Genomic DNA, 130,767 nt, shown 5'->3' with positions numbered 1-130,767 from the left:
TAAGGAGATACGTTCCTTGTGGATTCATGGGATTGCATGGATCCACCAGCACATGCAGGAAATCTTGTTTTTGTTTTCCACAGTGCTGCTTTGCACTCCTTATGGCTGTCAGTTATTTACTGAGATCAGCACACAGCTTTTAGATACAGTGAATGCAAATGAAGAGCAGAGCAGAGCAGTGACTTCGCACTCCACTCAGCTGGAAGAAAAGATGTGCATCTTTCAGTGGAGCTGGAATAAAAAAAACAGCTTGATCCTATGAATGAAAGTGGTTCACTCAACACACACGGTGCCATCAAGGCTGCCAGGCAGACCAGCCCTTACCTGACTCAGGAACTGTGTCTATAGGTCACATTCCTGCCCAAGAAAGCACTGATTTTAATTAAAATGCACTCTAAGCTTCATCATTGACCTTGGTTACAATGTAAGATATAGCCAATAGTGTGTATTCTATTATCACCTTCACAAGCTGTTAACTGGGTGGGGCAGTTTTTGGTTTTTCCTACCATGACTCATCCCAGATAATGCCCTCGGGGCTTTGTTTCTGTTAATGGCCCATCAAGGACACACCCCCTGACTCATACAATTACAACATCCCATTGTGAGATGCTCCACCCAGGGGGAGGAGCTAATCATTCCCACCTGGATGCAAGCTGGGGTTTGGAACAGCACAAGCAGTTCTACCTACTGGGTTCCTAGAGGACAAGAGCTACTACTACTGGACCTTCAGGTGAAAAACAGACTTTTTTCTACAGGATCACTGCCTCAACAGGACCACTTCATCTGGACTGCTACCACCCCCCTGACTAACAGGGTGTCAGGTTGTATCCTGATCCTGTCAGTGTTCTTGTGCTATCGAATTTATTTTAGTTTTCCTGTTAAATTATAATTCGGACTTGCAATCTCCCACTGGTTGGTTTTCAAACTAGTACACCCACCCATCACCCTTCCCTAACAAACCCTACGGATGAACCTCATGGAGGTGTGGATGAACAGCAATGTGAGCATGGCACTCACAGTTTTCCATGATTCCCGTGAGAAACCTGAGGCAGCTGAGATCAGCAGCAGTGAAGGACAGCTCCCTTCCCTCTGGAGGAGGTGGCAGAAGAGAAGCAGAGAGCAGCAGGCACCTTCTGGTAGGTGATGGAGTGGGGGCATCAGTGTCCCTAAGGCAGCACCAGACCAGCCAAATTGTCCCTCTCTGCTGTGTCCTGGCACAGTCCAGGCTCTGCTGGCAACTTGGGGAGGAGCTTTAATGAAAACAAATGTTTGGCTGGTGCTACTGTAGTGCCACAGACTTGAAGGAGCAAACAGAGAGAGCCCAGCCCCTCTTTGATTAGTGAGTGCAATCTGCTGCCACAGCTGATGCTGGGGGAGAAGATAAGAGAGAGAAAATGAGAACAGCTCTGGAGTGAAGATGAAAACACTGGGCAGAAGATCTGTGCGTGGATGAAAGGGAGCCATTTATTTGCAAATAAGTTGCTAGATCAGGCTTCATGTGCATCTGGGCAGCTTCTAGTACTATGGGCTTATTCAGAGCTGAGAGTTTTGACTGGAGTCAGAGACTCTTGAGACATAAACCCACATGTCTACGCAGTGGCTGGTCCAAGTCTGTCTTGTGCTAATCTAAGGAAAGTTTAAGGGTCTTCTTCACTTTTTACCATTGATTGTGTGTCTCTGTAGGAAGGCAGTATGGCTGCTCCATGATTCATTCCCACGAGGAAGCATGATTTCAGGTCCCCAGATGGTTGCAGAGGCAGAAGAGGAGGCAGATAGATATTTTTACAGCCAGGAGAATGCAGCTTCAGTGTACAAGTTTGGCCTGGCTTAGAAGATCTGGGGAATATACAGAATGATTATTATATTTTTTTTTTCATGATTGTCTTCCTCTTGGCTCCTGATTAGGCTTTAGGAACACTGAGGAAGGAGAAGGCTGCTGCCTGACCAATCCATCCCAGGATTTAAATTCAGCCTGGTATCTGGTCTCTGTGTTCCCTGGGATTCAGCAGAGTCCATTTATTGAGTCCAGCAGAAATAGCTTTTCGCTTCCTGGTTTCAGAGGAGGTGTTAAGTAGGACACAGATAAATTTGGGGATATTAGTAAGGGAAGAAGGGCAGCTATCTCTTTTGAAATAGATCTTTGATAATAGAACTTTGGGCAGAGAACTGTGAAGAGCTGCCTTTTGTAGAGCTAGAGGATGAGATGTTTGCAGATAGGAAACTTTTTCTGATTCCAATAAATTATTGGGCAGAAATGGATGTTTGGGAGCATTTCAAGTTTCTGTATATGCAGCTCTGTCTGGCACTGTGTCCTGCAGCATTTCAGCTCAGGGAGTGTCTTGCTGATGTCAACAGTTCAGGGCTGGGTTGTGTCCTGCATTGGCATCTCAGCCTACAGGAATTTGGGGACTGCTGTGTGATAGTGCAGATGGAGAGGTTCTTGGTGGTGGCACCTCAGTTTTAAGATTTGTCAGAGTTTTCCCTGAGATGCAGAGACATCAAGTTTCACATGGTCAGTAATCTGAAGCAGGCTCTCCCCTTCGAAGGAGGGAGGTCTGTGACTGAGAGGCAAAGCCCTGCAACACGCTGTCTGCGTAACTAAAACACTCCGGTGAGATGAAATATGAGATGGAGGGCAGAGATAGTTGGAGGCACTGAGAAACAGAAGCATTTTCAAGTATTTTGCTGCAGAGGTGACTGGAGAATTTGCCTGATTTTTTTCCCTGTGCTGTCCTTCAGCAGGTGACTCGTGCCAGACAGCCAGGTGGACACATCACTGACCCAGAAACCTTCGGATAACAGGACAGGTGTGGACGCTGAACTGAGCTCAGGCACAAGGCAGAGGAGAACCACAGGGCTGCAGAGCCTTGAATCAGAGCTCATCTCTGTGTCTCGCTGGGCTGACGCATGGCTGTGATTTTTGGCTCAGGAATTGACCACAGCCCAGTTTGCTCTGGGCTGGGTGAGGATCTGCTTGAGCCTGGTGACGCTACAAAGGCGGCTAAAGGCCAAGTGCTGTCACTGGAAACCAACTGTGAATTAATACACGGGGTGTGATTAATGTGCTTTTTAAATGCATTCATGTCCTGTCGCACTGGCTGCGGCTCTGGTGTCACATTTGGTGTTCTCAGAACATTTATTAGCCTTACAGATCCCTTGATTATTGCTTTCTCTTTTATAATTAAGCCATGAAACTCAGCATGGTGCAGCTTATGCAGTATTAATTCATGGCTGGTGTATTCTGCCTGTGCCCTGGGATAAGGCTAAATGCTGGCAGCTGGATTGCTCTCTGCACAGTTGCTATTCTGAAATTTTTTAATATGATTATAAAAATCACATTCTGCTTGCATATGGGCAACTTGGGGCTCTGTACTGCCACAAGCAGTGCTGAGGTGAGGTCTGACTTCCTCAAGAGCAGAATCTGTGCTCCTGGCAGTGCTGAGAGAAGAGGCTTCCTCTTGCCCCAGGTGCTGGCTGATGCTCTCCAGGTGGATACTATTAGCTCTGCTCCAGTGCTAACACAGCCCCACGCGCTCTCCACTCCCTGCCCACCCTTCCTAGGACATGCCTGTAAAAACGTGAGTCTTGCAAATGAGTTCTGTTTCACTCCTTTTTGTCCTCCTTTTCTTCATGTGAGAGTTAAGTAGAATTCAGGATTTCCTGCGAGGCTGCAGCTCCACGGCCCCTTTCTGTCAGCAGCAGCTGCCGTGGATGTCTGAATAGTTTTCCTCCTGGCTGGTTGCTCCTGCCCCCAGAACAACAGTTTAACAGTTTGTGTGGCCATGTGGTGAGCTGAAAAGGGAACAAAAATAGCACTTAACATGTCTGTTTTATTTAGGTTTTTTTTTTTCCCTCTCCTGGGAACTAGTTGGAGTGACTGCACTGAAGGAATTAGAGCTTGGTGCTACTGGGAGGGAAATCATTGGAATGACACAGACCCAGTGCCCCAGACACTGCTGGCCCAGAGGCAGCAGTTTGAATGCAGAATTCATGAGCTCTTTGCCGGGTTGGGTGTTGGGCCGCTAGCTGTTTCCTTTGGGTAAATCCAAGCAGCTTTGCATCTCTCCTCTGAGGCATGAGATGCAGCACAGGGTGGGCAGTGGTGGGCTCCAGCAGCTCTGCCCACATGGCTCTGGTCTCCTGGAAGTGCTACCAAATTTCAGATGTGGGTACAAAATGCCAGCTGCTGAAGAGCAGTCATATCAGCGTCCCTCAGGTGCTCTTCATGGGCCACAGATTCCACAGTGGAAAGGCAGTTCCTCTCAGCAGTGTTTGTGTCAGTGACGCACATGCCCACACTGCTCAGGTTATTGATTATTGCTCATCAAACCATTTCTGGAGAAGCCCGACTGCTGATCATCTCAAAGCTTCTGTTTCAAACAAATGGTGCCAAACCCTACGTGCAGGATGCAAAGCTGTAGTGCAGAAACTCTTTGAGCTCAGACGTTACCATGGAGATGAATCTTTGATCTCGCTGAAGTAAATAAAGGGGGCGGAGAAGATGCTCCCAAACTAGGGAGGAAGGCAAGGCTGATTCCTACGGGGCAGAAGTTCTCAACAGGAATTAGGGTGATGGAAGGCTTCTCTTTTTATCCCCTCCCTGATGCCATGTCTGTGGTAGCAGGGAGGTTGAGCTGTGTGCCCGCCAGCGCACATGGAAAACGTGCCTTTCATGCAGCCAGACAGACGGCATGCTGCACCTTGGAGCTGCCTGATTTAATGCTGCTGGAGACTCACCCTGTGCTGCAGAATTTGCAGAACAGAGACACAGGGCTTTAATACCACTGCGAGGCATGCTCGTTTTCCTGACTGTGGTGAAGCAATCTGAGGAATGAGAGTGGCCAGGAAAAGTGCTGTGTTTATGGATAAAATACAGAGGGGGGGGGAAAAAAATCACATTTTACTCTGGTGTAATGTGCAAAATAGAAGTGTTTGCTATGTTGATACGGGGATAGTGACCAAAGGCAACACTCAAGTTGGCTTTATCCACACGGGTGAGCCTTGACCACGCCAGTGACTTGTGCGTTCTTAGAGCTGTCGGCAGGATCTGTTACTGCTGGCACTGGAAATTGAGGCTTCCATGGATGGAGCAGAAGAGAATTCATTAGGGAAGGGTATAATTAGCAGCAGTAGTCTCTGGGAGCTGCTGCTCGGGGCAGCACTCCGGCAGGACGTTCCGGGGCGCGGTGCACGGCGCTGGCAGCGGGAGATGATGCCGGTGCTGGAGATGATGCCGGTGCTGGAGATGATGCCGGTGCTGGAGCTGCCGCTCGGCTCTGCCGGGAGCGCTCCGTGCCGGGCTGGGCACGCCTGTTGGTGCATTTCTCGCTCCGCTGGGCACCCGGCTGGTGGCTTTCCCTGGTCACTTCGGATCTGCTCACAGGACAGTGACGGATCCGTCCCTTTGTCTCTGTTGCCAGCACGGCCCCAAACAGGTTTTACTGCGGCGTGTGCGGGGTGAGCGAACTGCTGTGTGTAGCTGGTGCAACACTGGTTTTCATCTTTTTTTTTTTTTCTAAATAATCTTCCTCAGATGCATTGAGCTGCCAGTTGTGCTAATTAGTGTCTCTCTACTCTAGGGATTTTCACCCAGGCTAAATGGTGCTTAAATACCTTGGTCCCACCACTGCTTTCCCTGAGCAAGTGACCCCTTTGTGCCTTGCTGAATCTCAACCATCATCTAATGTAATTTGAAATTTACAGTTTAAATACTTTATTTATGAGGATAAATGTTGTTTACAGATCTGAAATCTTATCGTCTTTTCCAAATATTGCAGAAAGCTTCGGTGCTGAACACAGCCCACAGCTTCCCTTTAGAAGCTGACAGGTGGGATTTTTTGTTGATTTTGTTGTTCTTTCACATGACCCTCTCTGAAAATACTGTCACTGCTCCCTGTTGTCTTATACACTACTTCACTGGGAAGAAAATATGTTGAAAGAACATGCAATGTTCAAGGTATTTTGAATCAAACTCACTTCAACTGGTTTCAGTGGAGGCTTTAGCCTTGTTTTCACAGGGCTCTTTGTCAGAACCTAAAGCTCAAAATACTCTGTTGGGTCAAAGTTAGGGTTACTAGACAGCATTAATGAATACAGCATTTTTGTCCTCAGTTACATGGACAAGACAGGATTGCTGTGCAGCCACAGCTGTTTGTCTCAGGGCTGTGACAAGCCTGTACGGATGTTGTCACTTAGCAACCGCTGCCATTTGTGTTTTAACTGCAGCTTTTTTGTTGTTGGCACGTAATGAGAATTGTAATCACGAGATCAGTCCCATTAAGGGTGTTTGTTATCGAGAGTGATGGGTTTTAGGACTCACCTGTGCCCCAGACTATAAGGGCTAAATCAGAAGATTTCATGTGTGATGAAGCTTAGTAAGGGTTTGCTTAGGAGCTGGCTTGGCTGGGCCAAGTCATGTTTCAAGATGTACAGCCTGCCTTCACCATCTGCCAGACCTGGCTCTGCAGCTCCTCCGTGCTGGTCACAGCCCAGCCCAGAAGCTGCTTTGAGGCCAAAGCTCTGAGTGCAGAAATGAGGGACCAGCCTGGGCAAGCCTGGATGTGCCTGAGCACAGCAGCACCAGATCCCTGCTCCCTTCTTCTGGCCCAGGCAATATGGGGTCAAGGGAGACTGGAAATGTGAGGAGTGAAAGACAATGAGATGACACAACTGAAGATTGAAGGTATCTCTATCTCTTGAGGGTAATTCCCACCTGTATTTTGCATTGACAATGAGTGAAAAGGGTCAGACCTACAACAGTTCAAGCTCTAACACTCTACAGGAACTGTTGAAGGTCATGGTTTAACACCTGATCTGATCTAACCAAGAAATGTCTCTCAAAGAGGTGGGTGCACCCTCTGTCCCAGACACTAGGTTCCTGCCCTGCCACGGAGGTTAATAACCAGGCAAGTGGGAAGCAACTTGGTCTGGATGGGTTTGGTTTGGAGGCAAAAGTGTGAAAGGCATCTTTGCAGCCCTGTTATATGTTTATTATTATGTAAATAAACCCTTTCAGCTGCTGCACTCTGAGCAGAGGCTGGGTATTGATACCACAGATAGAAACACTGTTTTCTTTAATTTCGTTTTGCTTTATTGAAGTTGTTGTGTAATTGTACCTGTAGCTCTGCAGGGACCCTTGGTGAGGTCTGCTCATCCCCCTTCCATCGGGGGTGGGATTTAGGAGAGCACCCAGGATGTGTTTCCTCACAGCTGCACATCCCCATCTCTGCTCTGCCTTGTCCAGATGAACACACTGCTCCTTTGAATCCCATTTCTGTGTGTGCTGGCTCCACAGTTAAAGGCAGGACCTGTCCTGCCTCTGGAGCAGCACAGCTGACGCAGGCTGAGGTCTGGCTCTGTTGAAGTGGTGCTTTATTTTTCTGCAGAGGACAAAACCCACTGCTCTGAGGGGAAATGAGACAGACCACAGAGCTGCTGCTACTGGTATATTTTTCCTTTGTAAATTGCTGAGATCTTCTGCAGTGAAGCTGGTTGATGAGTTTCCTCTCTAATGCACACTGGTTTTTAGAAGCTTTGATGAATATGTATTGAAAGGTAGAGCAAATTTTATCAGAGGAAGACAGAAGGAATTGCAAAGATGTGCACAAATTGATTTGTAATCACAGATCATGTATATCTAAGCTGAAGCAACAGCCCTAGACATTTATGGGCCATTTTTGACTAAGTTGTGCAATTAGTATAATTAGGGAAAGAATATTCTTTGTATTGTAAATGTCTAGTGTATTAAACCAGAAAATTAACAGCCATTTCTTTGGCAGCTTTCATAAAGCCATTGCTAGTGCAAGGCTGAGCCAAAGATTCTTATTCTCTCTAGTGTCCAAGTCTGAGCAGTTAAAGGATAAATCCTTTCTTCAGAGCTTTGTTGAAATGTGTTGAAAGCAACTCTAGGAATTTCCTACCTGTGTACAGATCAGACAACACAACATTGCCCCAGTGCAGATAAGGAGCTGAAATGAGCTTTAAAATTCTCTTCTTTCACAGCACCAGCCAGGAGAGATACAATTTTTTTTTTAAGCTGTGATGGTTTGTGTCAATACCACCTGTATTGCTCCTTCCTGCTATTCACAGCCCACTTAGAAGCTAAGGACAGTCCCGAGCCTCGTTGCCTCTTGCATTGAAGCCCATGTGTGGCTACAGCCTCTGCCAGAATCAGCTCTGTGCGTGGGTGGGTGTTGGAAAAACTCTCAGTGGTGCCTGCCTCCTGCAGGAACTGAGCACAGCTACAGCTCTGATGGGGTGAATGCTGGAGTTTCCAGAGAAATCCATCCCAAAATGTCCGTAAGAGCAGGTCAGGTAGCCCCCTCCTTCTCTGTGCTGTGTGACAGGAGCGAACTGGTGGTGGTTTCTGGAGGGACAACTGTTGTTGTGAAGTGGTTAAGTAACAATGGCACTTGCTGAGGTGAATGCTCAGGATGCACCTGGGGGCAGCCAGAGCTGCTCAGAGTTGGCTCCTTGGGAGCCAAGCTTTCCCCGAGGTGCAGCATGACCACAGCTCCGTGGGAACAGTTACCACAGTGTAATTCTTAACCCAGCAGGAAGCTGTGTGGCTGGGATAAGGATCTTGTGGAGGTGCAAAAAAAAAGTCTGGGTAGGTAAGAAGTGTGTTTAAAGTAAGTTGTGAGTGTAAGCAAGTGGGGTAGGGCTTGTATGAGTCCTCAAGTGTGTGAAGATGGGCATCCTACAGAGGGCATCCCAGCATGAGGGATGATCCACATCAGTAGCTGTTGGTGTGTGTTCATAAACTTGGTAGCTACATTTCCAGCTCAAAAATCCCACCCCATTGTTTTCTGTAGAAAGAATTGTGGAGTTTTTAGTTTGTTTTCATCTCTCTGAACCTCTCCCTTAATCTTAGTCCCAGGCATTTGTTCTGCACACTGCCCAGATGCCCATGCCCCTTCCTGTTTCTCCCAGTTATCAGGTGTGGGATGGCAGTGCCAGCACCTCGGTGTTAGTGGGACTCCACTGTCACTGGAGCAGCAGAGAAAACAAAAGGCCAAGCAGGGAGCTCAGACAGGACAGAAATACAGAATCAGTGTCACAGAGCTGCTGGAGGTGGAGGCCTGTTTTTAATGAAAGAGGAAACAAGTCCTTAAAACCCCTTCTAAAGATAAGGAGCTCCCCCCAGTTTGTTGTACATTTGATTTTTACTGTACAAACGTAAAAACATGACTTTGGACTGCAATTAGGCAGATGCTACAAACATTATGTCACCCTCACCCCAGCTGATTAAAAAGAAAAAAGAGTTCCATGAAAAATTAATAGGTCTGGGAGTTGAGAGGCCTTGGTAATAAGCAGCGAGTTCTCCTTCTGTAACAGCTCACTTTTTCAATTTGCTGATATCTGAATAATTCCTTGGAGTCTCCTAAACTGCGCAGCTCTGAAATGACACGAATTCCAGCACTGAACGGGAGGGAGGCATTCACCCAGCAACCTGCTGTCTCCTCTCCTGGAGCACAGCTGACCTACTGTCAACACAGAATGCTGCTTTTGGAACTGTGGTGCCTTCACTAGACAGGACTGCTGGAACTCCACAAACACTCCACGCTTCTTTAAAAGCGCATCCCTGCTCTCTCACTAACCCTTTCCACTTCTGAGATGAATGCAGTGGCAGGAAAAGGCCTGAATTTTAATATGTTCTGTCTTTTGCCAGATGTAGACCCTGCTCAGGTAGAATTGAGAGTCAGCAGCAGAGCTATTCTCTCTAAAAACAGCTGCTGGTACAACACCCAAGGGCTCTGCCACACATAAAGCTGTGCATACAGCCATAGGCAAGTGTGCTGCTTTCCTCAAAAGGCAGAGAGAAACCTTCAGCTTCAGCAGCAAGAGATCCAAACTACATCTCACCCCACTGTACAGCTGCAGGAGGAGGTTGTACAAGTCCTTTCACTGCTTTAGATGCTACAGCCTCCACTGCCCTAAAATCAGTGTCATGTTCCTGCCTCTCCTCAGGCTGCAGGAGGAAAAAGGATGCTCAGGAACACCTCAGTGCTGGAAAAGAACACACCATGGTTTGATCTACTGCTAAAGGTACTGTTTGGTTTGGGTTTTTTTCCAGGTTGCAGAAAGCTTCTTAGTACATGGCACAATACTGGAGTAGATTGCAAACTGCAGTCTTCCCCAAGTTTTTAAAACACTGGTATTTTTTTCTCAGCAAATCATGTTGCCATTCACACTATGGCTGCAGTTTTCGTATTGTTACCAAAACTAATCATAGATCAAATTCATCTTGAAAAAGCTGTAGGTGTCAGTTTCTCTCAAAAGTTAGAAACTATCTGAGTACTTCAGGAATGGAAAACAGGAGCACTTGGAAAAAAAAATCAGCAAAATGGACTTGCTTCTGGCTTCAATTAAAACCAAAGTCAGCATGTTGGTGTCACTGCTGAGATCAAACAAGTCTGTGATCTATAGGAGAAAATTTGTAATGCTAAGGATGATCAGCTTTTGACTCCTTAAATGGCACATTCTGCTCTAGACCTCAAAATGCACAAGGGAAGCTGAGAGCTCTGTTTTTAGAATAAAATACAGAAAGGTCAAAACAAGTGTCCCTTAAAACCAATCTCCATCAGTTTTAGCTACTCTGGCTCTAAAAGGAGCCAGCAACAGCTTGTTTTCAGTCTCTTTTGTTTTTTTAAAATGCTTCCTTACATAGGCATGGTCTGGTGTTTTCTTAAAAGACAACAACTTTAAAAAAAGAACAAATGCCATACTTAATGTTTTTACTTTGAAAAAGAAGTAACAGTTTATTGGAAATGACACATTAATGAAAAAAATTCATCAGTATTAAAGCAAAGCTTTTCTAACCCATTTAACAGCTAACAAAACCATCCTTCTCCTCCAGAAGAAAACTGCTCCCTCAGAGCAAAAGATGAGTTCAGTAACAGTCAACTTCATTATCCTCTATGGTCCCCACAGTAGCAAGGATGTCCTGTAAGAGAGACTGAGGGCTTTCTTCCACATGGTCACTACTTTTATTTAGCTCATCATGTAGCTCCAGTAAGTCTATTGCACCCAAAGCTAACATCATGCTCCCTGGATCTTGGAAATCCACCCCATCACCACCATCCGTGGGGAAGTTCTGGGCCAGAGAACCCTGTCTTAGTGTCCTCTGTAACCAGGCAATGCCACGTCCTGCAGGTGAATCTTCAATCTCTTGTGGATTCTCCAAAGTACTCGTGGAGTAGAAATGACCTCTTAAGCCAATCAGCACATCACAGGCTCTCTGCCCCACGGGTTTGTCACAGTCACACAAAGATCGAAACAAAAACCCAAACAGCTTTGCTCGACAAAACACCTGCAGCAGCTCATTCTGAGGGGTGGAACTTGTGACTGCAGAGGAGACAGGAGCATAGGGACATTGGGAAAGCTGGCAAATGGTCTGACTACAGAAAACTTCAACCAGTTCCAAACCACCAAGTCTGACTTCCCAGTCTAAGTCATGCTCCACGGTCTGGATGACTCTAGAGACAAACTGCTCTGTATCCTCAGGCTGACCCGTGCAGCCTTCTCTCAGCCACGTGGTGAAGATGCTGATCACAGCCCTCCTAGGAAAGCCCTCTGAGTCTGTTGACAAGATTTCCTGAAGCTTTGCTACAGTGTTCTAGATGCAAAAAGACAAAAGAGAAAGCACAGTGAGGAGAGGAACATGCAAAGAAACAAGAACAGCAAAGGTAAAAAATCTTGTCATTACTGGTTGTACAATCTGCCTTCATGAGCAGGTAACTTGTGAAGAAAGTTATAAGCAGTACAGCAGGAAACTGATGGGTAGTTGTGCTCATGCAGAAGAAGTTATCCTACCTCTTTGTTATACAGATTGCCTGTGGCAGGTGACTCTGGAGCAAAGCAAGTGATGAAGGCCAGGTGTCCCACCGCAGTCACAGCACTCGCTCGCACGTAGCTCTCTGGATCCACCAGCAGGTTTTCTGTGAGCCTCAGCACCTCTGGGGACAGGAGACACTGCCTGAACTCCTTCTGGTCTGTAAACAAGATAGCAATCCAGAGAAGTGGGACTTTATTTCCTCAGGGCATGAAGCTGTTTCTAATGCAAACTGTTCTTTGCCTCATACAAGGATGGACACTGCCTGCAGGGACCACGCAGCTGCTCACCAGAGCACAGATGCTCTGTGTCAGGCTCCTCCTCTCCCAGCAGCTTTTAGTCAAGCCCTGACAGACACTGGAACTTAGAAAATTGCATTTACAGTTGTTTTAGCAGCAAGAAAAAACTTTCTGCAGGCAAGTGGGGACATGGTTTCAGCCTCATCAAATTTATGCCTTTGCTTCAAGGAGAAAAAACGGTCTTCCTTTCCAGTTGTCAGGCACATGGCAGAGAAAACAAAAGTGGCTGGAGGGTAAAGTGCTAATGCAGCTGAGTGTGCTGGATACTTCCTTTGTGACCTGGGGACAACAGCAGTCGGCAACATCCCCCCTCCTCCAACATTGCAGAGCTATGGTAGGAAAATTAGCATTGCCTCAGTGCTACCTGCTGCAAAGCCTGAGCCACCAGGAAAGTGGAAAATCAGTAATTAATCCCAAGCATGCAAAGCAGGTCTAGGCTTTTAGCCTCCTAAAGCCCAGCCCCCAGCCTGCTGAAAGAAACCAGACTGCTGCAGAGCAAACTGAAAAACAGAAAGTGTTATCTGCCATTAAGCACTGTCACCTGCCTTGACAGACATGTCTCAACACCCCTCAGTTTAACTCACCAAAACTGCCATTAAGGCAGGTACAACAATCTGAGTTCAACAGAAAAAGCAGGGTAAGTTTATTAATATTTTTGTCAGATTTTGATCATGTTCTAAGAGTAAAAATCTTGACACTTCTTTCTTTTCTCAGCCCTCCAGTTACAGGTCAGAAGATGCTTCACCAGCCCAACTGACTTTCACAGCTTTAAAAGAAATACTGCTCCAGTCTGAACTGTCAAATCTTTGCACCTACCTCTCAAGCATTTAACCATGGCAGTGAGGAATTCCAGGGAAGAATCTCTTACTTCCCAGCAAGGACTGCACAAATGCTTCTGCAGCACCAGAAACACATCTGTAAAAGGCAAGTGACAAACCTGAACAGACATGAAAGGCAACAAGCCTTACTGAAGCACTCACTGTACAAACCCTGCATCATTTCATCTGATACAATCCCTTTTGCTGCTGCTGTGTGCTTCTCCCAGAGTTCTGCAAAGCACTATTTGGGCAGCTAAACGTAAATTCAACATAACTGTGAACAAGTGAATCCAGTGCTTTGAGCAGGAAAGGTAGGCAGGGGCAGATTTCATATGTGCCACTGGCTGCTGTTTGTCCCAGCTGGAACAGCTTCGTTACCTTCCAAAATCTTCTCAGTTTGTTGCCACTGACTGTTGGAGCAGGACAGTTCCTGCAAGTGCACCAACCACTTGGATGTAGCTTGAAAGGTTTTCTTTAGAACCTGAAGCAATGTAAAGCAGATTTACTTTACTACAGGAGGAGGCAGTGTTGCCTTTATGCCTTTAAAGGTAAAATTCATTTTAGCCTAAAACTTACAGAGAAATTCTCAGAGTAAATAAGTGCATATGCTTCCTTACTAAGAAGCCAGCCACAAATAAATGGTGCTTAAAAATAATTTCTAACAAACATCTAGAAAATCCCTGTGTTCAGCTAAGTATTACGAAATTCTATTACCTCCAGCTTTGGATTTGCAGTTGCCACCAGAGTCACTCAAACAAAACAAAGCAAAAAACCAAACCCCCTTAATAAAAAGAATTCAATACTTCATGGCCGTGTCAAGTTGGGAGTGTCAGTGCTACTCTGAGACATGATGGCTCCTGTCTTCTCAAGAACTCTCAGTGTATTGGTCAGTTACTTGCTCATTAGAATTTTAGCTATTTTCTGTAAGCCACACAGGACAAGAGAAGTCTCCTACCTATTCTAGTACAAAGTGAGCTAAGAAACAACTGTGGTCAGATCATTTCTCAGAATTACACCCCCCTGGGGCAAGCTAATAGACTTGGATCTCTCCCTAGTTCTATACTCACAGTAGGGCTGGTGTTTGGACTGTGCAGATATGCCAGAAGAACATCAAATAGACTTCCTATGAGGGTGTCACAGTCTGAAACAGAGAAAATAAACCCAAAGGACCAATAGTGAGAGATGGAGCAGCAAAATCCCTGCTGAAATACAGAAAGACACAGGATTGTAAAACTGCTTTGGATAAGAAAGCAAAGATTAACTCACCTTTCTTCTCTGAGAGTACCGCAAGGGCATCAAGAGCTGACTTTTGCACTCTGAAGCAATTGATCAAATTCTGGCTTATTGTTCTTCCCAGAGGAGAAGCTGGGCTCAAGAAGCCATTGCAGAACTGTAAAATTGTCATGAGAGAGCGCAGCAAGGACGCACAGGGTAAATCCACTCTTAAATGTTTCTAATGAGTGAGAAAGAAAAAAAGAGAAAAGAGTTTCCTGCAACTGTCTCAAGTACAGAGCAATTTTTGGTCAGAAGGCAGCAAAAATTGCAATTTCTAGTGAGTTCTTAAGGTACCACTATGTCAATAACTAAAAATAAATTAATTTCCTCTCTTCCAAGAACTATTGCAGAGATGGAAGGAGATTCTTCTCACTGCTTGGGAAAGCAGTTCAATTTGTGTTTCTTCTCAGGATCAATAATTGCAATACAAGTAAGGTATGGTAGCAAAGCTCATCAAGACATTTAAAACTTAAGTGCAGTCCCTCTTCATGAGCCTCAGTAGTCCTCTGTTTTCATATTTAGAGTCTACTGTGCTTAATTTCCTTAAACTACGGAAACCCTCACTGCCAACTCCCCTCCATGTTCTGTTGTGCTCTACTGTGAAAGTTTGCAACCACTCTTAACACTGTCTTTAAAGGACCAGTTTGATTCCCAGGTTTATTTCCCTCTCTGAACATTACCAGAGACAGCAGCTTCTCCAGGTGAGCAAGGGTCTGACACAGGAGACCAGCACAAGATGTCTTGGAGGACAGAAGACTTTCAACAGTGACAGGATCACTAACAGACTCATCCAGCAAACCTAGAGGCCCAAAGAAGGGGAGAGCTCAGGTTGTCAGTGAATAGAAAAGACTGTGATTTGTAAAGTTAACCAAGATATTCAGCTGATGTGTGAATATCCCTTCAAATGCAACTGGCAGTAGGATTTACCACAAACACTGCTACCCTCCTTGACTTCTCCTACTCTTTTTCCTCCAGTTTTGTCTGCACCAGACACTTGAAACACTGGCAAGCAGGCCTCTAACTTTTCTGTCACAACTGTACCTGCATATTCCAGAGGCTGGGAGGCTGCTCTCAAAATACAGTCCATTGGCTGAAGCAGAACAGTCAGTGCCTGAATCCTGACATCTTGTGGGCTTCAAGGAGGAAACAGCAGTTACCAAAACAAGAACACTTCACTTCCTTCCCAAATACCTGCCCCCAAATGCTGAGCAGGGTAATGATTTTCATGCAGGCTTTTAAGCAAGCCAGCAATGACAGAGCAACAAAAGCAGTATCACAATCTGAGCCTTCTTCCAAGCTTCTCTTGCTAACTGAAAGCAAAGGACAAATGGCACCGGAATTTAGAAGTAGCTTTACCAAGCCATGCAAACAGAGAATGGGATCCTGTGTAAGGAGGCTGAGAGAAAGGCATATCTTGTCAACAAAAGAGTGTCCTTCTATCTTAAAACAAGCATGTTACTTAGCCTGTAAATCAGTATCTGTATGTGCCATATTCATCTGGTGATTTCCTGGTGCTTTCTCACTACTTAAAGTGGAATTACGGAGCAGAAACACCTGCATAGGGCAGAAATTTCATTGCATTAAGTCCTACCATTTGCAGAGCTTCAGAAGTCCCACTGCCAGAGGACCTGCTTGTACTGGGGTTAAGTGTTCCAGAGCAGAAGTTATTAATGCCCAAAAGCTGCCTTCAGAGCCACAAAACACAGGTGACCTGAGAAGAAAGAAGTGTAAGTGTAACCTATCACATGGTGGCAAACAGATCTATGTCAGCACGGGCTCCAAGGTGCCAGAAGATCTTTACCGTGCCACGTTAAGCAAAAGATTGGCCAGCACGGGCTGTGCTTGAACAGTCTCCTCCAGCAGAAAGGATTCGATTTGCTTTGCTACGTCTAACCAAAGGACTTCAGTCCATGCAGCATAACAACTGCCAAAATAGCTGCTGAACAAACTGTTCAACAGCTTCAGTGACTGCTCGATGTGAGAGGCAGAGCTGGACTGAAGTGACTCTTCTATGTGCTTTACAATCATCTGGGCACATACTGGCCAGTCACAGTCCTTTGCACTGAGAGCTTTCAATGTTTCAGACTCTAGGGAGGAGGTGAGTATGTGCACCAGGAGCTGGCTGGCAGCTGAAGCCACAAACAGGCTGGGATCCCCTTGCAGAGCGAAGATCACATCCATGCCTCCTGTGGGAAAACAAAACAAGTCACTGGAGGAAAAAACAACCATTTATGACTCTAATTCAGGTACCACACAGCTTTAAATGGCGGTGGTGAGGTTTTCTTATATTTTATTTTGTAGTCTCTACGCAAAGTCAGCCAGTCCTTAAGAACAAGCAAACAGAAGAAGAAAATAAAATTGTTTTCAGATCCTCAGGGGTTTAATAACTCAGGATCAGACTTCAATATAACATCAGTAACATCAGGAGAGTTGACAGCACACTGAGTGTGTATTTATGGAAAGAGCCTGTACCATCTCTGGACATAACCAGTAGGAAAAACATGAGCAGCAGTATCAGTACCACTTTTCCATCACATGGACAGCAGCACGTGCTGTACTTTAATACCAATCCAGCCTTTTAGGCCCCTCTGTACATGGGATCTAAAGCTGGTGTTAACAGCAGAATTTACATACCTGCATAATAACACCAGGATAGCAAATGTGTGCAAGGACTAAGAGATAAATGAGCCTCTGCTTAGTTTTTCTGCACTAAAATCATGCTGAAATGTACCCTTTAGTAGGAGTTACAAATAAGAATACAGATAGCTCTTGATTTTGTAAGGGCAATTTTATAAGATTCTTTCTCCTCTATAACGAGCACCATCTTCAGTGTTTGGAGAAAAAACCCAAATGTATAACTGACTTAACAGAAGTTAATGCTTAGCTAACTTAACCAACATCTTTCAATGAGTCCAGTGTTTTTGACCAATGGCTTATTTTAATCTTAAATAAACAAAGACTCCCATCTTGCTCATTTGACATCTGAGCAACAGACTGGAATGGCAGGGACACAGGAGATCTGGGGAGCCCCCAGCCCCAGCAGTACTCACCCGTGGAGCAGAGGAAGTGCAGGGCAGGCTGGTGGTGCACCATGCTGTGCACACCCTTCACCCAGCCGCTGCGCACCGACGCGTCCTCCCACGCCGCACCGCCCCGCGGCCCCTCCTGGCCAAAGAGCCTCCCCAGCAGCTTCTCCTGCCGAGGCCAGAGCAGAACACAGAGTAAACAGTGAGCAAAAGGGGCTGCTCTGTCCGAGTCAAGAGTATCAGTACTGTAGTGAAACCTCCTGTTGCTAGAAGTATCGCTAAAATGGGCAATTTTCAGAATCTCATGCTTAAACGTAATGGACAAACTAGAGTGTTCAAAACCAAAACTGCTTTGTTTCCAGGTGCTAAGGGACAACTTATATATATCAGTTCCATTAGACTACTTTATACACCTGTACACATCTCTTCCCTGAATGAAGCCTTTTGAGTTTTACACTGTAAATGTATCCTATTGTAGAAAGCAGGGCTTTAAAAAGCTCCTGTGTTTTTGCAGGGAATCAGAAACTTCCTGTCAACCTACTATGGAGGGAAAATGACATCTGTTAGTGCAGTTTAAATCTACAGGATCTGTCCTGGGATACAGTACTGTGCAGTGACTGCTGTGAAGTAGCGTTATCCCATACACTCCTGAACTAAAAATGGGAAGCACTACACATCAGCATTCACAGTCCTGCTGGGGTGAGACAGAAGAGAGAAGCAACTTTACATGAGAAGTGAACAGGAATGGTGATTGTAGGTCTTCGTTATCATATCACTTTTGCTGAGCTGTTCAATGTAAGCCATATATTTACAATATGCACATTTTCAGGGGTCATCCATACAGAAGGAGGAGACAGACACACAGCAGCAGGTACCTGGGTGGCCGACTCACCTGCAGGTGCTGGAAACGGCTTTCAGAAGAGGCAAGGATCCCAGCTAACTGCAGGGTAAAGGACAGGATGCTGGGGCTGGGATCCGGCAGGGCCAGCACGGAGGTGATGAGCTCTGTCAGACACGGGTTGTCCTGCAGCAGCTCCACAGTCGGATCTGCCCACGAGAGGTCAGAAAACAGCAGGTCACTGCCAGGACTGTCCTCTCTCACTAAGGCGGTTCCCTGAGCTGAGGTAGCCCCTGCCATCTGTTAGAACTGATGAATTCGGGTTTACCCGCAGCATTTTCAGGTGTCACAGCACCTCAGATAGTTGTGGAGACATCCAAATCCCACCTGGACACCTGTTCCTGGGTCATCTGCTCTAGCTGACCCTGCCTTGGCAGGGGGTTGGACTGGATCATCTCCAGAGGTCCCTTCCAACCCAAACTATTCTGCGATTCCGTCCCGCCGGACCAGCCCCTGCTAGCCCCCGCCACTCACCGAACCACGTCAGGCTGCGGAACCAGTCCAGCAGTTTCTCCAGGCAGGTGTCGTCGAGGCCGGGCTGCCGCGGGTCGGCCAGGGCAGCGCAGACGCCGGGCAGCAACACGGCGCACTCGCGGGTCATGGCGAAGCGGCGGCGAGCCCGGGCCACGAACCGGGACTGGGGGTCGGACATGGCCGGGGGCACCGGGACCGGGACCGGGACCGGGACCGGGACCGGGACCGGGACCGGCACAGGGACCGGCACCGCACCGGGGGCGGCCCGGCCGCAGCGCGAGTGTCGCAAAGGGGGAGCGGCCAGCGGCAGCGGGGGGCGTGGTCAGCGGCCGGGCAGAGGGCGTGACCCGGGCGCGCTCCGGGGGTAGGCGGTGGGTACGGGACGGTGCTCGCGGTTGGCAGGATGGCGTTGCGACTTGCCTAGGTTGTCCCGGAGCTCTTGGGCGGAAGCTCCCGGCCCAGAGGCGGAGCGGAGCCCTCGCAGGGGCCGCTCGGCCGCCCGCCGGGATTCGCCGCCCTGCGGGGCCGCTTGGTGTCACCCGCGCTCCGCGGCCAGGCCCTGCCCGCAGGTGCGCCGCGGCTCTGCGCATGCGCCACCCCCCCGGGCCGCTGGGGGGCGCCGGCCCTGCGCGGTGGTTGCCACGGTTACCGCGACCCGGAAGTGCCGCCGGGGGGCCATGGCCGCCCCCAGCCCCGAGCCGGCAGCCGCGGCCCGAGGGGGCCCCCGCGGCCCTGCCGCCCCGTGAGGCCTTCCCACCGCTCTCCCGCTATGGCCCGGGGGGCCGGCGAGGCGGCCGCGGAGGGGGAGCTGGTAAGGAGTGAGCGGCGGGGAGGAGGAGAGGGCCCCGGGTCTAGGCCTGCTTCGGCCCCGGGCTCGGCTCACGAAACTTTCCCGCGAGGTCGGGGCAAAGCCTTGGAGCACCCCCGGGCTTGCCAGGCCGGCGAGACGGTGGCTCGGAGAGGGAGTGGGATGGCTTCTGCCGTCTCCAGCCTGCGGGACTCTGGGCTCTGCCTGTGTTTTCCTGAGTGACCCGTAGCACGGCACAGAGGTGACAGACTTCCAAGCTGCGCTAAGGAAGGTTTAGGTTGGACATTAGGAAGAATTTCTCCACAGAAAGGGTGATTAGACGTTGGAATGGGCTGCCCAGGGAAGCGGTGGATTTGCCGTCCCTGGAGGTGTTTAAGGGAAGACTGGACGTGGCACTCAGTGCCATGGTCTGGTTGGCAAGGTGGAGATCAGTCATAGGTTGGACTCAAGGATCTTGGAGGGCTTTTGCAACCTAAGTAATTCTGTGACTCTGTGATTCTGTATTGGCGTTTGATTCCCACCCCCTCAGCAGCCAGATGGAGGTTTTGAGCCCCTTTGGGAGCCCCCACATTCTTTTGTTGTCTGCTGTAGGTGGCTCTGGTTTGGGCAGTTTTGCAGGAGCAAAGGGGCTGTGAAGGTTACCAAGGACAGTGGTGGGGCTGTTATTGCATGTTTGTGTGCTGGCGAATGTTTTGTTGTTACCATTTATCAAGGCTGAGCATCCCCCATGTTCTCTGATTCCAAACATGATAGCTGCAGTTATGGAGAGAGATATTTTAGAATGAGAGGCCTTAAAATAACAAAATTAATCAGTGTGCTGCAAGGAGCATTGCCTCAGGAAATGAAAAACTGTATGGCCTGGTGTGTGAGGACACATCCCTGCTTGCTCTCAGCCAGCATGACAGGCTGTTTAACCTTCCTCCTGTTCTGCCAGCCAGGGTTTCCAAAAATACTTCATCCGCTCCCCTGCCTCTTACAGGCACAGATCAGCATCTGTCTAAAGATTTGTGCTGAGTGCCACGGGCTCAGCAGCAAGTGGAAAAGGTCTTTCTGTGATGGCAGCATCCAGATAATTTGAAAGCTAAGTGGAAATTATCCTTCAGCTGTGGATATGTTTGCATTTGAGAAGTAGGGAAACTTGTCATCTTCCTTGGGTTTGAGGTTTTTTCTGTCAGCCTAATCACTTCTCCATTTCAGTGTAGGAACTGAACAATTCCATAGCACAGCAAGGGTAGGGTAAGCAAGTGAGGAAGGGAACAGCTGAGTGAGTTGCAGCTTAAATGGTGGAGAAATTAATGCAGAACCAGCTGAAGGTTCAGCTGGTGTAATGCTGTGCACTGCAGTGCCAAGTCTCTGTGACTCAAGTGCAAAGTGTCCCTGCTCATGGCACAGGGGTTGAAACTGGATGATCTTTAAGGTCCCTTCCAACCCAAACCATTCTGTGGTGGTTTGTTTCTGAAGTGACTTTCACAATATCCCCAAACCATTTGTGTTAGAGCAAATGATGCTGGCTTTTGCAGCAAGAACCTCACCATCTTTCAGTGGCTTCAGTGTTTTTGAAAAATGGCTTATTTTTATCTTAAGTAATTGAAAATGCTTGTTTCACTCCTTTGACATTTGAGCAATGCAATGGTTCTTACTATTTGAATTTATTGCACTCCAGCTTTGCTGAATTGTAAAAGTTTTCTGGATGTGTGTTATTACCAGATGTTCAGTAGCAAATGTCCTGTCTCTGTTTCCCAGGGAGATGACAGCCTATCTGTGATAGCCTGCGAGTCAGATACAGAAATGGTGAGTTTTGATTAATGCCCCAAATTCCTGCTGCATCTGTGTGGTGCCTCCTGCTCACCAAGGACCCTTCAGAGAGTAGAGTGAACAGTGGCACTGAATGGGGCTTGATTCACAAACCTCCTCTAATTCCAGATGTAATTCTGGCTTCTCAATTCTCAGCACTGGGGCTGCAAATGATGTTTGGCTTTATTTTGCTGTTCTATCAAGTTATGAACTTAAGTAATCCTTTTGGAGAGTTTTAATGGAATTAAATAACTCCTTCCTTTAGCTAAAAGGTTCTACAGATCAGCCTCTACTCTGGGATCATCTTGAATTTGCTGCTACTCATATTTAATATTGATGGGAAAGGTTGTAGTGTTCTGAGCAAGAATTGACAATTTATCTGTATAATCAGACTTAAGTTGGCACCGCCTTAATTCTGGTGACCATTGCTGTGCCCAAATCTGCGTATGCTTAATGCTACTATTTTTCTTTTCTATAGAAAAGGTTTTTTCTTGTTAGAACAAAAGATTTTCGTGGAAAATGGAGATTTGAGCCAATTTTGAGATTACATACTGAAACCTTAAGAGTTGAATATTTTCAATAGATAAAAGAACCTGTTTCTCTTTCAGAAATTAAGGAAGAAGATTTTTCACAAGCCTCCAAAGTCACCAAGTAAGTGTTCCAAAATTTTTTATTCTGCAATTGGAAAACCAGATACATTTGTGGGACACAGGAACTGGAAGATTTACTTGAGACAACATCTTGTTGTTCTCTTCAGAATTACTCACTGCTGTGTGCAGAGCACACCTATTTGAGATCTGTTCAGTGACCTGTGAAGTCCAGCTTGTATAGGCTAAAATATTGAAGTTTATGGGTTGGTTGTAACTCCTGATTCTCCAGCATAAACTACTTTTTCCTCATGTTATGCCTTCTGATGGCAACCACTCTGAATTTCTTTTTCTCCTTGTCTTTTTGGAGAAATGCTGATACTTGTTGTGTAGAGGGACTCTGGAATTACTGGAGCTCTCTCCCATCGAGTCATAGATCTCTGTGTGTACATTTAGCAGTTCTCTGTTTCATTTGTTGGGTTGGGTTTTTTTCACAGTACAATGTCGTTATTATTATTAGATCTGCAGTTTTAATATTGGTTTTGCCCTTTTTTTCTGGGGTTTATGTATTTTTGATATATATTTCCATTTACCTTCCTTTTTAGGCTTCCAGTGAATGTTTCAGAGAAGACTTTACCTTAAAGTGTCATTAATAACAATATTTAGATGTGCGGGTATCTTAATGATGCCTATCCAAACTGTACATGTAAATATTCCCACATGTGTTGAGTCATGCGACTGTCACTATGCATTTTTCTAAGCCTCTTCATTTTTTGGAATTGTATTTTTCTTTATAGTGAGTTTTTTGGGTTTTTTTAATGCGACTGCTCCATTGCTCCATATAAGCCAGTATGGAATATGCTGTTAAATTCTATTTTTGTAAGTAATAGGATTGAGTCTGAGAACTTTGGAGAACAAGACAACAAGAATTTTTGTGACCTTGAGCTTTTGAAGGCAACACTGAGATATTTTCTTTTGCTGTAGAGTCTCCCTACAGCTCGAGCACACAACTGTATCCTAAAAAAGCTGCAGCTTGGCGATCTCTGCAGGGAACGGGCCATGCTTCTTTTGAGAATGCAGCTGTTAAAAACCCAAGGCAGATGTGGCTGGCATCTCTGAAACAAGGTATTAGTATAGAAATGTTGTTTGCATTGATGGATAAAATTCATTGTTGTGGACAGCTTAACATATAAACTATTAAAAATAGATTTGTATTTGGTTAAAGGCTACATAGGAATTAATTGCACTGTTATTTATTTGGGTGGTTGGAATTATCTGATCTTGAGCATTGGAATTTATAGAGGGAATAATTGACAGCATCTGGAGCTTTCCATGTTGCATTTGCTCAGAATAACTCCACAAATTTAATTCACAATTATCCCTGATTTTCACATTTTTGTTCCATTTCTGTTGGCAGGAATGAGCCATGCTCTGAAATCAGATGCTGACACGGGGCATATGCGAGCTAACATTTCCAGTAGCACTCCAGAATATTTGAAGGAAGCTCTAGGAATGAAAAAGCCGAAACATTCTCGTTCTTCCAGTAATGGTAAACTCTATACTGGTGTGGTAGATAAAAGTGAATGATCTTTTTTCTCCTCTAAAAACACATATTGCTTAAGATCTTAGCTCCAGTAAAGCAAGAGCTGTTTTAGTTTACTAAAATGTATGTGTCAAAATATGATCCATGAGATGCTTCTTTGAGATTCCTAAATTGGTTAAGGCAGGGATTTCCAATTTTTTTTTTGAGCAATGAATCACTATTAGCTTTCAGAACTTTTGCAAATTGCCATGCATTTGCAGCTGAAAAGGTTGCAAATATAATATGGTTCAATGGGACAGCTGTAGACAATTTCTTGTGACTTCAAAACATAGTTTAGGAACCATTGATAGAAACCATCTGCTTGCCTGAAATTCTGTGTAATTGACTCATTTTACTTCTTGTCTAGAAAGTGTTTTATCATGTGGTTGTGACATTAAAATCAAATGACTTTTATGAGAAGAGCAAACTTTAAAAGTTTTATTCTGCATTCCTTAAAGGAGAACTGTAAACTTTAAAATTCCACTTCCATTTAAAATGACACCTATACTTTTACTGGTAATACACAGTTTCTGGCAACTTTACAAGATGATGCATTTGTACATGGTAAGCATAAATAGAAAACTGTATTCTTAGAAAGCTTTTGTAAATAATGGATTTATTGGGATGAGAAGACTGCAGTCTTCTGTAAAGTTTGTGTCTTTCTTGAGATGGGTGTTTTAATATAGCACCAGAGAAGAGAAGTAATTAGGAAAAAAATTGGCTACAAAATCTGGCAGAAGTTTCATACAGTAACACTTCCATTTCACCTCCATTTCCAGAATTAATTTCCTTGCTGATTTTTCTTCTTCAAGGAAAGAAAAAAGGCCTAGTTTCCACTCTGGTGCTGTTCTAGATATTTCTCTTTAACTGTATAGTTTCTGGTTGGTTAAAAATGCCTCTTTTGGATCTACTTATTTTACATACCCCTTTCTGTAGGCTACATTCCTGGAACTCCTGACTACAAAGAGAAAGAAGATATGTATGATGAAATTATAGAACTGAAAAAGGTACAGTTTTTCTGATACTTACATAAAATAGTCATGGCATTGCTCCATCCACCTGTACATGTCGTGGCCTTAACGATCCAGAATACTTTAGTTTCTACAACTTGGGACATCCACCACATTTTTTGCATTTGTAATGTAAGGCTAAACTAAAGCTTGTGTCTGTCTAAGACAATTTCACTGTTCTCACGGTGTGATATGGTCAGAGTAGGCTTTCTGTTGAGGTTAGTGCAGTGTATGAAAGGTGAGGACTGGGCTTGCTGAACACTGGGGTTACCTATAGACAAATACCTTGGCTCTGGTTGATCATTTCTGTTAGATCTTTCTGTTAGATCTTTTCCATTTATCTTTCTTCTGTCTCCCTCCCTAAGCTGTCCTGTCCTGGTGACTGTTCTGGTCTACTGTGATGATTTTGTGGTTTGGCATTTTCTTCCTCTTTTTTCATATCATCTTTGCCATCATAATTGGATTGCTTTTGACATCAAAATGTATTTTCATGTGAGAACTCTGTGTCTTCCTAATTCTGAAATGTGCTTAAGATTTTCCTCCCCTCTTTTAGACAATACAGGCTCAGAAGAATGAGGGAGATCGAATGAAAACGAAGCTCCGTCGACTGGAAGAGGAGAACAATAGAAAGGATAAACAGATTGAACAGCTGCTGGATCCTTCCAGGGTGGATATTCCTTGTGGGGATAAAAGTGAGGCAAAAGAGTAGGAGTTTGTAGTGTGGTGACTCCTAGGAGTGGTGAGCTGGAATATGAGAGGTGGTGTGATGGGATTTCTGGTCTGTGTATCTCAGACCAGCAGTGCAGCTCAGTTCAAAGGAAGATGGTGCCATGCAGTACAGATAAGTTCATTTAGCACAGATAACTTTAATTCCTGAAGGTAAAATGAAAATGCGGTCTCATTAGGGGGCCACTTTCTGAATATTTTGCCTGGGAGTAGAAGGGAGTTAACCTCTTGCAGGGTGATGGGTTCAGGCAGTCCTGAGACCTGGCCAGGAGGCAGAAGAGCAGCCTTGTCAGGCCCTGACAAGAAGCGTTTGTGGTTATAGTCAGACTTGAATCTTACTGAATTTCCTGTGGCTATCACTTGCTATGTGCTGACCTACATCTTGGGAGAAATGTGCTAGTAGAAAGCTGTGAGCATAGGGAGTTCAGAATTTCAGCTGTTGGAATGTGAAGTGACTGTGGAGTTGAGTAGGTTGGAAAATTCTGTGGAAAGAGCCAGCAGTAGAATAAAGTAGCAGAGTTGGTCACTTGCTTTCTCTGTGTTATGTTGCAGGGCTCTGAGCTGGCACGAGCTTTGTCAGAGAAGAAGACTGATAATGGATGGGTGAGAGTGTCTTCATTACTTTCTGCTTTCATTTGTCCTTTTTCCTCTTGCTAAGGTGAAACACTGCTAAAGAAATAAAATGAGGCCAGAAAGAATAATCAGTTAGGGAATCATGTAACCTTTATCTCTGTAATCAGGTAAGGAGTCAGTAACAAAGATGTAGAATGAACATTATTTTGGGGTGCTTTCTTTGTCATTGTCTTGAGTCTGTTTAGGAAGTATTCTCCCTGTTGTTTGCTGCCTTGAAATTGGCATGGTAATGGGTAATGTTTTTATTTTATGGTTGTGTATACATATTCTTAAGCTGGTTATGTAATCAGGCATCTGATTTCATCAGTGTTCTCTTTTCCACAGCATAGCAGATGTGTATGATTTACTAGGTACTGAAATATGTAGAAATAAGTGTACCTGATTAGGTACAATTTATATAGACAGGGCAGACTGGAATAGACCTTCTGTGAAGAAACAGATTATTCAAGGACTCATGAGCTCTTTGTTCTTTCTGTAGGTGGTTACTGGATTAAAGCAGAAGATTGTCAAGCTCGAAGAGCAGTGCAAGGAGAAAGACAACACTATTAAGTATGACTTTGAGGGGGCAGGGGGATAGAGGCTTGTATTGGATGAGCTAATAAAGAGAATTGGAAATCCATGTTATTTTTCATTTGTGTTCTATTCCTTAAGACATTTTAATAAGCTCCTGAGAACGTATTGGCAATTATAAACCCAGAAATTGTGAGCCACCAGGTCTTGCAGTGTCTTTGCTGATCTGACTGGATTATTTTTTGTATTATTCTATTTTCAGTGAATTCCAGGCAGACATGAAGACCAGTAATTTGGAAGAAGTGAGGTTAGCCATGGAAACCTACTATGAAGAGGTATGTCTGACAGCTCCTTCAGTGTGCATGCAGGACAGGTTTCTTACACCTTAGCAGCACCTGTCATTGGTGGGTTTTCATAGATATTTTCATAACTCCAGCTGTATGTACTAAAAAATGTTTTTCTTCAGGAAGTTGAGTGTGTCAGTGAAGAAGGGCAAATAAAGAACCTTACTGTACATCCACAAGTGTAGTGTTGAGATGGAAGCAAATACAACAGTAGCCTGATTTTCGGTGGTGGCATCATTAGCTCTGCTACTACCCAAAGAGTCTTGTTCTGATTTTCACCTAATGAGCAAATGTGTTGCTGTAGAAGCTGACCTTGCTAATGCTCCTTAATGGAATCTGTATTTCACAGGTTCATCGCCTCCAAGTCCTGCTGGCCAAGTCTGAGACTATGAGGAAAAAGTATGTTTAATTCTTCTGAGGCAAATGTTTGCATGCATGTTTGATACACCATTCGTGTCCTACTTTAACTGATGGAAAACTACTACATGGGAACAGTTTTTGTCATTTAGATTGCTGGAGTTGCTTTTTGGTACTGCTTTGGTTGGCTTCACAGCCTTGAAATATGTCTTAGTCACATTTTTTTTGCTTGTAGATAGATCATTTTGTGGATGTGGAAAAATACCAGAGCTATTTAAAAAGTACATGATAGCACTGAAAATTTATCTCTGTTACATCTTCCCTCATAATCACACCTATTCTGGCATCTCTGGTAATTGAAACAAACTCTCTGGATGTTTGGCATTTCATACTTGAGTCAGTTCTGCATCTTGCTCTAGAATGTGTGCTGCAAAGAAAATGTTCTTGGAGTAAACATTATTTTCCTTTAGTACAGAGACGCAGACTAGTAAGCTGTTGTCAGAGGAGCTCGTTCTAGTACTTGTCACTGGTGTGCAAATGTGGGCATGGTGGTGAGGGTGAACAGTTTATAGAGGCAGTAAAAGTCAAAGCACAAAGGTAGAAGCAAAGCTCCACTAAGAGCAAATTAAAAGCATCACTGCAAGTGAGTGTTGTTTGAGCTGAGAAGAGGGTAAGAGTGGCTTGTAGGATAGTAAAATTCATTACCACACCACTTCAGAATATACTTGACCTCTTAGTGTTAAGTACAGACAACTGTCTTAACACTGGGTGTAATTATTTAGATTGATAGAAACATGTGAGAACTCTTTAGGGTCATTATTTGTACTGCTCCTGTTCCCTAATTCACTGTCACTCGTGGATTGAAAACCGCAATTTGTTTTGTCACTTTTTTAAAAAAATAAATCCTTTGGCTCAGGCATGCAGTGACCAGCCTCTCAAGGCTCTAAGCCATCACACCTGATTTATTTACAGGTAAAAATAAGTCATCAGGTCTCTTCCTTGTCCTCATTTATTCATAGCTTCAAAAACTGGTGGTCAGGGCAGTCTCTCTCCATTACGTGACTGTCAATCTCTGCTTGAGAGGCTGAGCACTGAAATAATAAATCATGTTGAAGGTCAGGACTCTGGCACATTGAAAGAGTTGTTCGAGAGTATTTCTTTCATGATGCTTGTCTTCATTAGTTCTGGCTGAAGTGAATGGCATTTGGTTCCTCTTTTTCAGTGTTAATGCTGAGGTATGGTTATTTGTATGTGAAGCTTAGTAAACAGTTGTAGCTAGAAACTAACTTTTCAAGCCATCAAAATCAACTGAAATAAAATTTTTTATTTAGGTTTAGATGAGCCTAAAATAATGTCCCTGAGTGGTATGCTTATGATTTCTATCATTTCTGTCACTGTCCTGTTTTGGTGGTTTGTTTTGGTTTTTACTGTTTTTTTTTTTTTTCCCTCCTGCCTGGGACAGCTGTGGAATAGTCATTCGTGACATCTGGACAGCCTTATTTTGTTTGGTTTTTTTCTTCATTTTAATTTCTAAAAAGATCAGCTAAAAATTCAGCTTTTCACTCTGACACTAACTGTAGGCTGTCTCCCCTTTTACTTTGTGATTATTCCACTGGATGGGATGTAAGATTCCTTCACAAACTGTTCTGTGGTTGTCACTGGCGGTGGCATTTGTGCAAAACCTAAGTCCATCAGTTACTTCAGGCCTTTGTTTCCAGTTGTAAGTTTTTAAGAATTTTCTCATAGCAATAAAGGAAAAATATTTCATCTCACTAAAAATCTGTTTTGTGAACAAACTTTACAACTTTGCACATCTAGAAGCTCAGATTTCTTGCCCCTTTTATTAGAAAAAATTTAAAAATCCCTGTAGTATATTTAAAGTCATTTTAACACCTAACAGGCTTTCCCATTTCTGATGCCTTTCATTTCCATATTAGATTTATTCTTCAAACCTGTTTCAAATCTCTCTGGGGTTTATAGACACAAGGATAGTTTCTTCTACAGCAGAGCAGCAGTCTTAGTTATCTGAAAATACTCTTGGCTGTTGGATTTGTTCGAGAGTTATTCCATCTCTGTCTATCCCTCTCTCTCTCCCCCAATCTCAATGTTTGTTAGTGAACAAAAGCAATTCAGAGCCTGCAGGTTGGCTGTCTATGCTGGACAGTTTTTTGGAGGAGTCTCACAGTTGGCTGAAGTGTTTTTTAAATCAGAGGTTCTCAGAGTGCTGGTAAAGCACTGTAAGTTTGGTTAACAAAGCAAACAGAAAATAAGATAGATAACATTCATACAAGTGCCTTTGTTTGTGCAAAGATGGATAGAACAGAGTGGGGGAGGAAGTAAAAGTAGTAAATGAATTTTTGATGTTTGAAAGTATCTTTTTTCTTTGACACAAATTAAAACAATTGTGAAAGTGTTGAGCAAGATGGTCTTTGCATGCTTTTCCAGAAAAGAATAGGTAATTCCCCAAGTAAAAATGTTGAGAAATGTTATTATGGGGGAACTGAGGCTGTCAACTCAGCCAGCTGACTTGAATAGTGAGACTGCTCCACTCTTTTTAATGCTGCTTCTTTGTTTTCTGCTTTTAAGTTAACTTTCTGGTTTTGACCCCTTTTCCAAGTACAGAGGGCAGAGACACCCAAAAACGACTGAAGGCACTGAATGCTGCTGTGCTGAGACTGTCCAGGAACATCAAGGAATTGCAGGCTGAGAATCGGAAGCTGAAGGAAGATCTGGATCATGTGCTGAGCAGTTCCCCTCCTCCCAGTAAAACAAAAATTATGTGCTGGAAAACTGGTGAATATGGGGCAAGGGATTTGGGTACATCTGAAAGGTGTGGGACAGCCTGACCCCACCAAAGTAGATATAAGGGAGTTGTTACAGAGGTGAAGATCCAGGAGCGGCAAAGTTGGAATGAGAACTTTCTCTCAGGACTCTCTCTGATTTCTCCAGTCAGACCTGTGTTTCCTCTGTTGTTGTCCCTGAGAATTCCAAACTGGAATTGGTAGAGGATTTAACATTTCACTCAGAAAACCCAGAAAACTGCTTCTCAGTGGTTGAAAACTGGTGAATGTGAATGACTTATATTGATTTCAGAGCTAATTAGTTTAGAAGTCAGGTATTTTAAGCTCATTCTCATTTTTTCATTGGTAGATATTTGAAGCTAGGATTCAGAGATCTTTAAATGGTCTTTTGATATGGCCAGAAGTTTCAAAAAGCAAGAACAATGTTGCCCCATGGATGTAGTTACATGTTTAAAGCTTTGTTACTGTGTTTAGATTACAGCGAGTGGAGCAGACAGAGGCTGGTGAGGAGGATTTCGGATCTAGAAAAAGTAAGTGCACATAGTTCAGTGGTTTTCTTACCTGTCTGGGAGCAGAAAATGCAGAACCACTGCCTTGTGCTCTTGGCACGTTGTCCTTCAGTGTCTCAGCCTTATGCATTCTGCCTCATACACATAAACTGCTGCCTGTAGCATGAGCCCTCCCTCCCTGTTTTCTTTTATCATACCTCTTAGATATAATGCACATTTTAGAATTCACTTCCATTTGATCTTTTATCATGGCCTAAATAAAGTAATTTTGTACTAAATTTAATTTTTCCTTTTCTTTTGTGTTTTCCATGTAAATTTACCCTGCTTAGAAAGTGTGTGCCATGGAGAGTATCAGGGTGTCATCAGCTGATAGTGAGGCATCACAAGTGCTTGCTGTGTCATCTTCACCTTCTGTAGACCTGGATCATCCAGCATCCCGACATTTAGACCAGGTTGAAGAATGCTGTCGCCTCCAAAGGCTGGTGAAGAAACTGAAGAGTGATAGGAAGGAACTTCAGAATCTTCTACTCAGTAAAGAGTAAGTGAGACTCTTGTCTGGGATGTTCTTCTGTAGGTGTGAATTATTTCGTTTTTTCTGATCCTGTTATGATGTATGATATTATGATGTAATAAGTACTTCACATGTTCAGCTAAAAAATTAATTTTGAGAATCCCTTCAGTTTTTATTTCAAAAGCTTCTTTCTAATCCTACTTGCTTTGTAAAATTACATTGCAGAAAAAAAGCCAGAGGATGGAAAATGAGAATTTCTGCTTGCTTCTAGCACATTTTTCAAGGCTTATTTTTCAGCCAACCATACTGAAAACCCTTTGAAGGGTTATATGTTTATGCAGCACTTCTTGCTCATATTGTGCTGTAAAAATTTGTGTGTGGTTTGGGTTTTTTTTCAACATACTTTGTCCTGATCTCCCACTTTCTCCATTTAAACCTGCCCTCTGCCCAAAGATATGCTGTGGCTTCTGTTCTCCCATAAGTGATTGATTTGCAGTTTGTATTGCCTGGATTGGTTTGGTGTGTCAGGGCCTTGGGGCCGGTTAATCTGAGCACTGTGAGCACGGACATGCACTTTGTTTTGTTTAAAAGGAAAAATTAAACATTTAGTTACTTTACAAATTTGAGAAAACCCAATTTATTTAGAAATTTAAAGAAAAAAGATCTGCTTTGTGGAAGTATGAATGTCTTAAGTCTCACTTAGATTTTTTTTTTTACCTTTGTAGAGTAGATATCAAGCAGTTACTGCAGGCTAAGGCTGAAGTGGAGCTGGAGCTGCAGAAGTGGCAGAATAAGATGGAAGAAAAGAGTACAGAAGAGCAGACTTTAAGGTAAAATATTTTGTATTAATAGATCCTTTCAGAACAAAAAAAATCTCTTAAAGTATAACTCTCTTTTGAAGTGGCTCAGAATCTATAGGAGTTCCTCTGAACTGCAAGAAGCTGGGGATTCTTTTAAGCAGAAGTGTTTTGGAGGGATGGAGTAAGTTACTAGGGGAAGAATTCTATAGACTGCTTTTAGAGGAAGACTAAGTAGTATAGCAAAAATAAGATTTAAATTATAATAAAAATCCATAAGGTAAGTGGAAAAAGCTTTTGTGTTGGGCTCAGACATTTTTTCTCTAGGAAAAAGTTGTACTCTCTTTACCTTAGCCTGTGTTTCTAGACCATTGCCTCTGTGTCATTCCAGTTACTCCCTGTATTCTGTATAACTCTGAGTGACAATCCTGTGCAAGGGAAGCAGAAAAAAAGTGATTTCAATATTGTTTTGTGAGAAAGGACTTCGACTGACAACTATGAAACTGTGGCAGATCAAAATACATTATTAATAGTATCAAGGCTACCACGGTGACCTTGAGACTTCTTAATTTTAACATAAGGCTATCACAGATTGAGAATTGATGTGTCTCTTACTGTGAGAACAGGTATCATCCTGAGCAGTTTCCCTCTTTGCCCTTAAAAAACAAACCCAAAGCAACCAAGTGTTATGAAATAGGTTCAGTATTTTCAAAGCAGGGTCAACAGAAAATTTCTGTAAACTATAAATATATTTGCTTTTCCAACCCTAGTGAGGAAATCCAGAACCTGACACGGAAAGTAGGGAAACTGGAGTTAAAATTGGAGGAAGAGAAAAGAAAAATGGCAGAAGATACAGTGGAAGAGCTTAATAAGGTACAGCCATATTTTTGTTTGTTTTTTTCTTTTCTCTTTTTCCTGAATCTGCCTGATACAGATTTCAAATGGAGCTGGTAGTCTAAAGAGCTGCTTGTTTTTGGAGAGAAACATTAAACCTTGTCATAGAGATAATGATGGTTAACTCCCAATATTTGTTGAAAATAAGTTTTCTCAGTAATAACCACTGCAACTTGGGGAGTTTTTTGAAGCTGTTCTCTCTTAATAATTCTCTGCCTTGCTGTTGCTTTTTTTCTTGTTCAGTGTAATGTTGCAAAGACTTAAACTCTTAAGTGTTTGGGGCTTTTCCCAATACTTAAAAAAAAATTTAAATTTGTGGTTGCTTTTATCTTCTTATAGCATCTGAGGCCAGTGCCTAATTTCAGTCCAATTTTGTAGAGGGAGGGAGGTCTTGTAGGAGTTGATAGTTAGATAAAGGATGGAGATACAGGTAAATGTGCTCACTGGCAGACTGGCAAAAGATAAAAATCCCTTTTCAGTGTTTTTTTCTGCTGGCCAGGTGGTCACTTAGGGCACAAGTGCTGTCCAGTCAGAAAATACTCACTTGCTTTTCTGTTAGCATGGCAGTGAGGTGCTTTTTCATGGGAAGATTTACAGGATGTAGAAGACTAATCATCATGGAAATTGAGGGGGTTTTAATTCTGCTGCTGATGGAACATAATATTTAAATCAGGAATTAAGGAAGATGTCAATACAATGAAATAAGTAAGTGAACTTCACTTTCAAGTGTAGTTTTCCTGGAGTTGAGGTATTCATAACCTCTTCTTTCTGGTTTTTCTGATACCTAATAAATATATTTGTGCATCTGTTAATCCTGGACAGTCTTCAATGTGGCTCTGTAATCTGTTGGGGGTTTTGTGAAATATGTCCAAACCTGATATCTTTGCAATCTTCTGTCCCCCTTCCAAGTGTGGTACTTGGCCAGTAGAGATGGATGGGCACTGACAGAGCTGCTTTCAGAGGCACTCTGGCCATGTTAATCTCATTTCACTAAATACTACTTGGAAATTATTACTGGGGATTTTGATTTGCACTTAAAAATAAATAGACCCTGAAATACACATAGTAAAAAATACTAATAAAAATGTCCAGTGCCTTAAGAGGGTTCTGGTTTCTGATATACTGTGCCATTCTGTAGATTCTTTTCTGTGTGTTACAGGCTCATGGATGCTGGAGGATGTTTTGAATACCAAATAACTGGAGTCTTTAAAAACAGCCAACAAACAGCTCCTTTTTCCCTCTGCAGACTATATATATTCTTGGCCAGTAACCATCCATTTATTGAAATGTTCCCATTATTTGTAATTATCACTAAGTTCCTACCAATTTTTCATTTTAATAGTAGGTTGTCATTTTTAATATGACATGATCCATTTGCTAAACTTAAGCCTGTAGCTCGGTGGTTTTAGGTTATAAATAAATCCTTTTCACAGAATCAGGAGGTTTTTTTCAGAGTCTATAAAATCTCTTGTTCCTCTAGTTAAAATTTTACACCAACAAATTAAATTAGTCTTTTAAACTTGCAGTTAACTTTTGTTTGGCAAGTGGGGTATGACAATTAGAGTGGGATAATTAGGGATCAAAAGGATCAAATGGTGAGAGGTGGAATATGCAACCACACCTCGGGAGAAATTACTGGAACAAAATCTTGTTTTGTTCTTGGTTTCTTTCTTTTTCCTCTAATTAATTTCATTAAGATAGAAGAGTAGATTTATGCCAACTTACACAAGCTTGGTGTCATACAATGGCCAGCTCTCAGTAAGCATAAAGAGATGATTATGGGGCCACAGTTGCCAGGATGAGGCATTAGAGACCTCCCTGGTTAATTGATACTTGTCTTTCCTGGAGAAAAACTGCAAAATGAGGTCACCTGATGTTTGTTCTCAGTCTGTTGGTAACATAAAAATCATTTCTGAGCAACAAAGCAGTGGGTTAGCAGTGCCTTAGCAATGCATAGAAAAATAATAGAGTGTGCAAATGGAAGCTGTTCCATTCTCATGCCCTGCTGAGGGCTGAAAGCAGGGCAGGGATGTGTTTCACTCTAAGAGTCATCTCCATGATGAGTTTGAACACGAGCAGGGTTCAGAACTAAGAGTTTCCTCTTGAACTTCCTTCTGCCCTACAGGCAGGATGAGCTCTGGTGCTGATTTTCCTGAGTCATTGTAATCTGCTCCCTCACAGCTCCGTGTCTTTACTGTACTAACTCAGAGATTCTCCTTTGCAGGCTCCACCAGTCTGCACAGTTCCAGGCAAAGAAAATCACAGGCAAGAACAAGCAGCCAAAATCATCCAGACATGCTGGAAGATGTACAAAAACAAGGTGAGATTCTCCTATCAGGGAACAGCAAGGACATCCCCCTCTGAATCTGACTGTTGTTTTAGCATCTATCCACACATCTTGAAAGATTAAAAGATTTTATTTCCTTGAGTTTGGCAAGGATTGGGACAGATGTTTCTGTGTCTTTTAATTATTGGGAAAATTTGGAAAATCTTTAATAGCTAAAGCTTTTATATATTTGTGGCATTAACATGGGCATTTTTCATTTCAGAAAGAAGAAATTGCTCTGGATGAGGTGAGTGTGTTTATGACACCCAACAAAACAGTACAACAGATTTAATTTGTATCAAAGTGCAAACAAATAACTTCAAAGATGTTTTACCAAGATAATATTTGTTCTTCACACTGGCAGTAATCTTCCTTCTGACATCCTGATTTTGTTTCATATGTTTTGTCAGTGTTTGCCTTTTGGTTTCCAATTTTCCATACTTGGTACCTTCTGCAAGATGAAATCTTCTGAAAATTTTGAACAAAATCTGATACCAACAGACAGGAAGGTTTTTCTGAATGAGATAATTCTAATCATGATTTAATTTTCATTTAGATGAATCTTCAGAAAGACTTGAAGTAGGATTTGAAAACTTTTGCTAGGGAGAAATGTCTGTGAGAATTATGAAGACATTGACAAGTTTGTCACACAAATTCACCTCTTGATAAATCTTTTGCAGAAAGATTTTGATTAAACTGGGTTTTTTTCAAATAGCATGGTGTAGCATCTTACCCTTGTTTCTTCCAGAACATTTAAAATCCCACTTTCAGAAATTAGAACTAAATCTAACCACGTGACACAAACATGCTGTTCTAAATGCTTTTTGTTGATTATAACCCAGTAAAATCTCTGAGGGGAGTGAAAGGCCTTACATTCAGTGTAATCACCACAAGGTCTGCCAGGCTTGGCTTGGTTTCTGATTGTAGCAGAGCATCTCAGAGCCCTCTGGGTAGCCAGAATCTAGTGTGGGAATGGGAGCATGGTGCTGTGTTGGTGCAATACGGACTGGTGTTGGCAGCTAGAACTTCACTGCATTTGATAGGATCAGCCCTGAATGTCTCCCAGATGGAATTTAAACCCCAGAGCTGACCCTGAAGGTGGAATGTCTGTGGGTTACCTTTCAGAGGAGCTAATGGCTACTTCTCTCCATGCCAGGCAGTTGTTCTGCTCCAGGCAGCCTTCAGAGGACATTTAGCTCGACAGAAAGCGCTGCTGGATAACAGCGTGCCTGATGCAGAGTCTCGCACCGAGGTAATTGTGGGGGCAGATGGGTATCCCAGCATCACTCTATGTTCATCTTGCAGTGTAAAGGACTTCACCTGGTGATTGTTTCAATGTGCTGGTTGGCAACACCACTGTAACTCTAGAAAGATACTGAGCTCATTCCCTGGCTTCCCTTCTTACTTTCTTAGAAGCAAAGCTGTGACTTCTCAGCCTTGTAGCCTTGTAGCCTTTTGTTTTTCCCTGGTTCTCCCATCAGATAACACACCCTTTAACTGGTTAATTTGGAGTGCTGTTGAAAACTACCTGCTCTCGAGTGTTCACTACTGCATCACTAGTAATAGATAAACTTTTTTCACTGAACTTCAGAAGTAAGAATCTGGAAAGCATCTTTTATTGGGTTGAAAAGTAAAGGGCTCTTGGTGTGGCATGCTCAGTCCAAGACTTGGCATCCTCTCTCATGTCCAGTTTATTTAGTTCAGAATATGAAAAAATTTCCTTACCAGTAAAACATTCAGTTTCTGTAAATCATTTGCCAGGTATATAAATATCCTTTGGACTTTTAGCAGGCTATAGTTAATTTGTAATTCTCCATCCAGATTGTCCATCTGATTGCACTTTACATGCTCTTTGATTCTGGTAAGCTGGCCCAATGTAGGAGGACTGAATACTTGGCTTGATACAAGCAGAAGATAAATCCATTATGAAGGTTCTCTTACCAACTTAATCTTCAAAAGGTTTCCTTCCTGGAAAATAAATGAACTTTCCTTGCAGGTGTCTGCTGTTTCATTAATTGAATGCTGATGCTTCAAAGCTTATGTGATGATCAGATTTGCATTTCCTGCTGATTTAGTCTTACAGAACCTTAAAAACTGCAGACCAAAAGATGGGGATGTTTGTTCTACTGCCAGTTACATAGTCAAGAGTGAGATTGTGAAAGGTTCTATCAAGCTTCTGTGCAATCTGTAAATGGTCAGTTTTCTTTAATCTGATTGCTTTGCAGAATTCCTGCCTGTCTTCCACATCAGAATCCTTGAGCTTTTCTTCTGATTGCAAGGAGAGAGATGAGATTGTGACGTTCATCCAGTCCACTTTCAGGGCTCACTTAGCACGTACAGGACTGCTTCAGGAGAGGTAAGTGAGGAGTAGATACTTCTGCAACATGCAGTAGCAAAATCATTTTTATTGCAGGAGAGGAGTGTTTTTTTAATAGAATTTTAGTGTGGGTTCCTTGACAGAGAAGGAGAACAAGGCCATTGTTATGAAAAAGACAAGGGAGAGCTTGTTCCTGAGAAGTTTCAAAAGATGTGCAACTAAAAGGAGCTTTGTGGCAGCAGGAGTCTTCCTCTCTCCGGCTGCATGTTCTGTTCCATAGCAGTGAGTGAAAGTAAAGTAAAATAATTACTCTGTGGAACAGAAAGGTTACTGTTGCTATCACACGGATTGCTGATACATTTGCTTAATGTGTGAATCTGGAGCCCTGACATGTGCAGGTGAAGGGTTATGTGGAGGAAGAAGAGGGAAAAGCTACAGTGCCATCAAGTGACTTAGCTCAGGCAGAGTGCAGTGATTTGATTGCTGCTTGGGTTTATGGTGACTCTGTCTTGAAAAATACTTCCTTTCTCTCCAGGGTCTACTGAAAGTTTTTAATGTTGGCTGCCATGGTTACAAGGAGAGTTAGGTGGCTGTCACCTCACTTTAGTGTCTGGGGTCACTTCTGCAGGTGATAAGGCAGCAATGCAAGAAACTCCTCAGCACACTCTGTGAACGCTGTTCTGTGCCTCATGTTATGAATGTGTGTGTCTCTTTGCAGGCCCTCTGTGCCCAGTGCCCCCAGTGGGAAAGCAGATTCTGCAGTTTACGTCACAGAGAAGAAACCAGTCTCAGCAGCACTCCAGAGACCTTCAGTCCTCACTTCTCCTCTTCCTGGTAATGTCCCTCCCCTGTGTTCAAAAGTCTGGGTGTTTTGAGTGGGTGCATGCACAGTTTTGTAAAGAACATCTGCATGTGCACACACATGTGCAAGTGCATCCTTGTTCTCCATGTGTGGCTTTATTTGGTGACATGTTGCTTCTACTGGCACGTGCAGTTCCCTACATAAAAATTAAAAGCTCTGACAGTCTCAGCACCAGCTTCTTCACAGTGCTTTGTCTGTTTGTCCCAGCTGTGGTTTGGAAGGTCTCTCTGGTGTGAGTGGTAATTATTGAGGGAACATGGTGTTCCCCTGTATTGCCTCTCTGCTTCCTTTTCAGCCCTGTAGCTGGAGTAGGGTACTTCCCATCACATTTTGGGCCCTTAGCCATAGACAAGCTGAGAGCATTTCCACAACCCTGACTTAGTTTCTGCAGAAGACAGACAGACATCTGCTAGAAAGAGCCATCCTAGGCAGCCATGTGCATTTAGTCACGTTTTTTTCAGCAGTCTTCAGTTGCTGCAGTAAGGGGAAAAATGAAGTCCTGGATAACCTTGCCAGTAAGTACTACTGTAATACAAACTGAGAAAATCTGTCTCTTTTATGGCTCTTGTGCCATTTGGTTTTCTTCTTGAGTTCTTTATTGCTGTTTGTGAGAAGATGGAGTTAAAGCCAAAGAGGCTTTTAAGGAGGATGTTAGAAGTACTGAGTAAGAAAGGCAAAACAATGCTGCAGATAAGATGGCCTTAGACATGCAGCTTCAAAGGAGTTAAATTGAAAAAGGCTGGTTCTGTCCAGAGTGGGATATTTTAGGCTTTTATGGACCACCTGGGGAAAAAAGGAGCAACTTTGAGTGTGACCTGAGAAACACTGACTTGGTTTTTTTGTCAGTGAAAAGCTGCCAGTCCCTGCAGACTTGCACAGAGACAGAGAATGCTGTAAGCAGTGAGGCTGTTTCTCTAAGATAGGTGGGGAATAAGCCAGATTTGCAGGAGTTGTGAAAACAGAGGTAACACTTCAGTGGAAGAAAATGTGTTTAAGAAACTTCACTGTGTTCCGTATTTCCATGTTCAGAGGCACGTTCTACTTTGTGAAAGGAGTAGGTAGTACTTGCTTCTGAAGATGTTTGAGTTTTGAGTGACTTTAATTATGTTTGGTGATAGTATCCAGAAAAAAAAAGTGCTGCAGCACCCTGTTTTGCCTGAGCTCTACTGGAGTAGTGACTATTGGCATGCTCACTCTAAAGCCAGAGCAAAACAGTTGTGAAATTCTACTCAAAGAGAAAGAATCCCATAAATATGCTTAGTCCTTCTAAGAGCCAAAGAGGAGTGTAAGGTGAAGCTAGGCTGTACTGGACTAGTACAGTCATATGAATACCAGCAGAGCACAGTCACTGTCTAGCTATGAAGTCTCCTAAGCTAAGTTTTATTGCAGATTATGATGACAAGTTGATGAGTGAAGAAGTTCTGGAATAGTTTATACTGGAAGAGAGAGAAAACCATACTTTCAAACTTTCTTCCTTGCAGGCCTTTACTGGTGAATATCAAAAAGGAACGATTGGGAGCAGAGCAGGTTTTGTTTGCCACTGATTTTATGAATGTGGGAGATGTTTTCAAACTCTGGGATGGGGACAGAATGTATCCAGGTGGATTGTGGAGGGGCACACTGGGGATGTGCTTCTGGAACTGCACAGCTGCCCAAGAGACTGTGTGGCACTGAGCTCTCTCAAGTGTTAGGTCCTGGTGCACTGGAGTGTTTAACCAAACTCTCCCAAAAGATGAATTGGGAAAAACCTCCCAGAGGAAGGAGAGCATTCTGGTGTAAATGCAACCCCTCAGTGATCTGTTTGGTTGTTTGCCATGTGGATTTATGTAGCTTAAACTAAAGTTAACTAAAAGTCCACCCCTGGCATTCCAAGCTCATTGACTGATACAGAAATCCGCTGGCAAAATGGGGGTTTGATGGTAAATTGGGATTTCAGTGGTCATCCTGCAGCTTGGAAAGACATGAGACAAGGAGCTTGTTGAGTAGCTGAGTAATTTAAAAGCAATCAAATTCTTCTAGCTTTAAATCATGCAGCTGTTGAACAAGTTCTTTCTTTATTTGTCCCAAGTCCAAACTTGCATTTCATGACCTCTGGGTCTTAAAATGATTTTAAGCTTTCAGTCAATGTCTATATTGCAATAAATCATTTCAATTCACTACCCTTTTGGCATTATTTTAAGAACAATGGGGAAGATGAAAATGTGTTTTAAAATACCTTACACCTCTGCTAGAATAAGTGTATATAATCCTGGTCTGGCATTGCAGACTTGTAATTCACTGTTTGCATCAGGTTAGATGTCTCTGTATTTTCTAGGAAAAGAAAAAAATTAATTAAAAAAAAATAAGTGTATTATTCAGTGCTGCTTTGCTTGCTTTCAGAACCTGAAGATTTTATAAAGCCATTTCTGCTATTTCCCATGAAATGAAACAGATACTAACAATTCAGTCTGTGAAACTTCGTGTTTTGTTCTGTCAGGGGAGTGACAGGAAGGAAGAATATGTTCTGTACATGCACAGCAATCTTGATTAAGGGCAGTGTTTTACTTTGCATATTACTGATCACTCTGGCTGCAACTGTTAACTTCATTTCAGGCTTTTTTGGAATCATAGTGAATTTACATATAACTCTTAACTCTTACCAGGGCTTACCCTTCACAAGCACAAAGATAAAGCTGATACCAAACTGAAAATGAGGACAAGAAAATCTCATATGTCAAGAGCAGGATATAATCAGGAGTCATTTGGATAATACTAAGCTGTTTCATGTATAATACATGTTTATTCTTGGAGTTGCTTCTTCTGGTTATCAAGCCTGGTTTTGGCAGTTCCTTTTGCTCCTCCGTATCACCAGTACTACTGTCTCATAAATCTCCCTGAAAAGCTCTGACATTATGTGTTGACTGGTGCAGAGAAGAATTTCACTTAACTAGAAAATGATGTGTTTCCTTGCTTTTGTAGGCTGAGGCCAATGTAATGGCCTCCCTGCATCCCCCTTGCCATTCACAGGCTCTGTCTCTCACTCTTTTCCTATTCCCAGGCCACTTGTGGTCCCCTTTCTTTATTCCACATTCCAGTTTCTGTGTTATGCCTGCTCTTCCATACCAGGAGATCTTTTTCCTGTGTCAGGAATCTCTTATTTCGCTACAAGACCCATGGCAGGTCTGTTCTCCCTGGGTAATATTCTCTGTGTGCCCCCCAGTTCAGGTCAGAATCTCAGACTATGGCTTCGTGCCTGTTTCTTCATTCTACCACTGATTCTCTTGATTTGTTTTCTTCTCTGGGAGAGTGTTTTCAGAGAATTTCTGTTTGAAAATGAAAAATAAGTGGAGCTAAGGGAGAACATTGTGCTAGAAGGTATTAATAGCTGAGGGGAGGATATTGTGCTAGAAGGTATTAATAGCAGTCATGATTTAGTTCCTACATCTCTTGCACAGGGGTTATAAGCTGCTGGTTTTGCTCTTCATGTGTCAGGGACTTTCTGCATATTCATTTTACCTCTCTGATTGTCCAGTGTTCACTGGAATCATCAGGAATATCTGTTCACACCCTGAACACTTATTCAAACTTTGGAGTAGATGAGATGCCTAGAAACACATCCAGAAAAATGGCGAAGAAGCAAAATTAAAAATAAAGGGAAAGACCCCAATGGTGTGGTCACTATTTTTATTGTCATTACAGTAGAACAGCGTGTGAACAATATTTGGAGTATTTTACATGTATAAGGGTTAAAGACAGTGACTGAGAGCTTCTGTCTTTGTATCTATTTTCCTTTGTTCCATCTATACCTGAGTCAAGTTCTCATTGTGACCTTTCTGCTTAGTTAAAGCTTTGGTCAATTTTTCCTTTTCTGGCCATTCAATAAATATTTGGTTGTGACCTGCCTTGGTTTTGGTATCAAATGGCTTTACTTGGTGTGTGTAACCCCTTGCAAAGATTTAAAGGCAATAAGACAGCTCATGCATGGTCAGTGTGTCAGCTCAACCCTTGCTGTGCACTCTGGTTCATTAAAGAGGAACAGAAATAGCTCCATGCAGAAAAAGATAGATCAGAGTCATCCATAACTGGATAACTCCAGGTAAGCTTGGAAACTTAATGGCTCAGAAAATGCCACACTTGCCACAAGGGCTTGTTTTGGTCAGTGTTGTTTGTTAATGACCTTGTTTGCTGTAATCATTTCAGGCAGGTCCTCCTCTGCTCCCTCCGTGGCCCTGGATGAGGCTCACTCCGATGACTCCGATGACGTTGTCATTGTCCCTCCCTTGCTGCAGGTGAAGAAAAGCTACACCCACTTCTAAGGTTTGGTAACAGGGTCTGGTGGTCTTGAATTATTTGATTCACAAACAAAACTATTTGTACCAAGATCAAGCATATCAAAGATGGAAAAGGGGGGGAATATCAGCCCCTTTTTAATGACAGTTGACGTGATTTCAGCCATAAATGAGTAATTCTTTGGTAGGTTGTCTCTGCAGACTTTATGGCTAAAAGCCACTGGCTGACTGTTAACCTTACCCTCCTGGTACAGAGAGTTTGGATTTAAAAACATAACCAAAACACTTTAATAATGTTTTGTTTCACAATGTGGATTATAAATTCAGTTGTCAAATTCAAATGAAAGCAATAAAGCCTTAAGCTATTTCATGTCAAACAAAGTTTTGTTTCAGGTCAACTAAAATAATTTGTTTAATCAGAAAGTGGCCAATGACATAACTCCAGTTTTTAGCCCGTGTATGCAAAGGGATTCAACTGGTATTTGTTATCTGTGCTTCACAATTTAAAATTTTTACTGTATCATATTTTAATATCTTTTTTGTTTATTTTTATACTGAACATTTACAGTCTGTGCAGACCTTGTAAAGGCTTTTAGAAAGCCATTTCTTTGTCATAGGGCTATTCTAGGCCTACTGTATCAGCTGGGATTTCTTATTTATTGACCTTTTCCACGTGTGTGTATGATGATATGTGTAGTACTGTTTTGTGCTGAAATGTCTGATGACATAATCAGCTTTTTGGATTTGTCAGGGCAGGAGTGTGCTGTGAAGGGATACCCTTGTGAGCGCTTTTTCTGCTTGAAAAATCACCCTGCAAAACACAGTTACATGTGTTTTTCAGGGCCAGCTCTTAATATGTGAAAACACTTGACTTAGAAGATAGAACTATCTGGAACGTTCACCTGACTACATTGCTCATACCTAATCCATGCAGTTTGGTTTGGGAGCAGAAGCGGTAGGTTGGATTATACAGAAATTAGGACTGCATCCAGAAAAAGCACTCACAATATCATTATCCATGGAAAGACCAAAGACCTGATGGGCTGTGGAGGATATAGTCACAGGGGTCTTTCCTGATCTTCTCTGCAGACTGTACTTTTTGACTGGATAGTTCCTACTGTTGTACCAACATCCTTCAAAGACATTGAAATGTGTGGGGTTGTTTAAGGTGAACCAGATAAATCATGATACTTATTGAAAGGGGAATTTAATTTTACAAGCACACAGTGAAGGTTTTCTGGAAACACTAATGGTTTCTTTGTCATCAAAGAGTAATAAAGTCTCCTGTAAACAGAAAGCACACTCTTATATTTAAGATTTTTATCTCCTTTTCTTTTCTAAATTAAAAATCAGTCACCACAGTTTCTCAGAATACCAATAAGTCAGGGCTGTCTCAGTTCTGTGATTTCAATGAAACACTATCTGAGGCTTATCATAGTTTGTGCCAGTACTTGCAGCCAAAGAGGAAACTGGATGGCTGCAGCACAATGCAGCTGATTTCATTTAATCCCATCGGTGGAAACGCTGCCTGTGCTATTTCCAAAGGCAGTTTTGGGAGCTCTCCATACCCAAAGCAGTCTGAAGAATGTCATTTGCACTCCCAATGGGTAAATTTTTCCTGCTGGTGCTTTGGTCACATGACTGTCATCTGCAGGAAGGATAAAAAAATATACATAAAATAAAAGGGCTAGAATCCTTTTGGTAGAAGCTGAGATCTGTTTCCCTCTTTTTCTGGAAGTCATGTTAAGAAGAAAGGTCATTTTGCTAAGTGCAAAAGCAGTGCTGGACTGTGTTGTTGTGTATAATATTTCAGGTCTGTAACTGTGACTCTGTCATGGATCTCTCCAGTGGGTAACCAGAGATGAGGTCTGGCACATTAAGGGGAGAGTGTGTAATGTGTCAGGACCAAGACTGCTACCAAATACTGCCTAGCTGTCATCCTATAGGGAAATACTGGGGCAGCAAATACAATAGAGAAAACATTCTTTTACTTTACTGTGCTGTAATGAGCAATATGACAGTATTAGGAAGCTGATACAGAGCTTGATACAGTGTTTGACCTGAGCATGTGACCAGCAGTAGCACTGTCAGTAGACAAATTCTGGGATGAAGGGGAGATAGTACCTTGGGATGACCCAGACACAGGCAGAAATCAGGGTGGAAAGGAGCAAGTGTTTCCTGGGGTAAATGAAAATGTGTATAAACTTTCTAAATTTGGGGTTGCTATCCTAGCTATCTGATACTAACCTTGAGCTGGGCTTCAAACCCATATCTTTACTTTGGAAGATAATTATGTGCTCACTACACATCAGAAGTTTGGTGTGGTACAGTAGGAAGAGAAACCTCCACAGTGTTAGCCCTACACGTTGTTGTGTTGCACACTGTGATGGAATGTGTTGAAGGGAGTAGTGCTTGATGCTAGGTTTTGTTCTGTGGTTATCTATCTGAATGCCAGCACCCAGAAATCTGGGAAGAAGTGTGGCATAAAGAAGGAAGAAAAAGTTAATTTTTGAATAAATGGCATTTTTCCTCAACAGGGAGCTGAGGACAGTAAAAATCAGCATGGCTCAAACCTGCCAAGATAGGCCCAATACAAACACACTGTTTCTGACAAATGCCTCTGTAGAAAGCCCTGGAAACCTTGTGGGAGTGTCAAGGTCTTGAATTAAAATTAAACTCCCCTGTACCCTATGTAATCTAAAAGCACACTTTCCATTCTGTTGATAAGGAATAATGTTTCTGACTTAAAACCTTCTGCAGTTTACAGCAGTGTTTAGTTAGAAATTGTGTGTGAGTACAGAGATCTGACTTTAATGGGACATTATCTCTCTTGATCTCTTTTTGCCCTTAAGTGCCTTTGCCTGTAAATCTTTACTGAGGCATCAAGACCTGAAAACTGTATTGTTTCCTGCATAGCTATGAAAATAATCCCTGCACAGGCAACTTCTAATGTAGTCAAAATGGAAAAGGATTAATCTTGGCACATGAGAGCACCATTTTTATGATCTTTTTAATATTTAGAATTGTGCAAGTATTTTATGTAATTTATTTTGGGATGTCTGAAAAGCGAAAACAATTGCAATGTATTTTCTTTGAATTGTTGAATTTTGGAATAAAGTTTATAACTGAATGTTGATGTGTTTGTGCTGCTGCTGCTATATTTTCATTGCCTCTCTGGCTTCTGCTGCATGCTCCTGTATTCTCTTTACACCTGGGCTGACCTTTTACCCCTTCCTGCGTGGACAGTAACAAGATAACTCTGAAACATGCGGGGTATGAAATTTCTTCTAGTACAGGTTCAAGGTTGTCGCATCAGGAATGAGCAATGTTCCTGACCAAAGCCTGGTGGAACTGAAAGAGGTGATGGGTTTTTGCTTTAAAAAACTGTCTGGCAGCAGCTGAGGGAGAGCGGGAGACTACAGGGTTCAACTGTCCAGTTTACTGACAGTGTATCCCCCCACCTCGGTTACTGTTGCTGCTTGTGAAGCTCTGGAAGGAACTGGGACATCAGAATTCTTTTCTAGGTCCACTGAAAAAGCCTTTAAGAACTCCCTAAAAAAACCTTATGCTTGTTTATGGAAATAGAAGACCCTGTTAACTGCTGTGAAAACATGGGAATCCTGCAGTCATCCTCCTGTCAAGCAGAGTCCTTTGTGTAGGACTACAACAGCTATGAGAGTACAAGATGAAACAATCTGTGTTTGATGATTATATTAATTAAATTTCATTTTTTTTATTCTTTCCTCTCTGCTCTACTGGCATATTCTCTGGATTTCTTAGGAAAAACTTCAGTTTTAAATCTTAGAGGTAATCCAGGAGGCATGAATGGAAAAATTTGGTATGATTTCTTGGAGCAGACTAGTCTTGAATTCAGTTGAAAGCAATTAAACATTTACACTTAGTTGTATTAAACCATAATTTGTCTTCAGCTGAAGTTGGAATGCCCTTACTCTTGCAAGCTTTGCAGCATCTCTGTGGTAGGTTTGTCAGCTAATGAATTGCTTTCCTCATACGAACTTTTTAAGGGGAGAAAAGAGTTTCATTCAAGGGGCGTCATTAAGATCTGCAAAGAGCAAAATTCCCATGTTAGACTCCAGGTTAGTAGGGGAGGATTTTCAGGCATGGTTGGTGGTCAGGTGCTGCATCAGTTCCTCTGATGTTTCCTTCTAATGTTTGCTGAAGTGGTGCTGTGCTGGTGGAGACAGCGCTGACATCACCTTCCCAATGCCTGCCCTGGTTTTGGTGCGTGTTTTTGGCACATTGGCTCTTGGATACACTTGGCCTTCAGTAACCACTCTTGCTGTGCTCAAGGAATGGCCTTGAACAGTGCATGTTGCTGTGTTCTGAGGAATTACACTCTGGTGTAGTCCACTGATGAAGTTGCACCCTGCTCCCCTTGCCCATCCCATGGCCTGGCTCTCCCAGTTACCCTTTTCAAACCTGAGAGCATTTGTACTCCCCCTGGTCTGCAGGACAGTGTTTGTGTTGTTCCCCTCACCAGAGCTGTGTCTGAACCAACATCCCAGCTCAAGGTGTTGCTCAGACTGTCCCAGCTCCCCGTCTCTTTGGGAGGGTTTTGCATCACAGACACTTTGCACTAGGTGCCACACAAGCCCCTTTAGGGCTTCTACTGTTGATAGTGTGAACAGAGGTGTCATAAAGTCTTGATGCTCAAAATGGTCTGGGGAGAACCAGGAGGGACATCATGGCCATCCTCAAGGGCTGTCTTACCTCCGTCACTATCAACCAGATAATCCCACACTCGGATCTCATTCCTCTCCCCTCCTCAGCCTGTCAGCTCTTCAGAGCTGAGTCTCTGCCTCAGTAATATAACACAGCTTGAAAGTCTTTGCTGTAATATGACTTAAGGGAGGAAATACTGTAAAATCTGTCACTTGGTTACAGTGCTGCTGTAAAAAAAGGCTGTGCTTGAATGGCCTCTAGGTATATGCATGGAAAATTAGAAGAGCTTTTAATAAATGGGATTGACCATGAATGCCTGTAGTACAAGTTACAACGTCCTGCACAAACATTGCTTTGCATTGCCATTATCAAGCAATAATCCTTATTTGGAACTTACAAAAATTGTGGCAGAACCTTCTATTTATCTAACCTGGAAATTTTTCCTGAACAGGCTCTCTGTAGTCTACTCAGAGAATTGGCAGTTTTCTTCCCTCTCTCGGCAGATATTTAATAGCCACGTATTACGTTTCCATGCTAGTAAACCTTCATTATTATACAAAATGTACCAGAATGTTATGAAGAAATACCTTAAATAATTAAATAGAAATGAAGAGTGACAAAACAAACGCACAAAGTGCAATTTGAGCTGTGTTATCCTTTCCTTTTTATGTTCTCTTATTTGCTAATTTGCTGAACTTACTGGACTGCAGTGGGTCTTGCTGTGATTAGAGAGAGTTTGCCAAGTTCCTTTGTAATTGTTTCTTTGCAATTAACTAAATAATGGAATGTTCTCTGTGTGGCTCTCTGGGGAAAAGAGCAGGCAGGTGCTTTTGCAATAGGATTTCCACATCTTCCACCCATTTCCCCAGGACTCACTGAGTTTAAAAAGACCAGTAAAACATGAGAGAGAGAGAATATTGCCTCAGGACTGGAAATGAGAGAATTAACCTTTTTCTTATCATTTCTTTGAGTTGGCTTAAAGCTTTATATGCTGGCCCTGGTAGTGGCTATTCTTTGTGTAAACCTGAAAGTGCCTGGGAGGGTATCAGAAGAAAGCCATGAAAACCCAAATGCGTGTTCCTGCCTGCAGATGCCTCCACTCAGGGGAAATCCTTCAAGCTGAGAGGAGAAGTCAGCTGGGAAGATCCCTGGCAATGTGGCTTTGCTGGGAAGAGCGGAGGTTGGAGACTGAGCTGTCATGGAGGGGGCAGCGATGTCTGGGGGAGGCTGGAGAGCAGCCCTGGCTTTGTTATTTCCTTTGACTTTGAGAAGAAAATTACAGAGGAAGCCCTGGGAGGAGAGGAAGGGTAATTTTAATGGAGGCAGAGTTTAGCTCAGTGGGAAGGAGGCACGGCTGGATGTAAGGGCAGAGTTTATGGAGCGGCAGAGTCAGAGGTGTGGCCCGACAGTGGCAGCTGAGTGCCGAGGCACGGTTGTCTTGCTGACCTCCCCCTGACAGTCCGTAATTTAGTCCCAGTCTCAAGAGGGTAACTCATCCATCTGCTGGCACTTGGAGTGCAAACTTGCCTTTTTTTTTTTTTGTTTTAAAAATCTGTATTGTTGGCTAAAACCTTTTGTAGCACATATTAGGTTTGACAGTAAGGGGAAGACTCCTTGCTCCACAGTATATTAAAAGCTGAATTATTTAATTTCGTAATGAATTAGAAAAGCCAGGGAGATTTGGAGATTGCTGTTTTAAAAGGTGCTCTCATTGCCAGTACCACTTCAGCAGTAGGGATGTCTGGAATCTGAAGCTTGTGAATAGTGAAAAATGCTGCATTTCTCAGAGGGCTTCTGCAGACTGCCTGGTGGTCTCAAGAGGATGGAGGACAGCACTGGCTGCCTTATTTTGGAGATTTAAACCAGTCTTTTTATCTTTGCTGTCTTTAATGTGGAACATTTCTCATTTGCCTATTTTGTCCAGTGATTCTTTAGCAAAGCCACTGTCAGAGCAAGTTAGCAAACACTAATACAGCTCTTTGGGTTACTTTTCAGCAGGATTACCAGTGAACAAGCTGACATTGCAGTTTGCTTTGCTTGACTGTAGAACTGCTTTCCATGCAAGGGTGATTTACTGTTAGATTTTATTCCTGGGATGTCACGACAGTGTCTCATTTGTTCATTTTGCTTTGGCAAAACAGTGTACCTATTTGTGTGGGGAGGGAAAAAAGGCTGCTGTAATCTAAACATGAGAGCCTTGATAGCTGACCTGTTGTCATGTAATCAAGAATTATCTGAATAGGATCAAATGAGAGATTCTAGACGTCCAAGAACTGCAGATACTTCTTTGTGATGTGGTACAACAGGCAGAAGTGCCATGGAAAGTATGGCTAGTGCTGGATCCTGTGGTTTGTCTCTTATTCCTTGTCTGCTGAATCCATTCTGCTCTTCATTTTCCCATATCATTATAAATAATTGTGGGGGAGAAATGAAAACTGTTGATGCCTCTGTTTCTCTGTAATCCCCAATCCTCATTCTGCTCTAATTTAATCCAGTTGTCTCGGCAGCAGGAGGCTGAGGGGAGCATGCACACAGCACTGCTGAGCTGTTCCCTTTCCCACTTACTGCCGGCCCCATACAGTGCCTCAAACACCCACCCCCATGGAACAGCATCCAGCTTCTCCTGTCATTTATTCCAAAACATTTTGTTCAGTTTGATTTACATCAGCCCTGTCAAACAAGATCTCGGTGCAGTGCCCTGGCTGCATCTGCTTCTATCCCCTGTCCATCACTTGCTGACAGAGGTACTTGGACTTGCAGCCTGGTGGGGGTTTTGTGTCCATCCAGAGGCCCGTGGCTGCAGCAACATCTGCAGGACAGATTCCAGCCTTGAGCGTTTTAGTGCCAAATTGCATAAACTCTGTGTCAGAAGTGGCTTATGCAGAGATCTCTTGCTCTCAGCGAGGTCTGTCTGCTCCTTGTCTTTGGGTTGTTAGAACTGGAGGTGAAACATGGGAGACTGTTGGCCCTTAAGATAATTCCTTCTTCATCCTCGCTGGCACTGTGAAAAAAAATGAAAATAATAAGGAAGAAAATCAAATTGGCCAACGTTCAGCTGTCCTCCTGCAGAAAAATAAACCCTTTTCTTGGAGAAAGCTGGAGGGAGTTGAGGTCTTATACCTTGTACCCTTGTATATCTTGTACTTGGGCACAGAGCGTGTGCCTCTGAACCCTCTGACGTGCATCTTAATGCTATTTGTGAGTGATAAGACTTCTATTAAGCTGTGTTGATAATACTCATGAAAATCCCATCCTTGTCAAAAGCTATTAAAGTGGATGTTATATTTCAGAACATTAGCAGAAATATGTTTATTTTCTTCTAAGGGGTTAAACGGCCCATTCTAGCGTTTTTGCTCTCCTTATTTATAAAATGCATCAGTCAGGACAATGTGAAGTACAAAATCCTGGCTGCATTTGGGAAAAGGAATAAAATCATACTTGCAAAAGAGATGTCTCCATAATGTCTACTGATCTGCCACCATTTAGGAGAAAAAAAACAGTTGGTGTTACCCTTTTTATTTCCAGAGGGATACACAGCACTCCAATATTTTTTAAGTTTTCAAGGGCCATCACAGTTTCTAATTCTAAACAGATGAGAGTTCCTCAAGCCTGCGAGACCTGGAAATCATTTGGCTGAAGTCTTTTAGAGGACTGGATGGTCCTTTTTTCCCTTTCCATCCCCAAATTTTGCTGAGTGGTGTTCAAAAGACAATGCTTTGAGCAATCAGCAGTGGGTGAGGTGTGCAGCAGCAGGGCTGGGAGGGGGCCACTGGGAAGGGGAGATTGAAAGTCTGGGAGATGGTCTGAATAGACTGGCTGAGTTTAGGAACTCCTGCATGAAGCCAGCATACTTAGAGCAGGAATTAAATTATTTGTTCTATTCATTTTAAAAGAAAACAGCAAATATTTTTATACATTGCAATTGCAACAGGAGCAGCACAATCTTTGTAATGAAGTGAATGAATTTGGGATTGCTACTGCTTATCGTTCTCTTTTCTATTTTACCTCACTATCCTGGCATTATCGAGAGTATTTCTGTACTTACTTGTTTCTGACATGATCCCCTGAGAAGGTATATTCATCTTTTTTTACCTTTTCCCTAAAAATACTTTCTGTTCTGTTTAGAAAGAAATGAAAAGCCTTTCCCTTTGGGTCAGAGTATAATCCTTGGGAAAATGGTGTGAGTGCCTCTGTGGGAAGCCCACCACATGCACAGCTCCGTGGTGTTAGCAGTTAGATGCTGTCATTGCTGAATTCAGGTGTTTAATTCATGGCTCTGATTTATGATGTCATCAAAATAAGCTGAGAATTGTCGGTCCCTTAGAGCTGATGAAGCAACACACTGGCTTGGGGTCAGGGTTTGGATGAGGCCAAACCTGTGCCTGCAGAGAGAAGGGTGGAAGCTGAACCAGAGCACTGCATCTCTCCATTGAACAGGTGGAGGGCAGACTCGGAAGTCACACGAAGGGCTCGTCCGTATCTTAGACACCTGGGTACCTCTAGCAATTTTCCCCCAGGTTTTGGGCAAACCAAGCCAGGCTGGGGCAGTCAGTGCTAGGGAACAGTGCATCAGCTGCAGTGAAGGCACTGGTGTTGTCAGTGGCACCAGGGGCTGGAACGTGTGTTGGTTGGGTCCCCTTAGGCATTACCTTGGAGGGAGAGGTTTTGGTGTGAAGGGTTGGGTTGTGGTTTGGTGCTGGGTGTGGACACCCACCCTTTGCCACATGTGGCCCTGTGCCCAGACACCATGTCCATAGAGTCACAGTGTCATTAAGGTTGGAAAAGACCTCCAAGATCACCAAGTCCAACCATCAACCCAGCACCACAACCATGCTCACCACTAAACCAGGTCCTCAAATGCCATACCTGCACATTTTTTGAGATATTCTGAGATTCCAAGACTCTGTTCAAATGATTATTTTATAATTTTTCCCCACATGCTGACACACAGTGAGAGGTGAGGACCTGTGCTCCCGTTGCTGCCATTGTCATGTGTGTGCCCAGTCAAGGGGGTGCTGGATAACATTCTGCCTCTATGAATTGTGAATTCAGGAAGCGCAGACTTGCTGCCTCTGTATTTTAGGATGGGCGTTGAGACGGACTCAAGAGGGACTAATAACAAGTGACTTTAGGAATGCCTTTACCACCCGATGTGGCACAAATTGCTTTTACCGCACCGGGTTTTAGGCTAAACCCAAAACGCGCCTTCCGCTGTTAGAACTGCAGGGCCGAGTGAGATTCATGGCAACAGGATATTTGGAAGCACCTGGGATATTTGTCGGAAAACAAACGCAACGTCGCAGGGCGCGTGGCGGGGGCAGCGGGCCCGGGGAGCCGCGGGGGCCGGCCCGGGGCGGGGCGGCGGCGGCGGCGGCGCCAATGGGAGCGGGCGGGCGGCGCCGGGCGCGGGCGGCGGAGCCTCTCGGCGAACAAAGAGGGAGCGGGAGCGGGCGGAGGGACCGGCGGCGGGCAGGGGGGGATACCCGGCCATGCGGGGCCGGCGGCCGCGGCGCGGGTGAGGCGGGCGGCGCTCCATGGCCGGCGGGTCGGGGTGAGGCAGGCGCGGGCATGGCGGGCGTGAGCTACTCGCCGCCCTGGTGGGTGAGCCTGCTGCACCGCCTGCCGCACATCAGCCTGCGCTGGGAGCTCACCGCCGCCGACTTCCGACCGCACGACGCCGAGTACCAGCAGGTGGGTCCGTGCGGGGTCTGTGTGTGCGTGTGCGGGCTGGGCAGCGGGCGCGGGGGGCTCGGGCCGCCCGCGGGAGGAGGAGGAGAAGGGGGCGTGCGGCCCCCGCTGGGGCTCCCCGGGTGGGTTTCCGTGGGTGCTGTGTCCCCCCTGATCCGCGAGGTGCGTGGCCGCCCCACGAGGGGCAGGTTTCCCCTGCAGGGCCGGGGCGGGCTGGGTGCGGGGTCTCGCTCGCTGGGCTGGGGCGGGAGGTCATCGCCCCCGGCTGGGCAGCAACCCCGACTGCCCCCAGCCGGCCGGGAGCCCGAGCTCTTCTTGAGAGAAGGTGAAACTATAAACTCGTAAAATCGTTAAGGTTGGAAAAGACCTCCAAGATCAGTAAGCTCGACCTTCGACCGAATACCGCCGTGCCCGCTGACCCACATCGCGGAGTGACCCCTGGAAGGGGGGCAGGAGCCAGCCCGGGTGGGTGCCCCGGCCGGGTCCCAGCGCTGCCCAGGCGAAGGCACCGTCCCGGCCTGGTGCCCCTGGCCTGCCCCCAGCCCGCCATCGGCTGTGACAGTCCTGTGCAGGCTCCGCTGACCATCCCCATTGATGCCGCCAGCCCCGCAGCGAGGCCAGCAGTGCCTTTCCAAAACCGGCTGCCTGCCTGCTGGAAAACAGATGACTTAATGCACGAGAGCGGCGTTAGCATCAAGTGCACAGGACGATGCTCGCAGAATACTTGTGTGCAGCTTTTTTTTTAATTTTTTTTAATGCTGCTTAGCCTGTATCCTGTGCTTGGTTGGCTAGGCATGTAATTAAAATGATTGTGGAGTGAATCTGTGTCCTCCAACATCTGTGTTCTCTGCTATCATCTTGGAACAGAGCTGCAGTGACTCTGCTGCCTCATTTTGCCACGGTCTCTGGTTTTGAAAACACCATTTTGCTTTTCTGAACATACTTGCAGTGTCCTATATACACAGCCTGCTACCATGCACGCAGGCATGGAGGCTAAGGTATCTAAGCAGTTCTTGTTTATCCTAGAAGTAGAAGGTATTAGGAATACTTTAGGAAGCAGTATGTTTTGGCTTTTTGTTCTAAACAGATGAACAGATCTGAGGACTGAAGCTAGAGCAAAATGTGAGAGATGTGTTTAAAGAGCCATGGATAGATACAAAGAAACATCCTTATACCAGTAAATCCAAGAGAGTTCTGAGCTAACTTTGTATTTTGAGGCTTCAATTTGTTAATTTGTTTTAGTTCCCTTGGCTTAGCAGAGTTCAAGATGGCCACATGCAGATGTAACGCTGCACAGCAGCTGAACTGTATTTCCATGACCTCAGAGGGTAGCTGCCTCTAAAACAAGGGATATGTGATCCTAGCGATCAGAAGTTAGGAGTTCATTGAAAGATCTTCTTGGGAGTGTGTTATCATGAAATAAGCACTCGGTGACCTTTTGAATAGACAGCGGATGTACCAGTTTTCACTTAAATTGCTTAAAAGCATTCCTAGCAACAATCTGGGGTTGTGTTTGTTTGTCAGATAATTTTTCTACAGTAATCATATTCCCATTTAAAGCCTTCTGCTGTTCTCCTCCTGTGTAGCTGTCTCCCCTCCCTTGATGATATTAAGGACTTCTTGCACAGCAGTCGATGGCCTTTTAAGTCTTAACATCAGCTCACAAGAAAACAACTTATCAAATCCAAACTTGAATGTCTGGATTACTGAGGCGTCTGTCGTCAGGAGAATGATTTGAGCAGCAGCAGCAGCAGCTTTGCTGGTTTTGGTGTTGGTGAGGGGTAGCAAGCAGGCTCAGCAATGCAGCCTGTGCTATCAGTGTCGTGGTTATATAACGACGCTGCTGTGGCTCTGCAAGTTGACTCTGGAGTTCGTGGCCACATAGATTAATTCTAATGCAGTGAAACAGGGAAACTTAATCCAGGACTGTGAACTATAATGCTCTTGTGCTTTAAATGCTTCTGAAGGCCTTTTGGTTTGAATTCTAGATTTTTTTAAATGAATTTGCACCTTTTGCTCTGTTTGCAACCTGTGCTGGCTTTGTCTTCCCTTATCTTTACGAACGTTTCATATTTAGCAGAAGAGATCATATACATCCTCAAAATTAAGAAGTCTATTTTTAAATTTTAATATCTGCTTATTTTTCTTTACTTTGTAGGTCTCACTGGCACAAATTGTGTGTATTTTTGTTTTCTATTCCATTAGTGATTGGTACTCTGAGGCTTAAGTATGAGCTGTTAAACTACACGCTGCATTTGGTTTCCCCAGGGGCTGAGGAGTGGTCGGTGGGGGATGGTAGATGATGTTTATGGGGACAGGTAAAGGCAGGGTGTCCCTAGCTGTAGTAAGGAAGGATTACCTTTGCTCAACTCCATGACTTCAGTTCATCAGGTAGCTGGACTGTTGTCATAAATAGGCATACAGCTGGGCTCAGTGTCCAGTCCCATTCTGACATGCTTTGAGGAAGGAAGCAATGTACCCTTTCTGATTCTTCGCTGCTTCTCTAGAAAAGATTTCCCAACCCGTGACCAAGGGAAAGCATCACTTTTCTTATAAAACTCTTTTTTTTAGTAACCTCTTAGTAAATACCCACCTGTTTCTTGTACTCATGTTTTGATGGTGGGCTTTGAAATTGTGCATCAGCTGAACATTCCACTCCAAGCAGAGGTGGAATGCAGTGGCTTGGATTTGGATGTTGTCCTGTCACTTGTTGCAGTGCCACGTGCTGCTGCAGGTGAGGAGGCTGCTGCCTGAAGAGGCTTTGCACCTCTACCTAGGGAGGATTAGTGCAATGCCAAGCTGCTATTCCCCTGAAGCAGCAGCTGAGCCATTGTGCCCTGAAACCTCTCTGAAGGCAGGCAGATAAGCATGCACTGCCAGTCTTTGAAGTCTGGGTCTTTGTTAAGTCGTGTGGGCCCCTGGGTGATGGGGAATGTCTAGCAGGATGTAGATCTCGTGGCTGCTTCTGCTGTTCTGTCCCGTGTAGTCCCTTGGCCAGAGCAGCAGGGACGCCTGCTGTGCACTGGGCTGTCTCAAGGTGGCTGCGGCCATTGTGTACCAACCTACCAGGGCTTCCTCCTTTTGTCTGAGAGCATGAGAAATGCTTATGGCAGTGTTGCTGCCAAGGGCTGAGATCAGTGCAGCTGCAGATTTTGGCTGCATACCTTCTTCACCTGAGTCGGGCTCTAAAACACTCTCTCTTGGTATTACTTTACTCCTTATCTTCTCCCACAGCATATCTTGTTGCATTAGGTTAGAACAGTGTGTGTGAGTGTGGAGGAGCAGAACAGATCCTTCCCCTCTGGACTAGATTGTTTAAAAATGTATGTGTATCCTGATGTCCTTCAGATGCTCTGCTTCTGCCACAACAAGCTGTGGACAGCAGTACAGCCAGTTGTTTTCTTTTTCTGGAGGAATTGAGGTGAACCTCCATTTGAATGAGCTGGGGTTGTGATCCTTCTTCTGCAGGGGTTTGGCATGCTGGTGAGTCCTATCAGAGCTGCCTTAATGTGCTGCTTGCAGGACTTGCTCCATAGTCCTTCCTGCAGAGGATCTTATCACACCGGTTCTTTTCCTAATCCTCCCATGAATCATTGGGGTTGAAAATATCTTGATATGAACAGCTTTGTTCTGGCTGTGTTCTCATCTGAGTCATACTGCAGTGCTCTGCAAAGCCTTTTCATTGTGTAGTGAGTCACAAATTCTGGAGTGAAGGGAATGTAAAAATGGAGCAGAGCTCCTGTTCCTTCTGACAGCATCATGCTAATACCAGTTCTGGTCTCCCTGCCTTTTGCTGCTGAACAAATGATGATGATCTTACCAGTACTGTCCACTTTTCAGTTCAGTTGATTGGCCCAGTGAGATGGTCCTGAGACTGCTGCTGTCACTAGTTTAATTTATTTAGCAATATAAGTACTTCTGCTTGTGACTGACTTAGCTGCATGGCATTGAATTCACTTTCTTTCTCAGGGTAGAGTTGGTTAAGAGCCTTGAGGTAGTGTGGAGGTCACGTGCTCGAAGGAAATAGCAAAGCTGAATAGCTTTGTAATACAGCACAGCAACAGGTAATGAGATATCTGCTCCAGTCAGGGTGTCTGTGTGCTGACAGAAAAGGAGACTACAACACTTTCCAGCTCTGGAGTCTGACTGTGGACTGAGAAGTGCCCTGTGAACAGTGAAGGAGAAAAGAGGCTGTAAAAGCTAAGCCACAGAGCACTTTGACTGGAGTTTCTGCTTTTTCTTTGTTGCTGGAAGCTGGCAGTGTTGACACAAACCTATGTAAACGCGTAGGTTATGTGTGAGTCAGGCTAGAGGAAAGAAAAATTCTCTAGCATCTTTGAAACTCTTCCCTTTCACCACTTCGTGCCTTCTCAGTACGAGTCAGAACTGCAGATGCATGGTTAGTAGGTGTAATGGCAGCTGTTTGTGCTTTGGAAAATGACTGATGATTGATTCACACCAATTAAGATGCAGAATCGTGCTGAAGGAAGCATCGATAAGAGCAGGGACATGCTCTAGTCCTTGGCTTTGAGCTTCTCTCTTCAGTGTTGTCACCCAGGAGTTTCCTATCATACATCTGTCAGTGCTTTCATGTCGTAATGTTCTTTTTCTCCCTCTGTACATGTGCTGAGAAGGGATCCAGCAGGGAAAGGTGCTGTGTAAGCCCAACGATCCTTCCCTTTTTTTGGCTTGCAGACTCTAATCCAAGGCATGTGTGTTTGAACCCATAGCCAAAGGTTCAGCAAGGAATTAATTCTGTCAGGTACTTTCTGGCTCTGTGAGGCTGTTTCCCTACACATAACAGCTAATGTCGTCTTTGGAAGTATTTCTTGACTGGAGAAACATGATGGAGCCCAAACTGCCAAAAAACTTGGATTATAGAGATTGTTTTAGAACTTCCTCTACTGTACTGGCATCTTATTTCAATTTTGAAACCAAGAGTCTTTCTGTAAATTGGAAACATGTGTATTAGTCAAGTTGGATGACGTGTTTTTGTCTAGTTGGCTCAAAGTCAGAGGGTAATGTGCCTTTCTTAAAGGGGTTGGACTGAAGGTTTCTTTCTTTCAAGAGCAGATGGACCTCTTCCAAGGTCTGATCAGCTATCCTGCTGTAGCACTAGTTTGCTTGTATTTCCAGAAAGGTTAAGTGACCCTTCTTAGTAGAATCCAATGATTTTGGATGAAATTGTTTTTATTTTTTTACTAACTGCTGGTAAATTCCTTCTTCCCTTTACTCATCAGTCTCGGCTGCATGAGTAACCATGAAGTAATGCCTCCGATCAGCAAATTGGTGCTATACTCTGACTCTTCTGTTTGATCTGGAAGAGCCTTTACTAAGGAGCTGCATCACAATGAGGAACCAAAAATGTAGAACCAAGACAATTTTTGATGGCTGTTTTTTACCAAAGGTAGATGTTAAACGTTTTCCATTGTCCATATAGCCAGTCATGCAGCAGCATATGGTACACAGAGAGGAAAAAAGTCCACCTTTGCCAGCTTTCTGTCTGCAGCCTTGCTTTGTTTTGCTGACCCATGCTGTGCTGCCACGTTTTCAGATGGTCTCCTGAGAACTGTCAGTTTCTGGAAACACTGGCTGTAGATTACCTTACTCTAGTCAAAAAAACCCCCAACTGTTCTAAATGTGTGGTTTTAGCAGAGTACACAGGGGTAAAAGGTGTCTTGGAGAAATGTGAAACACCTTACGAGGCATGGAGGAAAGGAGATGCAAGTGAGTATGTGAAGATGTAAACCACACTCGCTTCCTGTGGGTAGGATCCTGAAAGTATTAACCCTGCACAGAGAAGATGCTGGTGCCCAGCCTGGTGAGCTTCCCAGTCTTAAGACACTTTTATGCAGCATGTGGTGCTCTGAAGGTACCATGCTGTTCTCAGCTGGAAGAGTAGAGCCAGAGTTTAAAATGCGTGTCTGGTTATGGTGGCCGGCCACTGGCACCCTGGTGCTTCTGCACCTACACAACATTTGTCTTCCTGAGAATCCTCCATTTTTATATACATGAGTGTAACACCATATGACTCCTAGTCTGCAAAACCTGATCTCTAGCAGCCTGGAGAAAGGGGTAAGCAAAATCAGTTCAGTGTTACAGTGTCTTGTCTCTTTTTGTTCTTTCCCCCTTAATTCTTAATGCCCTTTTGGGCAGAGGAACATCTGTGGTCTCCAGGTTAACAAAGCATCTTTGTTTAAGTGCTGATCCAATAAAGCAAGCAGTGCTTAAAGCAGATGTTGGTGTGGATTTTTAGTGCTCTTTATTTTTCGTTATTAGGGAAAGTGAGAAATTCTCACCCAGAAGAACATATCCCATTAGGCATGAATCTGGAGATTAAGGGTAGGAAGTCAGGTGCTTTCTCTGACTTAATTGCAAGGCTCTGAAGGTGGATTAAGGAGCTGTGCCATAAGTCTTCTTGATCTCTTACTTGTACTTTGGTATTATATTTATTTTTGAACCTGTAAACAAAAACCTGTCCATTGAGTACAAGAGAGAGGGAAGTTATGGGCCTGTGTCACATCAGGTTTCTTGCCATGTGTCTTCAGAGGAGACAGCTGGAGGAACAAGCACCCTCCAATCCCTTGGAATATCTGTCTTTTTTTCTGTTCTTTTGGTTTTATTTGGTTTGGGTTTTTTCCTCTCTTTTTTCTTCTAGGACAAGGCTAGTTTTACCCCTCTTGTCCTGCTCCCCTTCCCCCACCAGCACTTACTGATGGAAAGGGTCCAGAGTGGATGATGTTTGCGTTGATAAGACTGTGCTGTGGCAGAGCTTGCCCGGTCACCTTGGTGTGACCCCTTCCAGGGGACACTCCTGTACCTGTAAGGATGGGTGTGCTGAAGGCAAAACTATGATGGGCAAAGCTTCTCCTGAAGTCATTCTTTTACTGTCTTTGATGTCAAGTGAATTTGTTTGGGTGGCTGCAAGCAAGCAGTGAGTAAGGTGGTGCTCACTCTTAATTTTCTTGGGGTGGAGGGCAGTCAACACCTCATTTGGAATAACCTTTCGGTGACTGTCAGTATTCTTCTTGTTCCTGTTTTAACTTTCAGTAGTAACCTTTCCACCAGTTATGGTGAGATTTCCCATTCCCCTTGAGCGAGTAGGAGAACTTGGCTTGTTTTCAACTGAATGTGATTCCCATAGCTGGGGGAAGGGACATGATGCCTGTGAATTTATTTGCTCGAAGATTCAGATGAGACCTGAGTAATTTTGGAATATTATCAGGATTGCCTTCTGTACTGAACCTCAGTTCTCACTTTTAAGACATGAATAAGACTCAGAATACTCAGGGACTTACTGATGCATGCTGAGGAGTTGTTAATAATAATAATAATAATAATATCCAAGCCCAGTAACCTTGCTCCTCTGTTGGCAAGGCTTTCTCTACTTTCTGGATATGTCATCCTACCAGTTCTTTGTTTTAGCTGATGACAATAATTAACAAGACAGATGAACTAAAATCAAGGAGGATCAAGTTCATGCAAGGCTTCTAGTCCTGGGGATGCATTCATATGACAGTCTGAAAATACGAAAAAGTCATCACTGTTAGAAATCCTCTCCTTTCCTCCACTTCAAGGGGTGACTGATGTTGTGTTGCAGTGGTGAAAAACTAGGAATTGGTTACATTTATTCTCAAATCAGAAATTACTTTTGCTGCATGGTGAGAGGGTCTCCAGGTATTTAGTGAATAGTGGCTGTGGGGCAGAGCCATGCTGATACTATTTCTTTTTTTGTTTTCGTGTTAGATAAACTAGAAAAGAGCAAAACACAGAGCACTTTCATGTTGCAAAGGCTTTCATTTCAAACTTTTTTTTTTTTTTTAGATTTCTGTGTAATGAGCCACTTACAGTTTTTGAGTCTGATTTTGTAATTGTGAGCTTTAGGGTTTGGTAAGCTGCAAATGTGCACATTTTTGCAAAGTAGTCATTTGTGTGCTAAGGCTATTCTCTTGCAAGAAAATAGAAAAGTAGGTTAGCGTGCAATCCACGGCCACAGCAGTTGGTGTAACTCGGTCACGATACTTGTGCTGTTCCCTTCTGCAGGCACTGGGAGAGGAGGGTAACATTTGCAATAATGTGTGCTTTCACATGCTTATCAGCTTGCTTGCTTCAGCAGATGTAATGTGTGCCAGCCCTCTTTTAAGTTCTTATTTTAAAAAACGAGCGTTTTTTGGTCAATGCTAAAACCATCCAGGGAAAGAACTGACACTCCCCTTCACCTTCACTTAAACTGGAGCTGCACCCTCGGATTGTGGTTTCCTCAGTCAGTACTAAATGCTTTTTCTGGCTGATATGGCTCAGAATGGTGCCACACGTGCATATGCATGAAAGCCCTTTGTAGTGTGAAATTAGGGATGAAAGATATTGCTAATCAGCCCTAACAATGCGGGACTTATTCCTGGACGAGGGGAAAAGGGAATGTGGGGAATGGATGTTTCACAAATGTATAACACATTCAGACGCGTTGTTATGCCAGTGTTGGTGTCTGTGCACGGACACCCTTTTCAGGCTGTAAAATGCTGCTGTTCATGCAGGGAATTTAAACAAGCCTTCTATTCAACACCGAAATCCAAAATAACGCCAAAATCCAAATGGAGGCACTTCAGTTGCATAATAGTGTCTGTTACAAGGAGGCCTTGGTGCGGTAGATGATGTAATGCTCCTTAAGATAAGGCCCAAGCTGGGGTTGGGGAAAGAGGGAAGATGGTGTCAGTGACAGAGACATTAGAAGTGTTGCTAATGGTATCAAAGCTATCCATAGGGTGTTAATTAGCACGCCTGAATAATTCCAAAGTTGATTGTGTTACAACTGTACATGTGGAAAAACTGCTTGGTGCTACCTGTTTTCTCTGATTATAATCGCTTTTTCCCTGGGGCGAGCTTTCTTGCAGTTCAACAGTGTGCTCAGGTTCCTGTAGCTGATAAACTGGTGATTTTGACACTTGCTGTAGGAGCTAAGAATGCCTCTTTTTGCCGAAGAGATGCTTTCTGTTGCTTGCTGAAATTGTAATGCTTCTCACTGGGGCTGTGCCTGTGGCTGTTACTGTTCCGAGGCCTCCAGCAGGTTGTTACTTTAAACTTGTGGTTAGTGTATACTTACTTTCTTTAGTTTAGGAATAGTCCTTTGTTGCATCCTCACTGCAAGTGCCTCCAGTCTGTTTTTGGACGGAGGGGTGACACAGGCTTGCTGCCTTACCCATCCCCTTTCTCCCTGGTTTTACAGTATTCACTCCAGGAAATGCTGAGAAAGTCGGGAGTAATGGAATTCATGAAATTCAAGCTGTGCTTCAATGAAAACGTGTTTTCAATTTCTGCCTCCTTGGGAGCCTGAGACTGAACTGTAATTGTTGGCGCTGGGTGGGGGCTGGGGCCGGGATGAGTGGAAGTGGCGGAGTCAGCGCTCTGCAGAGCCTCTCGCCGGCATCTCGCCGCTCTCGCCATTCAAAGGCTGGTGTGTGCTTTGTGGCAGCTTCAGGAAGCGTTTCTGTATTCAGCTGTCCAAAAAGCCCAGGCGTTTTCCTGCTGGGTTTGATCTGGCTGTCAGGGTCTGAATGACAGTGACATGTTGGAGAGGAACGTGATGGGGGAAGCATCAGCTAGGGGTGGTTTATCCCCCTCTCTGCTCTTGATCCTGCTCACGGTGTCCTTTGAGTGTCCTGCAGCCGATTAAGGGTGAGAATTATAATGGTGACTCAAAAGCCTTTGGTAAAACTCATTAATTCATTCCTCCTTTAATTAGACACCCAGCCATGGGCTTATAATTATCAGAGTCCAGGAACGTTTGCAGCTGTAATAAGCTGTGCTGCATCAATTGCAGAAATCATGGATTTTTGGCAAATGCAGATATGGTGAGCTCTTCTTAGGTCTGGTTTTTGGTGAGGAACATGCAAGGGCATAGAAATGAAAGAAGCAGCTGAGTGTGTGTTGTGACTGACCTCTGGCTGAATCTTGCCTTGATGTGTTGAACTAAGAGGAAAGGGTGGAGTTGTCCTGCTCATAAATATTGTTTTTTTTCCTTAGGGAGGTGTAATAATGTAACTTTCAAAGACAGAAAAGAGGAAGGAGAATCTAATGAAAATATTATCATAATATGGAATATTGTCTTAAACCTTTAGCACCTGAGGGAATTACACTTTTGGAATAAGTGTAACAAGAACAGTTGCAGACATTGCACACAGCACCCATTTTGCTTTTGTGAAGTTAGGGAATGAGTGCTCTACAATGAAAAGTACCAGGTGCTTTTTTTGAGTCTTCCGGGGGAAGAAAATCAATAGTGAACTTCTATCATTTTGTAATCTCTTCTTGTTTCTGAAACGGGAAGCAAGGTAATTTTCAGAACTAATTTGTGCAGCTGACCCCCAGCAACAGATGATTGGGGTCTTCTGGGAGAAGCTGGTGCTGTTTCTGGTGCCTTTGAAATGCTCATGGGTTTTTTTTCTTTTGCAGAAGAACTAGAGGGAAACCTGAAAGAATTTCAGGGAAGGACTTGTTATTTCTACCCTATTGCATCTCTTCTTGTAGTTCCAATCCCTGTGAATGCCATGGCAGACCCTGAAAATATGATCTCCTTTTAGCATTGGACTGACAGGCTGTCAAGTGCAAGCAAGCCAGAGAAAGGCACGGACCTAGGAAAAGGCAAGGGATGGAGATTGCTGGCTGCCACTGGGCTTAGACAGATATGATTGAAGAGATAGGTATGCTTTTTTAATACTTTTTTCCTTAGGATTTTTAACTTGAGTAAGGTTAGAATGAGCACTTTGGACTTGAGAAAACGGGAGCTGCTGCACGAGAGTAGATCAGAGGTGCTGCTAGGCAATGGCAAGTACTAATGTTCATGTTCCCTTAAGAGGGAAACTGTTTCAATTGGAGTAGGAGGCAGGAAAAAATGGATCAGCTGTGTTTTGGGTCTTTTTCTGTCTGGATTTAGTGGAAAGCACAGATAGTACATCCAGTGAGGATGGAATGATTTGTTTGACACTTCTGTAGCTAAACAGAAGTCTTTACTTCTGATGAGGGTGCTATTTTAAAACCACTGTACAACACTTCTTGTGTGCCTTTTTGTATTTCAAAATGTGGCTGCTGTCTTCTGTTTGTCCTTCCCATCGTCTCCCCACACAGTCTGAGTTTATTGTTGGTTTAGGAGACTGAGTAGTGCCTGGAACTTGGGTAGGACAGGGCTTCATCCCTGGCCTCTGAGGTCAAATATGCTGGGTCTGCTGGCCTTTCCATATACATGTCTATATTTAAAATTCTTACAAGTTAGACAACAAATGTTGGATCAACCTGAGTAGACAAATTAGCAGGAGCAGCAAATTTACAAAGTTAAAATTGCCTTTCAATCGCATAAGTACAACTTGGTAAATATCCTGTTGAGTTTCTTGGCTGGTCTTGGAGACCATGCTCTGGGGCAGGTTTTGTACTCTAGCAGTGAACCTCTTGATCACTGCAGAGGTTGGGTTTTTTTGAGCTTTTTCAGCCTGACCTGCTGCAAACAAAAATGTCTTCAAACACGAGCTCTTCAGCATTTTAAATGCTTCAGTATGAAATGGCAAACTGAAGATGATGAATATAAAATATGTCAGGTGCCGTTGACAGAATCCTCCGTGTGGACAAACGCTGCTCTGGGAGGTGCTTCCAAGGTCCCTGTGTTAGCAGGCGGCTCTTGGAGAAGCCGTGTGAATGATCGTAGCTGCTGGGAGCGTTCTGCTGAGGTGTAAATAACAAGGTTGGACAGTTTACGCTGGCTCTGCTGTTTTTATTAGTGCAGCTTAGCTTTTGCCTCGGGTGATGTGGAGGTTATGGGAGAAGGAGGAAGGGACAAGCTGCGAACTTCTCTCCTCTCCCAGCAGAGGATGATGAGAAGGTATGGGGATCTGGTTACCCTAATCCCCCCTTGGCATGTTAATTCTTCATGTCTCTGTACTTGTATCCTATGTCTGAAATTCTTACTGAGGCAACTGCTTGCTGGGTCACGTGTGTCTCACTGCAGTGCCCTTTCAACCTTTTTTGTGTGGATTTTGTTGCAGCTATTAGAATTTAGTTGACTGCTATAGTATTTCATCACTGTTAATTTCTTTCTCAAGAAAATGTTGCTCTCAGATACGACTGCTTGTCGTTTTCCTGTCCTAAATACATTTATTAGTTAGCTGCTAGATATGACATCTTCTGCCTGTGATTGACCCAGCTCTTAATGTCCTCTGCAGATCCAAGTTCATTTTTGTGGATAGATCTGAATCATCTTCTGTTGATGGGAGGAGATGTACCTCTTGGACCACAGTAGTGACAAATACCACTGGTGAAATGTAGTTCTGCAGGTATAACCTATGGGCAGGACTTCCATCGCTAACTTAATTATTAGGTTTGGTTTACGTGTGCTGGCTCCAGTACGAGTGGTCTTGATTATGTGATGCAATAAATGAAATATAAGGTTCCTAAGAAAGAACCAGTTTCAAGCTTTGAATGCTCATCAAGGTTCAAGTTCAAACCAGGCATGTCTGTTTTTCTTTGCCAAAGTGAAATTTGCTGCTTTGTCAGACGTAGTGAATATTGAGCTTCCTTTCTAACATCTGTGCCTTCAGATGGGATTCACCAGCAGTTTAGTTCTTTACTTCCTGCTCACAAACACATCCATCAGCATTTCTTTGATACGAAAGCTAATCCTACAAGGCTGTCATCCTTGAGGATGTGATCAACTAGGCTTTAATCCTTGGGTTTGTGCTCAACTAGCCTTTGACATGCTGTTGCCTTCCAACAAGTCACTTGTCATGTCTCCTGGGAAAACAGAGATCCTGAGTATTTTCTGTGTAGCTGCACTCAGACCTTGGTCAGTGCGTGGTCATGGCCTTGTGCTGTGAATATGGCTAACTGTAAACAGGGCTGGGAGCTTCTGGAAACTGGTGTTATCCTCAGCTTTATTCTCAGTGAGGAATATTTTTTTCCTGTTAAGAGCAGGACACGTGTGAAACGGAACTGCAGTGCTGTTCTAACGCTGCAGTAAGGAAGTACTACTTGGTGAAAAGTTTGATGTTAACTGCAAGTTGTGTATTCTTTTTGTATTCAAAACATTAACTATACTGGGATAAGAATCTTGTTCTTGATACACCTGTGGTTTGGCCTTTGTGTTCCAGGACAGTATTTCAGCTGATGTAGATGAGTGAGCTGATGGCTGGAACTGTGCTGTGGGTGAGGAGGAGTTCACGTGTGTGCACATACCATCAGTTGGGGGAAGGGTGCTGGCCACTGCATGTGGCCATCAATGCTGTGCTTGGCGTGCTGGCTCTTGCACAGTCCTGACTGTAAAGATCTGAAGGTCTTCCAGTGCTGCTGAGTGGGGTCTCAGTAGGTAGGAAAGAGTCTTGTGTGATTCCCAGCTGCTCACAAGGAACGGGGTCCTTAGGCTATTTATGCTGCACTCTTTGCTGTCATGTATTTACCATCCAGGCAGCAGCCAGATACCCCCCCCCCCCAAGCTTGTGCCCCTGGTATAGAGGCTTCCAAGTGGGGTTACACATTCCAGGCACGTCCACTGCCCTGCTCTGCTGGCTCAAGCTGAGTTAGTCATGCGTCTCACCAAGCGTGTCAGATCTGAGACGATCTGTCTCTCTTGCTTCTGCTCTCTAAATCCATGCTCTATAAAAGACAGTAATCAACAAAAGGGCAGTTGGAGTTATGGAGCCTGGTTACATGTTCTTGTCACTTCTTTTACCCTGATCTTCAGAGATAGTGTTTTGAGCGCAGAAGTATTTTCAGGGGCCTGGGAAAGTGGCTGGGACTGTACTGTTCAGCTGTAGGGCACTGTCTCAAATTAAATAGTGGCAGCCAGTGACCGGGAAGTGAAAAAAACCCTCATTTTTTTAGGAGAAAACCAAATGAAAACTTGATGCCATGCTATCCTTCATGGTCATATTTTGTGTCTGGAAGCTACTGCTAAAGCTCCTCGTCATTATATGTGGGATTGCACTATCATGTCTTTAAATGTATGCAAAAACCTGTTCATGTGCCTTCCCTTACATGTTTCCCACCTGAGGGTATAATCTAGTGACAATACAATCACTTCCGTAACAACCAGCATGCCATAAACAGGATTATGGCACCTAGACAGGATGGAGGTGCAAAGAATTCAGGAAGTGCCCCCTCAGGTAAATACCCTCATTATTATGGAGCAAAGCAGGGTAAATAGGTGTGTGTGGCACCCAGGGGCTGTGTCACCAGAGAACAGGGGAGGAGGAAGGGCACAGATTCACGTGTGTGGTGTGTCCTTAAACTAATGCTACAAAGCCTTAAGAAGGTGAATCTGTGTCATTAGCAAGGCAAGGTAAACCCTTCAGGGAGCCTGTTACTGATCTCAAGGTGCAAGTGCACCAGGCTGCATTGTCTCAGCTAATGGGATTAAAACCCTGAAGGCACCAGGGACACGTTCTAGCCATCTCTTGCCTTCCTTCTTTCCACTGCCCAATCATGGACACTCTTATCCTCCAGTCTGCAGAGGGTAAGGTTTGTCTTTGATAAAGTACTGCATTTTTTCCCACTAATGCTCTCTGTAGAGTTAAATTAAAATACTTTCTCAATACACATTCAAGCTTGTGCTCCCTTTTAGTACAAACTTGAGCTGTTTTATTGTCAAAGCTGATGGGAAGAACCAGCAAAATCAAAAGCTTCTCTTAAGCTCCTTCTGCGGAGAAGACAAACAGTGTCTTGTAGTGTTCTTCTGCAGACCCATAAAGGAAAGAGAACGACTTTACTTGCACACAGTTACTGCCCGTGGTATTGTAGTTGGTTTTATGCTGCATAGATTTAAGTGAGAACAGTTACTGAGTGCTTTGTAAGAGTGTTTGAGCAGCTGCTCTGCTCTACTTTGTTCTGCAGTTTATGCACCACTTGCTTTCATTCAATAAAAAGCAGCATGAAAACATGGGAGTTATTGCAGATATTTGGTCTGTGGCTTCAGGGTATCTTATCATGGGGCTGCTCAAAACTTCTTTCTAGTGAATTGCTCTCCCTCTTTGCAGTGTTTGGGTGATGTAACGAATAACTTGATTGCTTCAGTCAGTCAAAAGTACTGCTTGGCTCTCTCCCAGAAGCTTTAACACCTGCTAAAAGGGTGAAGAATTCTGGGCAACTGCTGCCAGCCCTTAAGTGCTGTGAAAAGTCTCTTGTCAAAGATCCAGCTTTCTGTCCAGGTTGGGAGTCAAGATAATGTTTCCCACTAATCTAATGGGCTTGTTTAGAGTGGCTCTAACTCTGTATTGTTGCCTGAACCACTTTTTGTAGTGATGGTGTTTTTAGAGAGCTGAGTTTGTGGAAAGGGATCCTGATCACTAGTAGTGATACAGAACTACTGAGGAGGACATGACTCTCTTTTTATTGTATTTTTACTGCTAGTCCTGCAATCAGTGAGGTCTGACAGCCCCACCTGACTAGAGAATAAGCTTCAATAAGAGATACTATGAGTCCTATACTGGGGCAGGTTCCTGATTAGGATGCTCACTGAAAATACATTCACAAATGAGGCTTAAAATACCTGTCTATAAAGAATAGAAAGAAAGATTCCCTGTAGGGAAGGGTGGATCTCAAGCCTCTGATATTTCAAGTGCAAGTTGAATGTATGGTACGGTCTGGCTAAAAAATATGTATAAAACTACTCAAATACAAAATGATACACCTGGCTCCCTTTTGTGGCAACCTTTATGGGAGAGTTCATACATGGCCTGGGGTTTTTCTGCTTTACACACGGGTGAATCCCGCTTTGTGATAATGTTCTGAACGGGCAAATTGCTGATCTGCACATGTAACAAGTATTTGGTGCTTCAGAAAAGCTGTTTGCAAATGCAAAGTTAGGCACGAAGGTAACTGCAGGTATTAGTGCTGAAGGTTGCTATAAAGCCAAGGAATGTGGCTCACTGGTCGAGATAAGGTGGCTGAAAGTCCATCCAGCTGCAGCAGTGAGCTGAAAGACGCTGAAATAAAAGTAAACACAGCAAGCAAATAACAAATAAGTAACTAAGCACCGGTTCCTGGTGTAGGTTTGATGAAAACGTGTTTCAGGAACCACAGCAGCAAGAAAAGGTGATGTCATGTACTTCTGCGTTTGTTGTTCTGGAACCTCTCACTGAGAATGCTGATCTGGCACTAACAGCTGTTTTTAAGTAGCCTGATTTAATTTTTAAGTTTGTGTAAGTACTCCCTGCAGGACTGATAAATGCTATTTGCGTTGTTGTTAGTGGAAGTGGCCAACCTTGGTGATGTTGCAAACAAACAAAAGTCATGGTAAGGCACTGCAAGGTGTGTGTTGAATGGTAGGCCAAGAGTCAGAGGAACCACAGGGGTGGTTCCCAGCAGGAATGACCCATTGCTCAGCTATCAATGGCTGTGGCCTGAATGCTGTGTGGGAGGCTGGGTTAAATAGTCCCTCCCAAGAATTTTCAGGCCAGGACTCTCTCCTGACTCTGTGTTGCTTCAAAGAGCTGAAGTAGATGAGTGCAGAGTAGTAAGTGGAGGAGGCATCTGGCTGTTATCCATTGGATTTCTTCTTCCTTTGCTGGATCCATCCTCGTACTTCCAGTTTGAATGTTGTGGGCTGTGTTTCTAACCTGAGATGTGAGGCTTAAAACAGCAGACGGAAGAGTCTGTGCTCCTGGGTTTTCATTCTGAAACGCACTGTAACCCAAAATGTGCCAGTCAGTAGCTGTGAATATACTGTAGAAAGAAAAAGGGCCTGGTTTGTGGGTTAGAAGTGCAAGTCCCTCCCAGGGCCAAGTGAGGATCTGGTGAGCACAGGAGCACTGGAGCCTGCTCTTCAGGAGGTGCTGCTTAATCCTTCTCTGGTGGCTGCTCTTGTGCGGGTGCCGTGTCGGGGCTGTGACCACAGCAGCTGTTTGGAGTGAAGAAGCCTTTCCCTTGAGGTTTGTTGGGTGGCTGTGCAACACCTTGGGCTTGGCCTGTCAAGCTTGTCTACTGTAGCGCTTCTGTCTTGTGATTCTTCATGGATAGAAAGCATTGGTTATTAATGCAAAGGTAGCATTGAGAAGGCACAGAAATACACAATACATACAGTAATCTCAGCATACCTAGGTAGGGACAAGAGAAAAAGGAGCTGGTTGGAAGAATAGCTGAGGATTACACTGTGAGGGGGACCTATCAGCCAATTTGGGATGTGAAAGAAAATATACTTCCTCCTTCTACTTCTTTATAGTTTTGTCCTCAGTGAGTAGTGTTGTTGCTTCTCTGAAGAAAGGCTTCAGTTTGTTTAAGGCTTTCAAGGTCAAAGGCCCAGGACTGCTGACTGGTGAGGCTGTCTGTTGGTGGGAGGATGTGATTCCTTCAAAATGCAGAACTGCACTTGTGAGATGAATAGTCTTTTAGCAGGAGGAGAAGTGGAGGAAGTCTCCATTATCAACAGCAAGTGTCCAAAGTGGCGTAAATTTCCCAGTGAAATACACAATGAAAGGTTCCAAAGGGAAAGTTTATCACAAGTAGGGAAATCAATTTGCAGTCAGTGCCTTTTCTGAAAGGCACAAATTTTGCTCTTGGCTTGTGGGGCTCACTTTTCTCCTAGACAAAAGTTGGTGTTTAGCGCACCTCGTAGCATTATGTAAGCCATGCATGGAATGGTCCTCACAGAACAGCATTGCCTGCTGAAGGCATGTCAGGATCAAGGCTTTCCTCTCTGCTTATCGGGTGTGACAGTAACAGGGGAGCTGCTTGCTGTGCTAGCACTGGTACTCCAGGCCAGACTGGAGCAGCAATCCCAAGCAATGAAATCTGCTCAGTGGCTGCGTCCAAGTGACACACGGCTCAGTGCAGAGGGCTGGGCTGCACTTATTTACAAGGTGTGGGTCTGTGAAGCTCTAAGCAGCTGAAGTTTCCACAGGGCATGTGGACCTTGCATTTCTGCCTCTCAGGCTGGTCCAAGTAGTGTTCTGCTGAAAGGTAGAAGCTTTGCAGTCATTTCTTCCCCAGATGTAGCTGCTATGAAAACAAATGTTGAAGGACTATTTTCTCACAATGGTCCTCTATCAAGGGCGCTTCAGCGTTCACAAGTTACTGGATTAGCATAACAAGGGTGTCTTGAAGCAATGCTGATAAGAGCAGAGTGTTTCCTGCTAGAATTATGATTGAGCAACTTATAATTCTGCTGTCTTGCACTTTTTTCAATCCTGGGTTTAAACGGAAAGCTTTGGCTGCCTGAAGTGTCACCACTTCCTCTCCTGCATCTGTAAAGTGCAGAAGGATTTGATGGTGTCCAAGTCTGCAGTGCACAGGCTGGGCATGGTGCTAGAAGAGGTCACTGGGAACTGTGGAGCATTGCAAAATATTTCCTCCCTTGTGCTGTGTTTGGAAAGACTGTTTTTTCTAATATCCCAGATAAACTGTGTGTTCTCAAGTCCTGTGTGGTTTGAGTGTTTTGTTGTTGCTGGTGGTTTTTTATTTAGATTCTTTTTGCAACATGCTGGTGTTTAGATATACTCGAAGAGCCCAGGAGAAAACTTAGGTTGTCACTTTCCTTACAAGTTGAAGGAGAGTTTTGAAATTGTTTTTAAAACCCCCAAACAATCAAACCCAAACATCTTTATGTGGTAGAAATCCATGCAAACAAATTGACTTTAGATTTGTCTGTGTGTACACTGAAACCCCAGGAAATCCCATAGCTATATGGAGCCCAAACTTTGCTGCAAGGTTTGTACTTGTGATCTGAATCTTTGAAAAATGGGTCTGTTTCTCTACAGAGTTGCAAATCTCTTTTTAAACATTATGGAGAGGGAGATTCTGACCAGAGCTTTCTGTCATTGTCTGTAACTGTGTGCTCAAAGTCTCCTTTACTTTTTAATGACATTGAAGACTCTTTTTTGGTCCTGATTTCCCATGGAATGGCACTGCTGTATCAGTGCTGCAGTGCCAAGACCTGTGTGTGTTGGTGAAACTACATCCAGCACCCATTTGGAATAAATACGTTTATATTGCTTGTTGAACAACAAAGAAATGGATAGTGCTGCATTCCAACATACTGAGCACGATTTAAAATTAGATTTGGGCTGTGAACATGGATGTTTGTTTATGATAGGCACCTACAGGCGAGACGTCAGCAGAGAAATAGTGTAAAATTGTGGTTTCAACACTGACTCTTTGTGTCAATGGCACCTAAATCTGAGGTCCTGCATGGAGGAATTCTAATATTGATGTGACTCTTCTGTCTCTAATAAAATTCACAGCTTTAGACCTTTTAATCACAGCTGTGTGAAGTGGAAGTTTGTGGTTCGTGAGGTCCAGCAGGTGGGTGGCTGGAACACTTTGCACTCTGGGGCTGCTCAGTAATTAAATCAAGGAACTGACCAGGCTGGAAACCGGTTTTAACACCAGCTCAGAGGCAGGTCTGATTCCAGTTATAGTGTAACTAGGCCTGGTATGCACAGGAGCCCCCCTGCTAGCCAGAGGCCAGGGTGTTTGAACAGCTGCCCAGTGAACCAGAGTGGGCATCTGATCTACGCATGAAACACTGGATATTCATGGCAGATGAATTGTTATAACCCTGGCCTGGCATAAACCTGGCATAGAAACAAAGTCCCTCTGCCTTCATAGTGCTTCAGCACTAAGAGTTGGGTGGAAAAGTGTGGGGCATGACAGGCTTTGTGCTGAATCTCCCTTTTGGAATATCCTGAGTGCTGAATCAAGAAGCATAAATAAGGAACAAAATAAAAGGTTGCTGGCTGACTTCGGTCTTCATGTGACCCCATAGGCTTTAATAAACCATAGCTTTTTTCAACCCATCATGGAAAAAACACACTTCTGGTTTTGGCTTTTAGATGAGCTGTTTCCTGCCCTTTATGGCTTCCTTCTGGTTTGGATTCAGAAACAACGCTGAGAGCAAATAGAACAACCCACTGGGCTGCTGGTGACAGGGGTCTGTAATGGCATTTTATTTCTGGTTAATTTGTGACCTGCACTATTGTAGCTGAGCAGGCAATATTCCTCTTAAAGTTGTAATATCAACCATCCTTTTCAGAGCTTCTTCTCTTTTTGTTTCTCTCTGCCCTTAAGACCATGCTCTCCATCACTTTAACAGTCTTGAGCTGTTCTTGTTGCCACGTGAGCAGGCGATCAATTTTTCCTTTCTACAGCAGTAGATTATCTGTGATGTGATGCTCTCATTGGGTGGTCTGTGTGCATCTGCTCCTCACCAATGTGCATGAAAGCTTTGGATGTGAAATGGGATGTGGCCATTCTGTGTGAGAGTGGCTGAGGTGGGGCTGTAATGCCACTTCACAGCTGGACAAGCAGTGGCACAGATGACTCCTTTCACTAGAGCCCTGGAGCTCAGCTGGTGTCTGTAACGTAGCTCCAGTCCCCACCTTCCCTGCAAGCTTCCCTCTTGCAAGTCTGTCTGCATTTTGAAGCCCTCTTCAGAGCTGTACCTCTTTAGAAGAGTAATGAGGTTGAAAGCGAGATACTGGGCTGTGCAACTCAGTTCAGGCCCATCCATTTGTCAGGGAAATGGTTTTCCAGTGCTGCATTCCGGTAGGAAGTGTCAACCCTGATAAATAGGCTTGAGCTTCCTTACTTCTTCATTTTCCCTAGAGCTTAGTTTCTAGAAAGACATGTTGTTATGTAAAATATTGGAGATAGTCACCAGGGACCAACCTGGAGTGGAGACAGGGTAGAAATACTTTAATTTTGAAGCTGGCTGGATAAACAGTTAAATGAACAAACACTTTCTTTTATTTTATAGAGACTTTAAAAAAAAAAAAAGAAAGGAAGGGAACCAAGACTCATACACTGAAGTGTCTGGGAGGGAACATCCTTTCAGATGTTTGGTGTGTTGGAGATAAAGGCAGCCTCCCTTTAATCAGTGGCCTTTTTTCCAAGTGCTTTTTTAAAGCAGTGCAGCCAGTCAGTCTGGGTTTCTGGGTTTCTTATTTCTGGGCACTGGCTGAAATAGCTCTTCCTGCTGGAATCAAAATCGGAAATGGCCTGAGCAACACATGCTGAACAAGAGGAAGAAGGGGAGTGGCTTGTTGGCTGGAAATTTGGTAGTTCTGTTTATCTGTTCAGTAGCTGAGAAATAATTACTTTTCAAGTATTCACAATTTGGCTACTGGGACCATTCATTGTCTTGTTATCCATGGAAGTATGATGATGGTAACAAGAGGTGTTCTCCTCGTAAGATTTTAGTTGTAATAGAATTTGTAACTAATATTGTTATGAAACCATTTTTTTCATCAATACCACTTTCATTGAGAGAGTTGCCTTGAATCTGCATTGGATCTATTAGTCTGAACAAGGATTTTTACATGCTTGGTGGATAGAAGGAAGGCAGTCAGGTGACAGCCACACATGGGTTATGGCTGGACATGCTTTAACCCCAGTCACATTGGTTTGCAATGTCACACTGGTCATCTATGGTATTTAAGTGTTATCCAATCATTCCTGAGCTCCATTGATGGAATTTTAAATTAATTAACTTTAGAACCAAGCACCGCTTGAATAGTTTTTTTCATACAATATCAGCCTGCATTCAAAAGAGTTAAGAGTTTTATTTTCAAGATCATAAGTTATGTTGATGCTTTTGAATCTTTCAGTCTGCATTGAATAATTACAAAAGGGCTCATTCTCTTTAATTTTTGTGGGAGTAAATTTTTCCTAATGCCTATTTGCTGGGGAGTAGCCAAAGGATCTAAATCTTGACTATGGCTTAAATTTTGTTTTTTCAGTTGAGGGGAGGGAGGAAAAGGAAAAGGGTGTCTCCAGAGGGCAGACTGAAGTGACCAGCATGTCTTAAATGTGAATGATGAGGTCTTCCTTAATGCTTTGCCCTGGCAGTCTGGGTACTTTTATATTTGTTTTGGGATGGTCAGTATCTCCAGACTAGCAGTAGTTCTCAAGGGTGGTGATGTTTTCCAGAGGGACAAACTTCAGTTGAAGAACAATTATAATAATGAAGCTTTGTGAATAGCTGTTCTTTTCTATACCTGAGAGAGCCACTTTTGTGCCTGGAGAAATCGCTAAGGATTTGAGCAAAAAGGACTGAAGACTAAACCTAGCTTGTCTGGAGATCAAATGCTCCACTAGAGTCAGTATTAAAAATAGTTTGGGGAGCTAAAATGATCTTTGGTGCCTACAGCAATGAACTACATGAAATAATCCTGTTCAAGTCCTGGGACATCAGAGGCTTACTTTGAGCTGACCTCCCGTTAAAGGACTTGAAACGACAGCCCTTGCAATTCAGCCTGTCCAACTTGATTAGATTTTATCTGGAGTTTGATTGAATTTGTGAACAAGATTATGAAAAGCAACATGACTGTCAATGAGGTGAACAGTCTTTGAGGGGAAATTCTCTAGTATCCCAGAGGGTAGTGCTTTTAAGTTCAGTTATGAATATTAGAATTCCTTGATTAAGTTAGTTGCAGGTTTTAATAAGGCATCCTTGCTGCTGTGCATCAGTTTAACACCAAATTTGTGTGGTGTTTGCTTCCATCTTAAGTATCCTGAAAGGGAAGGGTCTTCCTCCCATCTTAGCTGTTACCAAACTGGTCTTAGAGCCCCTGGGATCTTATTATTTTAGGGAAAAGCTTTGATCATCAAGCACAGCAGCAGAAATAGCCTTGCTTGTTAGTGTGGAGCTGTGTCCGCTGTGCTTCACTGCTCCAGCAGGTCAGATGGGAGATGATGACCTCTGGATAGTTCACCTAAACAACACATCTTGGTATTTGTGTAGTGGATATCAAAGTCAGTCTCACTTGAGGACATAGGGATTTACAGCCTTTTTTTTGTAGGAGGAGAAGAAAATACAGGAAAACCTGGATATCTTCCCTCTGTGGATGGGGTAAATGACAGGTTTTGGAAGTAGCTGTGTTACGTACTGTTTCGTTTTCCTGGCTGTTCTAGTAAGAGAGGCATTGTCTCCAGCTCAGAGACCACACCAGTGATGTGGTGGGTGAGTGATTGCTTGAGCCCACGGAGAGCCACACTGCCCATCACTTTCCATGGTGGCTTTCTTGGTTTTTTTCTGTTGCTAAATGTTCAGCTGTGATGTTGGAGAAGAGAAAGAAAGAAAAAAGTCTGACACCTTCATATGTAGCGGCAGCTGTTAATGAGGGAAGTAGTACTTGGTCAAAACTGGGGAGATCTCACTTATTAAAACTATGCTTTTTACCTCTTTTTCTCTTGTTGAAGTAAAAGTAAGTTGATTCAGAAATAACAGTAATTTATAAGCTTAAGAACTGTGCCCATATGAATGATTACAGTCCTTTCTGGCTACTGCCAAGTAATAAAGAAATCTAATATTTAGCTGTCTGCTTATCAAATGTCTTTACAAGTAGTTTTGCTAAAAGCAACCAAGAGCAGATGTGACAGATTTTGAAATGAATTTGCACATAGTCCCTAAAAACTTCTAAATTGTTTTAGTACTGAGTAGACTGGCAGGATCTACTCCCCTCTGACAAGAAGGTGTGTGAAGGTGCTTTATTTCTTGGAGCTTTTCCCTCTTTGAAACAACCATAGCAGCAATGGGTGTGGGTATGTTTGCGTACAGGAAATCTGTGGGTTTTGTCTTTAAGATATTAAATCTGCTCTTCGTTCTATCCCCAACAGAGCTGGCAGCATGGATTGCTTCAGGGCCTCCCGTTTCAGTGCAGAGTTGGGTCGTCAGGAGCCAAGCTTATCTATTTGACTTCATGCTAGTGCTTCTCATCTGCCTCAGTGCTGTTTGATCAGCTGAGGGGCAGGCAATTCAGGGCAGGCAGTGACACAAAACACAGTTGTTTCTGCAGTGGTTTGGCTTTTGGTTTATAAATAGTGGGAAGCAGGTAGGTGTTCCTGGCTGCATAAACAACTGATGTAAGTCCAGTTGTGTAATGGCAGAAAGGGAGAGGTGCTGCTGCTTTCCCCCTGCTACCTCAGTGAGTGGGGCAAGCTCAGAGTGAGCGCTGTGGGACTTCACTGTCTGAGAAGATGCACCTGATCAATAGTGACTGCTCAGAAGATGAGCTTCTCCTGCACATAGTGGGAAATAGGGCAGAGGAGCTGATTCCATTATTGGCTCTGAGCGTTCCTGGAAGATAGTGACTTGGGGTCTGGATGGAGAGAATTTGAGACCTTTCTTGTGCTAGAGCTTGCAAATCATTGCATTCAGGTTCTGTGTCTTAGATTAATTTTTGCTTTGATCTAATGGGGATTTGGTTTCGGTCGTTGTGCAAGACGGGAGCTGTAACAAGCTCTCCTGCTGTGAGCTGTGGTGTTCAGGCAGCAGAACTAGCTTTGCTCCTTTACATCCATAGTTGGCTTCATGACCTGCTCTGTGGCTGTGGTGGTGGTGAGCCCAACAGCTGGATCAGTCGCTTTCCCACATGATGCCAGTTTCTGTACTCTCTCCTGCTTGTTCCACGAGAATTTTGATCTTCTGTTGTAAACTTTGGTGTGGTCTGGAACTCTGGGATTGGAGCCCTTTCATAGGGAAGCTGAGGCTGGGTAGCTTTCTCTGTAGAGACCACTTCCTCCCTCACTTTCCTAAATTAATGGAGTGAAACACCTACAGAAGCAGCACTTGTGCTGTGTAGTGCTGCCTTTGAGGAGCATTAATCCCTTCTGGGTGTCAGCACTTCTCTGAGCTGTGTCAGGCACAAGCACATCTGCACATCTCACCCCTTCCCCTCCACCTCCTCTTTATTTCTGCAGTTCTGCCTTCCCGCTTGTCAAGGAAAACCTGAGCTGTGGACGAAGATAGAGCAAGTTCTTGTTGTGATAACTTGGTGTGGCTGCTCATTTGTTTAACCAAGGTCCTGTCTCCTTTGGCTGTCTCCCTGAGTGACCTCGGCTGGGGACAGGCGATCAATACTGGGATGAGCTGGGCAGGATGAGCTGGAGCGGCGGCAGTGCTGGCCGGGCTGTGGGGATGCGGAGGAGGGGTTGAGCAGGGAGCGCTCATGCGAGCTGGCAGCCTCCCACCTCCCGGGCTCGTTGCTGTGCAGCTCTGGAAGGCAGCATCCAATGGGATGCAGGAGCATCCGTGCACTTGGGCTTGCCGAATAACTCCTGAGGTGCCTTGTTTTCAGTCTGAAGCATGTAACTTCTCTATTGCTGCTTTTTCCCTTTCCCTACCTTTCCTCTTCTCTCCCCTCAGCTGTCTCATTGTATTGTTTTGAGGAATAACATGCACGCTGTTGAGTCTCTCTCAGACTCTGATGGTGCTTGCTGTGTTTCTCACGCCCACAGAGCGACTGCCAGATGTGGGGGAGATCTGTCACTTCTTGGTGCTTGGTGACCGTATCAAGTGGCGTGGGTCATGCAGCTGCAGGCAAACCCGAGCTCTGAAGGCTTGTGCTTTGCCCAGCCCTGTAACCAAGCTGAAAGTAGCCCTAAAATGGGGTCATCAGCCATTTCAAATGCATGGACTCTCTTCCAGTTGTGTGCCAGCATAAATGCTGTGTAACTGCCTCATGGCTTGGGGGCCCCAGTGCAGGAGAAGTGCTGATGAGCTGGAGCATGTGTAGGGGAGGGCCACTGAGATGGTCAGAGCCTGACCTGCAAAGGGAGGCTGGGAGACTTGGGACCCTTCAGCCTGGAGTGGAGAAGGAGAAATGACAGATCTGTGAGCAGTCTTTGCATAACTGAAGGAGGGACTTGGAGAAGGTGGTTCCAGGCTCTTCTCAGAGGTGCCCAGCTAAAGGACAAGCAACAACAACTTCAAGCTGAAATGGGAAATGGAATGTGGGTGCAGTCGCTTATGAGCTTTTTTCTTCATAGTGCTGGAGCAGGGGCTGAGGGAAGCTTTGGGAACTTGAGCGTTAGAGACACTCAAAACTTGCCTGGGCAAGACTCTGAGCAACCCCATCTATTAAATTAGCCCTCCTTTAAGCAGCAGGTTGCACTACAGTGACCTCCAGAGGTCTTTTCCAGCCTATTGTTTTCTACTATTGTATGGAATCTGTGGAATTGAGGTTTGTCTCTGAAATCTCAGTGACATGTTGACACAGCAGCAGTAACATGCTGACATAGTGGAGTGGATGCTATAAAGCTGGAGCTTTAAATGTGGACATTTAACATTTATGGGAATTAACTTTTCAGAACTCTGTGGTGCTTATTTTTGAGTTACTGGGAAAGGAGCTGAAATAACCATGAATGCTGCTTTCCGCCTTCTCCGTGGGGTGCTGAGTTAAGGCTGAATGGTGCTTTATTTTCCCAGGTACTCCCTCCTGCCCTATTAGTGTGATCTCTATTTTAAAAGTATGCCTTACATTCATGTATTGTCCATACAGTCCTTTCAGAGGAGTCAAGGCTAACATTAAAGACACAGTCATTCTTATTTTCTCTTTATTAAAGTCCAGTAGTGTGCAAGTGGGTTACAATCTAACTGTAATGAAAAGCTAATCACCAGCCTTCTCCACCCTCTGGGATCCCAGGAGGTTACTGGAACAGCACACTGCCCCAGCTTCTCTTCCTCATGTGTGTGATGATTGCATTTTATAGTTTTGTTTGGTATTTTAAGCATGACTCTTGATAAGCTAGTTTGATAGTTGGCTGTTATGTCTAGGACCAGCATTTGACAGATGACTTCAGAGGGGGAAAGCAACTTAAGTAGCTTAATAGGATTTAGCTCTGTCTACACTGTCCTGCCAGAGCACGTTATAAACCACTTTAGTGGGATTCCTTCTTTTAAATATAGCCATGACATAAGTGCAAGCAGAACCTCTAAGAGAATTCTGGCAACTTTCCTGAAAAATCAATCTCTGTGGTTCAGAAGAATTGCTGAATGAATGAATATCAATGCAGGAACTCGAGGAATTCTACCAGCACTGATCTCATGAGCAGTATAAGAGGATCTCTGAAGGCAGGCTGTGTGTGTATTAAATTACCTATAAAATGCATTGATTTCTAGTGGATATGATGTGTACGTCCTGGGAAAGCAAAGCAACTAATGAAAAATCCTATTAGGACACAGTGGGGCAAACACCTCCTCCTTTTAACTGATGTAACCTCTATTTACAGCCAAATAGCCCTGTGTCCTACGTATTCCCAAACTTGGTAGTAAAGGAAGCTAAAAGTGAGGTGTATTTGTCTTTAAACAGTTGATATAAACCAAGTACTTTACATTTTTTTAGGCCAGTGGTCCATGACAGCTTTCAGCTTTGCAGGCAAACCCTAAGAGAGTTAAACAGCTTTGAAACAGTTGAAAAGAGACAGATTCCCCTCTTCCCCCAACCCCGTGGGGAAATGAAGAAACTGCAAGAAGAGCTGCTCAGAACCAGAGCCAGAGAGTGAGATTGATGCCCTCCATGAATATGTGTTGGGGCAACAGATTTGCCTTGTAACTGCAAGGGTTCTATTCTAAGTGCATCTGCTGTTAGCTGAGCCCCTGTTCACTCAGGAGTGGCATTCAGGAGGTGAATTTAAAAAGCGTGTGCTCCCCTTTTATCAGGATGACTTTGGGGAGCATAAGCAGAGGGATGAGGCAGTGACCACTCACCAGAATGCTGCTCTTGAGGGGGAGCTTGACCCTGGTTGCTGAGAGGACCATCTGCAGCTCTGCACTGCCGGTGGGGAGAGCTGCAAAGAAAACTCCCTACTCAGATTGCATTTCCCTTCAGGGGTAGCAGCCTGAGAAGGCCCTAATCCCTTCTCACATTTGGCGAGGAGTCTGCAGTTGGCCTTTCTTAGCTCCCTAGCCTCCCTTGCATAGGCTGAGGAGAAGTGGTTAATGACGCTCCCAGTGTTGTCAGTGGTGCAGAAACACGGGCTCCAGCTGTGACTGTGGTGGGTCTTGGCTAGCTTGGATAGTTTTTTTGATCTGCTTCCTCCATTAGTCCCTCTATGGTATTTTTTTTTCATGGGTTTGAAGGTTCTCAATAGTGAATATTGGTAGTCTTTGTCCCAGAGGGGTTTTTGAGAGCTTTTTTTCTTCTTTAAAGAAAGAAAAGGAGAAAAGGCAACTCAACCCCAAAATAAAACTAAGGAAGACTTGATATGGAAATGTTTCCTGCACATGATGGAGCCTCTTTTATGGGAAGGAAAGGTACAGTTTTAAGTTGAAGGAAGAGATTTCCTCCCTTTCTTTCCCCTGTTGGTTTTTTTTTTTTTTTTAATTATTTCTTTTTTTAAACTCTGACTGCAGTAGTCTTGAAAGAGGCAGTTTGGAGTGAATTTGTGGTGAGAAGCATGGCACTTGTTTGTCTCTGGCAGTAAAATGGCACGTTTGCATTGTTTGTGCAAGGAGGTCAGTGCAGGTCCACAGTCAATAGATGGGTCAGAGGTCTCTGTTCTCCCTTCCCCAACTTATAGAAGCTGTCCCTATGGGATATTGCCCCTTCCCAGCTCTTCATGGCCTCTCCACATGACTGACATACTGCATTAAAGCTGGCTTCAAATACAAATTATTTTAAGGAAGATGTCATGTGGGTTGCTGGCTGTTGCACAGTGGGCTGTGACTTTCTGAAGATGTAGGGCAGTGTGCCTTTGATTTTGTTCTTTATCCCCTCCCAGAGGTCAGTCCTCGGGGCAGCCAGACCAGTGTCATTTGCTAATGTAATCAGGAGTGCTGCTTCTCTCACCCTGTAGTAGGCTTACGGTGTATTACAAACTGCACTAGGATTTTGCTGTGTAAACAGCCTTTTGACCTGCTTCACTTGTGTAGACAAATGCCAGTGAAGCTGGGTAGGGTAAATATTATGGAAACTCAGTGCTCTGGTGTTTTCCTGTTGGTTATTTTCATGTTGTTCCAAAACTTCTTACTCCTTGTTCTGAAGATTGGGCTGTTTGCAACCTGAAGTCAAACTGGATGTGGATCTCCCTGTCAAAGACACCTGAGTACACCAAAATGATCCATTGCCACCACTGACACATAAATGCAGAAGCCCAATTATTGCTACTTACCTTCCTGTCTATTCAGTGCTAATAAAAGCAGTTTATGAAGCCATTTGCAGTGGGTTTGTAATCTTGGCTAGAAAATATCTCTTTTCCTTCTAATTAATTTTAATTTTTTTTTTTTTTTTAAACTCGGGTGCCTCCAAATGCTGAAGTGTGTGCTAAAGCTCCTCACTTAGACATTTTCCTAATAGCTGCAGTTTAGAAAAAGACCTCTTCATTGTGCTAATGATATGGAACAAGTTGTACACATTAAAAAAAGGCAACATTAAGTTGCCTTTCAAGTCTAACATTAGTAACAATTTGATGTTAAGAGTTTCCATTCCAATTTGGGTTCTTTCTGTTATTCTGTATAACTTTTGTGGTTCAGTGCAGCAAATGTTATGCTCAAGTTTATAGCATGCAGCTGTAGTTGCTCAGTGCCAAAACTCTCAAGACATAAATGGGATTAAAATGGTGCCTGAAGACAAACCAGCAAGTTCAAAATAATGCAAAATAATGGCAGAAGGGAGCAGAACCACGTTATCTACAGCAGTCATGCTCATGGAAACACTGCCATCCCTGTGATGGGATGGGCTAGCCCTGTTGATGGGTTGGGGAAAGTTTCCACGACTGGGACAAGTATTTGTTTTCTGTTCCACTTTGGGGTGGCTCTGCTCATTTCTGTGCTCTTTCCTCTCCTTCCCCAGTGCCTTGTTTATCCTCCCCCCAACAGAAATAGCAAAATACTGGTGACTGGTGTGTGCAGCTTGCAGTGACCTCCCCGCCAGGACATCAGAGCTGAGGATTGGGCTCAGTGTCTTCAAACTCCATAGTGGCTGATCAGTTCAGATTTGGTTGGCTGGTTTAAGAAGAGATGATTAAGAAGATCAAGAAGTTGCTGTGAGCCAAAATACTGCATTTAATCTGAACTGGTGCCATGTCTGCTGCAAAGGACAGGGTTCTGCAGAAGAACAGGAGACTTGTAGATGGTGCTTCCTCTACTGGAAGGCCCAATCTTTGTGGGGAATTCTTAAAATTCACAGGAGTGGGATGAACACTTGGGTTTGAAACCCAAATCTAATAAGGAACAGCAATATCTGAAGAACAGCTAACGTGGAGTAAAGCACAGACTCTGTACAGCTGGGGTCTTGGAAGAAAATCCTTGAGGCTGCTCTGTGCCAGAGCATGAATGGCCATCATAGATTAAAAAAAGCAGTGTCCCAGCACTTGGCTTGATAGAGTGTAAGGACAGGCACTTAGGAGAGATCATGTTTTTCCCCTCTAAATGAAGTGTATTGTCTCTGAGAGTGCATGTTGTAGGAGGGGGAAGGGAAAAAAGGATGGAAATTGGATTAAATCACTGGGCTTCAGGCCTAAGTGTTTCCTGCTTTTTTTTTTTTTTTTTTTTTTTTTCTTTTCTAAAACACAGCAGTGCTGCCTCACTCACGGCTCTGCAAGTGTGCCCAGGTCCCTGCCTGCAGGCAGTACCACATCTTGCCTTCAGGGAGTTCGAGGCTTGCATGAGCATAGCTGAGCTCCTGCTGGAGGGCTGGAGCTGGGGAATTGTCTTGGCATGGGAATTTATACAGCATTTGAGCACGAACCAGGTAATACAGGCAGTGCTTGCTTAGCCCTGAGTTGTAGAAGCATTAAATTCATGCTCCCTTTATAGCATAGGGTTTCTTTCCATTATCCAGTTTGCTGGAAATTTTCCTTGTGAGGAGCCTGTGTCTTAAGACATTCATGGATTGATACAGTTTTCTAACCAAGGAAATCGAGTGGCTTTTAAAAGACCTCAAGTAGAGGAGCTGCTGTTGGGTGGGAACGTGTGAGCTAATCTGATGTGGGAATGGAATGTCTGGTGGAATTGTGTGGATCTGCCACGGGTGAGCTGGGCAAGCTGAGTGTGGATGTGAATGGTGCAGGATACCTGCCAAATTCCTCGAGCTACCCTTTTGGTGCCCTTCACCTCAATATCCCAAATAATTATCTGATTCTTGCCTTTTAACAAAGTTAACTAATGGCTGTAACTTTGTCCAGCTGGGAATGCTAGGAACAAATAACCTTCTAAAGCTGAAGGCCTGTTCCCATGAGGATTCCTTACATGTTTTGCTGGTCTGGGATTTGGGGCAAAGACCTGCATGAATACGGATGCATCCGTGGTGGTGGGTTTTTTTAGAGTCCTGCAAGGGAATTTGCAGAATCCCCAGAAAGGAAATCGGCCTTTTCAGTGAGAATGCTCATTTGACAAGCTGCCAGTTCTGAGCTAAGCCTCATTTAATAAAGATTTAGTCTGTGGGGACCTGTCAGTGGAAACTGAATTTGGTGAGAGTGTCTCATTCTTTTCATTGCTGTAGTGCACAGAGGCTTTCAGCCAGCATTATGGAGAAACTAGGGATAAGAACATCCAATTTAGAGGACCCCGTTACCTCTGGGAATGTTTCCTTGCTGTGTAAAATGGAGATTGCTGAGTTGGTAACAACTCAGGGAATAAGTGGATTGTTATTTGACTTCAACCCAATAGGACTCCAGTGTTCACTGCTGATTAGCACAGCTTAGATCTGCATTCATGGGCAGGAGAAAATATCCAACCCAATTGTTAAGCAAATCCTTTCTACTCTGTGCTTTCCATCTCTCTTTGGTGTGTGATATGAGCTGCTCTGATGAATTCTAGCACCTGCCCACATGGAACCTGTGGAAGTTGAGGTCTGCAGACATACCTGAGCTATGTGCTATTCAACCACAGCTCTCAAAATCATGGCAGTGATTATATTGAGTTGATTGCTGCAATAAGCCAAGGATCAGCAAGTTGTGTCTTTTTGGCCTCTATTTTGCCATATTGTCCTGCAAATTGGACCAAATATAAAGGCAATATTGAAAGTCTTTAATTATGAAATAAGGGATCACAATGTTAGTATGGAGGAAATTGTGATGAATTTTTAATCAACCTAGCCTTGTTCTTGGTTTTGCTTACACTTGAGAAATTAATCTGAATTAACTGGAGGAATAAATTCAAAACAGGTTAGTTAAACCACTTTAAATGCACTAAAGTGAATTAAACTACACTGAATTAAGGCCGTTCTAGTTAAACTACATTAAAACCCTGTGTGAACACTCATTTGTAATTAAAGTGGCTTTAGTTCACAGCTTTAATACCAAATAACTGTGTAATGCCCATGCCTATGTAGAGTGTTGAGGAAACTGGCCTGCTCATTTAACCAACTTGGTAAATGGAATTGAGTGATGGACTCATGCTAGGAGAGGTTTTAGCTGCAGATCTGTTTTTATTCTAATCTGTCTTCTGTATTGTCTTAAGGTGTTTAAAAAAAAAAAAAAAAACAGAAAAAAGCATGACACAATCCTTGGCATTTCCTGCTTTCTGAAAAGGGAAGCCAATACCCAAAAAAAGCTGAAGGCAAAGTGTTGGCCTATATTGCTTGCTCCAGTGTGGACTTGCCCTAAATATATCTGTAATCTACTGCCCTCCCTTACCAGTGTGCTTTCTCTGGGAGATGTCTGTAGGAGATGAGACGGTGGAACCCGTTCTCTGTTTCCATGGTGCTCTTCCCTGTTGCAGATGGATCCCTCATGGAAGAGAATTCATCCCACTACCGTGGGAAAAGCCTCTTCCACAGCACATTTCCTGCCCAGCCTTGCTCCTCCACAGTGCTGAGCACAGTAATTGGCCTGGGAAGGCCTGTCCCCCGTGAGGAGATAGGGATGGTTTAGTGCTGACATCAGCAGTGGTTTCCGCATCCTCCCCCCATATCACATTGGCCAATACAGGGTTGGCTGTGTTCCCTACCCTTCTGTAGGGGCTGTGGGATGAGTGACATCCTGAGACACTCAAGTATCTCAACAAACGCCTGGTACAGCATTTTTTAAGTACTGAAAATCAAGTCTCTGAACACACAGCATGTTCAGAGCAAGTTGATGAGGAGGTCAGAGTGTTCCTTGTATTGCCAGCATTAAAAAAAAAAAATCAGTTAGTTTAGTAGGAGATAGCTGCTTATCATGTGTGAGTACAGAAGCTTTTTAGAGAGATGTCCTGAAGTCTGGAAGAAAAAAAAAAAAAAAGAAAGTGGTGTAGGAAGTAGTGTAGGCATGACACTATCCCACAGCAGTTTCTTTTCTTGCTAAGATGATTTCCGTCCTTCATGGAATAAATAGAGATGAGTGCTCCTTTGGCAGCAGCCCAAGTTGCTTCATTTGTTCTTCTGGGTGAACGTTTTTCTCTTCCCACACTCCTTTAACCTCTTCTCTCTGTTTTATTATCACTGTCTCAAGTCGCTGCATGGAAATACAGAAAGAATACTAGCTGCAGATTCAATGGGGAGCTTTCTTTTGGCAAAAGCTAGCTTTAAGGTAAACTGCTCTCAATCTGGCAATGATTAAGACAGCTGTGTTCTTGAGGTGCTCAAAAGCTGTAGCTCTTTTGTTCTGTGGGCTGAAATGATGAAGTTTTAAGATGAAATACCTTTCAAATCATTGATGGAAGATTAAAAGTGAAACTGCAGTGCTTCTCAGGAACCACCTGAAGGCTTTGGCTTTGCTCTCAGGTTTCTTAAGAAGTTTCAGTAGAGTTTCTAACTAGTAGTAAAATAGCAATTGTCTATTCCATGTGAAGAGCTTCTCACTATTCCCTACTGCTCTTAGTGCAGTCAAGGTTTAAAGAATGTGGTAATTGGAAGTTGGATAAATTGAGATTGGTAAAACTTGTACTTGAACACCTGGATTGTTTTGAGCCCTTGTGTATTCAGCATTAACTTCTTAAACCTAGTCTGCTGCCAGCTCTTTTTGTGCCAAATAATCTTCATGGCAGAGGGGACATGGTGGTGTGAAGAAAGGTCCCTAAGCCAATACGCTTCTGTAAAGTCAGGTGATGAGCAAACAACATTTATTGCAGTGGTATAAACCTTGACATTTAACATTAATGCAACGCAGAGTTTACCTCCTGCACTGTGGTGCCTTGTGGCTTTATTTAGGCTTTCCCCCTTTCTAAGGAAATAAATACATCTTGTGTATCCCTTTTCTTATGTTCTTATGTAGATCTCTTTTCTTTGTGACTTCATCTGTTGGATGGGAGGAAGTATCCTCCTGTAAGTGCAGTTTCAGCAGCTAAAATTACCCTTCCAGGAGCACAGTCCATAGATACATTCAGGTAACTAGGGGTGTGGATCACCCTTTGGAACTTGCAAGCTGAAAGCAGCTGTTTCACATGGGGATTTTTCATCCAGCAGACAAGGCTGTATCTTGGTTTATTTGATCCCCAGTGACATAAGGCAGGGTCTTGGAGAGCAGGGATTGAGCAAACTGAAGGCTCATCTCCCTATAAGTCCTTAGGAATGATATCAACACCATACCACGTGGAAGAGCTGACCAGCCCCTGGGTAGCTTTGTGGGGAATGTTTTTGCTGTGCTCTTTGTTTCCCCTTTCTGTACATGAGGATCTAGATGTTTTCTGCCCCTTTTTTGGCATCTTACTCCCATGGAGCTGGTAAGTACCACGAATCCCAGCAACCACGCTGGAGCTGAGAGAGGCTGTTAACACTGCAGCACCATCCCTGCTCAACACCAAGTGCTTTCAGGTCCTGTGGTGCCTTTCCAGGCTCGCAGTGCTCCTGTGGTTACTTCCCTGTGTGCAGCTTTTATTTTGAAAGTGCTTCCTGACACTGTAGCTTCGTCTCCTGCCAGTCTGGCAGATATCACTTGGATTTACTCTCGTTTTCAGGGACTGCTCTGTCTCTACTTCTGCCATTAGTGTCAGTGCAGTGGTAAAATGCTGTTCCTCCAAGTTGTCTCCATTTTCCTGTAAGGGCAGTTCATGCATCATTTGCTATAAAGGTTCTGATAGCTCAGCAAATGTTCAAAGACGAATTGATGCTCTTTTGTGGCAAAAGGCCCAGTGCATAATTTTACATTTACTTGGGATAATGTGGCCTTGGATAACCGAGTCCCAGATTTACTGTTGCAGGATAGAATGTCTAAGGATTTATCCAGCCTCAACCCCCCTATTTTAAATACTGTAGTTTAATCCTGACAAGCAGGCAGAGGACTATCTTTGGCTGTGACCAGGCTTTCACTGCCAGCTAGTCTCTGGGTCCTAAACTCACTCATCAGTCAGAAAGATTAATAACTGCTCTGCTGGATGATTTCACTTGTTGTCATGGCACATATCCACTAATGGAAAACAAATATTCTCTGGAAAATGAAATGCAGATTGTGGTATAGTGGCCAGATAAGTCCTTTTGGGCAGATGCAAATTTAAAGCATGTATTAGGTGTCCCTTCAAAGCCAGGACTTCAGGTTGCTTGCTGGTTGGCAATCTAATATTCATTTTTCCTTTTTTTTTTTTTTAAGTGTTTCCTTTCAATGGGGGTGGTTCTCCTACATCTGGAGCTGCAGTGTGCATTTTTTGCTGATAAAAGATTTGCTGGGAGGATGTTTTCAGCTGAGTTTGTCTTTCCAGCAGTAATGCCTTTTAGCATGTGCAGGAGGGTTGAGGGTGTGAAGAAAGAAGTGCAGGCGAGCAGGGCAGGAAAGCTTTGCCTTACAGCAGCCTGACATGTATAAAAAATAAAGAGTATCCCTGAGGAGCTTTGGTATGCCAAATGTGTTAGTTGAATTAGCATCGAGTGCTCATGCATGGCAAGGCTTCAGAAGTGGGGGAATGTGGGGCTCCAAGTGCAGCTTCCCTCTCAGAGGCCCCTTTCTGCTCAGGAACTCAAGCAGCACTCACACCATCTGGAGAAAGCATGGGAAAGGGGGATTGGGCTTTTTCCCTTCCACCCCCACTCCTCGCTGGTAGAGATCCCAGAGTTCCCTTTGCACAACGGGACTGAGTTTCTGCTCTTTAGTTTGGGAAAGCAGCACCTGTGAGCTCCCCCCATCCCAGGGTGCTTAGTGGGCTTTGGGAGGGCTTCTAAAGGCTGGGAAAGCCAAGAGCAAGTGGCTACGTGGAGTATCTGTGGTGCAGCACTTGGGTTTAACTGGTGTGGACCTCGTTATGTATGGCTGACGTTTCTTGGCTGGGAAGGGCCTTGTGTGGCTTGTTTGCCAGGATAATCACTCAGCAGGGAGTACCTATGGAGCAGAGCAGGGGAAAGAGGGGAAAGGAAAGCCTACAAAGAGCAAGTTCCTACCAGACCCTGTTAGAAATAGCCACCAGTTGTGAAAGTTCTTTACTTCAACCTCAGCGTTCTTTGTTGTATTCCTTTTGATCAGCAGGAAGTTATTGTTTCAATCAGGAGGAAGCATATAAATGCCCTTTAAGGAATTTCTGCATGGGGAGGAAAAGAGATACTGATTTGAAAACCCAGACCTTTGTTCTAGGTTAGCTGATACAGATCTGTGTCTGCATTCCCAATATTGGGGCAGCAGTAAGTAACTTGGAACCTTTCCAGATATTTAAAGAATTTCTAGTAAGCTGGCATTTGTCACCACTAGGAAGGATTTATCAAAAAAACCTTATGGATAAAATTGTATCCTTTTGCTTGATTCGTGCAGGTGGGAAAACGTGGCTAGAAATGGTGTTGGAATGGATTTATTTTTTAAAATTTTATTTAACAAAATTGGTTTGCATTTTTTGATTTTAACCAGGATTTTTTTGAATAAAAAGAGATTGAAAGGGAGTTAAACACTTACAACTTCCCTTTCCTCCAGGAACATGGCTAGAAATAGGTATAATTCACACTAATTCAGCTTGTGACTGCTTCAAGTGTGTCTGTAGCATTCACGTTTGTTGTACCTATATAAGTGGATGGTGTATGGAGGGGTTTAGCGTTTATTCTGGGTCTACCTTGAACAGAAGCATTGCATGGAGATTAATTTTTAAAAAAATTAATCTCATGCATGTATAATAAATTCCACCCCCTTTCAAACCCACTCATGCACTTGGATTTCTAATGAATAAGCCTCTATATTTATTCATGAAGATTAAAAAACTGTACAGATAGAGGCAGCTGGCTGAACTATTTTTTTTATTATTTTTGTTCTCTAAATCTGCTGACCTGTGATCAGTAGTAAAGAGGAAACCCTCTGATTAACTTAGGCTGTTTGCAGGCTGGGACAGACAAAATGGCTCAGCTATTTACTGCTGAGCGACTGAATGTGGTTTCATTGAGTGGGACGGAGCAAGGGGGATGAAAAAAATCGCCTGTTTATATTTTAAAAATATGCCAAACCCACAAAATGACTTGTTTTCAAGGTATGCCTTGCAGAGCCTTCAAACAGCCGGGCGCTGGCTGACCTCCCCTGCTGTGGGCAGCTGTGACACCCGTCTCTGTTCCCCGCAGGCCCTGCTGCTGTTGGGTGGCATCGCTCTCTCCTGCCTGGCTCTGGACCTGCTCTTCCTCCTGTTCTACTCCTTCTGGCTTTGCTGCCGCCACCGCAAGAGCGAGGAGCACCTCAATGCTGACTGCTGCTGCACGGCCTGGTGCGTCATCATCGCCACCCTCGTGTGCAGGTACGGCCCAGCCCAAGGGCATCGTCCCCGTTCTCTGGGGCACCCTGTCTCACGTCCTCACACTTCAAATGCTCTGTCTCTAGTTTGTGACTATTGGCAATAATGCCTCTTTCCATTTGATGTATGTATGTTTTGAAATATCTGTTATATATTTCCTTCCTTTCTACCACTTGCAGAGCTGCCTGGTGGTTTGAGCAGTGTGAAAAGGAATAGCTAATGTCCTGCTCTTTGATACTTCTCAAGTGATAAATCTGTCCTTGGGAGCTTATTGCTTAAACAGGATGGATACAGCTGAAATATTTATCAGGTCTAAATGCAGATTTCTCAGAATCTGGTGTCCAAAAAGAATTACTGTGTGGGAGAGTAGATTAGGAAGAAAGAGACATAGATGATTCTTTTGGATTTGGAAGGATTGGTATTCGACTGGAGGGAGCATTCAGATTTTGTAGCCTGTGTAAGACACTGCTGCATTTTGTTATCTGTACTAATGTGCCATCTCCAAGGGCTGCTAATAATGGTGCCGGGGTCAGCAGTGTTTCCTGTTATGACTGAGCAATAGAAGCTTTTGGAGGTGAGGTGGAAAGAAGGATTGCTGAAAAACAAGAAAAAAGCCAGTAATTAGTGGAGAATGGGTGCAGGAGAATTTAAAAGGAGATCATTTCCTCAAAAGTGAATGATGGGGCATTTAAAAGCAGGGACAGGTTTGCAGACATGCAAGCAAGGAAGGAGCCTTTGATCTTATTTTGACTTGGGGAGAATGAGTACTCTGGATGTGTGCCCTATATTGAGCACTTTCCAATTTGTGTTTCTTTCCAATTCCAAGCATCATCTACTCTTGCCCAAGACTCCAGATGGTCTCAGCTGCTTTGTGGGTCTGGCAGGTCTGGGGGCAGTCCCCTAGTCAGAGAGGAGGGAGCAATGAGATGATGGTATCTGGCAGTGCCTTGTGGTTTACTTTTTGCGTTAGCCTGCCGATAGGTGGTGGGTGGGGTGTGTGATCCCTCGGGAGGTGAGGTGTTCCTTGAAGGCCAGGCTGGGCTGCTCGGGAGCCAGACTGTGCTGCTGATGCACTTGTGTATTTGCTCTTTCGAGGCACTCACTTAGGAGAACAGCAAAGCATTGAAGTGTTGGAACAAACAGTGCAGAGCAGACATTCTGTGGTGAGTTTAGCAGCTGGGGGTGGATTTGCCTGTAGAAGCAGGGGCTGAGGAGGAGACCTTGTGTACCAGCCAGTATTGCTGTGTTTGCAAAGAGCTCTTCCATGCTTTACTGATTGCAAGTAGGCAAACCACAGAACAACTTGCAAAGAAGAAATCTCAGCCTCATTCACCATTATTTTAGTGATCATAAGAGCTTCAACTGCATCCATTCCAATCCACTGAGAGAGCTGTGGTCCTAGCCCTTTCTTACAGAAGCTCTGGCTGATGCTATTTATAGTTGTGCTGCTGCTACAGGCCCTTGTTGGCTATGGTTATGCAGCAAATGTGACCGAGGCAGCTGCTGCCTTGTGGTAGTTGTGTTTGGTTTTGCTTGTAGAAATGGTGAGAAGGAGGTATTCTGCACTTTTCCAGAGCGTGTGTGAGATAATTTAAAATTGGAAGGGCAGCATATAAATTCTGATAAACTTGATGTCAAACCCACAAGCTGGAAAGCTGCTTAGGCTTCCTCAAAATCTGAACCACTGGTTCTCATCCTTGGTGTATGCTTTGTTTCTGCAAGTGTTAAATGCAGAAAACTAAGGTTCATAACATAGGGTTCTATCTGAATCTACCGTGACATTGAATGACCATTTTCTTGACTTTTTAAATTAGTTGTTTTATTTCCTCTCTGAAATCAGCATGCTTGAGCAAGAGCAGGTTGGTCCCATCGTGGTGAGGAAGGTGCTGTCCAAGTGCTGCTGCTCTCCTGCAGAGCAGAGGTTGATTTTCTGCCTCTCTACAGCAGCTGGGTGCCACAGTGCCCTCAAATCAGTGTCTCTTGGCACTCTGGGCTCAGTGTGTGCCTGGGAATGCAGATACAGCTCCTGACAAGCCAACTCCAACTGTTGGTATCTACCTGTGACTTCCTGATGGCACAGATTAAAGATTAGCCCACCGGATATATCCTATCCTATCCCAGCTGTGTGTCACACTTAACGGGAGACCCAGGAGAGCAGCAGCTGCCCTAATGGGGTATAAGGCTGTTCTGAAAGGAGCCTGACCTGGGGGGCAGTTTTGTGACACTGTTTGGGTGCTGAAGCAGCAAGAGATTCCAACCAGCAGCAGGTCTGGTCAGTCTGAGTACTTGGAAGTGGACTATAGTCTTCCTAGCTGAGAGCTAGTTAACTCTGGTTAAGTCCAGCTGTGCCTAGAACATGCTTCTCTCTAGGTTTCCTCAGTCCCAGGGGGCTGGTTGGGCTTGGAATCCTGCTGTGGGCTTGGAATCCCTGTTTCCTGATGACTCAAAACAGGGAGAATGCTGAGCCAGCAGAGACATAACTGGTTAATAGGAGCTCTCTGACAAAATGTCTCTAATGAGTCTTCCCAATTGCTCTAGACACAAAGCTGCAGGAATGCTTAGCCTAGATTGTTCCATGAACACTTACTTCAGTTCTAGTCCTTACCAATTTTGATTGGTTTCTGTGTATGGGGAGTTGTCTTATAAAGCACTTCATCCACGGGTTAGGCGACCCTAACACTCCCAGAAGGGAGCTCAGCTCCGAAGGTGGGGAGAAAGCTTTGTGGAGAGGGTATCAGAAAGAAATGGGTGCAAATAAATGCTGAAAACTTGCTTTATCAAGTGCCAGTAATAGCAGTTTCCCCTGGTGCGAAAGTGCAAGGTGGTAATTAGACAGACAAATTAACATTCCTCCTGAGAACTTGGAAGTCTAAAAAGGGCTCTTCTTATGAAGTTCCTGTAATTAAAGATGACTTGGTGTAGTTAGATTATTCGTTTCTAAGTATGTGATGTGAATGGCTAGTGCTCATCTTTTCAGACTGGTTACTGGGTACCCAGAGGGTCACAGTGGTATTACAGTAGGAGGATCTCATCACCAGAAGGCACATATATCCTCTCTATGTCAGATTAATGCTCTGATGTTCATCATGTGTAAGTGCAGAAAACATTTTTTTGGTTTTTTGCAGGTCATGCTACAAGCAAATCCAGAATTACACTTGATTTGTCTTTTCTGGTTCTTTATCCAGGTGTCTAAAGCCCATGTGATTCTTGCATACACACAGTGGGAAAGCTGCTCTCCAGACTTGAATTTCTTGAGTCTTGCTGAAAAGTGATCCTGAAGTATGTGGACAGCCTTCAGGAGTTTAAATCACACTGTTGTATTTGTAGGAAAAGATAGAAATCCTGATGTGCACCTCTTCCATCTCACTTGTGTAACTCTTCAAAGAGCTGGTTGTGTACTGTGTCCTGTGTGTGTGTGCGCACTGGTGGTGATAGCTTTAAGCTCAGAAGTGCAGTGTTTTCTTGACTTAAATAAGTGGGTTCCCTAAAACTTGACAAAATTGAGTAGCCAAGCAGCTTTTTAAGTGCGGTGTTGAATAGCAGGAACATTTTAGATGGCCTGTAAGACCTTGATAGATAGATTTTTAAGATGTTATTCAAAAATATGAGTGAGAGGGAAAGCAGAGGAGAGGTGGTGATGGTAGTAGAGGTGACAGGAGACTGACAAAGGTAGGTTTGGGAGGAGGAATTGAGGATGGGACAGTATGGATTTGGAAGGAGAGAGGGGTGTGTGCACTAGGAGGGGAGTGCAACAGAAGCAAGAATGGCAGAAATAGAGATGACTTTCCCATAGGAACGTTGAATATGTGTTGGAGCATCTTCCAGAGGGTGCTAGGGTGGAAAAGAGCTGTCATTCAGGAATGCTCTTCTTGTATCCAGGCTGTGTGACAGAAATACAGGCTTCTCCCTTGGGTGATGATTTTGTCATCCTGTACTGGGAGATGGATCTGCTGTATCTTAGGCTACTGTGCCTTCCAGGGTTCGTGCAAGAAGCCCTGTGATTTATCATGACCTCAAGGACTTATGCTGTTGGGTTGAGTTGATCTACTTTTATTTTAAAAGAATGCACTTAAATAGAAGGAGCTCCTCTGTTTCCCTTTAATCACATAAAAGGTAGTTAAAAACTAGTGTAAATCCTTAAATCTGCTTTAAACAATAGCAACTCATATCAGTGTGTGTGGGCAGGGATTTGAAACAACTATTGGATTTAGATGAAGCCAAATGCAAACAAAGCCAAGCAGCAGCAGTTCCCCCCTGCCTGCCCTTCAGCTCTGCCCCCTCCTCAGGCACAGCTGCCCCCAGCCCAGGCTTGTGGAATGGTTTCCTTCCCTCTCTACCATGATAGGAAGGGGAAGTGCCACAAAACTGTATGGCTTGCTCCTAGGGGAAGAACTGGCTGTGTCAGAGGCCCTTGCCAGCACAGGATGTGAGTGCAGAGCTGGCTTTTGCTGGGCAGGAATGGAATAATTAACACTTTATGTGTAATTTGCAGTGAATGTGTGATTCGCATGTCTACAGGAGTTTATTACCTGGATTAAATGGCTTTTATCCCAATATTTGTGCTGTGGTGTTTTCTTTCAGGAGCAGTGACTGTGCCTGGAGGGTTGGGGCAGTGGGAGCTGTGGTTTGTGCTGGGCAGGATGGGAAGCCTATGGAAAGATGCTGGAGGTAGTTGTGCCTCCAACAGGGCAACGAGTTTAAAGTCACTTGCTTGTACTGCCAGCACTTCATAGCAGGTACTTTTGAGTAAACTGGCTGATGTACCTCTCTGTGCAGCATCCCCAAGGACAAGGTGGCTGCTGCTACTTCAGAGTGCTGTTTCTGAGTCTTTCCCACCAAAACAGTGCTACTGTGCTGGGAATACTGAGAGCCAAGCAGCAGATTTTGGGCACTTACCAAGTCTTTGCTGAAATAATAGGCTTCTAGTAGCTGTAACAGGCTGAATAGAAATTGCTTGCTAATTAAAGGGGTCAGATCTGCCTATTCAATGTCAAGAATGTTCTGGAATTTGTTTGGTGCCTGTGGTAGAAGCAACTGTTAACGTTTTCTGCAGCTCTGGAGGCTGAAAGGGTCTGTGTGAATTTCTTTGCTCTGATAAGACAAGGGGAAATTCAAGCCATGGTTTTGCAATTTCTGTGATGGGATGCTGAGTTGCCTTATCCTGGGCATAGCTTTGCATCTGTAATCTCTCTACTTTAGGGGGAGGGGGGAGTGTTTCTTTTTTATCCCCTCCACCCCCGTGCACCCCAGGCATGTCTTATCAAGCTCGGATAATAGCTGCAACCAGGGAGGAATGCAGAGGGTTTTTCTCTCTTTAGTTATCAGCAAAATTTGCATTAGGAAAATGTTTGAGGAATGGTGTTCCTGAAGAAAGAGGCCCATTTCTTGTATTAATGCTAAATATTTTGTTACATAGCTGCTGCCTTTCTTTCTGTGTGTGAAGGCTGCCTCTTGTCCCTAGAAGACTCCTCAGCTGAGGTTTTTATGGGCCAAGCTCTCTATAATTTATGGAGATTCAATTGGTGGAAAAAGCATGAGGCTGACACAGATTTTCCTAGTGGATCTGCTTTCAGTTCATGATCTTTGCTTCTATTTCTTGTCACGTACAAGGAGAAATATGACCATGTGAACTACATTGTTCTGCTCGCTCTTTTGAAGCAGATGAGCCCAGGAAAGTAGGGATAGATGTGTCTTCCTGCAGGAGAGGAGCGAGAGCAGGAACAGTACACAAAGTTGTTGTGAAGGAGCTAAAGGTTTCATCCAGAATAACTTTAGGTTTACAACAGGGTCATCACCACCACCTTCCTTTGCACTGCCACAAACACAACCTTGGTGTCTTGAGAACCTTTCTAGAAAAGATCCTGAGTGCTCTCAAGCTAAATATAATATGAGAACAGAAAAACTGTGTCTTGGTAACGTTTGTTTGCCCTGAGTTTAGTTGTGTGATCCCTTCACAAGTTCTTTCCTCCTCTATTATTAGGAAATATGGGCTTGGGAAGAGGAACTGTGAGTTCCTGCAGCGATCTCTTAATAGAAGAGGTATTGCTGACTTGCATGAGATAATCCTCTGGTTGCAACTCATTTACAGGTTCTTCCTCCTTTAAGTGAGGCTTAAGCTAATATGGTTTACTTCATAATTGGGGCAGATTGATATGTGTGGACAGTTATGGAAAATCAGCTGATAGGTGGTAATTTGCTAAGCAGCTGGAGTTGAATTGTGTCTGCAAGCTTGAAATTCACTTACTTTAAAAATAAATAAGCCTTTTGTCCCAGTAAGTTACTAAGCTTCCCTTCCCAGTACTCTAAATCAGTGTGACACAAATGTTTCTAATGGGAAGATAAATCAAGATAATGTTCATAGATATTTCACAGGGTAGAGAAGAGGGCATGGAAAATGTATCTGGAGGAACCGCCACCATGGGCAAGCAGTCAAAGCAAGCTCTTTGTGTCCTGCTTTAAAAAAATGTAACAAAATAATCTGTATTTCATGTCCAGAGAAGGCACGTGTCTCCTGGCACAGCAATGGCCTCTTGCAGAAGCCACTGGAGAGCTGCCTGGCTGGATTTCTGGCTGTCCGTGGCTGGACTTGAGCTCCCAAACAGTTCTCTAGCAGATTTTCATTATTTTACTGTGAATGAAATACGCATGTTGTGTTCTGCTCTTCACCATATAGATGCTGTGTGGAGACTTGGTGGCTGTGAATGTTTACAGGTGCATTTTTTCAGTGATTGCTGAGGAGCAGGATGACCCCAGCTCCCTTTGGGAGGGAGCGGCTTCTGTTTCTGTGGAAAGCGCTGGTGTGACTACCCAGGCGCTGTAGCCATAAGCCCTGTGTTGCACACTTGCCTTTCAGCTTTACCTCTGCCCTTTGTTGCTTTTTCTCTCTGCAGTGCTGGAATTGCTGTGGGCTTCTACGGGAATGGGGAGACCAGTGACGGCATCCACCGGCTGACGTACTCGCTGCGCCACGCAAACCGCACCGTGGCCGGCGTCCAGGAGCGGGTGAGCACCGCACCACGGGGCCTGTGGCGAGGAGCAGCCTCACTCAGCACCTCTCCTCTCGAATCCGCCTGTGCCTGTGTCTCTTCCTGTTTTCTCTTCGTATCTGGGCTTAGAGATGTGCTAAAATTTCCATTAGTGGCGGGGTGATTTCTTCCGCTCTTCTAAAAATAACAAAGCGAACGCAGCTTGTTAAATGAAGTCTTCTCTTTGCTAGGTTTAAAAACAGCTTGTGATCAGCTCTCTCTTCCACACCCGGAAGAGGAGGCAGGCCAAAGCAGACAAATCTTAGTAAAATGTAGCATTTTAGTACCATTGGTTGTTCCCGTGCTGTCTCTAATTTCACGGTATCATAGTGCAACCCTGATGGCTGCAAAATGTGTGCATGTGTTAAGGCTCAGCTGAGGTGCCATCGTTGGACTACTTGCAAACAATCTCCCTTATAGATGCTTTTAAGTTGCTTTTGAAGGGTAAGCGGTCTGAGGCTCTTAAGACAGAGAACTGGTAATCTGCAAGCTGTCCATGACTTGCTAGTAAGAATGAATTCCCTTTTACTGCCTTGGCTTCCTGTACTTTAATTATTTTTTTTTTAAATTTGTTCATCCCCCTTTTTCTTTCCCATGCTATAGGTACTGGACACTGCAGTGGCCCTGAACCAAACAGTGGAACCAAACTTGCTCGTCCTGGAGGAGATGTTCAAGAAGCAGACGGACTATCTGCATATTGTCCAGAAACTGCAAAGTCTCTTGGATGATCTGGTCAGGCAAGCAACTGAGATCCCCTTTTGGAAGAATGATGAGCTGTCTCTGGAGGAGCTGGCAATTCAGATTGACCTCTATGACTGGTACAGGTGTGTAACATGCTGTAGTGTAGAGGTTGTAGCATCTGCTTTGGCCTGTTTTGCAAATATTATGTGCATGTTCTGGATGGCTGAGCCAAAGGCTCTCTATATTGCTGCAGGTGCTCTTGGCCCACGCAGCTGATTTGTTTCTTACAGTAAGATTGCATTCGGTTTAAATCAAAATGCACAGCTTTTTTGTCTTAGATGTCTTTATTACCAACTGATGAGAAACTTATTCTCAACACACAAAATCTGTAGTTTGTATTCTAGCACTGGGGGAAAAAACCAGATATAGCTACTGCTCTGTCCTGATAAGTGCATAAAGAACACATTAAACAGAGTAGAAAGTGGCACTAGTTCTGTAAGTTAACCACACCCTAGCATTCCTTTTTGTTAAACATATTTAGTAAGATATTGCATCAGTGGTATTCCACAAAAGAAAAATCTCTATCCAAACATGTGGAATAAATAATGGAAGCATTTCGTAACAAATATCTAGGAAGTTTAAGAAGCCCCAATGGCTTTTCTTCCTCTGATGATGACCAGTGCATATAACTTCACACTAGAAAACACTAGCAGTCTCATTTCTCAACAACTATTTGTGCTGAGTGTGTTGTGTAAATGCTTTTACCTGCCTCAACTCCCAGTCCCACAAATACCAGAGATCTCTGAAGATTAATCTTTGGAGGTGGTTTTGGAGAAGAGAAGGGCTGTGTTTTCCCCATAAATCACAATACTTCTTGATCTGTGCTTTTTACACACCAGTTTTCCTTTGCAGACAATGTTTTTGTTTGCTGCAGGTGGCTGGGATACCTGGGCCTGCTCCTGTTTCATGTCCTGATATGTTTGCTGGTGCTCTTTGGGCTCATTAGAAACTCCAGGGCCATTCTTATGGGGTAAGTCCTGACCCAAGGACAGGGCATAAGGAAAGTCAGCTGAATCCAAGTGCCTGCTAGTGGGAACCTCTGCCTGTTGTCAACTGATGTCAAGGACATCTGAAACTGAGCATCTTAAATTTGCCATTGAGTAGAGAGATATTGTAGTGTGTAGCTCTGTGGAAACAGGGCTTCATGCAAGAGATGTTCACAGGAAGGTTCTTGAGCTATAAAATGCAGTGTTACTGGTGTTCATTGCCTTCTCATCGAAGGTGAGGAACTCATCCAGGCAGTCTGCTTTCCACTGGGTGGCATTGGAAGCCTCCAGTTGTTGGGAGATAGTAATGTGAACATTCTTCCTTAAAATTACAGGCTTTAAAAATCTCCCCTTAATTCTCTACAGCTGGGAAGGCATTTGTTAATTGATGATAAGCATTGCATGTGTCTACACAACCTGGTAGCATTGCCTTCCCTGTCACTATCTGCTCTTGTTACCTGGGGCTGTCACACCTGAGGGAACATTAAACTGAGAACAAGCAATGGTTTGCACAGTTATGAGAAGGAGTCTTGTTGCCATGGTACTGCAATGTTAATGCATGTCTGTTTCTCAAAAGCACCGAAAATGCCCCATTACAGGAAAAAACTCTTCCTCTCCCTGTCTTGTAGCTTGACATATTTGGCAAAGATACTGGTATCATAAGCATAGTGACAGTTTGATAACTGACATGGCCAAGGGTTTATCCTGGTTCGTGGTGATGCCATTAATAATTGGAATGTGTATTCAGATTTATTATTTACCAGATGATTTCATACCTGGCAGGTTATACAGACAAAAGTCCAAGTGTATGCACAGATGGCAAACCCAGGGTTTAAATTAGAATCTCATTCTCTGTTAGCCAGAAGTTCATATTAAGGCATTCCCTAAAGGGAGCACATGGCATAAAGAAACAAGTGTATCACAGCCAGGCAAGATGGTGAAATGCCAGTTTTAGATCTTTTAGCCAAGCAATCAGTTACTGACCCAGTCATCTTCAGTTAAAGTAAAACAACAAATGTGTCTTATTGATTAACATGCTCAGCTGGAGGCACCAAGCTGTGTTGTCCTTATGTCATAAACCCACAGAACCTTGCTGATCCATGGCTGATAATTTTTGCATCCATTTGGAAAAGGCATAATAAAGTCTTAAGAGTCTCATTTCAGAGTGCAGCGCATATGTCAGTCTGGTGAAACTCCCTTACTTCTGCAAGATGAGGCATAGATCCATTCACAGAATAGGGGTTATTTAGAATTAAAATAAGTTGGTAAACTGAGAGACAGGTTTTTGGTTTTTTTTTTTAGTGGAGACCCATAGGTTTATTTTTTTAAAACTCTAGTATTCAGTGAGACAAATGTAGCAGAAAAAAGATCTGTCCCTTCCTCACAGAGATGCTTGTACTAGATTTGAATAAAAAATGTCTTGGTTATGAACAGGTTTTTGTATTGTTCAGGGTGTGGGTGGGAAGGGATCTACTTATGTTTCAAAGCCTGAGGGAAAAAGCATCCCTAAGAGAGCAAGCCAGTGTCTCTTTACTTTGAAGATAGAAACAGATAAAATGAAACTGCTTATTAGTCTGCAGCCCTGTACCTGAGGGAGTTGAGGAGCACTATAGCCTAAATATCTCTACCACTCATACTGACAGCAAGGGCGAAAAGCTAATGTGCTGGTTGGGAAGTGTAAAAGCCTTTTCCATGAGTGTCTGCACCTGAGTGTCACTGAGGCCACTGCTCTGTCATCCCTCTGCCTTGTGTCTGCTTGACAGCAGACACATCCCACTATTTCTGTCAGTAATGAGGTCCAGCTGTCAGAACAGAGTTTTAAATCTGTGTGGAGATGGACTCGTGTGGCAGTGGTAGGCACCTGAACTGTGGTTCCAAGCTGTTTGCCTGCAGGTGACTGGCTCTCTCCTGGAGCTATGTGGGATGCTTAGGAGCTCTTTGGGTGCACCAGCTTGGAACCAAGGTGTCCTAACAGGGGCTGTGTTCCCTCCCACCATCTGTAGCTGTGTTGTGCTTACATCCAACAACCTCATATATTGTAGACACAGGAGAGATTTCTCCAATTTTGGATCAATATGGTTTTGTGGGTTTGTTTTTTGTTTTTTTTTTTTTTTAATTTAGCATATTTTTCTTTGGGTATCTTTGGACCTGGAAAATGAAGCCCAGAATGGAAACAGTGAAAGTGATGGGACTGCAGTCAACCTCCTGCCAATCTGCCTCCCCTACAGCCACCTCTGTGTCTTTGTGCCTTTGGTTTCTCTGCTAGAAGCAGGATAATACTTTGCTTCCCTACTTCTCCCTTCCCCTGTAGCTCCAGGGCTACCAACAGCTGGACATGAACTTCTCTGGTTGCTGCTGTCCATGACATGTAAAATAGGATAGTTTATCTGAGGATACAGTCAGTGGTTAATAATTTTTTGGGTTTAGTAGTTGCTTTGGACTCCAAATAATACATCTTGTGAAAGGAACTGCTTGAAATCAGAGCTGCTACATCTGCCATCTGTCTGTCTCCCACAGGGTGTGCTTGCTTGGGGTGTTTGCCCTGATTGTCAGCTGGGGATCCCTGGGCCTGGAGCTGGCTGTCGCTGTGGTAAGTGGCTCACATCCAAATCCCATTCACCCTTTGCTGCAGGTTTAGCAGACACCAGATTAATGTTATGCTGTGCCTGTTTTATAGCATATTCTGCTCTAAGTAACTGTCCTAATAATTTCCATCTAGGAAAAGTACATGAGCTGCTCCTTCTCCATGGTGGGGTGCAGTAGCTTGTACTCCAGCACTGCTGTGGTTGTGTAAAGCATCGCTGGTGGGGATGGTGATGAGAGACTTCAGCATCTGAAACACCCCTAGAATAGAAGGTTCCCTGAGCTTAACCTGGCTCAACTGCTCTGATGCTGGTGTGCTTTGATACTCCTTTTGTCTTCCATCTATCCAGGGCTCCAGTGACTTCTGTATCAACCCTGATGCTTATGTCTCCAAAGTGGTTGAAGAGAATGCAGTGCTCAGTGCTGGTAAGTGCTGGGACTGGCTTTGGCACAGGGTTCTGCAGCTCCAGCTGTCACACAGGAGCATGGCAGTGACTGAGAATTTCAGGCTGTGTTTGAAACAGAGGAGCTGGCGTACAGTGGGAAACAAAATGTGTGGAGCTCTGGAAAAACAGCATTCTGGTCAAAAGTGTACATGTATGCATCAGAACCACCTTCAGAACCTTTCTCCTGCCTTGACCCTTGGGTGGAAATAACTGATAAGATGGAATAACAGAAGTCCCTGGATTATTTTGCTTTAAATGTAGCACTCTTGGGTCATGTTTTCCTCTCTAAGTGACAGAACCATGGCAGCAGCAGTGTGCTGTTTGAGTTGTCATTTTTAAAACTTGCTCTTGGGTCTGTATTCCTCAATCTAGAATACTTATTTTTATATCTGTTATCAATAGTTTATATATAATTTTTTTCTCTTAATGGTGGCTATAAATAGTAGCCTCTTTGAAGGGTAAGTGAATGGAAACTGCTGCAAAGAAGTATGAATTTCCCTTTCCATTATAAATGCAGTATTTTGACTGCTTTGTGTGTCCTGTTCCACTTAAAGCATGTGCCTGCATCACAGTGGCATCCAGCTGAAGCACTGATATATTTGGGGTTTGTTGCTCCTAATTTAGACTGAAGTGGTTGTTGAGATGAGGGGTGCCTCCAGTTTGAACTTCACTGGGGCAAAGATGGCATTCAGAGCCATGGCTTAACAAAAAGGTGATTGGGTGTCTGCCAGCAGAGATACAATAAGTGCTGAAAAGGAAAAGTATTTTTAGGACTGAGTTTGCTGCTTAGTTACCAAAGTTAACTTTTTTTTCCTGCCTTCTCTCCCCCGATAGTTCCTTTATGTAGTTCTGTGTATGGTAAAACACAAATAGGCAATGGCGCTGATTTGTAAAAGGAGTGACTTGTGTTTTTTCTGGTTCTTATTTGGTGGAACCAGAGAACTTTTGCTGTGTGTGCAGAAGGTCTGTGCTTAGCCAAATGCTGTCTCTCAGTGTGCAACTGGCAGGAAATTAGGTATGTAGCTATGGCTGAGGATGCAGGGATTGGAAACAGTAAAAAACATTTATGTCTGGAGACAGAATGTAGTATAAAAGAATACGTACAGATTGATATTGCAACCCTACATCTTATTTTTGGAATGCCTTATTTGTTGATCTCCTGGGAAGGAGATGATAGAGCCAGGCAGTGCTCTTTGCAACAAAGAAATGTAGTGAGGGAAGAGAATGAGTGTTTAGCATAAGATGAAAAACCTCTCTTGGCTGTGAAGGTGACAAAGATGTGGCTTCAGGTGCCAAGCTGGTTTCCTGGTTGTCCAAGGAAACAAGTGGGTCAGTGAGGCTGAGGGGAAATACCTGATGCTAATGCCAGCTGTGTGCTGTGATAAATTGTTAACCCAGCTTAGCTCTGGAGCGTGTTTGGTAACAATTAGATTGACCCTGGGAAGCTAAAGAAAGGCCCCTTTGTGCTACTTCTCCATTTCAGTTGTCCTTGTCTGCTGGACTCCTGTGGTTTTCCATTGATCAGTATCATTCATTTGGAGGCTAACAGGGAGTGCAGGGCTGACATTCCATCCCTCCTCCCACATTCCCCGGCAGGGACAGTTGGCTCCCCCAGGGGAAAACAGGCTCTGCTCCTGCAGCACCACCATCTAACAGCTGTTAGAGCTCCATAAACAAGTGATTGGGTCTAAGGGAAATGTGAAGAGGAGGAAGAGCAGGTGCTGCCACAGGCCTGGGTCAGTAGAGTGACCCCTCCATGGGCTCTGAGTGTGTCAGCTCCTGCTGCCAGGAGCATTGGTGAGCACCTTTTCCTTTCTCCAGAAGGAAATCTGTCCAGCTTCTGAGCCTGCCATTGCGCTAGGCAGCTGCTTGGTAGATGATTGAATCTTCTGTCTTCCCATGTGGGTTTTCACTGCTGTGTCATAGTTTATGATCAGGAAGTTATGGAAATAGCTCTTGGTCCCCAGTCTCGAGATCTTCCTGTGCATCTGAGCAGGAAGAAAAATGATGACATGAGGACTGCAGTGTGGCAATTACACTTTAATCCAAATAAAACCTGTTTAAAAGTCTGGAATAAGTGTTAGTATCCCTTGGCTGCAAATTGTAACAGCTGCTTTGTGATCGGCTGAGCCATATGTACAAGGAGAGCGATGAGCTCCAGGAGACAGGGACAGTCAGCATCGATGCTGTCCTCTCAGAGGAAGAGGCCCTGTTTGAAAGCCCCTGGTTCCAGTGCTTTATACTCTCTGCTTTGCTGTCTCTGCTCCTTGGATGATGTTCTCTAACATTACCAGCAGTGTAGACACACTAAAAGAGAGTGTGAGTGGCTGGAGGGGTTCAGGTAGATCATGGAAGAAGACTGTCACAGGTGTAGGAATCATGTTTGCTGTGGGAATCACTTCAGCTGAAGTTGGGCTGAGTCTTGCTGAGGTATCTGCTTCTGGCCAGTGCTGAGGTCTGGCCTGCTGGGCTGGGTGCTGCCATTTAATTTTAAGTATATGAAAAGCAATGAGTAATCCTAAGAAGTTTGGTAGTGCTGGGTCAATTTTTCTCTTTAATCACTATTTTTAGCTGTTGTTATTACATACAATGTATTGTAAGATTCTCTATGCTCTGACATTCTGACTGGGACTGAGCCATCAATATTTGCAATATTTTTTTGCTGGTGGCAGTTGTAGTTTTCACAGAAAAATAACTGAGTTGAATACTCGGCAACTAGTATGTTAATATTCCTGTTTATGTATTAATTGCTGTTTTCAAATCTAAGTGGAATTAATGGAGCTGAGAATAATCTGATTAAGTGCATTATTACTGTCATGTTTTTAGCTAGAGAGATGTTCTTGTTTTGCAGCTAAATTTGTGCTGCAGTAAAAAAATGATGGGGGGAGAAAAGGGAGGCAAAGAACTTTAATGCAGGTTTCCTGGAGAAGGAAATACTTAAATAATTTTGCAGAAGAGGCTGATGTATGTGCCTAACTCATCCTGTATTCATTAATTGAGATAAAGCCAATGGAGTTGAACAGTGGCTGTATAATCAGCTCCTGCTGCTAGTAAAAAGACTTGGTGCAGCCAAGATGTTTATTTTCCAAGCAGGAGGCCATCTTCTAGTCCCATTCTTTTTCACTGATATTATGTTATTATCAGATGATTTGTTGCATAAAATTAAATAAAAAGGCACAATCTGTCTAAACAACAGGAAGATCTTCCTCCAGATTCTCTTACCAGAAATCTGCATGGGGAACAGCCACTCTCTTCATCCGAGGGAGCTGTAAACCTCGGGGGATGGATAATGGAGCCTTTTAGCTCCAGTCCAGCCGAGCTGGTCAGGCTGGATGCTGAGGCTTGGCTGCTGAGATATGAGCAGGGAGGGTTCTTGTCGTGCCCAGCCTCCTAATTGGCCCCCCATTGATGCAATCTCATCTTGGAAGTCCAGAGCTGAATCAGCCAAAGCACTGACACCATCACTGCCTCGGTTTCCTCTCTAGAAGTAAGGTCAGAACAAAAGCTCAGGTGGGGCATTGGTGTCTGCACAGTTATTACCTGAGCTCAGAGTACACTGCAGGAAAGAGTTTGTCCAAAGAAGTTCTCTTGAGAATCCTGCTGAGCTGATGTTGGCACTGAGAAGCTGTTTTCCTGCCTGGTTTTGTTGGACTCCTGATTAGCAGAAAGCTTTGAGTGGAGGGCAGATGGGACAGCTACAAGCTCTTTGCTTTCACCAATACAAGAGTAGGATGTATCAGAGAAATTAAATGTTCTGCAGATACCTCCCTTTGCTGTCAGACTGGTGCCTTAGGGAAACAAAACTTCTGGTGAGGAACACATTACCTGGGCAAGAAACTCCAGCCAAAACAGCTGCCTTCCTTTGACACCACAGGTGCTTTCTCTGATGATTGAACCCACAGAGACAGCCTCATCTGGGTGTGTAGGTAAAATGAGCACTGCTAAGAGAGCACTCAATTAGGGATGAAGAAGAGCTGGGAAAAGCTGTTCTAGGTGTGAGGATTTTCTTTGGAACTAGGATCTTTTTTTCTGATTTCTCTCTACAGACCTTCTCACTGCCTTTTGGCAGGTGCATAATGCCATTTTTGCATTTTGGCTGGGCTTTGAAGTGAGTAGTAAGTCTCCATGGTTGCAGAAGCAGTAAGTAGTTCTAGCAGCTGAAGCTGTCTTTAGTAGGAAGCTCTACTTTCCTTTCTAGGAAAAACAGACTTTGCAAAAATAAAGCATTTCTGGTAGTTCCCTTCCTTGCCTTCTGCTCCCACAATGCCTGTGCACCAGGAGTGAGTCAGGAGGACTGCTGCTAGCAACAGCAGGCATGGGCAGCTGCAGATGTGACCCCACCTAACCCTTCTGCTATGAACTAGATTGCCTAAAGGCCAGCTTCAAAAATCAGATCAACCTTTAGGAATTTTCCTTGAGAGGAAAATGCATCAGAAAGATAATTATAGAAAGAAATCGCCTGGAGCTGTTAGCAGAGTGCAAGTGATGGATTAGTGTAGCTGTTTTCTGGTCAGAAATATGAGACTTGGTGATGTACAGGATAGCCTCCACCAGGTTTAAAACAGGTGAAGAGTCTTTCCTCTTTTCCTGATGGCATGGAGGCAGGGGGCACGGTCCTCTTAATTTCCAGGCTTTGCAGTAGAGCATCACCTTAAGGCAGCTTCATTGCCTGTTGTAGCCACAGATTTAAAGCACCACAGCTCGGGCTCAGTGCAGGGGAGAGCTGCTCCTGATGGCTGTGCCTTTTTGGGAAGCGTGTTTTGTGTAGAGTGTCGCACTTGTCAGCAGCAAAGCCAGTGCTACCACAGTGATTCCTTGTTGATCCTGCCTTCCAGGGTGAAGCAAGGCAAGCACTTATTTCACTGTACTGCTTTTTGCTTCACTTGTAACCAGCAATCTTTATCCTGGGCTTACAAGCTGCGAACTATGATATCAGGAACTCTCATCTCCAATCTGCCCGCCAGGGACAATCTAGAAGGCCCTCAAGAAACGTTTCTAGAGCTCTGCATTAGCAGTATGTCATGCTTATTGCACTTACAAAGGCGATGTAAACTTGATACCACTGTGGGAGCTTAAGAGAAACCTTTAGTGGTTTGTTGGTTTAAAATAAATAGGTGACAAGATCAGAGCTCCTCTGGGTCACCGTGTGTGGTGCTGTGCTGTTGTCTCAGTGCAGGTGTGTTTTAATCCTTTTTCACACAGCCATTGTGTGTGATTTATGAGCCAGGGAGGAGCAGCCCTTTCCTTGGCTCAGCAGTTGTGGACAGTCACTTCTGTGGTCTGCCCAAAGTGAGGCACAAAGCAGTTCTTGCTGCCCTCCTGTCTGCCCAGAATTTGCTAATTGCTGTTTAGAGGCTTGGCTGGGGAGACGTAAGTCGTCCCAGAGAAAGAGTCGGTGGGAGGGAGATGGAGCAGCTGGCAGGAGCTGCCCCAGAGTAGGCTAATGAATTATAAATAACAGCTGTCAGGTTGCATTGGCAGCACACAGGGGCTGACAGGCTGTGTTGTAGCACTTGGTCTCCAGCATGCTGCCTTGCCGAAAGGTGCGTTCAATATTTATGGGAAGTATGGCAGAGTCAGGATACAGGCAGGTCTGCTTCCTCCACAGCTCCGCTTGCTTCTGCTTGTGCCTTTTACTGATTTCTGAACTGGGACTCAGCAGAATAGCTGTGCAGCCTGGAATATGCATTACTGAAAGTCACAGAGAGAAGATTAAAAAGAATGGAGAAAAGGTGCTGGTGGAGGGGGAATGCAGAGGGTTTGTGTGTTTTAGGGCTTTTGTAGTCTTTACCACACCAACGTCACCCTTGATTTTGCTGAGCTGGCATGCTCCTATTCATCTGAAGAGGAACTGTAAATGTTTGAGGAATAATCTAAAGGTATTTGGATGATCGAGTCTTTCAGAGCTCCCTTCCTTGATAACATTATTGAGGATGGCAGGGGAAAGCCTGGTATCTGTAATTTGTGTGTGCTGGCAGTTGATGTAGTATTGTAGAGGGCTCATGAGGGCACCAGGCTGGTTTCACACACATCTGAATGAAGAGGAACACAGCTGCGTCTTCAAGCCTGGAAACAAATGATGCTGTTAGCAGAACACAGTAACAGACTTACCTGGAAGTTTATGAGTGTCTTCAGTGTACTGTAGTTGGATTTGTCCTAGACTGATGTCTTGTCTTAGGTTTATGTGGTGGGTAGTGCCAACTTCTGAATAAAACTTTTTCTGCGTTCCATCTGACTTTAAGTGGAGCCAGACCCGTTGCCTATCACTGGTTTAGAAACAATACAAAAATACTGCAAAGCTGGAACGACGTATCTGGCCTGACTTTCTTCTCTTGTGTCTTCCCAGAGACTCTCCGCTATTACATGACCTGTAGTGCTGGATACCCCAACCCTTTCCAGCAGGTGAGTGTAAGCACCCTACCTCCTTCCACCCCTGGGTCTCCTCATCCTGCAGGGTGTAGGTTAAGGGCTCTTGGTGCCAGCAAGCAGCCAGTTACAGGGTGTTTGCTCTAGGGAGCGCTCTGGCTGCTGGTAAAGCTTTGGCAGCTACTTCCCAGCTCTGCAGGAAGTGGCACTGTGATTGAGTGAGGAGTTTTTTCTAACTTTATCACTACCTGCACAGCTTCAGGTCCAGGATGCCCCCTTAGAAGGGCCTGTGTGTAAGGTGGTGAGAGCCATGGCTTTGTTTGTGGTACCTCTGTTTACAAGGCACTTGTCTAAGAGCAGCGATGTGGAGACAGCACCACAATTAATGCCAGGCTGGAAAACTGTGTAGTTCCTGCTTTGAATCTCTTCTTGAAGGTTCTTTTGGGTTAAACAGTGGTGACACTCCACTCCCAAAATGCAGCCACTTCTGTGGGTGAAGGAGTGTTTTTCACAGATGCCTCTTACAAACCTTTGAACATCTAAGGGATTTATCCTGAAGTATAAATGTGAGTCATTATTCTCTTGTGTGGGGGCAGAAGAGCAGCACCTGGGCCCATTCCAAACTTTGTCGTATGCATCAGAGGCCAGAACGGGCCCACACCACCCACCATCTGGCAGACACCAGCTGCTTCACCATTTATATTTAGGATTCTTTTTAAACCTTGTCTTCCTCTGTTTTAAAGGGTGGGGTAAGAACACTTCAGGCTGTGGTTTGATGCATCTCTGCCATCTGTTGCATTTCTGGTTGCTCCATGTACTCCCTGACATGCTATTGCATGTGAAATTCTCTTGCTGCTTTAAAGGGATGTGAAGGCTGCACCCTAATACAAACAACTTCTACTGTTAACATTATGTCTTTCTCATCCATCTGATTTAGTAAAAAAATCCAGCTGTGTTCTGTGGTGAGAACTTGAATGCTTTGTGTCTTTTCTTTCTCCTTCCCTTCTGTCCTAGAGCCAGCCCCAGCTGTGTGTACATTTTTTGTGTATGTATTTTGTTCTTTGTTTGTGGGTTTGTGTTTTTAGGGTTTTTTTCCTTTTGGTTCTTCCCTTCTCCTCTTCTCTCTGTCTGTACTTCTTCCAGTTTGGTAAAAGTCAAACTTAACCCTGTTGCAGCTGCACTCATGTCAGTTGGGACATCTTGAACTTGTACGATTCATACAGAAGATGCTTCAATATTTGGGAAATAGGATTTCAGTCTTTTCCCAGGAGATCTGTTGGTCTGTGTGGCCTGAACTGCTGAAACATTGCATGTTTTGTGTTGAGCAGAAGCTGTCAGGGAGTCACAAGGCTCTGGTAGAAATGCAGGATGATGTGTCGGAACTCATGAAGTCAGCGAGCAGAGAGCACCCCACCTCCAAGGTAACTCTCCTCAAGTTTGCTCTCCCTTTTCTTTGTGGCTCCCCTCAACCTTGTACAGAACCCAGCATCAGCTCCTGCTAAGCATTCCCTTGCAGTAATCACTAGCTTGTTGCTTGCAGGAGTATCTTACTCGGATCCAGGAGGTTTTGAATTCAACAGAGATCAACTTGCAGCAGCTGACAGCTTTAGTGGACTGTCGGAGTCTGCATTTGGTGAGTTCTTGGTAACTGGGCTTGAGCTAAGAAAGAACAAAGGGGGTGTAGAGCCTGTATTAGTTTGGAGTTTCAAATCTCTGGTGTGCCAGAAGAGTGCACAACAGCTTTTTACTGATTGATTCCAGCAGAAAGGGGAATGAGAATTTGGATGAAGTTAGCTTTCAGTTTAAAGATCAACACAGAAAACTAGGTAACATGCCTTCATACATCTACAGGCTGCAGCCATAGAGGCCTTCAGGTTTGGGGTTTTTTGTGTATAGCAAATAACTTGTTGCCTTTCCCGTGCAGTGCAGTGCCACTGCCTCTCTAAAGGCAGAGACACAGACAGCTCATGCTTCTGTTCTTGGGCATGGGACATTGTGAGGCAGCTGAGAGACTTAATGAAAAATATCATATCTTCAGCTGGATGGATAAGTTTGCCTTGGCTGTTTATTTTTGTTCCTCTTAAAGTCTGATTGTGGGCAGTTGAAAATATTTCTGTGTCTAAATCCAAGCTGGTTTTTGTGAGGGGAAACAAGGGTTAGATCATTTATGAAAAATACTTGAGTCCCTGAAATTACAATAGAACTATTCTCTAGAAAAGGGAGTGCGATGTCTCTGAGTTGTTTCAGAGAGTGTAGTCTGGAGAAGGGCTTTTGAGCTACAGCTCAATGTTAACTCTGCACTGATGAGGAAACTCCGCTCCTTTCTCTCTGCAGGATTACATCCAGGCTCTGACAGGCTTCTGCTATGATGGAGTGGAAGGCCTCATCTACCTGGTTCTCTTCTCCTTTGTCACAGCCCTCATGTTCAGTTCCATTGTCTGCAGCGTCCCACACACTTGGCAGCAAAAGAGGTACAGAGAGGGTTTAGATCCTGTAGCACTGTAGAGCTCTTTCCCAGTGAAGACTGGCTGGATTTGTGCCCATGAGCATATGGAGCTCATTCCCACATGATCCCAGGAGTGTGAGGGATGAGGCTTTATAAGCACAGGTCTAAAAGGAAAAAAAAATTGTTGTGTTTTGCTCTGGCTGTGGTTAATACTAACATCTGAACCTTATTGCACTGGAATATTCTGTGTGCAGAGTATTCAGCACACTGTAGGACTGTGAGTCAAGTCAGCTGAATGATTATAGCTCTAACATAGAGGTAATGCTTGAACTTTTGCTCTCTCTAAAATTCTTATTCTCTTATGTTGCTTTGGAGGCATTTTTTTACTATGGGGAAGAGAATTGGAATAAGGAGCAGTTTACACTTGCCTTTTTAGCTTTGCTCATGCTGAGGTGACTACTTTGCATAGATAATTGAAGGCAGGAACTGTCTTGTCAATAGCATGAGCAGGTGAGAGACTTGCAAATTGGAACTGGTGTTGATGATGATAACCAGATTGATCAGTAAGTCTTTAGCAAACCTTCTCTTCACTGGCTGGCTGCTGCACCACATGCAGCTGTTAAAATGGCATTGAGTTTTCTGCTCTTGCAGAAGAGCAATAGACTGCAGCGAAATCTCTTCTGTGGTCCTGATTTTTGTGGTAAAATAGAACGCCCTGAACAATAGCAGGAAGCCAGAGCTGGCCCAGCATGCAGTGCCCACAGAGAAGTGGCCTTGGGAAGTGTCAGAATAGCCCTTGAGAAAATGGCTGGTTCCTCACCCCTTCCACAGGCAGCTGCAGAGACCTTACCACGAAGAGCACAGCAGTCTGCCTGCTGGAAGGAGAAAGGTTTACCCAGTGGCACGTCTTGTGCTGCCCTCCCTGTGGGCTGCTGCCTGCCCTGCCAACCCCAGCAGGCTCAGGCTGCTGCTGTGAACTGAAGGGTTCCCTCTTGCATTCCCTGGAGGGCCATCTCTCCCCCAGCCTCCCTCTGGGAAGTGGAGGATGTTGTACTTTATTGCCTGTAAGAGACTGTGCAGGCTGCAATTCCCCGATCTTCAGTGCCACCATGTGGTGCAGAAGCTGCAGGTGACGTTTGGGAGGTTCTAGTGGTGTCCATGCTGCGTAGAACCTTCACTAGCTTTGTCAAGCACAGATTAAATATGTTTCAGACCTTGGTGCTCCACCCCCTAATTAGGGAGATGAAATAGCAGTGTGTATTATATAGGAGGGGCAAGAGAATACTATGGGGAGACAGAAAGAACCAGCTGCCAAACAGTTCTGCTCTCCGTTGGTTTAAAATCCTGGCAGTTTTGAGAGGATGAAGCCTTTAGACACAAATTTTGCAATTTAGTCTCTGTAAAGACATCTGTGATTTTCTTAGAAGCTGAAGCAGACCCTTTGCAAACAGAATGAGAGTTCAGAGGGGTCTACAGAAGACTTATCCTTAAGAGCTCTTTGCACATGTCTACAAGACATGGAAGGACACAGACTGCAGTTCTGTGGGGTTTGTGGCGCTACCTCCCCATTGCCTCTCTTTATTGTTTGTTGGGGTTTTTTTAGTGCTGTATATTTTGGGATGTGTATCCATCCTTTGGTTGTACAACTGGGCACTTGCAGACCGGTGCTGTCTGCCAAGCCCTGAGAGAAGCCTGCAGGGGGGCTGGAGGGGATCACGCAGTGTGCACCTCCAGATGGGATCTGTGGGAGGTCTGAGTCACTGTGATGTAGGCTGTGTTTCACACTGCCACCCTGAGGCATCCCAAACGGGTATGAACATGGAGGTGTGGAAGATGACTGGGAGGTTCCTAGGACTACCATGGTTTCCTGCAAACCCCACATGTGGGGTAATTGTAGGGTTCTAGGAGGAACTTTTTCTCCTTCTTGCAGAAGCTCAGATGATGATGGGGAAGAAGAATCAGCTGCTCAAGGGAGTAGACAGACACACGATAATCTGTACAGAGTGCACATGCCCAGCCTCTATAGCTGTGGGAGTAGTTATGGCAGTGAGACCAGCATTCCAGCAGCAGCACACACAGTCAGCAATGCTCCCGTCACGGAGTACATGTGAGTATCCCCACAAGAAGCTTCTCCACACTGCTTCATTCTCATTTCTGTTGGCTCAAGTGCTGCAAGGTTGGCACTTCTGACCAAGTGGTGAAAAGCGATGAAGGATTTTGTTTTCTGATTGGCATCTAATGGGAGAAGGGAATAGCTTGAAAGTGCTGCACTAGAAAGAGTTTTGTTAGACAGCATGCTCCAAAATGTGAACAGCTTTGTGCTCCAGGACTCAGGAAACTATCTAAAGAAAAGAAGTAGGAAAGTAGTGTCTGGGCTTCTTATTACACAATGATTCTGATCACCAGAAGACTTAATTCTTCAGATGGAGCAGTCTTGCCAGAAGCCTCCCCAGAGACTGAGAGCCAAGACAAAATCTGTGGGCTCTCTCTTTCTACAGTATTTGCAGTCAGCTCTGACATCTGTTGCAGTTCGGAGCTACCTAGTCCAGGTGGGATCTTCAGAGCTTTCTCCAGAAGTGCCTAACCCTGATTACATTTGGACTATCATCAGGGTCCATCTTTTTTTGGGCTGCCACATCATTTTGTTTATCCCCTTAGACATTGTCCTCATTTTATCTCCATTTCTGCCACTTGGCAGTTCTGATGCTGCAGGGAGGCGGATTTTCACAAGGACCTATTTTTAAATCACTTGATGTGATTCATTGTGGGCCTGTCTGAGTAAGAATGTAAAAATAGTGCTCAATCTGAGGAAAATGATGGTAGTTTTATGCCCTTGTCTGAAAAAGGGGGATCCACCTGGCCTGTAAGAAAAGCTTTGAAGGAGACTGACCCAATACAGTAGTTCTGGGGGTGAGGATGCTCTGTCCTGTGTCCCCATCAGAGACTATCCCCAGAGAAGCATGGCATGTGCCCCGTTACCATGTGTGTCTTCCTTTCCTAGGAGCCAGAATGCAAATTTCCAGAACCCCCGTTGCGAGAATACCCCGCTCATTGGCCGGGAGTCCCCACCTCCCTCAGTAAGTCTCTCTTTACTGCTCTTCTCTGCTTCAGCAACTTTGGGGAATACACATTTGCCACTCCTGTGTACTCCCAAGGGAGCTGACTGTGCAGCCAAACACAGGATCTGGCCCATAAATGGCAGCAGCTTGAAAAGACAAGCCATGTCTCACCTGGCATGGAGAATAAAACCCTGCTATGCTGCTTTGGACATTGCACACGAAAAGACTAAAACTCAATCGGTTAACGCTGATAATCCTATGGGCCCAGTCCTGCCACCACTGAAGTGCATGAGTATCTTGATGGGTGACTTCAGCAGGATGATTCACTTGCATGCAGTGTACTTGCTATCTGTGGCATTGGTTCCTCAAGTTTAAAAAGAAACTTGTTCAAACTGTAAATTCAGAGTTATTGCTGAACCTCTCTCCTTAATCTGCCCTAAAGAGATGGTAGGATGAAACCTGTATTATTTTTTTGTTGAGATTTTTTTTTTTAAATCTTTCTTTCACAACTGTTTTGCTTTCTTTGAAATCTATTTCTGTATTTAATTTCCTATGGAGGAAAAAAAGAAACTTTCATGGAAGGTTTTGGTATTTGGAGTGGCCTGATAGCCATTTCTGTACAATGGATAAAACATGGGCTTGTCTTCATGTCTGGGTAAGAACTAAATTAATCTTGCCCTCCCTCACTGGATCCTGTAAGCCTGATTTACAGCAGAACCTGGAGAACATGCCATCCCACTGCTCACTAACTTGGTGCTGTGATTACAGAGGATGAGTAGTAAAATGCCTAATGATCAAACAGTCTTCAGGTATAGGTAAAGAAAATACTCTGTGGTGCCTGGGCCAAATTGATGGGAAGGGGAGGAAGAGGAGGTTGGCAGATGAAGGTGTAGGAAATGTGGTGGAAAAGAGGGCATCACATTCATGGTTTCACTTCAAGAGGACCAGTTCATCTTGCTGTAGAGGAAGTGGAAATGTGCAGAGTTGATCCTTGTCTCTGTCCTTGGCCAGACCTCTTCCACCCTCCCCAAGGAGGTTTCCTGACCCCTGGTGTTCTGATTGCGAGCTCTGGTCGCGTTGTCCACTCTCAGCAGCGAGGTGGTCTCAGCAGAAGCCCTGACATGCTGCACTGCTGGTGTTCCACAGGGCAGAAGGGCACTGTCCCTCTGGTACTGCCAGGGCACATGTTTCTTCAGTGTCTGGCTTCCCCTTGCCCTGCAGCTCTTCTGCTTCAGAAAAAGCACATTTCCTTCCATGGGGCTGTAGTGAGGCAAGAAGTTCCCTGGTTCTTCAGTAGCTGTTTGTGTTAATACCTTGAGTGGGAATCTGAGTCCTGGTACCTTAGGCTGGGGTTTGGGAGTAGATCAAGATTTTTTTTTTTTTTTTTTTTCTTCAGAGTAACTTGAACTGGCAGCCATCAGTGTGGGCTATGGGGAAGTGCAGGAGCTGGGGAAGATGAGGGAGCAGCACTGCACCCATAGAAAAGGGAGCTTCTCCCCAGACGACACAAGGAACCAGGCCATAGGATAAATGTGTTTCCTGGAGGGACGTAGTAGGCAGTGGAGAAAAGAAAAATACTGTCTATTCTCATATTGGCAGGCAACAGGGAAAGGCTTTTCTGGGATTTTCGTATTTGCAGCTCTCCGTAGCAGGTGGCTGAGACTGTACTGAGGCAGAAGAAGTGGTAATTTTTCATAGCAAATTGTCTGTGGGAGGAGAGAGATGAAAAGGGAGTACCAATGCACACATCCCTGCCTCTTTTTGGGAGGGAGGAGAGGGAGATAGCCATCCGAGTAGGTTATGTCCAGTGGGTAGACAGAGCTGACCTATTCCATTTAGCTTTCTGTGAACAGATGGTGAAAACTAAGAAGTGATGATCCTGCTGCATTGTTTGTCCGTTACTTTTCCTGGCTTTTTGTTCGTTTGTTTGTGTTTTTCCTTCTCTCATTCCTTCTGTTTTCTCCTTCTTGCCACAGGGATATTCCCTTAGGGTTGTAGAGCCCACCTTGTCGCTGACACACACCACAGTTTCACTTGCTTGCACTGTGTTTTTCATGCACGTTGAGGCTGCACTCTCTTTTTCTCTCTCTTTCTTGCGTCATCACAGTTGTATTTGGCTGCCATGGACAGTAGCAGCCATATGAGCTGGCAGCTTAAGCCCTCGGACAGTGCACGGACATACTGGTAACAGCGCCCGCAAATGGAACAGGTACTGCAAAAAAGGTCCTTCTTGCTCAACCCCTTCTCCACTCCCAACCACTCCCTTCATCCCTGCACTGTTTATCCCAGGCCAGTGCCTTTTATTTCTTCACATTCCTTCCCTCTGCACCTCCCACCCATTCCCTCCTGCCAAGGGTTAAAATGAAAATCCGTTTTGGCTCTGGTGCAGACTCAAGGAGCAGTATCAACCTTCTAGAGGCTTCTGGTGCACATTGTGAGGATTGCAGGTGCCCATGCCTTGCAAAAGCTACCTCACAGCAGCTCACAGTCCACACCTGAGAACAGCTTGAACACCAAGTACCAAGTGCTCAAACGTAGAAATAACCTTGCACTTCAAAAGCAGAATAGAAGTTCTCCCATCACAAGAAGCCATTCTCTAGAAGCAAAGAGAGCCTATTTAGCAGGACTTCAGTCAGAAATGGTTGTCTTCATTCAGCTTTTGGCTTTTCTTGAACCCCACTGCTGTTCTGCTTGTCCTTAGTAGTCATAAAACCATGTGCCCAAAACCATCAATACCAACCTGCCACAAGCTTTTAACTTATTCGTAGGATTTTTAATTTTAAGCGGTCCTGAAGAGGTACTGTATTGCCTGTCAGATCTGTGTGCAGCTTTTCCTTTTATCCTTATGTTTAAGGTCAGAAAGGAGCAAATTTTAAAAGAAAAGCTTCCCTAAGGGTCCGGATATAATCACTAAGATCTGTTTCATTCTGTTTCAAAACCTTTTACTGTTTTGTTTGTTCTGTGTGTGTCTGAATCATCCCATCCATGTCCCACAGACTCTGTGAGCAGGGCCCTCCTAGTACCATTTCACTGTCTGAATTCCTTGTGGGCTGTAGTTGCTGGTGTTCTCCAAGACAGACAGTGTTTCCTCCCTCATGACGAAGCCACGCGCCCACAGAAAGAGGAGGTGGTCTGCATTTTTGGGGGTTATTAGCTTGGTTAAATGCAGGGTATGATTAGGGTTACCAGAAAACTCAGGTGGTGTGAAGAACAGTGCTCCTTCAAGGGAGCTACAGCCACGCAGGGACTGGAAGGTGTTGGTTCCAGTGGGAGCAGGGAGCCCGTTGCTTTTGGCTCACGCAGTCAGAGACGCGCATCTTGCATTCTCTTCCCAGAAATACGTGTCCCTAAAGCTGCTGTTCCTTCTTCTCTGCTGCTCTTGTTGGCACTTTTGTCAGCCTTGCCCTGGATTCCTTTCTGTTCTGTTGGTGCTTGGTCTGCATCCCTGCTGCCCCTCGCTGTCTGCCTGCCTGCCTTGGGGCTGCTGGGAAGGGTCTGGATCGGGTGTCTTGATGCCTCTGCCGTGGTGCATGAACGCAAACAACCTTGTCTGGAAGCGTGGTGCCAGCACCCTTGAAAGGCTCACAGCTTTCTCCAGTCTTAAGTCTTGCTAGGACTGCTCTTGGGCCTCAGCTTGTGGTGGGTGTTCTGCTTTGTTGTTCCTGCAGGTGGTATTGTAGTGATGTTAGGTGGATCTGTTCCATGAAATAAAATATTGGTGAGGGTGGGGAAATTCTAGGGCCTTCATTCTAGGCTTGAAATCCCTGGGTTGAAACATGACCTTGAAACAAGACAGTCTGCACTGTCTTCTGTTTATCTATGGTCCCACCCGAGATTAATGTGGCTGTCTGAAGGGCTATGGAAAAGGGACTGCATTCTTTCCAAGGCTTTAAAAACAAACAAAACCAACAGAAGCTCTGTTCTTTTGACTTGAAAAACTTAAGTTCCTTTGAATTCACAGCCCCCTGGCTGGAATTAGCTGTTTCCCTGCATCTTGTGCCTCCCATACATAATAACACCAAACCCTGTGTTTGTGTGTGTTTACTGTGCTCTAGCTGTTTGAGATCAACCTTTCAGAACTTGAGTCCAGAAGCTTTGGTCTTTATTGGATTACCTGAACAGCTCTGGCAGGAAATCAAAGTCAGGGTAGCTCGAGAGAAATACACATGGGGTTTTAACCACAAATAGTAAATGGTTTGTACTCAGTCATGGTTTCATATGGTAAGTGATCCTTCAGCATAGCTTAGTTAGCTGTGAAGTACTCATGGAGTTCACAGCAGTCAGTAGAATTGATGGCCTCTAAAACGAACTGATCGTTCCCTTAATTTTTTTTTTTTGTCTGCAACCAATGATTCCTTTGTGCCCAGGCTATGTGTGTCAAGTGCCTAACTAGTATCTGCTGGCAAACCACACCTGTGAAAATTTTATACCCTCAACAAGGCTGAATGTGAAGGAGAGACTTTTATTTTCTTTGGAGAAATACAAAAATAAACCTGTGTGCGCTCAGCTGTGTTTGTCGGAGCTGGCTGGTAAGTGACTGAGAGATGCTGTGTTGAATAGCACAAGCCACCAGCAGGAGTGGTAACAAGAACTCTTTCAGGTGCCCTTCTTAGGGAAGCTGACAGTGAGGTGGAGGTATGGGTTGAAACTTGTCCTCTGTGCTGTTTTTGGAAGGGTAAATGGGGGTGTATAGGCACATGGGTACTTCCAGTGAGCGTGCTGGAAGAATGACTGGATTGTGCGTGTTCTTTAACCTTCTATGAAAGCTCCTCTTTAAAGGAAACTAAATGCAACTGCGAACCTGACAGCTGTGGGCCTCAGAGAGGAGTCCAAGACCTCCTTGGTCTGAATTGTGCTCACGCTTTTTGTCTTTAGAATCACTTTTTAAAGGAGTTAACGACCTAGTGATTTTTTTTTTTTTTTGTAACTCAACTGAGGACTCAATTAATTTTAACTATGAATGATATAGTTTGGTTTCATATCCAAAGTGGCAAGTGTCTGCTGATACATCTTCAACTGCTGGCCTGTCCAGATGTTGGGACCTGTGTGTTCCACAGCATCTTTCCTCTGCTTCCCAGCAGAGGATGCAGAGAAGGACTTGGAGGAAGGACTGCAGCATGTGGAGAAAGCACTTGTACATGGAGGGTGATGCTGTGACTGAGATCCAGAGCACGCTGATAGAGCTGTGCTGGTGAGAGGTGCACAGTGAAGTGTTGGCTCTCTACTGCCAGGTTTCAATCATACTTATCATGGTCATTAAAAATACCCTTAACAGAAAGAGTAACCAGTTCAGACTGTACTGGGAAGAGGCACAAAGGTGCAAAAATCCTGAGTTAAGGAGAGAACATCAGCCCTAACTCTGACTACTCTGAGTTTGTTCCTTGTGGTGTTTTTGCAGGTAGGTTTGAATGTAAAATACTCTCTGCTTGACTGTCCAGATCTTGTGTTTCTGGTTACTTTGTTTTAGTGGCACTTAAACAACTGTGGGGTCTTTTCTTTTTGGAGGAAGGAGGGAATTATTTTCAACTTCTCCATCCATGATAGGTGTATTTTATACATCTTTGAAATGCAATTCATCAAGTGGTCTTCTTGATTTTAATGCTTTAAAGAAAATTTATGTTGCATGTTGTGTGCTGAACCTTTATGACTTGTCCAGAAAGATTCACAATAACCTTCCATTATCTGAGATTTTTTTTTTCCCTAAATACTTCTTACAAAACTAGCACCTGGAAAAGTTCTCTGTTCATACTCATCTCCTGTCACATGTCACTGTAAAGAATGCAAATGGAAAATGAGCAATCAAATGCATTTTTCCTTCTAAGACCCTCTTCTTAGCATGAGGGTTGGCTGGTAATTTCAGCATTGCACTACCTGAAATGTGCCCTACTTACTCTATCAGAAAGTTCTTTGGCTTCTAAACCTCTCTGAGCATGTTGGGTTATTCTCCTACGTGTTAATAACGCCCTAAACTTTATTTCTGAAACAGTAATCACCTCTAATAAACTGTATAGATTGTTGTCCTTAAAGTAGCTCAGGTTGCTATTTTCTATCTTTTGCCTTCTCACTGACAAAAAATACATCTTAGAAAGAACAGATGTACCCTTTGTCTTCTAAATATAGATGCTGTTTCTGGGCCAGAGTTTTATATTAAGATCCATGTTCTGCAAAAAGTTTTCCAATTATGGAAGACACTAAAAGCTGAGTGTGCAAATAAGCCACAGGTGTCTTCATCTTGTGCTGATGGGATCAGCTCTGCCAGAGGAGCAGTTTCTCTCTTCCATTGTACAGAGGTTCAACCCAGGTCAGTCTTTGAAAGAAAACTGATAAAAAACTGTTAATTCTCTGAAAACCACCATGGACAGCTGAGCTTTTGAGAGCCTAAAGATGCCTCATAATGTTCTTTCCCGGGGGCAAGATAAATCATACCTCCTGGTGTGGAACTGCCTTTCAGTTGTCTCTTTGCCAGCTTAACTGGCTATTTTATGTGGTTCGGTTTAAGAGGTGATAAAAAGTCAGTGTGCTGAAGAGCACTCTTGGGAAGTAAGCTGTGGATATTATAGAATTACTCAAGCTCCAGAGGGTATAAAAAGAGGAATGAAATGTCTGTCCTCGTTGCTTGGTTGTTAATATCGTGGTAGCAGAACCCAGAAAACATCGAACGCATTGGTGTAAAGAGGCAAAGTTTTGTTCTTACTGCTGGATATTATTTGTGTTTTTCAGCTCATTATTCAAAGCTCAATGACGTTATCTCAGTAGCTTCTGGGAGCTGTTTTGGATTAGCTTGCTTAGAATAAAAAAAAAGAGAACAGCACCACCACTCCAAATCGAACTAACCTTCATCTTTCTGACTTGCTCTTCTCACCCCCACGCTGGAGTCTCATCTGCTGCTGCCTGGTGCACAGCTTGGATCCCAAGCCACAGTGGGCTGTCACCCACCTGATAACTTGCTAATATCATCCTGTTTGATGGCAGCTTGATAGGGTCCGTTCTTTCTTGGGCATAAATTGTTTTGTTATTCCTCACTTTTCTTTCAAGCTGCCCATCTGTGGCACGTGCAGTCTTCTGATGCCCTCATTGCTATAAAACACAATGTGAAGATACAGTGAGCACCCATTTTCTTTTCAACCTCCTTTTCTGGCATGGTTGAATGCAGTAACATGACTAAGAAGGGATGAAAGTGTGGGGTGGGTTTTTACATCTGCATCATTCCCATTTCCCTCTCTTCTCCCAAGCAACGTATGTCATGTTTTGACTTGGTGACTATTGGATTTCCTTCTCTAGAGAGCTTGGATAAATCGCCAGCACATCTGCACTGACCTGGCCAGCACCCCTGCAGCAGACTGGCAGGATGTTACTCAGCATGAACTATGCAGTGACTTGTGAAACTTTCCTTGTAAGACTGAGCCAGCAGCTCCTTGAGATGCTTGCTGTAAATACACACCGTGTTATGCTGAGAAGTGGTAGAAATCTGTGGTTCCATTGTGACATTAGTCACTCTGACTTAACTTTGTTTGTTTGTTTTGTTTTTTTTTTGTCTTGTCTTTTCTTTCTCCAGTACACCTCCAGCATGAGAGCCAAATACCTCGCCACCAACCAACCTCGTCCAGATGCTGGCAGTGTGCATTAAAATGAAAAAGCAAAAGCAAAAAAAAAAAAAACAAAAAACAAAACCCACACGTGCAGTCAGACTAAACAATGTGCCAACTGCTGTGCCCCTGTGCTGTCCTCGTAGAACAATCCTGCTGTTCTGCCCAAAATCCAGTGCAGCTCCTTCTGTTTCTCCAGTCCAGACCACCCTTCCAACCTGGTACCTGCCCACTGAGTGGAAGCTCCTTTTGAATTTAAGCCTTCACCTTGTTGTACCTGATGTGAAAGAGAGCAAACGTGTGCAGGCAAGCAGCTGAGAGCACCGGGCAGGAAACTGGGCCAGAGTAGCCTGTCAGAAACAGGTGGTGAATATCTTCTACCCCCTTTTTCCCCACTTCTGTTCCAAGAGGGACTTGGTGAAAGACGGTGGTAGATCTTCTTCACTTCTGCAGTGGGACCAGCAGCCTGTCAGACACCACAGAAGCAGGACTCAGTGCCTGTGACTGGTGTGCAACGAGGGAATGCACAGCGTCTCAGTGGGAATCCTCTGGTCCACTGCCCTGTGTGGGGGAGAAGGGAATTCCTGCCTCATGGTGTCACTGCATATCTGCTGGAATTTGCTCTAGAAGAGCAAACCATTTCACTACCCTGGTTAGCTTTTTTTTTTTTTTTGTCCATTAAGAAAATGCCTTTTTCTTTCCCACTTTATCTATCATGTGAATTCTTGAGGAGGAGCAGGGGGGCCCAGCACCAGTCAGTTACCCTGTCTGTTGCTCTGGACCAGACCTCTCTGCTCCATCAGGGAAGCCCAGGTATTTGCAGATGGCATTCTGGGTGCTGCCTTTCCTAGGCCGACACAGATCAAACAGGAGCCAGCCACTCACTTGGTGCCAAATTTTTCCAGGGAAAGACTCATAAGACTTCATGGGAGGTATTTTTGCACTAAAGAGTTTTGGCTCTCTGATGCTAGATCTTATGGGACAGTCAGTTTGCAAAAGCAAGAGAAACTGGAAGCACCAATGGATTTATAGCAAATGCAAGTTCTCCCTGCAGGAGTGACCTGTGAACTCTGCTGGACTTTCTTTTTTCCCTTTTTTATAAATCATAATCTACAGCACAGGGTTGCTGAAATGGCATTGAAGGAGGTTTTTGGAGCCTCAGTCCTAACACACTCACAAGAATTGTCAGTGTATCTTCTGTGTTCTAGAGTCAGAAACCCTGGACAACATTGTGACTGTCAGAACAGGTTTATATTTTATTCTGTTTAATTTTGTTTAGCTTTTGAAGGCACATTGCTAACCACTATCTCACCATACTAATGCACATGTAAGGCATTTTCTAGACGTGAGGCAGAACAAGGCTTGCAAAGGGGCAGCTGGGTGCCTGCAGAGGGCAACATCCTTCACTGGTGCTGTACTTCCCACTGAAGAGCAGTGCTCCAAAGGGCACTGACAGCTTCCTGCTGGAAGAGGAGACTGCCTCTTGGGAGGTACTGTCAAGTACTTGCCCTTTCAGTAGGGTAACTGATGTTCCTTTTTGTCTTTTTACCTCTTAGTAGGGGCATCTTAGCAGAGCTACTGAGCATTATATTAAATAACTGGCAGTGGAAATTGAGTGGGAAACATCTCTCAAACTGGAATGGACCCAGTGGCAGAGGCAGTTCATCGTCACCTCAGTGATGTTCAGACTCGATATCTGTTTACCACATGTTTGCTGTTTGGGGCACAGAATTACCAATCTGCCTTTACTCAAGTCAGTTGCCTTCTTGCAGTGAGGTGGGAACTGCTCCTGGCAGGCAGCTAAACAGGCTCATGGGATCTGCTGGGAAATGGTACCAGCTCTGTGGCAGAGCAAGCTTTGCGACTCCTCTTAAGATAGAAACCACTACTAAACTGCAAGGCCAGCTGTTACCATTCAAAGGAGTGAGAGACAGGGAGGAGGCATCACCATACAGCCAGGAAGAGAAGGTTTTGGAAAAAACTTCACACTTCAGCATGAATCTCTGGAAGCAGGATTTTCTTGCTCAGGACTGCGTATGCCCTTTCAGACACACTGGATGGGCTTCACATGAAACATACCTCTGTTTTATCAAATAACAAGGGCAGGGAAACGTGGTCACAGGTGGTATGGAGGGACACTGTGGCTCATGAGCCCCAGGGTTTCCATCCTGTCTTAGAGCCTACCAGGAGATGTGGGTGTGCAGGGTGTGGTGATCTTGCAGGGCCCCAAGCACCCCCAACTGCTCTCTGGGGGGAACCCCAACCTTTCCCTCACTTTGAAGGAAGAATCAAGAGCCATATAATCCTTATTAAGACTGAGTTGTTCTGCCATCATCCCTCCTTGCAAGGATGTGCTCCAGTTGCTATTCGCATCATCAATTTTAGGGGACCTGCCCTGAAATCTGTGGCCCAGTCCTACTGGTGGAAGGCGAGTGTTTTGGAGGCTGAAGGGTGTGGGGGAACCCTGTGAAAACAAGTGCTTCTGTGTACCAACTTCTTTGTACACAGAATGCACCTTGAACCTGTGTGACTGCACTTTGGGCTGGGTCTAAATTGCCACAGTGGCATTGGCTGTGCCACACAGTAACAGGAGTGAGCCGATGCCTTTGTTTGCAGCATCTAACGGAGCAGCCACCTTGACCTGCTTCCTTCCAAGGCTTGGCATAGCCACTTCCAACAGCCAGAACAACTTCTGACAGTGTTTGGGGCTCGCAGCAAGGCACAGCTGTGGAGATATGTGCTCTGTGACTTCAACATGTAACTGGAAAGAACAATATGGAGATAACATTTTGCTCTCTGGAGGCCAGCACAACGTGACTGCGGTGTGAGCGGTGTACCTGTGTCCAGCCAGCACTTCCTTTACTTGACATGGATATTGCACTTTTGTAAAGCACCCTGGAACTCTGCTGCCCCGCTGCATGCTGTGCAGAGCGCTGGATAGGAAACACAGACAAATGGGTTTCTTTTGGTTTATTATTATTATTATTACTACTTTTTTTTTTTCCTTTTTTATTTTACTGGAACCTTGAGCAACAGTGTGGCATTTCTGCAGGCTGGTCTGAATGGATCTGCTGAAGAACAGATGGCCTTTGCCTATTTTTATGGCTGTGACATAATCAGTCTCATCCATATGGTCACATTTTGTCTGAGGAGGGGACTTTGAAAAGCCAAGATCTCCCAGACTCTGTGCCTCCCTCTCGGGTGAACAGCAGGTGCTATCTGGCGAAGACTCATCTGTTCTGGATGGCATTCATGGTTGAGGGAGTCCAAACTCTTCAAGCTGCAGGAGGTAAAGCTGTAGAGACTTCTCTCTCTTCCATCGTCTCTCTCTGTTTTTAATGTGACAAAATGCCAAGGCCATATCACTTGGTGTGTCCCAGCTGACCGTATCGGACATTTCTCATGTTACTGGTTGCTAGAAAAAGGGTCCAGAAGCCGGGGGAGCTGAGATTGGCCTCTGGACACCTCGCTGACTGCAGAGTGGATGGCAGCTTGTCCGGTTGAAGGTGACTGCATTGGTGAAGACACTTCATGTTACTTTTTCAGAAGCACAAATGTGGTCATTGGCTTGTCTGGTTGGCTTGGTTTATTTCCACTGCATCATCATGTGTGAATGATACTTTCTTTTAGAACTGAGAACTCTTCCAAGCACACAAACATCTCCACAATGTGAAATGTAAATAGCATGTTGGACTCTTGTGTCCAGTGTTCAAGACTGCATTGTAATTGTAAAGGAAATCAAATCAAGACTTGGCTGTGAATTTCTTGTGCTGTCTTGGGAATTATAACTGTAGTGTTTGTATCCTGTATGTATTATTAAACTGAGTTCATTTTGTGTGCTGATAAAAGGGTTCAAGCTAAGATTTTTAGCGTGCATCCATGTATCCAAATGTGAAGGATGGAGTGCTCCCTTCCCCTCCTGTCCTTTTTAAGTTTTCTCCATTTGATAGGTGTTGATTTTCCGTGTACAGTCATCTCAGCCAAGATGCAAGGGATGTTCTTTTGAGTGCTTTGAGGGGGACACAGTGCATGGGGTTTTAAGTGATCCTAAGTTAGGATTTCCATAGCAGTTCCCTGAAACTACATGAGAAGTTTGGCCTTTCTGAGAGTTAAACCATTTCTCAGGGAGCTGCTCAGCCATTGCTCATGAGAGCTTTGGGTGCTACAGGGGAGCACCCAAAAGAGAGTGTGAGACAGGAGTGGGTGGGTGCCCGTCAGAGCAAGGTCTAGGTGCCTGTGGGAGCAAACCCAGGCTTCACTTCTGGTGCCCCCTTCTCTTCCTCCCAGCAGCCACTGAACTACCATTCTGAGCCCTTTGAAGAAGAGAGAAGTGTCTTGGTTTGTTGATCCTCGCCACCCCCCTGATTCGGGAGGAGATGAGGTGGATGGGTTTCCCTTAGCTCAGGAGAGGAACTGTCTTTGAAGCACTTCCTACCTGGGGTCCAAGGAGAAGCCAGGGTCTTCCCCAGCTCGGCAAGTGTGCCAGTGTCACTCAGTGCACATCTCTGGGTGGGAGGGGAAAAGCCCTCCAGGGAGGTACCGAGCAGTCAATCCCATGCCTTGAGACAGAGACCTGACAAGGCTTGGTTTGTACCTCCTTTCATCACAGCCTACTCCCCTTTTCCAGAAATCGTGTGCATGCTCTGGATGGCTTCCCTAGGCATTCCAGGAGGCCCAGCAGAAGCGTGGGATGTTTTGGTAGCAGTTCCTAGATGGCTGACAAGTGGTCTGTGCTTTCAGGGGGGTGTGGGATATCTGCCAAGCCATGATGGTGAGCGTGCTGCCCAGCTGGGAGAGAAGGGATGGGTTACTGGTGGCCTGGAGCTGCCGGGTGCTCACCCAGCCCCTGTGGCTGCATGAACAAAGTGGAACATAAATTAATGTACAACCAGAAAGTTCAAAATACTCCTTTCCTAAAGAGGATAACTGTAGCATGAAGCTCTTAGGTGCTCTGCATATTTGATACCGCATCGCTCCTCACTATGCAATTCCCAACTCCTTCCTTCCTGTTCCTCCTCTAATCTCACACCAAGACTTCTCCAGTGGCCTCTGCCCAAGAGGCTGCTGAAGTCCCAGAAAAGCCTCATTTCTTCCATTGTCCTCTGCACTGGGTGCAGCTGCCCAGCCGTCACGTCGCGTGCCTCAGGTCCCTTGGTAATGGGAGGCCCCATGAGTTTTACTCACATCATTCAGAGGGAAGTTTATTTTCTTGGACACTGTGCACAGAAACCTAATGGTGAACATGTACCTGGCCTTTTTGTAACTTCTCTGTTTTGTTTTTTTTTTTTCTTCTTAACCATAATGGTTGTATATCATACCACTTTATATACATATATAATATATAAATATATATAATTTTTTTTTAAACTTTGGACCTGCTAGTTTCTTTCAAGTGTTCCTGCACTTACCCAAAATGTTTTTAAATTGTGAGGATTAAAGAGGATTGAGCCCATTTTTGTATCTTTACTTTTAATTCTGTAGTTCTATTGATTGTAACGTAGCTATTTTTTACTGTAACTTTTTGGTTTGCAAATACTAAACAAAAAAACCTAAATGTAATTTCTGTGGTTTCTATTCAGCTTGGGTTTCATGTTTTAAAAATAAACAATTTAAAACCATTGTTCCTGGTTATTGATTTGTGTTTTCTCCCAAAGTGGGCATGGGGCTGGGCTGGTGGCTGCTGTGGGGACGTCCTTGTACCTGGGGGCAGAAGCTGCTGGAGCAGCCATGGGACACATCAGCCTGGGAGATGTTCTCCTGTGCCCAGTGTGTTTTAACCCCTTGAGCCCCCTCTGCTGCTTTGAATATTTGCCACTGGAGCAGCAGCAAACACGAGCAGTTCATTATCACCAGCACAAGTACAAGAAGTGTGGAAAATCACCGGGGATCGTGCCCCACCAGCTCAGCCCTGTCAAAGGCGTTCCTCTTTGGGAGAAGATGAAGCTCAGCATGGGCTCACCTGGCTCAGTGCTGCCCCAGGGTATGGTGGGTTTCTTTTTAGTTCTGTTTGTGCAGTTCTCTGATCACAGGCCCGTCACCGCATCGCTATCACACAGTGAGCTGAAACCTTTACCTTCCTCTAATTTTCCCCATCTGCTTTCTGCCTGATCCTGCCAGTCAAAGGAGACACTGGGCTCCTGCCCCCATCCTGTGCTATTCTTGCCCTGACCTCAGCCCCTCCCTTCCTAGGTGTGGGGATAAGCAATAAATCAACTCTGTCTTTGTAACTGCTGTGTATTTTTTTTAAATGCTGTGAGTGGCTGAAACCCACACCCATGCTCTCAAATCTCTCTAATCCTGCCCATGGATCCAGTGCAGACCCTGTTGTGACTTTCCCCCTCATGGCTGTGAATCTCAACAGACACCAGTTTTCCTCCCTTCACTAATAATTGACAGATGTGTCTCCCCTCTTTTTTTTTCATTCCCATTTAAAGAAGGAACCCACATTTTTCTGTCTTCATCCCTGAGATGATTAAATTTGCTCTCTGAAGCACTAAAAGGGCTTGGAGCAGTCAAGGGAATCTCATGGCATGAAGGAAAATAAAGCCTCTGTCAGAGTCATGGGTGTAAATGTTTTACCAGGTTTATGGACTCCACCAGGGATGGGAACATGCAAAGGCCACCTGCCTGGTGACCTCTCCCAGTGTTCTCCAGCCACCTCCAGGAGCCGCAGCTTCGCTCACCCGCTGCACTGCACCCAGTCCCAGCGGGAGCAGGGCAGGGCTCTCTCCTGAGCCTTTCAGGGCTTGGAGAAAACAGAGGGAAGGGTGAAGTATGTGTTTGAATAAACCTCGCCTTCAGATCAGCCTTCAGTAGTGGTCCCTTAGATCTCAGTCGTCCAAGATAAGGCAGGGAGGGATGCCCTGGGGAGATGCTTTCAAACGTATTTGCTCTGTGGTGTGCTGAGCTGTGCTAACACGAGTGAGCGTTGCCTCCAGGAGCTCCGGTGGGTTGGCGGATGGAAAACCATCAGGCAGAGCTGGTGGCTGTGGGACTCAGTTACTGACTGTGTGTCCCCATCTGCTGTCACCTCCTGGGGTGAGAAATGGCCCAAACTACAGGTAACGTTTCCTGCTGAACGTGGCACTGTGCAGGCAGCACCTGCTGCTGATGCTGCAGCCCGGTCTGGGCAGCTCCTTCCATCGGCTGCATTTAGGAGTGAATTTGTGGTTCTTCAGGAGTGTCCAGTGGGTTTTGCACTGTCTGTGAGTCCAGGAAGGCAGCAGGCAGCTGAAATTGCAGCTCGTCTTCTCTAACCCCTCCTGAAGCCCCCTTGTTCCCGAGGAATGACCCCATCTCCCCACCCCACCCTGCGGTGCTTTCAGGAGGTCGTGTCCTCTCCTTGCACTGCAAGGGAGGCCAGGACAGAGCTGAGCGTCCACTGGCCCTTCCGCTGGAAAGAAAACCCCGAACGGGAGATTTCGATCGGTCTGACCACGTGGGGATGCTGGAGCCCTGTGCTTGGCAGTCGGGAGGGTTTGCGAGCAGAGGCAGCCACGGAGATGCTCCATCCAGGGCTCCTCCTCACCCCGTGTCTCCAGCCTGGCCTGCACCAGCTTGGTGTGTCCCAGCACGCCAGTGTCTCCCAGCTCACTTTCCAGCAGCCCTCACCTGCTGGGGTAGCCAGGCAGGGACAGAGGGTGGCCTGGCTGTGGCCACAATGACGAAGCAGCTGGTCACACTGCTGTGCCCTCGAGCTGCTGGGTGGTGGAGAGGGGATGGGTGGTGGCAGGAGCAGAGGGCTTTTCCTTCTGCAGCCAATGTCTCCATGGCTGCTGGGACCGTTTGCCTCAGCTCTGCAGGCAAGGAAGGCTTTGCCTGGAGCAGGCCGTGTTTCTCACAATGACCTCAGCAAAAATCCCTGCTCAGGGATTTTTTAATCCCTCCCAGTCCATGGAGGGAAGTGGGAGGAAGCACAGCTCCCTGCTCACTGCGAGGTGTTGCAGATGCTAGTGCTTCTCCCACCCGCTTCCTCTTCCCACCAGGCAAACCTCACGGAACCTGGCGCTTGCACCCCATAAATCACCCGGCCACTCACGATCTGTTCCAAACACATCAACTCTGGGGCCTGTGGTTGGGTTGCTCAACAGGGAGCCAGAATGGCCCCCTGCTCCCCAAGGGCTTTCTAACTCTACAGCCCACCCTAAATAAGGGGGCTCACCAAGCTGATGAGGAAACAGCAGGAGCATCACCCAGTGCTGACACCACGGTGACACTGCTCTGCTGTGCATTGTCACTGCTGCTTTCAGGTCCCTGTCCTCAGCATGGACAGGCACAAACCCAGCACTGTTTTCCTGGTGAAACCACCCTGGTTTGGTGGGGGATGAAGGGGGACACATCCACTGAGGAGAAGGAAGGAGGGGTTGGGAGCGGGGCTGTTCGGTGATGCCACAGCTTCACAGATCTCATCTGGCAGCATCGTGGGAAGTGTTTCCAGATGCTTTTAAGATGCTCAATTTATCTCCTCCTCCACTCTTGGCTTGCCAAATGGCTACAGCAGCAGAACTGGCCCCACTGGGCAGCTGAGGGAGACCAGAAACAGCAGTTGCTGGGAGCTCTGGGGCAAGGGGGATTGGTTTTGATAGATTCAAGGCTGCTCTTAAAAGTCAGGAAGGGAAAAATGAACTTAGTAGGGCTTTTGGGTTATTTATTTTAACCACCTGCATGTTATGCAGGGGTGGGAAATAGTAGAAGGGTGAAAAAAATAAAGGGGCAATGGTTGAGAGCTTCTCTACACATCCCAGGGCTGAGTCTCGGCCATCCCACAGCCATTGCTCTCTGCTGCAAGGCTTTGCAGCTCCTCACGCCAAGACAGACAGTGCTGGTGGCAGATTAAGTCACCTGCAGCTGCAGAGAGGTGGTGGGATGTAGATCATGCCCCCATGGGGGTCCCAGCACTCTCCCACCCAGCACTGGGACAGGCGACTCCCAAAGCTGCAGCTGGAGCGCTGCATGCATCGCTCAGGCCCTGCGATTCGGATGCTTTTATGTTCGTTTCCCACAAAGATTCCAGTTTTCTGGGCCAGAGCAGCTGGAAGTGGCTCTTGGAGCCAATTCACACAAGTTTTGTTGTCTCCCAGCAGTGCCCTCCCACCCCAAGTCTCAAGCACTTCTCGCTGCTGTCAGTACCAGGACGGGTGTTTGTCCCATCGCCGTGCACACGTTCCCTGGTGAAAGTCCCCACAGCTGGGCTGGGAACACGGTGACTCACATGAAGTCTGGGACTGCAAGTGACCCAAATGCAAATTACACAAAAAAAAAAAAAAAAAAAAAAAAAAAGAAAGAGGTGGGAAGCAAGAAAGAACTAAACCAGTGTGTTACTCTCTGCCCTCGATGTTGCAACCACCCAGAGATGCGGAAAGCCTTTGGCCAGGCACAGTGCTGGAGCATCCCTTGGGCACGGTGGTGTCAACAGCAGTGGCCCCTCCATAGTGGCAGTGTCCCCAACGAGCCGGGCTTGTCCCCACCCCATCACCACGCACCAGGCTCTCCAAAAGGTGCAGCTGCCTTATCAGCTGCTGCGAGCGGGCGAGAGTAAACAGGACGTCCCACACCAGCGCCGGGGTGCAGATGAAAGCAGCCTGGCTTGTGGAGTCTGCCAACTATGC

General features: G+C 44.6%; 3 protein-coding genes across 8 annotated transcripts; 2 read left to right on the top strand and 1 right to left on the bottom strand.

Moving 5' to 3' along the window:
* Nucleotides 1-10,727: 10,727 nt before the first annotated feature.
* On the bottom strand, nucleotides 10,728-19,068 carry BRAT1 (BRCA1 associated ATM activator 1). 4 transcript variants are annotated; one of them, XM_032125712.1, is made up of 13 exons: nucleotides 18,624-19,068; nucleotides 18,144-18,298; nucleotides 17,276-17,420; nucleotides 16,027-16,411; nucleotides 15,817-15,936; nucleotides 15,153-15,358; nucleotides 14,906-15,024; nucleotides 14,217-14,403; nucleotides 14,018-14,091; nucleotides 13,329-13,431; nucleotides 12,949-13,047; nucleotides 11,815-11,957; nucleotides 10,728-11,617 (listed from the first exon to the last, which is right to left on the bottom strand). In XM_032125712.1, exons 1-13 carry the CDS (start codon nucleotides 18,799-18,801, stop codon nucleotides 10,892-10,894), a joined length of 2,640 nt encoding a protein of 879 aa, XP_031981603.1. In that variant the 5' UTR covers nucleotides 18,802-19,068; the 3' UTR covers nucleotides 10,728-10,891. The 4 variants fall into 4 exon arrangements, with proteins under 4 accessions (XP_031981603.1, XP_031981602.1, XP_031981605.1 ...); XM_032125711.1 differs by having other exon boundaries at nucleotides 11,815-11,993; nucleotides 18,624-19,065; XM_032125714.1 differs by having other exon boundaries at nucleotides 11,815-11,993; nucleotides 15,267-15,358; nucleotides 18,624-19,061.
* A 219-nt stretch (nucleotides 19,069-19,287) lies between these two features.
* Nucleotides 19,288-45,395, top strand: IQCE (IQ motif containing E). Its single transcript, XM_032125715.1, has 22 exons — nucleotides 19,288-19,434; nucleotides 21,175-21,222; nucleotides 21,834-21,876; nucleotides 22,797-22,937; nucleotides 23,230-23,361; nucleotides 24,331-24,401; nucleotides 24,958-25,071; nucleotides 25,683-25,733; nucleotides 26,242-26,312; nucleotides 26,536-26,608; nucleotides 26,967-27,016; nucleotides 29,592-29,749; nucleotides 30,250-30,305; nucleotides 30,614-30,822; nucleotides 31,521-31,625; nucleotides 32,363-32,465; nucleotides 34,711-34,806; nucleotides 35,036-35,059; nucleotides 35,969-36,064; nucleotides 37,038-37,168; nucleotides 37,848-37,963; nucleotides 42,171-45,395. Exons 1-22 carry the CDS (start codon nucleotides 19,393-19,395, stop codon nucleotides 42,284-42,286), a joined length of 2,046 nt encoding a protein of 681 aa, XP_031981606.1. The 5' UTR covers nucleotides 19,288-19,392; the 3' UTR covers nucleotides 42,287-45,395.
* A 7,065-nt stretch (nucleotides 45,396-52,460) lies between these two features.
* On the top strand, nucleotides 52,461-126,777 carry TTYH3 (tweety family member 3). Of its 3 annotated transcripts, XM_032125504.1 has the most exons (15): nucleotides 52,462-52,633; nucleotides 89,755-89,924; nucleotides 96,812-96,923; nucleotides 97,550-97,770; nucleotides 98,562-98,657; nucleotides 101,191-101,263; nucleotides 101,607-101,682; nucleotides 108,049-108,104; nucleotides 109,397-109,489; nucleotides 109,609-109,701; nucleotides 110,403-110,539; nucleotides 112,445-112,621; nucleotides 113,516-113,591; nucleotides 115,681-115,782; nucleotides 121,129-121,203. In XM_032125504.1, exons 1-14 carry the CDS (start codon nucleotides 52,511-52,513, stop codon nucleotides 115,759-115,761), a joined length of 1,584 nt encoding a protein of 527 aa, XP_031981395.1. In that variant the 5' UTR covers nucleotides 52,462-52,510; the 3' UTR covers nucleotides 115,762-115,782; nucleotides 121,129-121,203. The 3 variants fall into 3 exon arrangements, with proteins under 3 accessions (XP_031981397.1, XP_031981395.1, XP_031981396.1); XM_032125505.1 differs by lacking the exon at nucleotides 115,681-115,782 and having other exon boundaries at nucleotides 52,464-52,633; nucleotides 121,129-126,777; XM_032125506.1 differs by lacking the exons at nucleotides 112,445-112,621; nucleotides 113,516-113,591; nucleotides 115,681-115,782 and having other exon boundaries at nucleotides 52,461-52,633; nucleotides 121,129-126,777.
* The last annotated feature ends 3,990 nt before the right edge of the window (nucleotides 126,778-130,767 follow it).

This window comes from Corvus moneduloides, chromosome 16 (assembly GCF_009650955.1).
Source record: "Corvus moneduloides isolate bCorMon1 chromosome 16, bCorMon1.pri, whole genome shotgun sequence".
Classification (NCBI taxonomy): Eukaryota; Metazoa; Chordata; class Aves; order Passeriformes; family Corvidae; genus Corvus; species Corvus moneduloides.
Note: the sequence above shows the minus strand (reverse complement) of the source record. Positions and strands in the feature narration are given on the sequence as shown.

Excerpts from the sequence above, each read along its gene's own strand:
- IQCE (XM_032125715.1), top strand. The coding sequence starts at position 19,393 with ATGGCCCGGGGGGCCGGCGAGGCGGCCGCGGAGGGGGAGCTG. Across the intron at positions 22,938-23,229 it reads GCTGGCATCTCTGAAACAAG|GAATGAGCCATGCTCTGAAA; the intron begins GTATTAGTATAG and ends TTCTGTTGGCAG. Across the intron at positions 30,306-30,613 it reads GGATTTCGGATCTAGAAAAA|AAAGTGTGTGCCATGGAGAG; the intron begins GTAAGTGCACAT and ends TACCCTGCTTAG.
- BRAT1 (XM_032125711.1), bottom strand. The coding sequence starts at position 18,801 with ATGTCCGACCCCCAGTCCCGGTTCGTGGCCCGGGCTCGCCGCCGCTTC. Across the intron at positions 16,412-17,275 it reads GCACTTCCTCTGCTCCACGG|GAGGCATGGATGTGATCTTC; the intron begins GTGAGTACTGCT and ends GTTTTCCCACAG. Across the intron at positions 15,025-15,152 it reads GGAGGGTAGCAGTGTTTGTG|GTTTGCTGGATGAGTCTGTT; the intron begins GTAAATCCTACT and ends TTGGGCCTCTAG.
- TTYH3 (XM_032125504.1), top strand. The coding sequence starts at position 52,511 with ATGGCGGGCGTGAGCTACTCGCCGCCCTGGTGGGTGAGCCTGCTGCAC. Across the intron at positions 110,540-112,444 it reads CACACTTGGCAGCAAAAGAG|AAGCTCAGATGATGATGGGG; the intron begins GTACAGAGAGGG and ends TCCTTCTTGCAG. Across the intron at positions 112,622-113,515 it reads GCTCCCGTCACGGAGTACAT|GAGCCAGAATGCAAATTTCC; the intron begins GTGAGTATCCCC and ends TTCCTTTCCTAG.